General features: G+C 35.2%; 6 protein-coding genes and 5 non-coding genes across 21 annotated transcripts in view; 1 reads left to right on the forward strand and 10 right to left on the reverse strand.

The window, feature by feature from the left end:
- The window catches only part of si:ch211-185a18.2, a 297,371-nt gene extending 261,379 nt beyond the window's left edge, over nt 1-35,992 (reverse strand). The window contains exons 1-10 of one of the 3 annotated variants that reach the window (NM_001441598.1): nt 35,713-35,992; nt 35,384-35,529; nt 34,245-34,306; nt 34,085-34,151; nt 31,972-32,041; nt 31,706-31,883; nt 25,145-25,357; nt 22,620-22,773; nt 20,697-20,846; nt 5,090-5,216 (exon numbers count right to left, since the gene is read on the reverse strand). In NM_001441598.1, the coding sequence (NP_001428527.1) occupies nt 5,090-5,216; nt 20,697-20,846; nt 22,620-22,773; nt 25,145-25,357; nt 31,706-31,883; nt 31,972-32,041; nt 34,085-34,151; nt 34,245-34,306; nt 35,384-35,529; nt 35,713-35,762 (1,217 nt within the window). In that variant the 5' untranslated portion in view covers nt 35,763-35,992. Of the gene's footprint in view, nt 1-5,089; nt 5,217-20,696; nt 20,847-22,619; nt 22,774-25,144; nt 25,358-31,705; nt 31,884-31,971; nt 32,042-34,084; nt 34,152-34,244; nt 34,307-35,383 lie in introns of all 3 variants that reach the window. The other 2 variants (NM_001441597.1, NM_001258228.2) reach the window with 2 other exon arrangements.
- A 4,121-nt stretch (nt 35,993-40,113) lies between these two features.
- Nucleotides 40,114-44,502, forward strand: timm9 (translocase of inner mitochondrial membrane 9 homolog). Its single transcript, NM_001159911.2, has 4 exons — nt 40,114-40,202; nt 40,480-40,528; nt 40,645-40,740; nt 44,078-44,502. The coding sequence occupies exons 2-4, from the start codon at nt 40,490-40,492 to the stop codon at nt 44,210-44,212; spliced, it is 270 nt and encodes an 89-aa protein (NP_001153383.1). The 5' UTR covers nt 40,114-40,202; nt 40,480-40,489; the 3' UTR covers nt 44,213-44,502.
- A 1,042-nt stretch (nt 44,503-45,544) lies between these two features.
- arid4a (AT-rich interaction domain 4A) lies at nt 45,545-89,141 on the reverse strand. Of its 5 annotated transcripts, none has more exons than XM_087288640.1 (25): nt 89,053-89,141; nt 85,029-85,078; nt 84,642-84,752; nt 81,913-81,978; nt 81,472-81,562; nt 81,271-81,350; nt 81,052-81,146; nt 79,886-80,015; nt 74,156-74,235; nt 73,831-73,907; nt 73,560-73,726; nt 71,577-71,649; nt 70,900-70,994; nt 70,398-70,495; nt 68,358-68,613; nt 65,910-66,232; nt 63,181-63,360; nt 62,292-62,376; nt 62,022-62,202; nt 61,191-61,253; nt 59,403-60,581; nt 54,707-54,811; nt 52,043-52,249; nt 49,810-49,956; nt 45,545-47,252 (listed from the first exon to the last, which is right to left on the reverse strand). In XM_087288640.1, exons 2-25 carry the CDS (start codon nt 85,032-85,034, stop codon nt 47,149-47,151), a joined length of 3,999 nt encoding a protein of 1,332 aa, XP_087144766.1. In that variant the 5' UTR covers nt 85,035-85,078; nt 89,053-89,141; the 3' UTR covers nt 45,545-47,148.
- Nucleotides 54,423-54,504, reverse strand: LOC137488203 (small nucleolar RNA SNORD53/SNORD92). The gene has a single exon (XR_015514049.1). It is a non-coding gene; the product is annotated as a small nucleolar RNA SNORD53/SNORD92 (small nucleolar RNA).
- Nucleotides 57,779-57,860, reverse strand: LOC137488204 (small nucleolar RNA SNORD53/SNORD92). The gene has a single exon (XR_015514050.1). It is a non-coding gene; the product is annotated as a small nucleolar RNA SNORD53/SNORD92 (small nucleolar RNA).
- Nucleotides 62,586-62,667, reverse strand: LOC137488200 (small nucleolar RNA SNORD53/SNORD92). The gene has a single exon (XR_015514046.1). It is a non-coding gene; the product is annotated as a small nucleolar RNA SNORD53/SNORD92 (small nucleolar RNA).
- LOC137488201 (small nucleolar RNA SNORD53/SNORD92) lies at nt 65,636-65,717 on the reverse strand. Its single transcript, XR_015514047.1, has one exon. It is a non-coding gene; the product is annotated as a small nucleolar RNA SNORD53/SNORD92 (small nucleolar RNA).
- Nucleotides 68,142-68,224, reverse strand: LOC137488202 (small nucleolar RNA SNORD53/SNORD92). Its single transcript, XR_015514048.1, has one exon. It is a non-coding gene; the product is annotated as a small nucleolar RNA SNORD53/SNORD92 (small nucleolar RNA).
- Nucleotides 89,142-89,260: 119 nt separating the features above from the next.
- Nucleotides 89,261-107,335, reverse strand: psma3 (proteasome 20S subunit alpha 3). Of its 4 annotated transcripts, XM_087289317.1 has the most exons (12): nt 107,217-107,335; nt 106,654-106,736; nt 102,887-103,010; nt 101,528-101,883; nt 100,386-101,469; nt 98,537-99,620; nt 98,331-98,403; nt 97,581-97,646; nt 95,782-95,828; nt 89,914-89,981; nt 89,498-89,562; nt 89,261-89,420 (listed from the first exon to the last, which is right to left on the reverse strand). In XM_087289317.1, exons 6-12 carry the CDS (start codon nt 98,650-98,652, stop codon nt 89,376-89,378), a joined length of 480 nt encoding a protein of 159 aa, XP_087145443.1. In that variant the 5' UTR covers nt 98,653-99,620; nt 100,386-101,469; nt 101,528-101,883; nt 102,887-103,010; nt 106,654-106,736; nt 107,217-107,335; the 3' UTR covers nt 89,261-89,375.
- Nucleotides 107,336-112,504: 5,169 nt separating this feature from the next.
- Nucleotides 112,505-133,971, reverse strand: adpgk2 (ADP-dependent glucokinase 2). The gene is made up of 6 exons (XM_087290064.1): nt 133,737-133,971; nt 131,382-131,541; nt 125,424-125,614; nt 123,641-123,737; nt 123,420-123,556; nt 112,505-116,268 (listed from the first exon to the last, which is right to left on the reverse strand). Exons 1-6 carry the CDS (start codon nt 133,927-133,929, stop codon nt 115,598-115,600), a joined length of 1,449 nt encoding a protein of 482 aa, XP_087146190.1. The 5' UTR covers nt 133,930-133,971; the 3' UTR covers nt 112,505-115,597.
- Nucleotides 133,972-140,497: 6,526 nt separating this feature from the next.
- hnrnpua (heterogeneous nuclear ribonucleoprotein Ua) overlaps nt 140,498-144,179 on the reverse strand; it is a 22,479-nt gene continuing 18,797 nt past the window's right edge. Inside the window, exons 13-14 of one of the 2 annotated variants that reach the window (XM_087289961.1) lie at nt 142,210-142,302; nt 140,498-141,654 (exon numbers count right to left, since the gene is read on the reverse strand). In XM_087289961.1, coding sequence (XP_087146087.1) covers nt 141,604-141,654; nt 142,210-142,302 — 144 coding nt within the window. In that variant the 3' untranslated portion in view covers nt 140,498-141,603. Of the gene's footprint in view, nt 141,655-142,209; nt 142,306-144,179 lie in introns of both variants that reach the window. The other variant, XM_087289960.1, reaches the window with a different exon arrangement.

Below are 144,179 nucleotides of genomic sequence, written 5' to 3' on the forward strand. Positions count from 1 at the left end.
ATCAACATCAAGTTATTTGTGCTGCCCATTCCATTACAAACCACAGGAGAGGGCAAATTCTTCAGCAGGATAGCCCTCATTCTCATACTTCAGCCTCCACCTCAATGTTCCTGAAAGCAAAGATGGTCAAGATGCTCCAGGATTGGCCAGCCCCGTCACCAGACATGAACATTATTGAGCATTTCTGGGGTAAAACTAAGGAGACATTAAAGATGAATCCAAAGAATCTTGATGAACTCTGGGAGTCATGCCAGAATGCTTTCTTTGCCATTTTAGATGAATTTATTAATGAGTGATTTGAGTCATTGCAGAGATGTATGGATGCAGTCCTCCAAGCTCATGGGAATCATATACAATATTAACTCTTTTTTCACTGCACTATGACTTTATATTCTATACTGTACATTATTTATGTTAAGTGACAAGACGTTTGTCTAAGCAAAGTCAGACCTTACTGTCCTAATTTAATAATAAAAAAAATGACATGATCATATTTTATTTTGGTAAAATAAGCGTAATCTAGAGGACTTTGCCTTTTATATAAGCCTGATACCAAATGATCAACTTGAAGTCAAGATATTATTTGTTGTTCCTAAAACTTGAACAGGTGACAAGACTTTGGTCAGGTAGTGTACTGTGCAGCTCTACTATGGAAGTCAATGTACTTGGAACAAGTAAAGGGTGCGTAAATGAATTAGGGCTGCACAATATTGGAAAAAACTAACATTGCAATATTTTAATTAAATACGATACATATTACGATATAAATACAATTTCACCAGCTGACTTGAATAGCTTGTAAAAAATTCATAATTTTAGATCGATTTGGATGATAGGGAAGCATATCCGCATAAAATATAATAGAAAAAATACAACAGATAAAAGATGCAAATAAACAATAATTTATCATTTTCTGGGGAGTCAAACAGTATTCAAAGGGAAAAAATTAAATAATCAAAGTATAATTATATTAACAATAATAATAATAACAATAATAATACTATCGTTTTGAGTAAATAATTATATAATGTTCAATTAATCCTTAAGCTAGAAACGTTTAATTTATTGTGTCCAAATGACCCATGTTTGCTTCAATTTCTTAAAGTCAGGCCTTTAAAACACATGCAAATAGGTCTGGGCTGAAATTATATCCAATCCCAATCAAATTGATGTCAATAATAACGAAAAGCACAGGATTTTTTTTTTACTCTATTGTGATCTAAGAGCCAATCACACCGCAGAAATGTGCAATGGTAATGTAAAAGTGTTTTCGGCCATCAAAAATTTATTGTTAAAAATGTTACGGCATTTAAATGGATCCGCTAATTTTTGTGGCTTCAGTCATTGTTTTGGTACTTTTTTTTATCTGGAAGCATTAGAACTATTATCAAAATATTTATTGTTACCGTTCAATATAGAAAATAATTATCAAGATTGCATTTTTGCCATATCACGCAGCCCTACATGCAAACAATAAACTTTCTCTCATAGGTTCAAATTTGAAATGAGCCCACTACGTTGTTAACTGTAATGTCTGGTCAACTATAATCCCAACTACATTGCAGATGCCTGCGATGTGACTATTGCAGATTCGCACATTCCGATATCGATGCTGAAACGATATACTGTGCAGCCCTAGGATCAGTTTTGGATAAAATATCCCTTTAAAATAAAACCAGCACTACACAAGAACATATAGAGAATATTCCTATTTCATTTTCATTGTCAAATTCATTGCAAAAAAATCATTTAATTTGTATTTTAGGAGCAAAAAATGCAATCCTGTTAAATACTATGCGTTTGCAGTCTGCCTGTAAAGGATATTTCACCCTCCTTTCCTTTCACTGAGAGATGTTTCGCTGTCCCTGTAGTCTTCTCATGAATACAGATCACCCTGAGGCTTGGCGGGCTCTCTCTCTCTCACTCACACACACACACACACATATACAGAGAGAGAAAGAGAGAGAGAGGCACATACATGCATACATGTAGGAGCACACACACTAGCGCACACACACTCCGCATGGAAAGTTTTCCATGTTCATCTTTCCAGCAGCTTATCGCAGGGGTTAACTCTCAGCTTCCGCTAAGTGGCTGGCGGGCTGCCAGAGTGAGGGATTCTGGGAAAAGGCGAGTCCTGCCAAGTACAAACTGCCAACATTAAGCAGGCCTGACAGCCTCTCTCCTCCACCAAACCTGGCAGCCATTCAAAGTGCTCTTTCATTTGAGACGCTGGCGGGCGGCCAGATGCATGCAGATTTACTTTACCTATTCTCAGATGGAGCTGATAGAGACCGCCCCGCAGTTGCCATGGGAACCAGAGGCTGCTCAGAGACTTCCCAGAGCTGCTCGTGTGTGCACATCTTGTGTCGAGCGCTCGCTAACCTGCAGATGTATGACTTTCACTCTTTCTCTCTCACTTGTTTTTGAGAAGAGCCCTTACTGTTACAGAGAACAAAAGAATGGAAGAAATACCACCAAAAACTATATATAAACTGTATGGAAAGGAAAATGAGATCATGTATGTGTGGGTTAGAGTACAATTAGTAATTAATAATTTTTATAAAAGGTCTAATTTCAAAGCAAAAATATTGTGAATTAGAGAAGTTCTCTCACCTCAGAAAATGACAACTGGTTAAAATAATACAGGTTTGTGTTGGTTTTGACTGAAAAATAGGGCTATTCCTCCCAGTGTTGATTTAAAAGCATTGGTATTGTGTTTGTTGGCCATCTTGTTTGCTAATTTGACCAATTGTCAGTTTATGCCAAAAATGATCTAAATCAGCGTTTCTCAACCACGTTCCTGGAGGACCACCAGATCTGCACATTTTCCATGTCTACTTAACCAAACACACTTGATTCAGATCATCAGCTCATTAGCAGAGACTGAAAGACCTGTAATGGGTGTAACAGACAAAGAAGACATCCAAAACATGTAGTGTTGGTGGTCCTCCAGGAACGTGGTTGAGAAACACAGGTCTAAATGACCATGTATTTAGAATTTTCGGAAGAAATATCCATCAATCAATCTTTTTTTAATATCATGTACTGAATTGTTGCCATATTCATGATACTAAGATGCAAATAGAAGTATCATATGATAAGGAATATTATAGATTTTATTTGTATTGCCATTGGCATATAATGGGCTATATGCACAGCTAGTGTATTTCAGGCAATGATAAACTTACAGTGAAAGCTTAATGTGACTATTTTCAATTTCACAAGGTTCCTTTTACAGCACCAATGTTGTAATGTAATTACAATACATTCGATTATGTAGACTTAAGAGTTCATTTAGTTGTTTAAGTGTAAAACAAGATGAAAGATGTAACCGCTAGCACCATCAGGATCAGCAGAAGCTCTATTGAAAATACTGGAGTAAAATATTTCAAAGACATGGTGGCAGAAAATGGAATTTAACGCCAGGGTTTCTGCAGGTTTTATCATGTCAAATTTAAGACTTTAAGACCTTTTTTATGCCATTATGAATTAAATTTCAGACTTACACAAGGCTAAATGCTAAGAATTGTTTCTAATGGCCCAGTTAAAACACAAAAAAAATTAAAAACAAATGTTATTGTAAGGAAGATAATTAAACCATATGTTTATAAACATAAATATAGAGTTGGCAAATAGAGTTAATAAATAAACTTTTGTTAAAACTTTTATTGAGATAGAATGTTGGTGATTGGATTTGAATATACATAGGAAAATTAAGACCTGTTTTAAATGATTTAAGACCCTACAACACAATATTTCAGTGAATTTAAGACCTTTAAAGGCCTAAAATTGTGAAATTAAGACTTTAAGACTTTTTAAGATCCTGCAGATACCCTGAATGCAGTGCTTCTTGTCCGGTCTGAGACCCACTTTATATTGTATATCTCTCAGACAGCGAAGATTTTTGATATTTAAAGAAATCAGACCTTAAAACGTGGCAACTTTATAATGGAAAGACAGTTCACCGGAAGCGCTGACATGGCTGAAATGTAAAGTCAGTGTGCATATGCACCATTCTAGATTAGTTTATAAGTAATACTAGTCCGTTTTGCCAATGGATGATGCATATTTCACAAAAATATTAATTCATAAATCCAGCTTCAAATATATATCATATTTTCTTTATTCATTTCTAATAAACCCTTCTATTTTAATCGAATAAGGATGGTAAGACTGCTCAAGTCTTTAGTGTCACAATTCTGTAGAAATGTTTGTAGCATGATGTTAATTGTTCTGGTCAATCACTTTTTCACACACAATTGTATTTACACAGAAGTCTAAAAAACTTAAAAATAGCACCATTGTACATATAGATATAATAACAATAATAAAAAGCATTGCTATACACTACACATTTTAAAAAGCCATGACACTTCACAGTAAGTTTTGTTAGCATGAGCTGCAAAATGTCTTCTGTTTTCCCAAAAACAGCTAAATAAACTAAACCAAAGTCTAAGAAACTTTAAATAGCACCACTATACACACACACACACACATACATTAAATAATATCAAATAAAATAAAAACATTTAAAAAGCCATGACACTATTAGGTATTTTTCATTAGCGTCAGTTGCAAACGATCTCCTGTTTGCCTAACGACAGCTAAATAAACTACACTTTGAATGTTCTTGCTCCTCATGACAAATTTTCTTCAAGGAGGCCCAAATAAATTAGCAGATGTGGCTCAGAAAGTGTTTGGAACAGGATCAAAAAAGCACGTCTGTATTTTCGAGAACTCCCCCTGCAACATCACAGTCCAAGAACAAATCTAAGCACCAACATCAACGAACTGCTTCTCGTGCTGTCATTCTGATGAGTTGTGTTAAGGCACCAAGGGACACTTGAGCAAAACTTGCTCCGTTTTTTTTTTTAAGTGACTTGCTTATGGAACATTACGGAGGCGTGTTTAAATGAAAAAGACAAGACGGCCTAACCACGCTCCATAAATAAAAGAAAAGCATTCTTTTGGCTTGGGAAAAGAAGTAGTAGGGCCCACTACTATGGTTACACGCTGTGTAGCATGAAACACGAAAGGGCCGAGGGCTTGTGTGCCTTCCTGCTCTGAAAACAAGATCTATTATTACCTGGACTGCTCTGGTTGGCTGTTGTCTGCTGTTGCCATGGCAAACCTCTCTACCCCAACAGACTGCAAGGCGCATCTCTCGGGAGACCTCCGGTTATTAGGGCTCTGGTCCTGAAGTCTGCCATTTCCTGAAAAGAGAGAAGGTATGGCAAGGATCAGCCAGGGCACTGGACACCTGCCGCAGTCAGCAGTCAGAACACACACCGCTGCAGGCCAGCGACTCTAACAAGGCCCCGTGTGTTTCAGCCAGTCATCAATTCTGCACAAATCCAGGATGCTTTGCCAACAGGCCCGTATCATAAATACGTGATACTCGCCAACACTTATTCTTACAGTCTGTCAGGCCATGACTGTAAATGGAGAGAGTCAAATGGAGTCCGCGGAGGGGGGAAACCTCATATCGCGCAGATGTAAAATATCTCTTTCCTGAGCCCTATTAGGAGGCCGGAGAGTGGAATGCTCTCCCTGCGGCACTGCGGAATGCAGACGAAAGGAAACAAAGCTATATAAATACACAGGACAAGGGTTTCTCAATCCTCCAAAAACAACAGTAGAGCGCTCCTGACCGTAATCATTTCCTTAAGGTCAAAAAGGCACAGTAAAGGAGGGACTGGAACAACAGCAGCGCGCCTCCAGCGGGCCCCAGTGTCTGGCTAACAGGGAACATGAGGCCCTCAAGCTTCTTGAATGTAGTTAAACGAGCAGCTAAAGTCTCATGACTCGGCGGCAAACAAAGCCTCCTGTATCGCGAAACCCTCAGCGCTTGGAGAGAACAAGCAGACATGCAAAAACAATCACTGCTGATAATGATTGCTTAAAAAGAAGTGCTTTAAAATAGCTGGCCATTTAACATCGTTCAGGGTATATGCAGGAATCCTAAAGGTGATTTCAATACCTTAAGAGGACTTTTTAAAGACATTAGGACCTCATCGCCACTTTAAGGGCTCTATTTTGACGGTCCATGCGCAGAGCGCAAAACGCAGGGCGCAAACGCTTTCAGGGCGTGTCAGAACGCATTTTTGCTAATTTACGGACAGGAAAATCCGCTTTGCGCCATGGCGCATAGTCTAAACGGGTTGAGTTTACTTTCTTAATGAGTTATAGGTGTGTTTTGAGAATAAACCAATTAGAGTCTCATCTCCCATTCCCTTTAAGAGCCAGCTGCGTCGCGCCGTAAGCGCATCTTGACGTAAAGTAAATTCACTTTCGCTTTTGCTCTCGTGGATAGGGAAACCTTACCGCACAGACATCAATTAGCCTATAAATAATTCATTTCGTTTGTTAAGCGCAAATATTTGTTTCAAAACTATTTCTAAATTCAGTTCTAATTTCTAGCAAACGAATAAATGAACAATAATAACAAAGTGTGGTCAAAATACTGAGTTATTTACAAATACACCTGCCATGCCCCATATGGTCTAAAACTTGACAGGTGGACAAATCTAAGCTTGTTTTTTAAAAACAAATATAAATATGGATATAATAAATAATACTGCTAATAATAATAACATTATACAAAAGCAAATGTTATGAATGAACTGAAAAAGCCTCCCGAGATGAAGAAAGTAAGGCAGCGGTTTTTAAATCTTCATGTAGGCTAGAAATTAATATGTTTTGTAATATTTTAATCATTTATATTTATATCCTGTATATATCCTTATTATATATATATATATATATATATATATATATATATATATATATATATATATATATATATATATATATATATATATATATGTATATATATATCCTTAAGATATTATATATTATTATATATCTAAAAATATTTTCGTATAGCTCTACATCTTGTGTGTAAGCCAGGCTTACTTTGCGCCAGACAATAGGCCGACTTTGTTCTGGTCTAAAGATCAGACTATTTACAGTTTCTCAAAATAGCAACGCGCCAAAACACGCCTGCTTTTTTAGACCAGAACGCCTATGGGCGCACATTTGAGTATCAAACCTTTAACTTAATAAACAGTTGTAGTTAAATAAATCAATGGAGAGCAACTATGCAATAGAACTCAGATAAGCTTGGAAGAAACTAATTAAACCAAAGGCAAGATTTATTAAAATATCTGGCACATTTACCTTTAAAGAAGAAAATAAAAGGAGAAAGTCTTGTTTGTCTTATTTCGGCTAGAATGAAAGCAGTTTTTAAATTTTTTTTAAACATTAAGTTTTTTTTTTCCGATAGTCTACAAAACAAACCATCATCATACAATAACTTGCCTAATTACCCTAACCTGCCTAGTTAACCCAATTAACCAAGTTAAGCCTTTAAATGTCACTTTAAGCTGTATAGAAGTGTCTTTAAATAATATTTGACTAGATATTTTTCCTGTCATCATGGCAAACATAAAATAAATCAGTTATTAGAAATGAGTTTTTAAAACTATTATGTTTAGAAATGTGTTGAAAAAATCTTCTCTCCGTTAAACAAAAATTGGGGGGGGGGATAAACAGGCGACTAATAATTCAAAGTTCTGACTTGTATATTTAACTGTATATCAACATGACGTTCTTGAACTTCTTGTTTAAAAGAAAAAGAAATGCTTACTTGCGTATACATAAACTGTACTGATGTAAAAATATAATAAAGAGAATGTTTAATCTACATCACATCCTCTAGTCATTTACACACTGAAAATGACTAAACAAAGGTCATAAATGAAACAAAAATGCTGGTATTTTTCCCAAGAGGCGACATTTTCCATAAACATATATTATAACACTGAAAACAAATCGATAACTACATTAACCACACTGCGGCAGTCATCGTATTTCTGAGCCATTTCTTTTTTTTTTTCAAGTGCATTCTGGGATTGTTTACTGTGACAGATGAAAACAACAGCGCCTGACAGGTCTGCAGACGGTTGCCAACGTTACCGCACAGATTCCGATCCGCTTTCCCAGCTGCCGGTGTGACGTCAAACCCCCACACACGTCCACAGCTGCAAAACATCAGCTGTAATGTCGGGACCTGTGGCAGCATGCAGATCCATTCTGCTGCCTTTATAATTACTCCAAACACAGAGCTGTAAACAATAGTCAGCGTTTAACATGGATGCTGGCACCTCACCAAGGGCCGGATTCTCGTAATAGCGCTGCCAGACACACCATGCCAGACTGCTGCCTGTCGGGAGAGCAGCTCTTAAACATGAAACAGTGCTAGTCAACACCTAAAAAATATCCAGTTAAACCCTGCATAAACACTACATGAAAATGTCATTAAAGAGCAAGGGTGTGCAAGTTTTCTAATGCATTATGGGGCACATCCTAGAGAGAGAGAGAGTTTTCTGGCTATATCGTGGCAAAAACAGATCAAGTTTACCACATTTTAATATAAAATAATATAATTTTAAAAGTATTTTACCAATAAAAAGTCATCTACAGCAATATATAACACATAAATGCTAATAATAATGTTAATACACTAACCGGTCACTTTATTAGGTACAGCTGTCCAACTGCTCGTGAAAGTAAATTTCTAATTAAACAATCATATATCATATGACAGCAAGACAAATAACTATAAAGTAACTTAAATAACCACTAGTTAAAACAGAGGTATGCAGAAGAGCATCTCTGAACACACAACATGTCCAGCTTGAGGTGGATGGGCCACACCGGGTGTTACTCCTGTCAGCTAAGAACAGGAAACTGAGGCTACAGTTCGCTCAGGCTCACCAAAATTGGACAATAGTAGATTGGAAAAATGTTGCCTGGTCTGATAGGTCTCGATTTCTGCTGCAAAATTTGGATGGTAGGGTCAGAATTTGGTATCAACAACATGAAACCATGGATCTATTCTGCGATCAAACCATCTCAGAATGGTTTCTTGAACATGACATTGAGTTCACTGTACTCAAATGGCCTCCACAGTCACCAGAATCAATCCAATAGAGCACCTTTGGGATGTGGTGGAACGGGAGATTTACATCATGGATGTGCAGCAGTCAAATCTGCAGCAACTGCATGATGCTATCATGTCAACATGGACCAAAATCTGAGGAATATTTCCAGTACCTTGTTGAAGGATTAAGGCACTTCTGAAGGCAAAAGGGGGTCCAACCTAATACTAGTAAGGTGTACCTAATAAAGTGGCCGGTGAGTGTATAAGATACAAATCAAAAAACGATAAAAAATAATGATAATAATAATAATTTATGACTAATTTTGGAAGTTTTCACATTTAAAAAATATTTCATTTAAAGTCTCTCCAGATAAAAAGCATTGTCTGATACCATTAGAAACAGGGAATTCCACAAGTATATGTTTAATGGTTTGGTTTCTGTTGCAATATTGACTGGGGCACATTTGAACTTCCTGGCCTGAGTCTGATGTCTAGCGTGTGTCTGTGACGCATAACATGTGAACCCCTCCCCCATTACAGCGCACATCAACACTGATGGAGGTCTCTGCAGGTAAGGGCACTGGCTAATAATAAAGTCTGCCATTTATATGGGAAAGGGCATCCCTGTAGGGGGCAGACAGACTCTCCTGGCATCTCCTGGTTGCTGGGGAAGTGCTGACAAGAAGCTTTCTAGCTTTTAAAATGAAGATCAAGTCAAGTCGAGTTTTATTGTCATTCCACATTGTGCACATAAAGTGAAACGAAATGTTGTGTCCCGCATAAAAATGTTGTGTGCTACATAAAAAAACGTAATCATACATTTATAAACACTACGAAAATATATAAAACAAACATACATATATAAAAACAATGTAAGAGCAATTTTTAAACCTATCCAAAACTAGACAAATAAACGCAATAAACAAATAATAACAAACAAGAATAAGATGTCATGTCTATGTCTATGTCTTTGGTAAATACATAAATACAAACAACTAGAGCAATTTTTAAACCTTTACATAACTTAGGGTTAGGTTTAAGCAAATACATAATAATAACAACAAACAAATGAATAAGGACAACCATTAAACAATATTTTGCTGAGTGTTTATTTATGCTGACTAATTGTTTGGTTTATGTTTGCCCTGCATAAATGAATACAGGACTAAAACCACCAGTAGGTGGCAACAAGTGCCTGTCTATAAGAATGAGCCATGGAATCATTTTTTTTTTTCAAATGATTTGTTAAAAAACGGAGGCTGTATCTGAAATCGCCCCTTTATACTCTTAAATAGTGCACTATTTGAGGTAGTAGCCATTTGCAGTGGTGTCGAAACCGTAATGGATGTTCTGAAGTGCACTCAATCAATCCCACAAGATTGAGTATACAACCGATGTTCACTCAAAAGCTAGAAAAACCCATAAAGCATTGTGAGAGTATGCATAACGAATGAATTTCTGTATCGGACCACAAGATGGCATCCAAAGAAAAAAAATCTATTAGTGTAAGTATCAATATTTACCAGTGTTTCCTCTAGGATTTTTTCCAGCTGTGGCGGCAGGCCTTTTTTACAGATCTACCTGTGGCTATTTCAATGACAAATGTCGTGAGCGTAGTATTACACGTCGAGATCGCATTTTTGTAATAGCCTACAAGCATGCAAATCTCTTTGCTTGCGCGCCAAGATCCTCTGCTCGTGCACAAAACTTCTTGCACGCCCTCAAATATACGCTGCAAGCACAGATCTTCTTGTGCGCTCTCAAATAAATGCTGCTGAAGTGCGATTTAGTGCGTTTATGTAACGAGTTTATCTCCAACATTTATTACATTTGCTAGGAATATTTATTAATGTCTCAAATAGACCTACAGAGTGGTATTAATGCGCCCTGAAGTAAAGTGAAATGGCTATACGTCATGTTTGTTGGCCTCACGCATCTGTCAGTGAGCCAGTCAGTCAGTCAGCACGTAACCTTAAAGGTTCAAACAAATAACGCACAGCACTACTATGGTTACAGAAAAGTTTGTGCTGTTATAATTCACTTACCTTTTAATACGTTTTGTTGGAATTAATATATATATATAAATATATATATATATATATATATATATATATATATATATATATATATATATATATATATATATATATTTTTTTTTTTTTTTAATAATATTTGAAATAATAATTGAAATAATTTGCTTATTAATTACTTTTAATAAATTATGAATTTTAATTTTGTTAAGTACTATCAGACAGCTCACTAGTTGTTACCTCCACAGGGCCTGAATAAGAAATGGAAAATCCAATGCATCTGTGTGATGTATTTTATTTTTTAAATTTGAATTTACTCATTCACGTTCATTTATGCCTTTACTATATTAGTGCACTAATGTAGAATGGTGAACGAGGGTTGATTGGTGTTTTACCAGAATGGTGATGGGGTGATTTCAAACACAGCAAGACTGTTTCAGCAATAAAAGATTGTAGCGTTGCACTTAGAAATGTAAATGTTCTATTCCAGCTTTATTCAGAACTATTTTCATTGGTGAAATGTAAAATGTTTGAAGGTTTTTGAATGTATATTTAAAGACTTTAACACATTTATTTAGCAATATTATGTGCTACAAAATGTAAAATCTAAATTAACCCTGGCTAAAATTAATTAAATGAAATAAAAGATATATATTTAACCATATTATTTGTAATTTTAATCAGGTAAACGTCTTTAAGAAATTACAACATATTTTAAATGATGAATTTATCATGAAAATAATTCAATAAAAATATTGCTGACCTAATTTTAAAAGTTGTTTTTATAAGATGAGTGTGTTAAAAACAAATGAAATAATTGCAAAATAAAGACCATTTTAAGGATGACCTCATCTTCCTATAATATAAAGTAACCGCATATCTCGACATAGCTAGCGTTTGTCTAGCATGGGCTAAAATTCCTACCTATAAATCTTTGATGAGGAAAGACCACAGGAATTGCTGTTGAGGGCATCTGCAATATTCATAACCTTTAATGTAAAATCTGCAGGCTTCTCCTCTCATTACTACATAATTTGACTCCTATTTCACCTATTAGATTTTTTTTCCATCTTCACCACCAGTTTAGGCACATTTATCTGACCTGAAGGTTAAATAAATAAAAAAAAGATGAATAAAGAATGACATTTCAAGCAGGGACTCATTTGTCACTCCACAGGGTCATTTCATTAAACGGCAAAAAAAGCTAAAAGACGTTTAAAAATAAAAGGGCTGACTAGTTGGCAGCTAAAAAAAGCAATAATTTTGACAATTTTTGTGATATACAATATCTATAAATAATGTTTATTAGCAATTACTAATATGCTACAGTTAATAACACATTGATTGTTGGAAGTTCAAAAATAAATAAATAATTTCATTCATCAAGATAACAAAAAATTCTGTTATCCAGAAATACAGTTGAAGTCAAAATTTTTAGCCCTCTAGTGATTATTTTTTCTTTTTTAAATAGTTCGCAAAAGATATTTAACAGAGTAGGAACTTCTCATAGTATTTCTTATAATGTTTTTTATTCTGGAGAAAAGCTTATTTGTTTTATTTAGACTAGAATAAAATACATTTTATGTATGTTGCACTTTCCTTAAACTCAAAGCGCTACAAGATATACAGTAACAAATAAAATAATGCAGTGAATTGCAAGCTTGCATAAAATCCCAGGAAGAAGCCAGAAGTCATACCGCAATAACAAAACAATAAAGAACAATAAGCAAAATGTTACAAATTGCATAAGTAACAGTGATAATCACAATTTAAATGCTTTGCTAAAAAGATGTGTCTTAAGAAGCTTCTTAAAACAATTCTAAAGAAATGGCACCCTGATAATTGTGGGTAATTTGCGTTCCATAATGTAGGCACTAGGCATGGGCCGGTATAAGATTCTGAAAGTATGATAACCTTGGATAAAAATGGCACGATTTCATGGTATTGTTACCGCTCTAAAATATATTCTTTTTAAATGTCTGGGTAAAAAAAAAAAAAACAATATATTTTACTTTTTGAAACACATTTTAATAATATTTTGGAACAGTAAACATGTCAATTGAACGTGTCAAGTGAGAATATGACTTCTCTGTCTTCATTTCTTTCAAAAACAGATTTCTTTACAATTAAAATTGGCATCTTTGGATATTTTTCTGCTGGATATACTGTTGTCATAATAAACAACAACAGAAAAAAAGTATTACACATACCTTAGGAACGGTAATACAGAAAATTTTGGCGGTTTTAAAACCTCGACTTTTTCGAACCACAGTGTACCTTGAAAACGTTTATCCTCCCCTATCATCGTCAGGCGCACAGTAAGAAAAAGCCTTGCCTCCCATAGTTTTTAGTCTACATGTAGACTAACATGCTGATACAAAGTGAGGAAGAAGACAGCGAGTAGGAGTAGAAAAATTCAGATCCCAAATATAATCTGGAGCTAACCCATGCCACCCTTAAACAATAGTTTTTTTCTGATTGTCTAGAACAAATTATCATTACACAATAACTTAATTATTGTGTTATTATTAATGCCAAATTACTCTAACTTTCCTAATTAACCTAGTTAAGCCTTTAAATGTCACTTTAAGCTGAATAGTAATATCTAGAAAAATTATAGGTAAAATATTATGTACTGTTATCATGACAAATTAGTTAATAAAACTATTGCGTTTATTTATTTATTTATTTATAATTTTTAAACATTAAAAGATTAAAAGATAATAGGGCCTGACTCAACATGAATGCTGTTTTTCAGCAGGTTCCTGCTCTACAGAACATAAAAACATACATACATCCCTAAAATCTCATCCATCAACACATGAGAACAGTAGAAGCAACCACCAAACATACAAAATCAAGAGAAACAGGCTACTATCTGAGTAATTACAGTGATATTTGACCATCAGATGACAAGCATTGGATTTTTTAAAAAGCCTCAGTGTTGGTATTGCTTGTAGATGTTCTGGGATCTCATTCTAGGCTTTTGTGGATACATAAAAGGAGGGTCTCGGTCCATAACAGTTTTTAAAAGCATTTTAGAAATGTGTTGTAAAAATCTTCCCTCTCCGTCAAACAGAAAATGGTGGAAAAAAATAAACAGGGGGGGCTAATAATTCTGACTTCAACTGCATATATTTCCCAAAGAAAAAAGCAACTCAAAACATAACAACTTCTTCTAAATGTGCCTTATAACCCAAAAGTCTATGAGCGCTGGTATTCAACCAAATCTAACACACCTCTTCTAATTTCCTGGAGAATTACTTTTAGACAGGTAAACATAAAAGGACCCTCAACATGACACAGCCCCTCATAATCCTTTATTTGCCTGTATTTAAAGCCACTTTGATGATGTACACGAGAAACAAAAGAAAGGCTGGCTAAAAATAGCCCATTTGAATGGAGAAAGTGAGAGAAGCTGAGAGATGGAGCAACGTTGCCACTGAAATAGCCAGGTTGCCATGACGACCCGATTGATGTGCACAAGTGACAAAATGGAGTCAGTAGCAACAGACATCTTACTGCAGAATTTCCCCATCGTCTCGACACACACACACACACACACACACACACACACACACACACACACACACACACACACACACACACACACACACACACACACACACACACACACACACACACACACACACGCGCGTCTTGGATTAAACAATAGCATGCAAACGGTTTTTACACGTTTTTCAAAATATCCCTAATTCAATAGAACAGTCAATCTGGACAAGCATGGCGCATTTAGTGTATGTAGGTCAAATGTGCGACTATTACATTTACATTCGTTCATTTATTTATCAGATGCTTTGATCCAGAGACTTGGAAATGTGGGATGCAACAAGTGAATGATCATAAAGAAGTAAATACTTCAAAGTTTCAACCACTGTTATAAAAATTTAAGGCACAATAGGGAGGGTTAGATAAGATGCAGTTAATAATATTAATAAAAATAATAATAATAATAATAATAAAACTAACAATAGTAATACTAAATTTTATTTATATAGCGCCTTTCTAGAGCTCAAGGACACTTAACAAAGAACGTAACAAGAAGAGATCGTACAAGCAGATAAATATATATAGAGACAGCATTAGATACACAAACATACAGGAAGTCAAATATAACAAACTGAAAATACAAAAACAAGACCTAAAAGACAAATGAGCAAAGTGCAGGTGGATCAGATAAAGTGGGCAGTTTGTCAGGTCAGAAGTGAAGCATTCAGAAAATAAGTGAGTTTAAAGTAAAGATTTGAAGATAGGCAGTACTGAGGGACAGCGAGAAGGCCAGAGTCAGGAATTGTAATTAACCACATAGTTTTATAAATGTGTACTTGAGTACATTTTTAGTGCAGTATCTGTACTTTTACTTCACTACTTTCCTTCAATCTGCAGTCACTATTTTATTTTTTCCAGTCTATGGGGATATGAAAAATCAGTCCATTTGATCCAGGAATGCAATGAAAATTGTTACCCCCCCTGAAGGCAAGTGTTGCCGAAATACGTAGGTACTGTTTTTAAAGAATAGTCATGTTAATAAAGGCTTCTTAAAATTGTAATTACTCCGAGTGCCTTGGACTTATGATTTCTCATTGTTTATCTTTATGAATCCCTGATCCAAAGAGCATGGACACATTAACTACCCCTGAAGCACTTTTTGTTTGATTTTGGATCAAGAAATTAAGATATTTTGAATAAAATCAGAGAGCTCCCTCATCCTCCATAGACGGCATCGATTCTTACTCTATCATAGTCCAAAAAAAATTAAGTAAAAGCTACGAGAATACTTTGTGAAGCATATAAGGCATATGCCAGCAGCGAGCCCTATACTGACACTGAAGTAAAGAAACTGTTGAATAAAGTTGAGATTTGTGTTTTATGTGTGCACAAACGTTTTCTATAGCTTGATAATATTGCAATTGAACCACTGAAGGAAAATGATCTGTTTTGGGGATGTTTTTGATATTTTTCTGGACTTTGAATGATTTGTAGTCTATGGAGGATGAGAGAGCTCTCAGATTACATCTAAAATATCTTAATTTGCGTTTTAAACATGAAAGTAGGGGAATGAAACGAAATGAGGGAGAGGAATTAATAATAATTTTCACTTTTAGGCAAACTAACCCTTTAAATGCTCACAGAAAAGATGTTTTTTCAGTTTTCCCTTGAATATAATTAGCATTTTGGAAGAAGTCTGGAAGATCATTAGATCATCAGCCTGGAAGAGAGAATGAGAAGGATCTGAAAGGTGATTTTGTGCTTTTCTGGGCAATGCTCATCAACACTGGCAACACTGGTATCTTCTATTGGTCACACACATTCATGTTACATGAATTTGCAGGTCAGAGCTCACCAAGCTTGAACTTTGAGATACAGCCACGAGCAAAATTTACATTTTTAATCTGACACATTTGTATGCATATGAATAGAGATCTATGGCGAGAAAAAAGCTAGGACTACTGATCTATTTCAGAGGATTATGTGCACCCAATGGTTCAAACATTGCATCCTGAAGACGGTGTCAAGGATAATAATGCATCAATACAGACAGCAAGACTGGTAAAAGAGTTGTTTGATGAACATAAAAGTGAAGTTGAACATCTCCCATGGCATGCACAGTCACCAGATCTAAATATTATTGAGCCACTTTGAGGTGTTTTGGTGGAGCGAGTCAAGAAACGTTTTTCTCCACCAGCATCACATAGTGATCTGGTAACTATTCTGAAAGAAGAATGCCTTAAAATCGCTCTGGCCACAGTGCAGGACTTGTACCAGTCATTCCCAAGATAAATTGATGCTGTATTGGCCACAAAAGAAGACCCTACACCGTACGAATGAATTATTGTGGTCCAAAACCAGGCGTTAAACAAGTTGAACATCTCCCATGGCCTGCACAGACACCAGATTTCAATATTATTGAGGAACTTTGGGGTGTTTTTGAAGGAGTCAAGAAACGTTTTTCTCCACCAACATCACCTAGTGACCTGGCTATTGATCTGCAAGAAGAATGATGCAAAATCCCTCTGGCCACTGGGCAGAATTTGTACCAGTCATTCCCAAAATGAACTGAAGCTGTATTGGCCACAAAAGAAGCCCCTATACCATACTACATTTACATTTAGTCATTTAGCAGACGCTTTTATACAAAGCGACTTACAAATGAGGACAAGGAAGCAATTTACACAACTAGAGTACAGTTAGTGGTATAGCCAGAGAGGCAATTGCAGATTAGGAAGTGAAGTATAGACTAAATAGATGAGTTTTTAGTCGTTTCTTGAAGACAGCAAGTGACTCGTTCTGATGCAGCTAGGAAGTTCATTCCACCAACTGGGCAGATTGAATGCGTGTTCGGGAAAGTGATTTCTTCCCTCTTTGGGATGGAACCACGAGGCGACGTTCATACACTGAACGCAAGTTTCTGGAGGGCACATAAATCTGCAGAAGTGAGAGCAGATAAGAAGGAGCAGAGCCAGAGGTGGCTTGGTAGGCAAACATCAGAGCTTTAAATTTGATGCGAGCAGCAACTGGCAGCCAGTGCAAACAGGTGAGTAGCATACTAATGAATTATTGTGGTCCAAAACCTGGCGTTAAACAAGTTCTTCCATGGCCTTCACACTCACAGTCACCAGATCTAAATATTATTGTGCCCCTTTGGGGTGTTTTTAGAGGAACGGTTGAGGAAATGTTTTCCTAATCCAGCATCACGTAGTGACCTGGCCACTATTCTGCAAAAGGAATGGCTCATAATCCCCCTGGCCTCTGTGCAGGACTTGTATCTGTCATTACCAAGATGAACTGATGCTGTATTGTCCACAAAAGAAGACCCTACACAATACTAATGAATTATTGTGGTCCAAAACTTGGCATTGAACAAGTTCTCCCATGGCCTGCACAATCACAAGATCTAAATATTTTTGAGCAACTTTGGGGTGTTTTTGGAGGAGAGAGTCAGGAAACGTTTTCGTCCATAAGTATCACCTAGTGATCTGGCCACTATTCTCCAAAAAGAATGGATCAAAATCCCTCTGGCCACTGTGCATGACTTGTATCTGTCATTACCAAGATGAACTGAAGCTGTATTGGCCGCTTATGAATTAATGTGGTCCAAAACCAGGCATTGAACAAGTTGAACATCTCCCAAGGCCTGCAGTCACCAGATCTAAATATTATTGAGCTCTTTTGGGGTGTTTTTGAAGAAGAGAGTCAGGAAACGTTTTCTTCCATCAGCATCATCTAGTGATCTGGCCACTATTCTCCAAAAAGAATGGATCAAAATCCCTCTGGCCACTGTGCATGACTTGTATCTGTCATTACCAAGATGAACTGAAGCTGTATTGGCCGCAAAAGAAGGCCCAATACCATACTAATAAATTATTGTGGTCCAAAACCAGGCATTGAACAAGTTGAACATCTCCCATGGCCTGCAGTCACCAGATCTCAATATTATTGAGCCACTTTGGGGTGTTTTTGAAAGAACAAGTTAGGAAATGTTTTCCCACACCAGCATCAAGCAGTGACCATGGCCGCTATTCTCCAAGAAGAGAAATTCCTCTGGCCACTGTGCAGGACTTGTAACTGTCATTCCCAAGATGAATTGAAGCTATACTATTGATATATTGTGGTCCAAATCCAGGCGTTTCAGTTTCATTGTCCAACCCCTGAATATATACATTCTACTTGTCCTAGCATTTATATACTGCAACTCTCTGATGATTTGAAGTGCTTCTTTTATCTTTACTTGTAAGTCGCTTTGAATAAAAATTTCTGCTAAATGAGTAAATGTAAAGGTCTGCAAAATAAGTTGTTCGGCATGCTCTATTAGTAAGAGCATGGTATTTCTTATGTTGTACAGTGCAAACATGCAAGATTGTGTAGCTACAATTGTGAAATTATGTTCGACAGCCGAATTGGCAGTGAAGACTAGATTATAAGAAAACAAGAGAGATCGAATGCTGCGAATGAGGATTTTCACACTCCAGGAAAAACACACACGGCGAGAAACTGCAAGCCATAATTAACTCTCTGTTCTCCCACACACATCCATCAACGTGAGCCTGAGAACATGGCTCCGGCGTCTGGGAAAGCAATCCCATGTTCATGTGGGAGCCGGGGAGGGGGCTGCAGAAGCAACTCGGATTATATTCAGGTGGGAAAATTCTCCCAGGTTTCAGACAAACGGGCTTCTTTGAGCGCACGAATCGTACATAAATTACCAGGCAATTGGGAAAAAAAGAAGAGGAAAGAGCAAGGTGAAATGGAAAAACCCAGGATCGCTGTTTGTGATAAGCAAGTTTTGGCCTTGTTTAGTATACGCTAACGGTTACACAACATTGAATAGGGTCGTTTAGATCTACTGCGGTCTGTTTAATGACGCGCACTACTTGAAGACACTAAAGCAGCTGTGTTACCGGGTCAGCCTGTGCTAACATGCCTGAAGCTTTTCCAATAACAAGCCTCGACTCTCTCCGACAGGAGCAAAACAGCATGACTGAGGCGAACAGCTTGAACTGTTCGTATTTACACAGCTGTTCGGTGGGTGACACTTCTTTCAACAACTGCTTTTTGCCTTAATTGGTTTTTAGTGCAAAAGCAAGTCTTCAATTCAACCCGGAGGAGTGACAGATCGGTTGAGTGATGGCGTCTAAAGGGAAAAAGCATGTTCAGGGATGAATTACTGGTTTTGGTGTTTTGCGAACATGAGGTTCTAGGCTGAGCTGATCGTTGTTGCTTCTTAAACAGGAAACTAAAAGCAGGCGGTTTCTCGGCAGAGGCGAAGCACAATGGTTTCTAAAGCCTGTAGCCATGGACGCATGAATGACATTGGAAATTAGTGATGAGATATTTGAGACTCAACCCCAAACAATATGCTACAAAACACAAGCGTAGGAGTAAATAATTACAATCCAGTGTCTATCCACTAACAGTCAATGCATATTATAATAAAAACATTTCAATATCAATTAGTCAATAAATAAAAGGTAACACTTTACTTTAAACTATTTATTTACCTGCCTATCAGCTGTTTATTTGTACTTATAAAATACATATTTTACATGATATTGTTCTACATTGCTAATCATACCTAAACCTAACTACTATCTAAATTGCTATTAATACCCAGAACATTAAGAGTTTATTGAGCTAAAATTCATAATTATTGGATTGTTAATAGTAAAATTTGTACCTTAAAATTAAGTGTGACTAATAAAATTGCTTTAATAAAATAATTATAATAACAATTAATTAATGGTATACTTTATTTTATGATATTTAGATAAAATATCTTAAAAAGAGAAGAAAAGGCACACATTTAATTCCAGGATAATCTTCTTTTAGTAGGTCCAGTAAATCTTGATAGATAGTAAAGACTGCCGTTTCATTTTTGCTGTCATTACCTCCACCTCTGATTAATCAAAAACTTGTACTGAAATTATATAATTTCAATAGAAATCTGTTGTGGTTTTAGTTGTGGTGCAAACGCCAAAATTCAGTAGTGACGCTACTGCCATCAAGTGGTTTCAAATTGAATCACATCCACATGACAGTATTCCTAGTCTAAAACTGATTATGATCAATGAACCATGATGAGCTGTTTTAAACAGAGTGACAAGAATGAACAATGCTAGATGCACAACATTAAATGCAACAACCCATCAAATCTTGGCCAAGAATCAAAATGGAGTGCTGACCTGATGAGAGAAACCCACCTTGGTTTTTAAAGGAGGATTTCGGAGGTCTGTTGGTGCTTGTTGATGATGTCCAGTGGGTGGGTTTGGGAATGACCTTGCGTGGTGCAGGGGTCTCCAAAGGGCTTTTATGCCCCCCTGTTTGTCTCTCACGATAAACATCCATTGAGACTGTCAGGAAAAAATAACCAATAAAACAAAAGTCAGTAATATTTATTGGTTTTACGTGCAGTTCATTGATCACTGCCAATCTCTACACACATCAAAATCAACCGTGGGCCCAAAAAGTATTTGGACACTTTCAAGAATTTGAAAACCTTTTCCTCCACCAGCATCACGTAGTGACCTCACCACTATTCTGCAAGAACAATGGCTCACAATCCCTCTGGCCACTGTGCAGGACTTGTATCCGTCATTTCCGAGATAAACTGATGCTGTATTGTGTGAAAAAAGAAGGCCCTACACCATGTCAACATCTTTCATGGCCTGCACAGTCACCAGTCATATTATTGAGCCACTTCAGGGTGTTTTGAATAGTTCACTTAAAATCAGAAAATTATTTACACAGTGCTCACTTATTTTTCTTTATTATACTTTAAAGATGCTTTATTCTATTTTGAGATATATTAAAGAAACTAGTAACGATTGACTTCATTTATTGATTTATTGTCTTTCGGCCTAGTCCCTTGTTTATCAGGGGTCGCCACATTGGAATGAACCAACAACTATTCCGGCATATGTTTTACGCAGTGGATGCCCTTCCAGCTACAACCCAGTACTGGGAAACACCCATACACCCACATTCACACACACTCTAGGCTAATTTTGTTTACCCAATTCACCTATACTGCATGTCTTTAGACTGTGGGGGAAACCGGAGCACCCGAAGGAAACCCACATGAACACGGGGAGTAACCATTGACTTTCATAGTATATCTTTTTCCTACTATGGAATCTACAATGGTTAAAGGTTTTCAGCTTTCTTCAAATTATCTTTTTTTTATGTTCAGCTAAATAAAGAGTCTAATGAATATGTGGAAACACTTGAGGGAGGACATTTTTATTTTTGGGTGAACTATCCCTTTAAGTTGTTCACTCAAAAATGTAAATGTACTCATTATTTGGTGATACAAAACAAATAAACATTAGTTTTTTTTTTTAGTTGAACACACAAGGAGATATTGTGAGGTGACCAGGCTGCTAATGGCACTCATTCAGATTCATTGACGAAGACAAATAATAGAAAAACATGAAAGTGAATTAAATTTTATTTGTGGGTGAACTTTGCCTTTAAGCAATATATATATAATAATATATAATATAATATTATATTATATATATATATATATATATATATATATATATATATATATATATATATATATATATATATATATATATATATATATATATATATATATAAAATATAATAATAATATATAATATTACTAAATATAACTAAACCCAAAAACATATTTGTTTCTTAATTTGTTTAATATTTTTACAGTCAGGGCCAGTAGCCTAGTGGTACTGTGCGCTGACAAATAGCACCAACGTGCTCACGGCGACCCGAGTTCAAATCCCAGCTCAAAGTCTTTTGCCGATCCTTCCCCTCTCTCTATTCCCAATGCTTTACTGTCTGAATTCTCTACTATCCTGTCATATTAAAGGTGAAAAACACCGGAAAAGTTCAAAAGTGTCTAAATATTTTTAAGTCCACTGTCTTCACATCTAAAGTCGCAAGATTCAAATCAGAGCATTTAGTGCATAAATAAATAATATAGAAAAAAACATGAATTATCATTAGCAGGCCTAATATTTGAAATAATGTCTTACATTTCATATGTAATTGTGAGAGATTCTCCCTCTGAGCCACATTTTACCAATTTTCATTATAAGATTTTAAAAATATTCAGACAAATGTACATACAACACAATACTGACCTGATGCTGGTCTTCCAGCAGAGGGATTATCAGTGGCTGACAGTCTGATGCTGCGATTCCCTGATATCTGAAGTGGAAGAGAGTCTATCTGGGAGACTCCAGAGCTATTTCCACGAGATGCAACTACATCCAGAGCTGAACCCAGGAGACGATTCTAAAGACAGAGAAGACCATTATATGATAATAAAACACACACACACACAGTTCATGAACCACCTCTGAAACATCCACCAGGTGCTACACAATTACACAACTGAATTGAAAGTCTGGAATTGAAGTATGCTTAAAAATAAAAGATCTCAATGATGCATGTAAACACAATGAGTTCAATATTTGGAAAACTAAATGATTATGTTTAATGCAATAAACCTTGATTAACAGTATGAGCAGATTTTACAACAATAAATAAGAAATCTTGTGTTAAAAAATGAATCAAAAAAGCCACAACAATAAACAATAATATATAACAAAAAATAAGAAAGAACAAGATGAAACTAAAAAGTAAGCTAAGTAAAAAAAATATATATATAACAATAATAAAGTCAATAAAATAAAAACAGTAATATAGGAATAAAACAAACCAGAAATAACCAGAAGATATAAACAATATATAAATGATAAAAAATAAAAATAGGTGTTTTTAGTTGGCTTGACAGCAGCCAAGAAAATAGTGGCGACAAGATGGTATCTGGAAATGTCCACTGCTCACATACAAGGTGCAAGAGAGGAGAACAGCCTCAGACTTTGGGCTTTACTCATTTGAATCAAGGAGACATCAAAAACCAAAACTTCTGGTTCCAGGCCACATAATTTTTTAATTTAATTTATTTTATCAATTTATATATATATATATATATATATATATATATATATATATATATATATATATATATATATATATATATATATATATATATATACATATATATATATATATATATATATATATATATATATATATATACACACACATATATATATATATATATATATATATGTATATATATATATTAATTTATTTAAATATTACAGCATGTATATATCTTTCAGCATGGTTTTGAATATCTTAATCTATTTGCTCATTACTATTCTTCTATTTACTTATTTTTAACTGGCTTGATTTTACCCTTACTTAACCTTAAATACAGATTTGGTTTATTGCTTTTTTGGTTTGGAAATGTGTTTTATTTGTATGTATGTGTATATGTATATATATTTATCAATTATTGCTAATTGTTTTAGTCAGTCTTTGTCTTTTATTCTTCAGGTTTTTCTTTGCATTTTCATTATTATTGTTGTTGACATTATTAATAATATTATTATTTAACAACCTGTATATTGGTAATTAGCCCCCCTGAATTATTAGCCCTCCTGTTTATTTTATCCCCGATTTCTGTTTAACGGAGAGAAGATTTTATCAACACATTTATAAACATAATAGTTTTGATAACTCATTTCTAATAACTGAATTATTTTATCTTTGCCATGATGACAGTGAATATTATTAGATTAGATATTTTTCAAGACACTTCTATGCAGCTTAAAGTGACATTTAAAGGCTAAACTAGGTTAATTAGGTTAACTAGGCAGGTTAGGGTAATAAGACAAGTTATTGTATAACGATGGTTTGTTCTGTAGACTATCGAGAAAATATATAGCTTATGGGGCTGACAATTTTATTAATATTTTAAAAAGATAATTAAAAACTTCTTTTATTCTAACCCAACTAAAGCAATTAAGACTTTCTCCAGAAGAAAATATATTATCAGACATACTGTGAAAATTTCCATGCTCTGTTAAACATTATTTGGGAAATAATTAGAAAAAGAAAAAATTCAAAGGGGGTTTAATAATTCTGGTTTCAACTGTATATCTATGCACACTGCTTTAAACTGATCATCTACGGCATGTTTTTTCTGTGTTCACATAATTCAAAATAAATAAAAAACGTGATTGAAAGGAAAGGAAAATAAAAAAGAAAAATTTGAATAAAAATTAGGAAATTTTGATGCAATGGAATAAAAATATATACAGTTGTCAGTAAGTCAGTATTATTAGCCCCCCTTTGATTTTCTATTCCTTTTTAAAATAAAGGTTAAAGATAAAATAAATCAACTATTAGAGAGGAGTAATTAAAACTATTATGTTTAGAAATGTGTTGACAAAATCTTCTCTCCATTAAACAGAAATTGGGGGAAAAAATAAACAGGGGGCCTAATAATTCAGAGGGGCTAATAAATCTGACTTCAACTGTTTATATTTATATTTTTTCAAATGGTTGTTAAATACATTTTTTCATTTTAATTTAGTTTAACTTGACATTCAAAAATAACTAAAACTTAAATTAAAACAAAAATATAATAATAAAAAATAAATTAATAATAATAATAATAATAAATAATTATAATTATAATTGTTTTAATGTTTTTAATCAATATATATCAACAACGAAACCTTCAAAAGGCAAAATGTGACAATCAAAACTCTGCATCTTCAAATCCAGACAGAGGTCTCGGCATTTTCACCTGCAGTTGAATCTGCTGACACTGAATTGTCTCCAGGTGTTGCAGTCTCTGCTGGATCAGAATGTTAAGTTGCTCCTCCAGATGGGCTGCTCTCCCAGCTGAACTGCTGTCTGTACGGGCCGTCCTGCCAGGCAGGACACTGCCCTCTGCTGCCTGCAGCCTCTTCAGCTCAGCAGACACCCGAGAGATCTGAGCCTCCATCTCACTCTGAGCCTGATGGCCAAACAAACACAGCTGAAGGTGAAAGCTATAATAGATTGAGGTAGACGTGTGTCAATATTCAATAGCACAGTCACACTTTACAATAAGGTTTCATTAGCTAATGTTTTTCCTTAAATGAACTAATTATGAACAATACTTGTACATCATTTATTAATTATAGTTCAACATTCACCAATGGATTATTTATTTATTCTTTATTTATTTATTGCCACATCAGTAACTTATGGCTATTTCGTGGCAAAATGGACGTACATAAAACTTTACATGATAAAAACAAATTCTTATTACAATAAAAACTTACTTAGACAAATATATAGGATGGAAATAAATAAAGTTAACACAAAAATATATTCAATGTTAAATATGATTTTTTTAGTTCAGCTTTTGATTAATGATTTAAGATTCTTCCTGGTGGTACCTTTTTAAAAATGTCCAAAGTACTCTCCTTAAAAAAATTGTCTAATGGTATTCAAACTTCCACATTCCAACAAAATATGTTTCATGGTAAGAGCAGCCTGGCAGTAATTACATTTGGATGGTGCTTCGTTATTCAGTAAATACAATTGAGTCAACCTAGAATGCCCAATTAGACATCTAGTATACAGTTTGATCATGACTGGTCTCAAAATGATAATTTGTTAAGTGTCTTTCATTTATTTCCGGGTAAATTTCATGCAATTTATTATTTATGCAGTTGTCCCATTCTCTTTGCCATGTTTCGTTTATATACAAATTAATTGTAGGTTTCAAGTTCTCAGGAGGAATTAAACATTCTGTCACTTTCAATGAGATGTTTTTCTGCTTCATCTACATCAGGGTTTTTCAAAGTCTAAGACAGTGGGCCTCACTTTTGACACAACTTATCCATTGGCGCCCCCCTCCTCCCAAACACGCACGCACGCACGCACGCACGCACGCACGCACGCACGCACGCACGCACGCACGCACGCACGCACGCACGCACGCACGCACGCACGCACGCACGCACGCACGCACGCACGCACACACACACACACACACACACACACACACACACACACACACACACACACACACACACACATATATATATATATATATATATATATATATATATATATATATATATATATATATATATATATATATATATATATATACACAGTATATATAAAGACACAGACAGATGTCAGACGGTTAACTCACTTTTATCATCATTTGCATGAAAGTGAAATTATTTACAGAGTAATAACAAGTATTTTAATATAACGTTTTTAAAAATAGGATGATGGTTCAATATGAATAGAACAGATTCAAGAACTGTCCATCCCAGTCAAAACAGTCGAAGAAAACCGACCCATTGTATTGGCAGGACTATACCTGTATTGGCGGGCTTGCCAAACAGAAGCGAATTCACAGCTATGGCCTTCTGGGTAAAAAAGGTTTTCTTATATTTGACATATTATTTTTTTGCTTTGTTTAATTAAAATGTTTAAATATAATAAAAAGTACATATAATAATTAAACTTAATAATTATATTTTTATTATATTATATTTTTTCCCACGCCTCCCCTGACATGCTCTGGCGCCCCCCAGGGGAGGCGCGCCTCACACTTTGAAAACCCCTGATCTACATTATGCAGTATTAAAATACAAATTCATGTTTGTTAACATTAGTTACTAGGGGTGTAACAATATTGTAAATACCGTCGTACCGCAATAGTATTGTTTTTCAATATTACCGTAGGCGCATGACTCAATAAAACAATATTTCTGAGAAATGTTTGCTCAGGCGAATGAAGCGAACGGGAGGTAGCGGGAACTGCAATTCCCATCAGCCTAGGCGTGGCCATCATCCTTTGCAGTCTGTTGTCACTACAGATCCAGTAATGCGGAAATGGAGTGTGCTGCTAGTAGCGGGGAAGAAAAAGAGCTGGAAATGGTCGAACCTAAATCAGGTTTTAAATCGGATGTGTGGAAGAATTTCGGTTTCTTTCTAAAAAGATATGAAAAAGGAGAAAAGGTGACAGACAAAGAAAAAAACGGTATGCAGGCACTGCCAGACTGTGGTGAAATATAAGTCGGGGAATACAACTAATAACAGTCAAGGGGACTGCAGAAACACAGCACACTTGTTAGATTGATGCAGACATTGACTTGTACCACAAAGAGACCTCTATCTCACTCATGGCTTGTCCTCTCAAGTGGTGGAAAGACAATGCACAGCGTTACCCACTGCTGTCAACCTTGGCTAAATCATATCTCTCTGTCCCAGAAACCTCAGTCCCAAATTAGAGGGTTTTTTCTGTTGCAGGGCACATGCCCAGAGATCCCAGCTTTTACCAGATTATAATTATATGATAATTTTCCTTAAAAAACCCATCTCTATCTAAGTGAGTGAGTGATTAAATGTTTAATGTGGTGAGTTTTCAACAAAACTAAATTGAAAATGTATTTTTTTAAATAGTTTAATAGTTTTTTGTTATTAAAATTGAAAAATTGAAGTTCCTGTCTCGAAACTTACAGATAAATGGCTAATTTGTATGTCATTGATATGTTCAGTGCTAAGGTAAATAAACACTTTTGGCACTTTTTTTTAGTCTTTTCATTAGTTTTGTTTTTCCTGTAAATGATTCAATAAATACCGTACCGTGCCATTCATACCGAGGTATTATCGTACCGTGAAATTCTGATACCGTTACATCCCTATTAGTTACTGCACTGTGAGTTAACATGAACTAACAATAAACAACTGCATTTTCATTAACTAATGTTAACTAACATGAACAAAATCTGTAATAAATGTATTGCCTGTTGTTTGTTCATGCTATGCATTAAATGGATATGCTCCACCTCTATTATGTGAGTTTGTAACACAGAAAAATAATAATGGCAAAGCAACACAATCTATTACTAGAGGAGCCAGTCTTCTCAATTAGAGCCAGTCATTTCTGGGATACACTTCCTATTGATTTAAGGGGTATTACAAATTATTCCACATTTAAATACAAGTTAAATAAATCTCTAAAAGCAAATCAAGATTGTAACCATCTGTAATTCTTTACTTTAAATTTTTATAGAATTCTTATTATATGTTTTGTCTTTTTGGTGTATGCAACTTTACTGTTATTGTATGTCTATTAATGTGTTTTTTTATTTTTATTTTAGGTTGCCTTTTTAAAATCGGGCAGGGGCAACCGATGGAAATTAGCCCTTGTGGCTAACTCTGGCATATTTATAGTTTTACTGTTTATTATTGAGCATTGTCCAAGTTAAAATAAAATTATTTAAATTTTACAGTAACCAAAAACAACCTTATTGTAAAGTGTTACCAATAATAAAACAGATCGTGCAAATGAAAATGCTATTGTGGGCACTTTAAAATGCAGTGAATAATTATTTCTTATTTAAATCTTTAGAATGGCTTTTACGAATATTTATGCTGTATCTGCAAATACTTGAAGACCTGAAGGGATAATTCACCCAAAATGACAAAGTTTCTTATTCTGTTGAACACAAAAGTAGATAGTTTTAAAAAAGCTGGAAACCTGTAAACATTGACTTCCATAGTATTTGTGTTTCCTATTATAGAAGTCAATGGTTCCAGGTTTTCAGCTTTCAAAACTTTTGTGTTCGGCAGAATAAAACTCAGCACCATGGTAGAGTAAATATCATCTTTGGGTGAACTATCTCTTTAATAGGCTGTTTATTTTCCAACACATTGATTAAAACATTTTCTGATTCTTTATGAATCAATACTGCTTCTTTTGTTAACATTCTTTAATTAAACTGATGAAAACTATTTTAAAGCATTTATATTTAATGTTATTGGTTTATACATCAAAAACCTTTCACCATTTTATTTATTGGATCTAGTTTAGCTGTTTTTTTTAGTTATTTAAACTGACATCAATAAAACATAAGTAACAAATGTAATGTAATGTAATGTGTATTTATATAGCGCATTTATCGTGTATGGTCATACACCCAAAGCACTTCACAATCATGAGGGGGGGTCTTTCCACACCACCACCAGTGTGCAACATCCCTTTGGATGATGCGACGGCAGCCACAGGACAATGGCGCCAGTACACTCACCACACACCAACTATCAGTGGAGTGAAGAGACATTGATAAAGCCAATTCGGTGGATGGGGATGATTGGGAGGCCATGTTCGTAGGGGCCGATTGAGGGACTTTGGCCAGGACACTAGGGTTACACTTCCCTACTCTTTACGAGAAGTGCCATGTTAATGTCCACAGAATGTCAGGAAATGTAGCTATTTCTCAAATGCGGGTCCCTTAATGTCTAAACAACTTCAAATTGACATTGACATCAAAAAGCAAACCAAAAATGTAAATAAGTTTTGATGTAAAAAACCTTGACGTCTATTTGACATCCACACACTGATGCACTTTTGACCACCAAAATTACGATACATAAAGCATTATAATATAAGAAAAGTTTTATTCATCTGAAAGCTTCGATTACAAATGAAAAATGTACACAGGATTTTAATGTATTCCTACTATGCTTGTAAACTACCTTGATGTCAAAACAATATCAAGTTGACATCTAATAGACCAATTGCCATGTTTGTAAACATTCGCGCAGGGAGGTGGCAGAAAGAAACCGGGAGTGCTAGCATTTACAGCGAGGGAATGACACTCGATGCGGTACAGAGTTTGTTGTCTTAGAAATAAGTTACATTGATTACACATTATATATATTATTAACATAATGCTTTCAGTGTATTATAACAGCTCGTCACCCAGTGATAAGCACAGCGATTCAGCAAAATTAACGGTAAAGTGAGCAACGTTCGTCTGACAGGTCCATTTGCGATAGCAACCTCCCAATGAATATTGGTAAAGACGAAATGACCAAGCATCCAGCCCCAAATATACAATCTCATTGAAGCTCCAAGTGATTTTACAAGAGAGAAGTTAAAGGTCCACAAGTCCTTGGATGCCAACAATGTTGTCTGTGTTGTCATGTGCAAGAAATAATGCTCCATGATAACCAGATTCAACACTATGTACAGCTAAAAACCGAGATTCTGCTTAGCCAAAGACAAGGAAAGAAGACGGAGTTAACGTTATACAAGGCCTGGGTAATTAATCACCAACATGCAAAACAACTGCATTCTGACAGTGAACTGCACCTGTTCGGCAGGGTATGTCAACCTACACATAGAGGTAAAGTTGTTTTTATATTCGCATATTCTGACTTTCTCCTTAATAGTATAAGTTCATAAAAGTATAATTTGCAAACTCTAAATAGCAAAATCATATTAGCAGCCAATGACTATAAAAGTACAACATTGTTCACAGTCAAATAAACAGTGTTAATGTTGTTTTCAAGACACACTAGCAGGTAATTTCAGACCGAATATTCAAAGTGCCGTGGTAAACAATATAGGGGGTGTGTCACAAGTTGTCACTGAATGAATGTGAATATAAAACCAACTTTACCTTAATAACTTTAACTTTTATGTTTTATTCTCAGCATTTAGTTTCCGCAGTTTAATTAACCATCTGTACCAGTTTTTGCTGTAATCATTGCTGCAATCAAATGCGAATGATGTGTATGATTCAGCATAGCGTGAACTTACCTGATACAACATGAGAACTGCAGAGTCCAGCATTTCTAATTAGGTCGTCGCTTCATTCAGCTCTCTTTTAGCCAAAAACGTCTGCAGTTAGCATTAAAGCAGTGTGGTGTATGGTAAAAGTTAAGTTTTCGAATATTTTGAATTTGGCATCCTACCAAACAACACCACATCTTTACTATTGCAGCCTGTCTTTTTTTTTTTTGCAACCGAGGACTTGTGTGATGTCATGTGTGACGTAGGTTGGTAATTGGTCTATACTGGCATAAAAACACACGCGCACACGCACACGCACACGCACACGCACACGCACGCACGCACGCACGCACGCACGCACACACACACACACACACACACACATACGCACACACGCACGCACACACATACACACACACACACACACACACACACACACACACACACACACACACACACACACACTCGCGCACGCACACGCACAAGCACACGCACACGCACACACACGCACACATTAAAAACTGATTACAGAAAAGTGCTGTAATTGATTATTAAAATTTTTTGACATCAGTGTTAAATCATAGATGTCAGTTTAATATTATTTCAAGATATTAAAGTCTAAGAGCTGGGGCTCGAACTTGGGACGATGTTGCACTACATGTCAGCGCACTAACCTCTGGGCTATCGGCACCAACTTGTTATTTGCTGTCATTTTTACATCAAGGCGTCCGCTGGGTTAACATATGAAATATGAATGCATGAACATGTTACCTTCATGAGTGGTGCTGTGGCTGCGAGAGTAGCAGCTGTTATAGCTGCCACACTTGCAGAAGTGCCAGGATCTCCTAATGGAAAAGCAGGATCTGGCTGAACTCTGGCTGGAGTTTGAGATCTGTCTTGGTTCAACACTTGTACTGTCACGTTACGTCCTATAGGAGCACCTTGGGATCTAAGGATCATGGTGACAAATAACATAAAACAATGTGCAAAATAATCATGTTTGAGCATAGAAATGTTTAAATAGACACAGGCTTTACCTCTTCCTGAGCGCGGCAGAAACCACTCCTCTTCCATCTGCAGAGAATGTAGAAATCTGCACATCCTCACCTAAGATATTAAGGAATTTCATATTGGTTTAAATTAGAGACATTTGCAAGAGTCTTTATTGCTTTATTGTTAACTATAACCATACATATAAACAGGGATAGTTGAACTTTAGGAAATACTTTCAAATGAAAAAAAAAATAATAATAATAATAATGATAATGATAATATGGTATGGAAAATACCCAAAGAGCTGTTTTTGCACAACGGATAAAGAAAAGGTCTGATAATCTTGCTCTTAAAAAAATCAACATACGTAATCAGAGGTAAAGCAGAGACTTTTAAAAAAGCGTGGTCTCCTAGCAGTTGCTTTATAAATGGATAGAAATATCTTTAAAGATGATTGTAATTTAAAATTCAATGTAATAATTTTTTTGTATTTGTATTTTTTATAGTTTTGCATTTTATTCTTTTTTACAATTTATTTTAAATGTTATTTTTATTTAACAAATGTTGGGGTGGCAAAGTACATTCTGAAATATCATACAAGTTAATATTCTGTCCTGTTTGCTGGGTTTTGCAATATAATGAAAATTATTTTTTTTAAAACAGTTGGGAAAAATAATAATGATAATATATAAGATAAAAATATAAAACAGTTTTTAAGGTTTACTTTTGATAGAAAATTGTACAACTTTAGAAGAATTCACACTTATTAATAATTTCATTTAAAGTCTCTCCAGATAAAAATAGCTGTCTGATAATATTAAAATTCCACAAAAACATTCCACAATGTTTCACAAAAACATGTTTAACAGTTTGGTTTCTATTGCAATAGTGACATTTTGGAGGTTCTTCTCCTTTGAGTAATTGTTCCTGCGTGTGTCTTGTGTGACCGATACAGCATGTTCTGTACACAGTCTCATCATGTTTTGCGTTAAAAAAAAAAAAAAACTTATTTCAGACTGGATTGCAAAAAGTTTATTTTTTGAGCGTGTTTATATGTGCATGTGTATATACACATTGCTGTGTATATAATTTCACTTTTTGATTTAAATAGCACTATTCTGAAAGATTTCATGAATTTAGATTGCCTCAGGAGATCAAGTGTTTTTCTATGCAGAGCATTTTCATTAAATGTAATAAATGACAAGCATATATAATTATGAGTGAATACAAATAGTTCAATAAACAGTGCTTTATGGTTTTCTGGGGAGTTCAACAGTATTCAAATATACAAATTGAACAATCCAACGTGAAATAAAAAAATAGATATATTTTATATAAATATTATATCCTTATCATTAAATCTTTTTATAAATAGTCTAATGTTGTGATGTGACTATTGTGGAAACACACTGCGATATCTATGCTTTAACCATATATTGCTCAGCCCTAATATATAGAAAAAATAATAATGATAAATTGGCAAACAACAAGATTACTACTTTAACACTTATATAAGAATAAAGGTAAAATTTTGAGTTTTTTTCTAGTTTTAAGATGACATAATAAAATGCCTAACACTACTAAAATCTAACAATAAACAAACGTTATTTAGACATTACAATAATCACAAGGACAAAATATTAATAATTAAATACTACAAAGAACACTTGGAAAAGATATCAGGCATCCGCTGCGTAATGTGCTAGATAAGGACTAATAAAGGGACTAAGCCGACAAGAAAATGAATGAATGAATAATATAATATAGGGCATCACTGTGGCGCAGTAGGTAGCACGATTGCCTCACAGCAAGGTCGCTGGTACGAGCCTCGGCTGGGTCAGTTGCCGTTTCTGTGTGGAGTTTGCATGTTCACCCCGTTTTGGCGTGGGTTTCCTCCGAGTCCTCTGGTTTCCCCCCACAAGTCATGTGGTACAGGTGAATTGGGTAAGCTAAATTGTCCATAGTATGTGTGTGAATGAGTGTGTGTGGGTGTTTCCCAGTGATGGGTTGCGGCTGGAAGGGCATCCGCTGAGTAAAACATATGCTGGATAAGTTAGCGGTTCATTCCGCTGTGGCAACCCCAGATTAATAAAGGGACTAAGCCGAAAAGAAAATGAAGGAATGAATGAATAATATAATATAATATAGAACTCACACCTTTTGACTTTAACTGTTCTGTCTGCATGATTGTGGATTGAGCTTTACTCTTCTCTTTCCTGGAGGTCTGGTAAATACATATAAAAATATATATAAATCAATGCAAGTTTAACAATATGCACACCCATTTTAAAATATTAAAATAAAAAGCAAAACTTACTTTGCCAAAAAGCCCAGCAAACTGGTTTGACTTGATTCCAGCCAGTGGTTCCTCTGGTCCAGCTGAATTCAGATAAATATGCATGTATTATTCTGAACACTTAATTGATGGCAAAGTTTAACACTGAGGTAAAGTTGGTTTGATATTGACACACTCAGACTTTCTCCATAATAATATAATAAGGTTAACACTGTCGTCAACAGAAAGAAGGTCACTGGTTCGAGTCTCGGCTGGGCCAGTTGGCATTTCAGTATGGAGTTTGCATGTTCTCCGCATGCTCCAGTTCCCCCACAGTCCAAAGACATGCGCTTTCGGTGAATTAAATAAACTAAATTAGACATTGTGTGTGTGTTTAAATAAGTACTGGGTTGTAGCTGGAAGGGCATCCGCTGGGTAAAATATATGCTGGAATAGTTGGCAGTTCATTCCACTCTAGCAAACTCTAAAATAAAGATTAATCCGAAGGAAAATGAATAATGAATGAATATAAGCAATATCAAAGTACTATTAGGAATATCACAGTACTATTAAGAATAGTAGGACTCTCAACATACTATTAGGACTATCAAAGTACTATTAGGAATATTAGGACTCTCAACGTACTATTAGGACTGTCAAAATTCTATCAGGAATATTTTGACTAAGTACTATTAGGACTATCACAGTACTATTAGGACTATCACAGTACTTTTGAGGAATATGAAGACTATTAAAGTGGTATTAGGACTATCAAAGTACTATTAGGAATAGTAGGACTCTCAACGTACTATTAGGACTATCACAGTACTTTTGAGGAATATTAGGACTATCAAAGTACTATTAGGAATAGTAGGACTCTCAACATACTATTAGAACTATCGAAGTACCATTAGGAATATTTGGACTATCTAAGTACTATTAGGAATAGTAGGACTCTCAACGTACTATTAGGATTATCAAAGCACTATTAAGAACATCAGGACTATCAAAGTAACTTAATATTACAACATTGTGTTCGCAGTTAAATAAATTGCGCTAATGCTGTTTAAAAGTCACATTTACATGCAATTTCAGACCAAATATTCCAAGTACATGGTAAATAATATAGGGACGTTGTCTATGAATATAAAGCTTTACTTTAATAAGTTTAACAGCGTTACCTGTATCTGATGCTGTAGGCAGATTCACAGGAGGGATTTCTGTCCTTCTCTCGTCCGCAGAATGAACATGTTCAGAGTCTGACAGTCTCCTGATGTAAATGTTAACTTTATTCTGATTCTTATGCTGTATTTCGTCTCTACCGGCTCTGGTTGAGTGAATTAGCACATCTGCTGCATCAGAACTGGATGTCGAGTCGTTAAAGTGTGTTTTATTGTTCACAGACACACAACAAGAGTCCATTTCCACTCTTATATCAGTAACATGCAGACCAGTAACTTAGTAGTTCAGGGCTGATGTCAGTCGGTATGAAACGTTTTAATAGTCTTACCGTAAAGAAGACGCCAACATATCGATTACTTGAAGGATTTCCAGAAACATCCAGAGATTGCAAAAACTGATGATGTTATCAGAATTGTTTTTGAATTTCCCGCCGCAGGTGTTTTTAAAAGCAACAGGTCGGATTAGCCTCGCTTATTTGTGTTCATATGACAAATCAAGTCACTATTTCGTGGTAGCTTGATGTGATATTCAAATGATGTAGTTTCAGTTTATTACATCCATTAATTTCCACAGCGTGGGTTGTTGTTGCTGACAACAAAACTTAACATAACCGTGAACGCCGAAACAACGGTGAAATATCAAGACGGTAAACAGATTTCAAAATAAAAGTCTTGATTTTATTCATTTTTGGAAGTCTTGACTCTGCTGCCCCCTTTCGATTCTTATCAGAATGATTAAAACAGTTGACAGATTGCAGAAAAACTTTGACGAATGCATGATTATTTTTAGAATTGTAAAACTGTCTATGATACGCTCGATAATGCTTTGAAGTTGATCATTTTTCTTGGGAAGTTTCACATAAACAAGGCAAAAGTAATGTCTATTACTCCTTTTTTTCTGTAAAGATTTTAAAATATTTTACAATTCTTTGACATCAATTACAAGATACAAGAAGGCTATAAAAACCTCTCTAATAATGAAAAAAAAAATCTATTCAATCTAATAATTTAAATACGATGGATCTCCTCATACAGTTGAAGTCAGAGTTATTAGCCCCCCTGAATTATTCGCCCCCTGTTTATTTTTCCCCCAATTTCTGTTCAACAGATAGAAGATTTTTTTACACATGTCTAAACATAATAGTTTTAATAACTAATTTCTAATAGCTAATCTATTTTATCATTGTCATGATGACAGTAAATAATATTTGACTAGATATTTTTCAAGACACTTCTATACAGCTTAAAGTGACATTTAAAGGTTTAACTAGGTTAATTAGGTTAACTAGGCAGGTTAGGGTAATTAGGCAAGTTATTTTATAACGCTTGTTTGTTCTGTAGACTATCTGAAAAAATATCTATAGCTTAAAGGCTAATAATTTTGACCTTAAAAGGGTTCAGAAAAAAATTAAAACTTTTTTATTCTAGCCTAAATAAAACAAATAAGACTTTTCCAGAAGAAAAAAAAAATATATATATATATATATATATATATATATATATATATATATATATATATATATATATATATATATATATATATATATATATATATATATATATATATCAGACATAGTGTGAAGATTTCCTTGTTCTGTTAAACATAATTTAGGAAATATTTAAAAAAGACAAAGACAATCAAAGGGGGGCTAAAATTCTGACTTCAACTGTATAATGTAGTATTTTTGTTTAATGTATGTTCTGCATCCCTACGTTTTGTATAACTGTTACTCTATTATCATATAATCCTGTATGCTTGTCAGTTAAATGCTTCAAAAAAAAAATCTGGATAAAAAAATAGATTACAGAATAGATTGCAGAAACTTAAAAAAATTTGGAAAAAAACGAAGATGTAATCTGCTTAATACATTTTAAAGAAAAGAGAAGGAAGAGAAAAAAAACATATAAATTAAAGTAGAGAAAAACACAGAGAGACCAGAGGGGAAATTATATGATGTTATACACTTATTTTCTTTACTTTTAAAAGACTTTTTGTTTTATGCCCATTAAAGACATGACTTACGGTGACTTATAGTCAATTAAAAAAATTGCCAGAGTTCGATTTTTTCCAAAAATGTTCATGTACATGTTAAACGGTTAACAATGTACTGAATGCAGGATTTAGAGTTGTAATAAAAGAAAATTATGTCAAAAGTATTTAAACAAATATCATCCTTTGTCTTTTCTGAGAGATAGATACTGGTTCCGTCAAAAATAGTTTCACACAAGTACATTCACAAAAAAGATGAACAACAGTTTCTTTCAAGTCACAAAATGTACATTTGTTTTCAATATTTAGCATATATTTACGATAACCATACTGAGATCCAAAGAGTTGCTTTTTTTGAGATTTCCAACGTCATTTGAGTTAAAAAAAAATATAAAATAAAAAATCTACAATTTAGAGTTTTTACGTTTTGTTTTTATTTTTAATTGTACAGCATGTCCACTGTAGTGGACCACAGGCCCGTTTTAGAATCCAAACTAGAGCCAAACTCAGACAACAGAACTGTACAGGATATGGCTGTAAAGGGATATAACAGTAATGTAACAAAAACAAAACAAAAGCCATTTTTTTCCTTTTGTTATGAAATTCCTGAAACAATTTAGTCTGAAAGAGATGTTAATCCAAAACAAACTCAACATAAAAACAATTTAAAAAAAATCATTCTCTAATTGTCTGATTGTCAGACTCTAAGTCAGAGTCTCCCTCAACTATCTAATAAAGAGTCCTCTCTGCTTCAGTTCTGCCTTCTACAACATGCAGTCATTAATTACATTAAGATGGTCCTGGTGTCCACTATAGTTGACATTTAAAAAAGGATGATATTTTGTAACACAAACAATTAAAAAAAAATAAAAAAGTAAAAAAAAGTAAAAAAAAACATTTACATTCCTCTCTCCTTCCCATAAAATTTGCTTGTTTGTATGCTGGCCATTTTGGATGCAGTTTTCCTAGTTTGGCAGCCAACCAAATGACATATCACTAGAAAGCCCAGGATGTCCTCTGCACAGTACAACAGTACTTGACAGAGTAGCTCAAAAAGAAAATTCATGAAAACGCAAGGTCCACTACAGAGGAAGTCAACCGGCATGGTCTCAGGAGTTAATAGTGCTATAAGGATAGCATCTATGTAATATTTTACATGTAATTTCTTTAACTTTGTTCATTAGCAAGTATTTATGTGGATGATTCCAAGTAATGTCTCAATTTATGATAGATGTGGCCTGCCATTAAAAAAGAAGCTGGAATTGTTTTATGGTTAAATAAATTCTGCATCACAGTTATTGAATTTGTAATCCACTATTGATATCCCTTCTTTTGAGATTGGGTTGTTTGGTCTATATGAAGGATCCAAATAAAAAATTTGCATCCTTTCATAAAGTTTTTGAACCATTGGGAATGGCATTAATTACTGTGTTGAATTTTTTTACTAAGGGTTCAAAAAGTTTAGCTTGGAAGGATGGACCATGAGATTGACAGGCAGATTGGTGCAGCGGCAGCAGTAATGTGGTCGATGTACTGGTCCGTTGTGATGAAGAAGGAGCTAAGCCGAAAGGCAAAGCTCTCAATTTACCAGTCAATCTATGTTCCTACTCTCACCTATTGGTGAGCTTTGGATCATGACCGAAAGGACAAAATCTCAGATACAAGCGGCCAAAATGAGTTTCCTTTGAAGGGTGGCAGGGTGCACTCCCATGGATAGGGTGAGGAGCTCTGACACCCAGGAGGAGCTCGGAGTAGAGCTGCTGCTCCTCCACATCAAGAGAAGTCAGCTGAGGTGGCTCAGGCATCTGTTTCTGATGCCTCCTGGACGCCTACCTAAGGAAGTGCTCCCGGCAGGCCCCACCGTGAGGAGGCCTCAGGAAAGACCCAGGACACACTGGAGGGACTATGTCTCTCGGCTGGCCTTGGAACACTTCGTGATTCCCCCAGAGGAGCTGGAGGAAGTGTCTGGGGAGAGGGAAGACTGCTGCTCCCGCGGTAGAAAAATGAATGAATCAAGAAAACTCAGATGACTCTTACTTACCATTTTCATCTAATAATTAATTATATATATATATAAAAAAACAATAATTTAAAAACCATTTCTCGAAATTTGCTTTTGTGAACAATACTTTGGTTGTTCAAATGAAGCCAGAATGTGGTTTTAGAATATGCACGGTTATGAATGAATTATGCATTGCTATACCGTAAAAAAAAAAGATAAGTAAAGCTAAAAAAGCCACCAAAGACGAATTAAAATGGCAGCAAAACATACAACAAAATAAAATAATGAAGTAAATCATCAAAATACATGGGCAAACACACAATTCCAGCAGATTTCTACCTTGTGCAATAATACATTTGGGGAACATTTACAACATACCTAGTTATTTTCATCAAAATGTGCAGTATAGACAGAACAAATAATATATATTATCTGTACATTGGATATGTGTTTATAATTTATATGGTACAGATTTATAATATATGTAGTAATATAATATAAAGTGACATGTAGTAAAATAAATAATAATGATAATAATGATAATAATGATAATAATGGTAATAATAATAATAATAATAATAATAATAATAATAATAATAATAATAATAATAATAGCTATAAAATACACATCCAATCAATTTTACGGATTTTAAATATACGATTTTACAATTTAAATCGAGAGGGCTCAACAATAAACTTAACATTTAAATAAATAAATAAATCGAGAGGGCTCTTATTTGTTGCGAAAGTGCCGCTGTGAAGCAGCTGATAATTTCAGTCAGTGGTGTTCTCACATGTCCTTCACAGTCTGAGCTCTTACATCAAAGGTAGCAGCTTTAATACTTTCACATGCTTTACTTATTTATACGGTTTTTCCCGTCAAAATCTTATTTATCGTAACGCGAATATTAATGCATTCAATTTGAGAGGCATTTCTGCACGGTCGCTGTGATAAATGTACATGATGCTAAAGGCTAATGTAGCCACTCACCTCTCACTGCTCTGAGGCCTTTATTACTAAAGATTCTGCATTTATTTTAGGAGATTCTGCACTGTTTGACAACAGAAAGATTTATGTTAATTGTTTATTCGTCTGTTTTAAAGCATCGTAACGATGGCAGCTCAGGTCACTGAATCAGATCAGATCAAACAGGTAAGAGAAAACACACACACACACACACACACACACACACACACACACACACACACACATGCATATTTATTGAATGTATATAGTTTTGAATTTGAGTTGTTTATTGTATTTTGTAGTTTAAGGAATTCCTGGGAACCTACAATAAACTGACAGAGAACTGCTTCATGGATTGTGTGAAAGATTTCACCACAAGAGAGGTCAAGCCAGAGGAGGTATGTGATTTTATGAAGAATTCAAATGTTTAAACTTTAAATGGCATCAAAATTACCTTTAATCAGTAAAACTTACCCTGCGTCTTCAACAATATCTCTGTAAGCAAGTATTTTTGTTTCTATGGTACAATCCTGGTTCACCACAAACTTCTTGAAATTAAATGACAATAAAACTAAACTTTTACTTATAGGTACACGATCCACTTTAAATAAATCCCATAGTTTTTCCATTTCCACAGAGGATTCTGTCATTACCCCCTCCCTTCAGGTTAAGAGTCTGGGGGTCATCTTCGACAGCACCCTTTCATTCACTGCACATGTTAATAATGTCACCCGGTCCGCCTATTTCCACCTTCGAAATATAAATCGTTTACGTCCTTCCCTCACACCTCACTCAGCTGCCATTCTTGTTCATAGTTTAGTCACATCCCGTTTAGATTACTGTAATTCCCTTCTGTTTGGCCTCCCTTAAAAAAACTCTTCATAAATTACAACTGGTACAAAACGCTGCAGCCCGTATTATCACATAAACCCCCTCTGTCGGTTACATCACACCCATTCTACAACAGCTTCACATCTCTTACAGAATTAATTATAAAATACTTCTTCTCACCTTTAAAAAGCCATCCACAATCTCGCTCCTCCATACCTTGCTAATCTTGTTCATATCGCCACACCTTCTCGAACACTCAGGTCTTCTTCCATTCACCTCACTGTTCCCTCTGTCCGCCTTGTCACCATGGGGAGCAGATCCTTCAGCCACTCTGCTCCTCAGCTTTGGAATTCACTTCCTCCTGTTCTCCGTAATGTAGACTCTTTCACAATTTAAGTCCAGACTCAAAACACATCTGTTTAGAACAGCCTATTCTCTTTGACCCGATTGCATTGTTTTGTATAGTATTCTATTGTTTTTGTGTTTTTATTTGAATTGATTGTTTTACCTGTCCTGTACGGTGACCTTGAGTGTCATGAAAGGCGCCTTTAAATAAAATGCATTATTATTATTTGAAGTCATACATTAAAAGGTTAAACAGTAATAGAAAGAAAAATTAAGACTAAATCAAGTTTAATTGAGTGTTTTTGCAGCTTTTTAAACGTGTCCATGTGTAGACCATTTCAATGTGGTCATGTCATTGGCCCATAAACATTTCCTGCTTGTTGTCAAACTATTTCATAACTGAACAGAGGCAATTCAATCATAGCGTAATGTTAAAACAGCTATTATAACATTATTTGTCAATATTTGTCTCTTTTTAGATTCCTGGAAGCTACAGAAATTAAAAATGTAAAACAGGAAATACGTTGGGACCGTTGTTTTTGTTTACAACCCTCAAAATGGTTTATGATTTAAATGCTAAAACCATTTTGAACAAATCTTTAGGCTTTTTTTTTAATTTCTTACTTGTATACCAAAGATAATACTTAAACTATTTATTGCACAAGAGGCAGCAAGTGTAATGAGTTTTGGACCCTGTGAAACACCACAGCTCTGAGATGCTATTCTCGAGGCATAATTTTGAATGGTGGCTGTGAAAGACCTGTCTGATATGCAAGATGACTCCAAAAATATTTCACTGGTGTGAAGAGGAGATCATTTTGCTTCTTTGTATTACCATTTTACCTTATGGCCACAGCCCAAGACTGGTTACTCACTGAAGCCAAGCAGGGCTGAGCCTGGTCAGTACCTGGATGAGAGACCAAATGGGAAAACTGAGTTGCTGTTGGAAGTGGTGTTAGAGAGACCATCAGGGGGCGCTCAGCCTGTGGTTTGTGTGAGTCCTAATGCCCCAGTATAGTAAATTGGATGCACTATACCACAGGTGTCAAACTCAGTTCCAAAAGGGCCGCAGTTCTGCACAGTTTAGTTCCAACCCTAATTAAACACACCTGATCAAACTAATTGAGTCCTTCAGGCTTGTTTGAAACCTACAGGTAAGTGTGTTGGAGCAGGGTTGGAACTAAACTGTGCAGGGCTTCGGCCCTCCAGGAATTGAGTTTGACACCCCTGCACTATACTGTTAGTGAGCACCGTCTTTCAGATGAGACATTAAACTGAGGTACTGACTTTTTGTGGTCATTAAAAATCCCATGGCACTTCTCGTAATGGTCCCCGTTCTCGTGTAACCCTGGTGTCCTGGCCAAGTTCCCTCCATCGGCCCTTACTGATCATGGTCTCCCAATCGTCCCCATCCACCGAATTGGCTCTATCACTTTCTCTCCACTCCGCCAATAGCTGGTGTGTGGTGAGCACACTGGCACCGTTGTCCTGTGGCTGCCGTCGTATCATCCAAGAGGATGCAACACTGGTGGTGGAGTGTAGAGACTACCCCCCTTATGATTGTGAAGCACTTTGGGTGTATGACCATACACAATAAATGCGCTCTATAAATACACATTACATCTAATCAATTCCTGAGGATAAAATCAAGTCAGTTTTTTTCTTGTCTAACAAGCTGTTTCCACCACAGGAGTGTGAGCTTTAATCCCATTCTGAGACAAAGTCAGAATCAAGTTATTTAAATTTAGAATTGTGGGATTTAAACTTATGAGAATAACATCAGATTTTTTGACCTCCATATTGAAAGATAAGAATTCACTAATTTGCCTTTTTTTTCTCTAATAATTCAGAGGAATAAAAAATGAATTTATATTTGTTAAAATAACAAATAACTATAATATTAAAATGACAAAATAACAGTTATCAGGGTAAAATTCTGTTTCATTAAATATTTAGATTTAAACTTTTTCCTCACAGTTGTTATTATAGTTCAGGGGTCACCAATCTCAGTCCTGTAGGGCCGGTGTCTCTGCTGGTTTAGCTCCAACTTGCCTCAACACACCTGCCTGGATGTTTCAAGTATACCTAACAAGACCTTGATTAGCTTGTTCAGGTGTGTTTGATTAGGGTTGGAGCTAAAATCTGCAGGACACCGGCCCTCCAGGAACAAGTTTGGTGACCACTGCGTTTAGTTGATTAATGACGGTGACACTTTAGCAAGCTTGTATCTCACAGTTTTTGGTAAAACCTCAAGGTTTTACCCCCAAAATCGTCCTTCCACAATACCTGGTTGATCTGAGATTTCAAGATATATCTCAGATCTATATGTTTATCATAAAGTCTGTGTTAAAAATAACTATACATGTCAAAACATTAATAATATATAAATACAAGTTTGGATTTGTTAATTGGCAAGAGAAAAATATTTACAATTTAATTATTATAACAAACATTTTTTGCAATGTTTTTTGTGTCATGTCACCATAAATAAAAAAATAAAAACACTTATTCATTATATGTAAAGCTACATCTTAATTTTAAGTATCAACATTCTTCTAGACCACATGTTCTGAGAGCTGCTTGCAGAAGTACCTGAAGATGACACAGAGGATCTCCATGCGCTTCCAGGAATATCACATCCAGCAGAACGAAGCGTTGGCCGCCAAAGCCGGATTATTAGCACAACCACGATAACAGACTGCTGCTGGACTGAACTCCAGACCATTACGCCAGGCTCTCTGTATTTCCAGCACAGAGCAGGAGTCTCCAAACGGGCCCTCAGAGGTTCAGGACTGCAGATAATACCGGGAGAAGTCCTCTACTGTCTGCCTGCAGATATCTGGACTGATGGGATTTTTGGTTTCCCCCAAATGGAAAGACATTCCTCATTTTCGGGACATTAAGCAGGTCGGCCACATAACATGAAAGATCTTGATTGTTTTTATGTTAGCATGCTACAAAAATAAAATGTTATGAACATCTCATTCCCGAGTAAATTTATTAATAATATATACAAGTATAGGTTGATCAAGAAACAAAAAAAAAATCTGATATTTTCAATTCAATGACAAAAACAATAATTTAAATAAATAACTATATAAAAATTATAGCTATATTTTGTAGTTGAAGTGAAAATATCTACAATCATGCAAATACTTTAAGTTAATTCCTGTAATTATGTATACATGGATTTACATTCACTGGCCACTTTATTAGGTATACCTGTCCAACTGCTCGTTAATGCAAATTTCTAATCAGCCAATCATATGGCAGAAACTCAATGCATTTAGGCATGTAGACATGGTCAAGACGATCTACTGCAGTTCAAATAGAGCATCAGAATGGGGAAGAAAGGTGACTTAAGTGACTTTGAATATGGGATGGTTGTTGGTGTCAGACGGACTGGTCTGAGTATTTCAGAAACTGCTGATCAACTGGGATTTTCACACACAACCATCTCTAGAGTTTACAGAGAATGGTTAGAAAAAGAAGATATCCAGCTGGCGGCAGTCCTGTGGGGGCAAATGCCTTGTTGATGCCAGAGGAGAATGGCCAGATTGGTTTGAGCTGATAGAAAGGTCACCGCTAACTGTTGGCTACTTCCAGCAGGATAACGCACCATTTCATAAAGCTCAAATCATCTCAGACTGGTTTCTTAAACATGACAATGAGTTCACTGTACTCAAATGGCCTCCACAGTCACCAGAACTCAATTCAAGAACACTTTTGGGATGTGGTGAAATGGGAGATTTGCATCAAGCATGTGCAGCCGACAAGTCTGCAGCAACTGCATGATGCTATCATGTCAATATGGACCACAATCTCTGAGAAAAAAATTCCAGTACCTTGTTGAATCGGTCACGAAGGATTAAGGCAGTTCTGAAGGCAAAAAGGGGTCCAAATAATTTCTCTGTATATTTTAATTGGATCATTATTGTGATATCCAACAATTATTGTGAGAAGTGCCATACAAAAAAGCCTGAATTGAATGGATCAACCAGTTAATAGAGAAAAGATCTGAATAACTTCTTAATATTTCACAACTTTATTAGAAATGAGAAGACCTCTTCTTATTTTACATAAAAGTACAATGGCTTTGCTTAGGAACCTAATGCCTTCATTCCTTCATCCAGGAATCTGTAAATAAACTGAAGTCACAGGGAAGCAAGTTCATCGCAGTGAATGAATCGATGCCTACAGCATAAAATGTTCAACATAGTCATCATGGGTCACTCTAGACAGCTTGGGTTTAGGTTCCTAAATGGTTGATTATATACAGAAGTCTAAAGATGTGCTAGTGCTCCTAACAACTGGACATAGAAAAGGAGAAATTAATTAATATACAAAGATGTACGCTTTAAAAAATAATATAAATCCTTTTTACAGTTTGTGTAAAATGTATTTTTCAAATACATGGTTTTTTTGAAAGCTCTATTTACAAAAGGAACAATCAGTAAGAAACCCCTGGGCTTAACGTAGTTGAGAGAAGCAACTCATTTATTTAATTGGTCAAGAATGAAAATAAGAATTCGAAAGTACCAGGTAATAACTGGGAGAGAGAGGGAGAAAAAAAAGGAGCATGTCACCAATTTCTGGTGTTCCCTCAAAGTAGCTTTGGGCCCAAACGAACAAAAAAGAAAGTGGGGAGGATTCGGTTTACTGCACAGTAGTTACCCAAATTGTGACGTCACATTCAGAGAGTTTCAAGACAACCCCACAAATTTGACCCCCCCCCCCCCCCCCCCCCCAAGCGAACCGAACGCGGGACAACTGCGATTCTCATCTTGTAAAAAATACAAAAATGCCGCCCGCCGACTGAATAAATATATTTAACAAGTTGCAAGATAATACCTTTTATTTTACACACACAAAAAAAAAATTCAGCGCTAGAAATCTTTCATTAAATAACTTCACGGCTGCGATATAATATTTCGAAATTTTCCATACTAAAAATAAAAACTCTGCGATTACATATAAAAAGACAAAATGCACTTGCAAAGGAAATTAGTCCACTGAAAACAGTTTCATCTCGAGTTCCACTGTAAACATTTCCGCTTTATTTATTACGTTTTTTTCTTTTTATTAAAAACGAGAGACGACAAAAATAGGATTTGCATAATTCTCTGTGCTCGCATACTAAGATAGAAGTGGAAGACGCCGGCTGCAGTTTTCAGTAAACTACATTCCCTTTTGCAACTGACTTTGTCCTGCTTTTCCAAAATAGGGCACTCTGCTGTAACACGTTTTACTTTGGCAGTTCTGATGGAACAAGCGCGCTACAATTGACCTTTCATTGAATAACCATGTCCAGCTGGTTAAGGTGACCATTACCTAGGGATGTGACTGGAGGATTGACTACTGCATCCAAACTCCGGTCTGAAGCAGTAAGAGGAGGTTGCCTGGTCTGTTCAGCGTTTGTGAAGTGAAAAGTGCCGTCGTGTTGCTCTGGATGGATCAATCGTAAGCTTTGATATCATCGATTTACATTCAAGCCCCGCGTGGAGTCCGTTTTCCCGTTTGGTGGAGGCAGGATCAGGTCTGAAAGTGCAGAAGGTGGAGGCGGTGGGCAGTCGAGTGCTGCTGTCAGCGGGACTCTGGGAAGGCGGAGGTGGAGCGGATGCCGCCTGACATCACCTGCACTCCACGGCCACAGTGTTCTGCGTGGGCGAAGCTGAAGACGGACTCATGCCCGTGTCCGAGGAGCCTGATGAGGTGGACGCTGTGGTATGGGACACTGTGGAACAGTAGAGGTCAAAAGGTCAGTAATGCACAGAAGACAATAAATAGAGAAACTAATGATGTAACCATTTCCCAACCCTGTTTCTGGAGGCACACCAACAGTACATGTTTTGGATGTCTCCCTTATCTGACCCATTTATTTGAGGTTTTGTAGTCTCTTCTAGTATTCTGATGAGTTGATTTGAGAAAGAGGTTACAAAAATATGTACTGTTAGTGTGCCTTTAGGAACAGGGTTGGGAAACACTGGTGTAACTAATCTCACTATGGTTTGAGTCACATATCAGACTGTTATAACGATCAGCAAAGATCAGTGATGTGCAAAGGACAACAAATGGAGAAACTAGTGGTGTAACGTAGTGTTTCCCAACCTGGTTCCTGGAGGCACACCAACCAACAATACATGTTTTGGATGTCTCCCTGATCTGACCCATTAATTTGAGGCTTTACAGTCCCTCCTAATGTTCTGATGAGTTGGTTCAGATGTGTTTGATTAGAAAGAGGTTAAAAATGTGTACTGTTGATGTGCCTTCAGGAACAGGGTTGGGAAACATTGGTGTAACGCATTGTTTCTTAACCACATTCCAGGAAGACCACCAGCTCTGCACTTTTTCCATGTCTTCGTAACCGAACACACCTAATTCAGATCATCAGCTCATTAGCAGAGACTGAAAGACCTGTAATAGGTGTGACAGACAAAGGAAACATCCAAAACATGCAGTGCTGGTGGTCCTTCATGAACATGGTTGAGAAACACTGGTGTGACGGATCACAAATCTCACAGTTCGAATCACACAGCGGTTTGTGTCAGTTACTCAGATCAGCAAAAAAGGGAGCAGACAAATGTCTTGAGCTTTCCATGAATTACAAAAAAGTACTGCAAGAAACTTTAGATTCTAACAGAACTTAAATTAAAAATTAAATTAAATAAAAATCAAGAAATAATTATTTTTTCTACTGTTGCTGATAATGCAAAAGATCTTGTACAAATCTTATCTTGTACAAATTTATTTTTAGTCTCATTTTCAATTGATTCAATAATTCACACATAAAACTTCATGTTTCATTACTAGATTTTTGAAAATCTGTTCAGTGGCATTTTTTAAAAAGTTTGTCACCACCTATTGGCTAAATTATGTAATTGCTACAACATTCAACAGCGTCAAGTTGCCTTAAAGGTGATTTTAATCTTTACCATAAACATCAGTGTTAATATCTAGACTATAGGCTGTTCTCCCAGTACATCTGGGTTATTTGATTGTTTGAAACTAACTGAAAAGTGTTAAAAGTGAACCTCAAATGATGAATACATGTATGCAAATCATCATTTATAATCTTGGATTAATCGGCAAGTTAAAAAAAATAAAAGTTATTAGTATGTGAATTGTGCATTTCAAACCGTAGGGCGTGATCCATTAGACCCCCAGAAGAAACCCAAATATTAAATGTTTACTAAATTTAAGTATTTATTTGTATTGTTTTTTTTTTTAAACATTTGTCAAACCTGATAAACAGAAAAAAGCATGAAAGGACATGAGATAATTGTTGAAGCCATGTTTTAAAATATTACTTGAGTTTTGATTTGTTGTTCAATTTGTTGGTTGTAAACATCAAGGCATGGCAAATAGGAAGGCAGTATGCCAGAAGTGGGTCAAACAACCACTTTTCGAACTCTACATACATTTTCGTTAAAAGATACGATTGTTTTGATATAATTTGTATCTTACTTTTAATGCATTTTTTTGTTAATCAATTATTTATCAAATAAACAAGATCGAAAACTGAGTGAAATGAACTATTTAAAACCAAGTCTGCTACCATACTGTGATCAAATCTAATAAAACTAGAAACAATGATAATAATGTTGCTGGTGCTATTAATGTCAATAATCACATTTTATTACATTATTTTAAGATAAAACAGTATTTATCTTTTTTTTTTAAAGTATCAAAAGAAAACATAATTATTTCTATCATTTGAAAGTCTCAGAATATTTAAATATTGGACAATCATAATTAGTATTCTTAATATAGCAGAAAGTATTGTATCATTTGAATATTGCACAATTATTTTTGAATGTTGTACATTAATTATTACTATCAGCACTACCAACTTCAAACAAATACCCATTTACTAACAATGTAATTTTTTTTAAATATCCAATAATGTCTTTAACCTACCATTATCGTTTTAAAGCCTCACAATATTTGAATACTGTACACAACTAATATTATTATCATCATTAATATATTTAGTATAATTAATTATCACAAATAATTATATTATTCTTATTACCTATATTATTTTTACATATATATATATATATATATATATATATATATATATATATATATATATATATATATATATATATATATATATATATATATATATATATATATTAAATCCTAAAATGTAGTAGCAGTATTAATAATAGAACTTTTTGTAAATATGATGGTATTATACACATTATTATTGCTGTTTTTTTTATTTCTCTAATAAAAATTTAATTGTTGTAATTCAATGAAGTATTTAAATAATTGTATATATTTACCTTCTCTTTCCTTCTTTTTTAACCTTTTCCGCCTCCTGTCGATGGAAGCCACTTCAGACTTGAGTGACATGTAATATTTCCTGATTTCCTGTAGCTTGTCTTGCAAGAAAGAAATGCGCTCAGCACTTGACATGTTGTCCAGCTCAGCTGTAATAAAAAAATAAAGCACAGAAATCAGTCAGGAGAGGATGTGCAGATTGAATGAATCCATACAAGACTGTAATATTTCCTGAAATCTGCATAAATCTGCTGGTGTACTTCAGTTTGTTCTCTGAATTAGTTTGAAGTTATTTCTCCAGCAGAAACTAAAAGTTCTTTTTGAGATTGCTTTGGCAGTTCGAAACCTCTCACTAAAGTAAACTTTTGGGGTGACCTTTGAGCCACCATTGGTTTGTTCTGGAATTTTTTCCAATTGGTTTCTCATTTAACAGAGGTCAGACAGAAGAACAACATCCAAAATAAAAACACTAGCCACACGAATACACTGGAGAGTCGAGTAGCAGAGCTGGTAGAGATGTACCATCTTAAAATACTTACTGCAAACCTCGGCAGCAAAATTCACTGTCTCACCCCAGCAAATAGAAAACAATAGTAAATACTGCAGTGGAGCTTCTCGTAGAGAAAACAGTTTTCCATATATTCATGAATCGGTTCTTCTCTCAGATTTCATCATTGTGTTTAGGGGTTCATGTGAGCAGTGTGACCCCTTTAAATGAATAAGATACATCTCTAGAAACTTTACAACTGAAAATATGAACATTGTGATTCAAGTCTGATAAAGTATTGGACGTGTCCAAATGTTTCTCTTTTTAAATACGGAACTGCTTTGAGTTTGAAAATAATTGTTTAAGTTATTAGGAATAGGAATAAGTTACTGTTTATCAAGAAAATGTTTGCAACCTTTTCACTTATCAAGTTTATTTCCTCAATAGTGATTTTTTTCTTTGTTGCTGCTATGAATATAAATGTATATTATTTGTTCTGTGAATGTTCTAGCATGAGTAAAATTCTTTATTATGAATGCAGTCAGTTTCATCATTTATTATTTACTGATCCATAAATGTTTTTTTTAGTTTCTTCATTTGGATGAAATAAGACTATTAGACAGTGTCCTGCCGCCACCTACTGGGTGGTTTTAATACAATATCTATTTAAAATTTTAATACATCATCTAATACAGTGGTTCTCAAAGTGGGGGTCGGGACCCCCCGAGGGGTCGCGGGGCAATGAAGGGGGGGGGTCGCCTGGTGATTTCCAAAAATCTATTTATTTTTATTAAACCATAAGAATTAACATATTTTATCCATAACTATACTGAAAATAAAAATAGGCGTTTATAGTTACTATATACTATATAGTTACTATAGTAGCTTATAGTTACTAGTTCTATTGGATTGCGACCCCTAGGGTAATTACATTATATTAAAGGCAGCAATAGCGTCAGATGCATTTTGATTTTATAACATCAGGTTATACTTTCTGGCACATTTAAAGCACTGACACAAATTCAATTGGTGTGTGTGTGCCATTGCATGCAAGGTTTCTGTATTTATTACCACCTCAGAGGATATTGGGGGTCGCGAGTCACTGGCATTGTTATTTTGGGGGTCGCGGGCTGAAAAGTTTGGGAACCCCTGATCTAATAGACCGATTAATCATGTGATTAATCTGACTTCATGTGTAATTATATGTTCCTCTGTTTTTGATGACTAGTCTATTTTTGGGCTAATCTTTTACGTCTATTAGATTTTAGCCTGGTTTTAGCCAAGATATACGTCTATTAGACATCTTTTAAAGACTATAAATGCTTTTGTGTATGGTTATCAGTGTTTCTCAAAGTATAATAAACCTAAAGTATTCTATATGCAAGCCAATCTTTGACAAATATCAACTTGGATAAAGTAAAATTACAGATCAGTTGCCGCTTGGATATTACCAAAAGCTTGGACAAAAATAAAATTATTGCCACTTGACAAAATCCAAGCTGTAAAGTCTGCTGAGATGAAAACACATCTACTAAAGTTCAGCAAAGCCATGACTATTCATTCATTAATTTTCCTTCGGCTTAGTCAGTCTTATTTATCAGGGGTCACCACAGCGGAATGAATCACCAACTTATCCAGCATGTTTTACACGGTGGTTGCCATTCATACTGCAACCTAGTACTGGCAAACACCCACACCAAAGCCATAACTAAAATGTGTCAAATTATTTTGGATGTTTGGGGACTTACTGAGTTGGCAGGACCACTTATATGTGCGGGGGGACGGGACGGACTGCTTCTCTTTGTGCTTGTCTTTCTCTATATATTTATTGCTGGGAGAACCCAGACCAGGTGACCGAGAAAGCTTTTGGTTCTTGGGGAGGATGGAGTGCTTGACTGGGGTTAGTTTATTAGAGCCGTCCATCACAGACTGGTCTTCACTGTCGCTACTGTGACCTAGACACAAAAAGAGAGATCATCGAAATTACTCAACATAAACCAAGCAGATGAAGGATAAAAAAATAAATAAATAAATTGATACACCATGGTTTCTGCTACATTCATTCTTCCATGTCGGGGCGCCACGCAAAAATTGATCCCCCCACAGCTACATTACAGCTTTTCATTCAAAAGATCAGTCATGTTTTTTTAATAGCAGGTGATAATCGCACCAAAACATAATAAAAGGTATGTGAATTATAACAAAGCAAACTTTTTTTTAACTGCAGTAGTGCTGTGCGTCATTTGTTTAACCCTTTAAGGTTACGTGCTGACTGACTGACTGACTGGTGCGTGATGCATGAGGCCAGCAAACATGACGTATAGCCATGTCACTTTACTTCAGGACGCATTAATACCGCTTTGTAGGTCTATTGGAGACATTCTTAAATATTCCTAGCAAATCTAATTAATGTTGAAGACATACTCGTTACATAAACGCACTAAAGCTGCGGTCACACTGGGCTTTTCCTCCCATAGACTTCCGTTCATACGCACGCAAATGCATCAGACCGGAAATGCAGGGTCATGCGTTAAGTTTCAAGGGTGCTGCGGTGCAAAGCTTGGTAAACTCTGACCTGCAATATCGCATCACTTGACTGCGTGAGAACAATCGAGGATGAAAACATGACCTCTCTGGACAGAAATTTAAAACATTGAGCAATCGCTTGCTTTTTTAAATGTCTAATAAGCTTGTTTAATCACGCCCCTTTTCGCAGCGCCGCATGACAGAATATCGCATGCTCAAACTCATGTGTGACTGCAGCTTAAAATCGCAATTCAACAGCGTTTATTTGAGAGTGCACAGATCTGCGCTTGTGCATGAGTTTTGTGCACGAGCAGAGGAAATTGGTGCGCAAGCAAAGAGATTCGCATGCTCGTAGGCTATTATTACATAAATGCGATCTCGATTTGTAATACTGCGCTCACGACATTTGTCATTGAAGTAACGCCACAGGTCGTTGGTACAGCTGTGTAAAAAAGGCCTGCCGCCACAGCGTGAAAAAATCCTAGAGGAAACACTGTACACGGTTAAAGGGTAAATCAGCCATAAATGAACATCATCCATCATTTATTCTGCCTCATATGGTTTTAAACCTTAATGAGTCTTTCTTCTCTTGAACACTATTTGTTTATTTAGTTATGTTTTAATGCTATATCAGCAACACTGGCTGTATTCATGGCAAAACCTCTACTAAACACAATATATAACAGGGAATCATATCATATTCTTATTAAACATTCATTGTACAAAAAAACAAACAAACAACAACACTGAAAAGAGTCATGTACAATCTTTTAGCTCGATTAATGATGAATGTTCTGACACATTTCCCCTAAAATAGTTGCTGAATTATTCCTGAATGCTTACTATTATACGTTTATGGGCAGTATGTCAAATTTATGGACACACACACACACACACACACACACACACACACGCACACGCACACGCACACGCGCAGCAGGACAGAGGTGCGCCAGTCACTTTATCCAGTCACGGGTTCTCAACTGTCCGCCACATTCTGTCTTTATTTTATGCACTGTTTGTCAAAGTTATCTGTAGCTGGACTGACTGCCTTCTATATTTAGCTTTTCTCTTTCGTACGGTGGCTCTGAACTGTCAAAACACCTCTCAAAGTGCTCTTTCAGAAGCAAAAAAAATAAAGGACAAATTCTAATCCAGTTTCTAATCCAATTTTTTTTTTTATGATTGACATGACTTTGAGGCAGTATGTGAATACGATTAAGTCTTGAGTGACCGATTCTACAACTCATGTATAACCTTCATGTTCATTTACAAATGGATTCAATTTATAAAATTTGTTGTTTCTACATTAATTTCTTGAACACTAAATAAGATATTTGGAAGAAAGCTGGTTGCTGGCACCCATCAACTTCCATAGTATTGTTTTTCCTACTGTGGAAGTCAATGGGTGTCGCGTACCAGAAATCATATTCAAAAGATATTTTTTATTCAACAACAACAACAAAAATAAACAAACAAACAAATAGACAGATAAGCAAATTATCATTTTCAGTTTTGGGTGAACAGTCCCTTTAAAGATTCACTGCTGACAAATAGATCTTCTAAAGGTTAAAATGTTGAATGCGAGAAGTCAAGCAGAGGTTAATCAGATAGCCAAGAGAAGCATAACATCACATGACATCAGTCAAATTTGCGAAACCATTCTCTGGTATCATCACTTTTGTCCCTCTTTTCGCTTGTCATTAACTTTATTCCATATTCATAAGAAAATAAATAAATAAAATAACCTTACATGATGGGCAACAAAACAAAAAGGAAAAACACAAAGGCAAGCTAAACCCAAACAAACCAGTTAAAAGCCATCAAGAATTGGACCGCAATCTAAAAACCTTTCAAGGATTTTAAATTTGTCTCAAAACACTCACCTGCTCCATTCTTCTCTGTTTTACAACCAACGCTTGAACGTTTCTGGCTCCGTTTTTGCTTCTTGGACGAGGAGACTGTAGTGCAATCCAATAACCTCTTCTGACCTAAAAATACAAACAAGTATCAAACAGTTAAAAGACAGTTAGGGAGTAGAAAAATGTAGAAAATAAGAAGTGTAGCAGTTGTTAAAAATAAGATATTGCTGAGCTTTATCAGCATCTGGTATAAGGTGCTTACTCAAAGCAGTGCAAGTCTAAATACACAACAAAAAAAACATTAAGAAAAATATCATGTAATCTATATCATTTTAAAGGGTGCCCCATTTGAAAAGATTTTTGTTTTTGTTTTAGAGGTGTCCTGCAAGTTTTTACTCATTCATTGTAAAAAAAAAAAAAAAAAAAATTTAAACTAATAAAAACTGCAGCATGTCTGAAGCGGCTAGTCTCTTAGAGTTTCCTCTTTTCCTAAAGTCTACTATGATTGAACAGGTGGCCCCGTATGTTGTGATTAGTCTACTTCCTATAAAATGAGTCAATCTCAGAAGCTTCCTCAGCACTTGTTAACAGTGATATGAACAGTCATTGTTTTGTTTTTTTTGTTTTTATATCTGGACATTAGATGCAAAGCAGATTTCTTTTCACAGTGGATAAAACAGCAGCATCGCGACAGCACAAAGCACTCTTCTAGCTAGGCCTGAAACAATAATCGATATATGGACTTATCGCACAACACAGACATGACCTCTGTCATTTTTGGTGATCCAATATATCACCCATACATGAAAAATAAAAAAAATTCAAGCAACATTTTAGCTGATTGTGTAACATCTCTCTCTACTGAAGGTGTCAGTGACAGTATGGTTAAAAAAACTCTTGTGTTTACTATAGTATATTTTCATGTGGGTGTCTGAAAATTGAAACTAGATCTGGTAGCAGATATCAGTCTCTGTTACTTTTTACCTTGCACTTATTGTTAATTATTATTATTTATTATAAATTTAGGTTATGCATTTTTACATTGTGATTCCACTGCCTAAATATTAAATGACTATAATTAAATGAAATGTTCTTAAGAATATAATGTGTCCTTTGGATAAGTGTAATTGCATTGTGATGCTGTTATATATACAGGGCTCGAAATTGCGACCATTTTGGTCGCATATGCGCCCGAAAATTAATCTATGCGACCTCATAATATGTCTGGGAGCATTAGTGCGACTGCAGATAATGGTTGTAGTGTGACCTGTTTTGGTTTTTTGTAAAAACGTGCTGAATCGCTCTTCCCTGCCGCTATATTGGTTCATATTAGCTGTCATTCACTCAAGGTATTCCGCTGTCAGATGACAGGGAAGGAGCTTTTATGACCACGGGAAATACAAACGGCTGAAGAGTAAAAACTTAAAGCACACAGGTTTGCAAACCCCACCTAAAGTTGAGGCGCAGATGAGAGCGATCACAACACGTCACGTGGTGAATAATGATCCGCCAGCTGTGATCAATCGAGTACGCGCTTCTTGGAGAAGGTGCCCAAATCTCCATGCGTTGCATTCACTGCGTGTTCAGCGCAAATGTCCGCTAAAAGTCAAATCTAACACTGTACATATCATCTCCGAAGAAGCTTGCCTTTACTAAGTTTACACTGAAACTGCGGCTCATAACAAAGACCGGTATTGGGCCGGTGGTCAGCGCAAGAATCCTGCTCTGCCTGCTCATAAATTGGGTCGGCTGACTCGCCAGCTTTTCCACAAACACAGAAACATGAAGATCAGCTCAGACTGAACCTTTAAATTGACACAAACTGAAACCAAAACTTTTAAAGAGTGATAGAAGTGAGACTTTACTTACTTTCTTTTGTCTATTCTTGTTTGAGGTGTGTATTATTTTTTTATTTATTTACTTATGACTGCTTTGCAGCTTTCATCATTGAATTGAATCATTTATTATAATCTTTTGTTTGTTTTGTTGCAGAAATATTATTTATTAAATTGACATGCATGTAAAGACAGCAGCACAAAATACATTTTTCTTACTGCAATGCTTCATTTTTGTTTGATGCAAACTATACAATTATTTTTCATAAAGTAACTGACATTTCATAGCAGATAACATACATTCATGCACATTCAAGGCAGTATCATAATGAGAAATGGAATTCATTGTTACGATTATTGTCATTTTCATCATCATTAATATTATATGGCCTAATTATTAGACATTCATTTTGGAATTATTGCACACAAATATCAAAGTCTTCGCAGCATTAGTTAGATAGTTGTTTCTGGTTTTTGTCAGTGCTATTAATGTTGTTTTAAAATACAATAAATCCCTTAAAAAACAATTTGCAGCGGTGCTCATTCATTTTTGGTTGGTGCTCCTAAATTTTTTCTGGTGCTCCTAAAATTTTTTTGGTGCTCCTAAATATTTGAAGTTGGGAGCACCGGTGCTACCAAATAAAAAAGTTAATTTCGAGCCCTGATATATATACACAATTAGTATAAAATGATCTTGAAATGACAATAATGCAATATATTTTGGTGCAATATATAATACAACAACAAACAAAAAAAAGGATATTGTGAGAGCCCTACTTTCAGCCCTCAGATACAACTACAGTGCTTGAGGGTCAAAGTGGACGTTGACAGCTAATGAAAACAAGAAAGGAACCGACAACTTGTTTTAAGCAGTTCAAAGTATTTTCTTTCTAGGTAGACAATAACTGTTTATCCAGCATTTTGATATTTAGGCTACTTTCACAGGGCAATGATCATGTTCTTTTCTGCTCTTTTGTGGATTCTAAAAGTGTCTTTTCATGACAAAAACAAGATATTTTGATGAATTCTGGTAGTATTTTTTTACATAAAAATATGCAAGTCAATGGGTGCCAGCTACCAGCATTATATTAAAATATCTTCATCTGTGTTTAACAGAACAACTCAAATAGTTTTTGACCGAGTGAAGGGTGAATAAATGGCAGAATTTTCAGTTTTGGGTGCACTGTCCCTTTAAGGATTCACTGCTTACAAATAGATCTCCTAAAGGTTAAAATGTTGAATGCGAGAAGTCAAGCAGAGGTTAATCAGATAGCCAAGAGAAGCATAACATCACATGACATCAGTCAAATTTGCGAAACCATTCTCTGGTATCATCATTTTTGACCCTCTTTTTGCTTGTCATCAGTTTTTGCTTGTTTTTTTAAAAATCTGTTTAATTTTAGCTACAAGTACAAAATGACATTAAAATAATAATTGTTACACTGCATTATTGTTTTTTGACCAAGTGCATTCAAAATGTTCTGTATTTTTCTCACTCTCTAACCTACTATCAAAAAAAAATGTTTCAAAAGGCACAAACAATGTAAACAAAGGCCAAAATAATACTAAACTTTTATATAAAACTTTTATATAAAACTAAACTTTTATAACTTATATATATATATATATATATATAAAAGCATTATCACTCGAGTAGCAGTGCGATATGGCTGTATATCGGCACTGTTGGGAGGTGTGCGTTGGCATGAGACCGCAGGCCGAGTGCCTTAGTCCCCCCCACCAGTGCCGAGATACAGCCATATTGCACTGCTACGAGTGTGATATTGCGTTTATACAACAGTTTGACGGCATATTGTGTATATAAAAGCAAAATGAAACATGGAGAGTCTCAAAAACCCTTTTGTACGAGGAACTACTTTCTTTCTGATTCAAATCATAAGCTGACAGTTAAACAGTTAAGCGTGCATCTTTTAAACTTTAGAGCTTTAGAGTCTGCTTTTTGCTGGCTGTATGTGGGCAGAGTAATACACAAAGGGTGAAGAGGCTGTAGGAGTTCTGATATTGCAGAATATCGCACGGCTATCAGCCAATCAGATTTGAGAACCAGACAGAACTGTTGTGTGTGTATATATATATATATATATATATATATATATATATATAAAAACTATTCAAAGAATAATTCAAGCAAAAGCAGTGACCATTGCCGCTTACAAAAGGAATTTTTTTTTTTTAAATCTTGAGCTCTTGAAAGCAGCAGGACTGTGGGTGCACAAGCATCGCTTTTTGTTCAGTCTATTTCAAAGAGAACTGATTGCAGAAGTTGCGTTTCCTCTAGACGCAAGTAAACGACAGCGCACATGCTTTTGAAGAGTCGCAAACATCATCATCCTCTCATTCCGTATTCACTTGCTTTCTTTTACTCACGTGAACACAGTTTTGTCAGTCGTGCTGCTTCTCGATTCGAAGATAACATTTGCATGCATATTGGGCCATGCTTATTGTCGAACCCTGCTTTTAAAAAAAAACTACAATTTAAAAATTATTTTCAACCAGCCAAAGTGGCTAGTCGCGGTCTAACCCACCACAGCTGAAATCTACCCACATTTGGTGGGTTTTAATGTCATGCCCTGTTCACTACTACTATCTCACTACATTATTGGTCAGATTTAAAATAAGATTTTTAAAAATCAAGAATTTCTCGGTTTTTTTGTGATGTTTTTTAACAGCTGCACAGTACAATTGTTGAAATAGCACCATGAACAACCTTTATTTTAAACAGAATTCAAGCACTATGTTTGTTTTTAAGTGCTTTCCACGCCATGAATCCATGTCTGAAATTAAAGTACTTTCAAGAAGCTTGGGAACCCTGATTAAGAGTCGTAAACTAAAATCAACAAAACAAGCACCAAGCTTTAACTTACCTCTGTCCTTTCCATCTCGATCCTGGAGTGAGATGCTGGAATTACTCGAACTAGCACTAGCATCAAAGCTATGAGTCGATTCATTCTCTCCGAGACCCTCTTGTGATTCTGCCACACTGTCCACTTCAATGGTAGCATCGCTCTCGCTCTTAGTGCTATGAGATTCATCTGGGCTGGGGGCAGAGGATGGGGAAAACAGACGCGGTGGTCCCACTGCTGGTAGGACATGAAGGTGGTCAGGAGACTCCAGAGGCTGAGGCAGAACTTTCTCTTCCTTCATTATCGGCAACTCTTCACTAGAGGGCTTGTCCTTCTCCTCTGGATCGTCTAGATCTACTTCATGGCAGACCAGCGCCTCAGGGCCAATTTGAGGCATCATTTCCTCGTTTGCCACTGTTGTTGGATCCTCCAGGTCTGGACAAGGAGCTTCTAACTTGAGGTGCACCTCTCTGGTAAGAGAAGGCATCTCAGACTTAATCTCTACCTCTTTGCTGGGAGATGACAGCGTTGGATTGGGTGGTTCCTCAGGTTTCTGCACAATCTCAGTCCTCTTTTCTGACTCGGGTTTCTTTTCTAGTGGTGATGTTTTAACAGGAGAAGGTGTTTTAGGTTCTTCTTTTCTGTCCAAGCGAATTTTCTTTTCCGGCGTTCGCTGTTCATTGATTTTGCGTTTCGCTGCACTGGTTCGCTCTGGAGGGTCGATGTCCTCTGTTGCAGAGTCCGTGTCTGAGCCAGCCGTCTCCACCAGCTTTATTCTCTCTACAGGACTGCTGTGTGGCGTTTCCTGTGATTTCTTCACAGGTCGTGGTGGAGTGGAAGGTTCCTCTGTCTCTGCGTGGTGATTAGCAGCGGCGGGTGTTTGCGTGGGAGTCTCTGATCCTGGTTCTTTTAAACGAGGCTTCTTCGCTGTCATTTTTGGAGATCCAACGTCAGACTCAGTAGGGGGCATGGATGAGTCTTCTTCGGGTTTACTTTCACTCTCATTGAAGTTGGGCATTTCCTGAGGACTGCTAGGAAGTTCAGGCTCAGTCTGTGCTGGTTCTTGTGTTGTGCTCTCCTCTGGGAGATCATCAGCTGCCTCTTGTTTTGCTATTGGTGGTGGATCAGTTCTCTCAGTCCACTCCTGCTTCTTCTCAGGAGATTTCTCACCCTCGCTATCATCTGAAGAGTTCCCAGAATCTAAAAGTGTCCAAAATATACAAGCATGAAAAGTTATTTTTAAAAGCTGTAAATGCTACTCAAAGTTAGACACCAACAGATGTATTAAATAAAGCATATTAAGCATGTGATCAGAAACGGCCACAAATATACTGTGGGCTCAAGAGATACAGCCACTAGATGGTGCTGCTAGCTTTTGCAGTGCTGTCTGCAATAATCTACATGAATAGTGCACAAGACTTCAAAATTACAGAAATGCACTTATAAGTGTGGTCAGTGCCCATACCTATACTAAAACACTGCAAATTCAAGGTCATTTTATAAAGATCAAAAAACAAAAATCTGTTAATATCTTATAACTGCTATTGACGTGCTTTCTGAGCCAACAATTTAAAAACAATCAATAGATCAGAGTAGATTATTCAAATAGGGGTCGGAAAAGAACTTGCACTGAAAAATTATGCAAGACATTTTCATGACAGAATCAGCATTTGCGTACTGCTTTAGAACTCATCAACTTTTTATATTAGAGTTGGCTTTTCCTTTCAGAAAAAAAAAAATCTTCAGATACAGACAGCTTGATGGTGCTTGGATTTTTATTAGTGCCATTCTGATGCAAGCAGCTCGTACCATTAGATCCTCTATCAGAATCATACATCCCGGAAGTTCTTCTTGTTCGTCGTCGAGGAGTGCCTGTCCAAAGATTTCAAAGAGTTAGTAAAACCACAAGCCAAGATCACTAAACAAATACAATTCATACTGGCAAAACAACCCTTGAACTAAAAGGTTCAATTTTCCCATTTTAAACTCTTCCTAATTAAACACACCTGAATCAACTCATCAGAACATTAGAAGAGACTCCAAAAGCTGAAATTAGGAGATGCATGCAGCTGCAGGCCCAGGTTTGTATTATTAAATGATCCATCTCAAAAATGTCCACAAATTACATGTACAGTATTTACTAAATAAATACTGCAAATACACAATTCGATAAATTGATCAATATTATGAACCATTACGAGACATTTAGTTTGCGTTTGTTCAACCTAATGTGTTTTATTAATGTCTACGCTTACCCCTTACAGTAACCTGTTGTTTGACTGACCTTCACTCCCACGCCAACTCTAAACCTACCGCTTACATTACACAAAAACGACCCCAGATATATGTGCGTTTTCTCAGTAGCTGCAGCTGTAACACTTCTACTCAAAGCGCAAGTCCCACACACAAATCAAGATCTGTGTCAAGGACTCAACATTTTCTGATGTCTGTATTGAACTGTAATGTCCCTCCTACTTGGAAGCTTGAATCTAGTGTGGCCTGAATCTTAATAGTGATCATCATATGGCGAAATTAAATGTAGCACAAAATTGAGCAGAGGTATCAACAACCTTCCAGTCACCAGACCTAGATTTCTTCTTCAAGTTCAGACGCAGAGCAATTGACTCGGGACAGTCTTACCGTCTCCATTTGGCAGGGCAGAGGCATCTGTGGGCCGCGAGTTTTTACTGCTGGACCGACCCTCGCTGCTGGGGGTTTTGCGAGAGGTGCCAGGAGGGGTGGATTTGAGTGGAGGACGACCTCTTCGAACAACAACTTTAGTCTTGTCCTCCTCTTTTTCCTTTTCTTCGTCTTCTTTATTCTATTGTGAAAGGGAAATAAAAATATCACTGTCAAAGGCTGTCAAAAGAGAAGTCTTGTTTTTGTTTGTAAGATGGATCGGTCGCTCACTTTCACTTTTTTCTTTTGTTTTTTCTTTGTTCCACCCTTATCGACAGGCCATATTATTCGATCTGCCTTGACCCATTCGTCATATCTGTTAGAGACAAAAACATTTCTTGAATGATTTTGTCATCATTCACAAGTCAAATAATAAATCAATTCGATCATTTAAACAGACCTGAACGTTTATTAACAGAAATATTGTCTGTGAGGTTTCAAATTTAACCCATTAAATCTTTTATATTAGACTTGCTAATGGTAACAGATTAAAGTGTAGTATAATCCATGTCAAATGGAAGGAGCTAAATCAGACAGCCAAGAGAAGTGTAACATCACATGACATCAGTCAAGTTAGCGAAACCATTCTCTGGTATCATCATGTTTGACCCCATAAGTTATAGATTTTTAGCAGCACTGTGGCGTTAAATAATATTATGTAATATTTACATGAGAAATTCAGTCATTTCCTCATGTATCCAGACATTTGCACATTTAAAATTGTACATATCCATTGCACAATTAATCTTGAATAGTACATATCCGCTGCACATATACATTTGTAATTATGTTCATATATATCTGCATACTTCTGATTATTATTAGCAACCTATAGACATGTTCATCTACTGTAAATCTCTGATACTAGTTAATACAACATGTATATAATGTTCATAGTACATCCATCTGTAAATATCACCCATAGTTTTTTCTACAATTGTCACTGTATGACTTATACCTGTATCCTGCACTTGCTGCTATTGCACTCAAAGTTAGACCTAAACTGCTTTTCATTGCCTTGTAATTGTACATGTGTAAAGTTGAATCTAATCTAATCGTTTATTACAGTCCATTGAAATAAAAATTACACATCAAATGCAGTCGCACATCAACTCCTCACCTCACATTCCAGCCATAGTAATGCACCAAGTAAAGAACCTCTCCATCATCAGTCTCAGTGTTCTTGATGTTGGCTTCATAGATCTTCTGCGTCTTCCCCTTGCCGTATTTGACCCTGACTTTAGTACCAGCCAGAGAATGCTCAGAGTCTTCACAGCCATCACCCTCCTCTCTCTCGTCTCTGTGAAATAAACGCAAATGATTTTGTTCTTTATCCAGACAGATTATTAAAATCATTAAGACTTTGCTAAATTATATGAATGGTATTTTCTTTTTTGATTACTCTTCATGGTTTGCATATTAAATGCCATGAACATTTCTATAATATACCAGGGAAAATTAAGATTTTTTTTTTAAAAATCACAAAAAATATATATATATATTATGAGGATATCATAGTATTATTGTATAATATTGTGAGAGAGGTGAGACACATAGGCATGGGACTACAACAGTTTTCAAGGTATACCGCAGTTAGGAAAAGTCAAGGGTTTAAAACAGTCAAAATATTCTGCAATACCGTTCCTAAGGTATGTGTACAATTTTTTTTTTTTTAGGACAACAATATCTCCGACAGAAAAGATATCTAAATATGCTGTTTAAAATTTTAAAAATAATCCAATTCTGAAACAAAGACGGCAGAAGTCAATAATTAATTTAGCCTGACATGTTTACTCTTCTTAATTATTTTAAATGTTTCTCTAAATACAATAGATTGTGTTCAAAGGGGAAAAAAAAAAAAGTTTTAGTTTTTTACCCAGACATTTAAAAAACATATTTTAGAGCAGTAATTAGAATACAGTGATATTTTTATCCAAGGTTATCATACCATCAGAATCTTTTATCAGCCCTTGCCCAGGGCCAGACGGAATCTGCGGACGTTTTTTGCCATTTCTGCGGAGAATTTTGGTAAAAATCTGTAGATTTCTGCGGAATTATGTTGGGAGTATCCAGCGGAGTATCAGAACTTACACCTTAATATATTAAATAAAAAGTAATAAATTACTTAAAAAAACTGTATAAATTCAGATTTACACATTTACTCAAGTAAATAAAAATAATTAATAAAGGGCTAAAAATCTGCGGAATTCTACGTGCGCAGATTCCGTGTGGGCCTACCCATGCCTAGAGACGCATGTAATTAGCATACTAAAACAAGGGAGGCGAGACATGTGGTTGTGCGAGTAAAAATGTTTGATACATTCAAGAAGCATGTCTTCTCTGAGCAGGTCAAATAACAGTGCATTCACACCTGTTTTGTTCTGAAACAGGGATTCAAATGGTTACAATGTTACTTTTTGTTCTTGGTGTGGTTCAAAGTGTCTGAACAGACCAAAATAGTTAAAATATGTCAAGTGTGAGTAAACTCTTCTCACATTGGTCATAGTTTAAGGTTTTTTAGGGTCCCACGGATTCCGCTCAGCTGTCATAATGCTCATCATCACAATTTAAAATAGCGACCTTAAAACATAAGCGAAAAAGTGCACTGATTTTGAATTGTGACACCCACAGACACCGTCACCAAATAAAAATTAGACTTTCTAATCAATCTATTGCCCGTCAGTTTTTGAAACATTTAATTAGTTATTTTAAAATAAGATTAAGACATTTAATAACTTTTTTAATTATTAATTATGAGCTTTAAAAAAAAACATTGGCTAGAATTATGCATTATAGACTTAAATTATGGAGAGAAATAACAGATGAACCAGGAATGCAGACAGATCATGAAGCAGATCAATGTTGATCATTCTATCAAGGTGTCAATGCAGAAATGACCAAAATAATTTGTCTAATACAAAATATTGTAAGATTAAATTATGGAAAAAATATCAGATGGTAACTGCAGTCAGTCAATTGTCAATATTAACAATATCGTGTTAATATTTCAGCATGGTTTCACTTTCGTATTTGACATTAAACTCACATTTACCGATATGACATCCCACCCTACTCATTCTCATAGCCATATATATATTACATATCCATAATACAGTATATAGCCTGGTTTGTTGGGTGTTATTTTTTCACTACAATCGATCCACTCTAGAGTTCATTCGATCCACAATCGAGCCGAGACCACCTCATTCAGGCCGTCTCAAAACGAATGTTTTGGTGCAGATCAGAGTGCGATTGCTGAATTCACACATGCCAAATGAACTAAGCTAAAGGGGTAAATGCATCAAGTTCCGAAACAAACGTCTAGGTGTGAAAGTACCCTTAAAGGTTTAGTTCATATCTGACTGACTGTATTAAATGACAAAAGTGATACATGAAGTTTAATCATGATATCGAACACATTGAATCATAATCAAACCATGAAACTACTGTTGGTTCAAACCACTAATATTTACACTTGTATAAGAATTTATGAATGCTAAAAAGAAAATTCTAAGAAGCTTTGGCTCTGTAGAAATGGGGTTCATTCAATTTTTTTTTCAGTTTAAATGCAGAGATTAATCAGACAGCCAAGAGAAGCGTGACATCACATGAAATCAGTCATGCAAGCGAAACCATTCTCTGGTATCATCATTTTTGACTCTGCTGGAACAGGTTCAATTCCCAAGTTTCAAGCCTTATCACACGCATGACAGTTTTCAATTCAAATGCTCCTCAAGAGAGTCATTCAGAGCTTAAATGACATTCGGTACAGCATTTCAGGTCTTGTGTCATCAATTAGAACATTGAAATATTTCTATGGTAAAGCACAGACTATGCTTGCTGACATACCGTTCCCTGAGTCTGGATCTTTCAAAATAATCCTCTTCCTCGTCGTCGTCGTCCTCCTCCTCCTCCTCATCATCTTCATCATCGTCGTCCTGCTCTTCATCATCATTGTCATCATCATCCTCCTCAGAATCCTTATCAGATTCTTCATGACGGCGGCTTCGACGTTTCCCAGGGATCTCCCCATCAGATTTCTCCTTTGGTTCCTCTCCGCTATTTTCTCCAACACTTTGTGTATCCTCCTTTTTTTTCTCCTCTTTTATTTTCTCCTGCTTTAAGGGCTCCATCTCTACTTTCACAGGGGTCGTCAAACACCGCCGCCGACCCTGAGGAGTCAGGCATACAATCAAGAAGTTTAACAAAGAAAAAATTGATTGGAAAGAAATTCGTGAAATATTGCAAACCCATATTCAAATTCATGTTACATGTTCTGTAACGAATGTGTGCGGTTCACTAAAATAAAGTGATTTCTAGTAATGTGCTTTATTTTATAGTCGCAATCTTCTGAGTCCTTTAAAAGGTTGCTGATTACTAGGGTCAAACAGAATCTGCTGACTTCTTTTCTATTTTTGACCAGAAATGTTTAGAAAAAAAAAAAAAAAATCTGATTTATGCATAATATTGCAACTAAAAACCTAAATATGAAATATCTTATGTTTTTAACTTTTATTTAATGTTTACATTACAAATTTAATTAGACCTATTTATTTGGTCAACAAAACAAGTCTCATAATATCTTCTAAAAGACAGAATATATTACTTTACAAATTGTATTGTAAATAAATCGTATGAACATTTCCATATTAGTCAATGATATTACTAAAATCTATTTAAAAACTTAATAAATATAAATTTACATAAATAATTTGCATAAATTTGCATAAATCTCCAGTTGTCTGCATGCGCAAAATGTGCACTATGTTGACCTACTGATAACTTACTCTTAAGTTATCACCATGCTGGAAATCGGTATCAGTCGATACTAAAACTTTTAAAACATCAGCTGCGTCTCGAATGGCACACTATACATGTACTTGTGCACTTTCACACTCTACAGGTTAGTATTTGAATGTAGTGTCATACCAAATGGAACACTAATGCTTTTTTTACCAAGCGGAAATTCAAACCGTTTCCCTGATGAGGTTTGACAGTCGCCAAATTAGTGAAATAAATAACCAAACTACCAAATAATACCTGCCATGAGTTTTAAAGCATTCACCATCGGGAGGCGTATATGTCACTCTCGTAGGAGAATTTTGCTTTTACAATCCAAAATAAATAAAAGTAATCCAACATGAGTGCCCGAAAGCTCTGGCCCTTCCGCTACATTGAGCAAAGCAGCGGCCCGTGTGTTCAACAGTCCACACTTTAATTACCCGGGTGATGCACTTATTCAACTGGCAAAATAAAGTTCACTCATTATTTATAGAGTTTTTAGTGTGAACGCACTACTTATACTATTTAAACTACAAATTGGCGTAGAATAGTGCACAAGTATGCAATGTGGAACGCAGCTATTTCCCGCTAACATTTGAGCATGTTCTGAATCTCTCTCAAACTTCTCTCAACAGAAATGACTGCAATTGGCCCTGAAGATCATCAGTTCAGCAAACTCACCGCTGTTTACTGAGTGTAACCACAGATACAGAGATACTGGAGCATTTTAAGACTGCAACTCATCAGCAGACCAGCTTTTCATCAGCTTATAGACAAACCAGCTGATCGACGTGACTTTAAGAACGCTCAACAGCGCTCAAATGTTAGTGGGAAAAATGGACGTTTTTAATACTGCAGTATTAATTGGTACCGAATTCCAGTATCATGACAACCCAAACTTACTCTAAGGCATAGGATTCAAACTCAATTCCTGAAGGACCGCAGCTCTGCACAGTTTTGCTCCAACCCTAATCAAACACAGCTGATTCAACTAATCAAGGTATCCAAGACTACGAGAGACTATTAAGCAGGTGTGAGTTGCAGGAGGTTGGAGCTAAACTATGCAGAGCTGCGGCCCTCTAGAAATTGAGTTTGAGACCATTGCTCTAAGGAAACTTTTTTAAATTTCTTTTTTAAAAGTAGTGGCCACTTCACTAGCACTGTATAAACCAAGCAGCTTAAGCAAATGATTAATTTCTCCTATTGTGTTCCACATAAGAAAGCAGAATGTTTTCAAATAAAAAAAAAATCCCCCCAAATGACAGACATCCCCTTAAAAAGCAATTAAAACTCAAGAGGTAGATCAGACAGCCAAGAGAAGAGTATCATCACATGACATCAGGTCATAAAAGCGAAACCATTCTCCAGTATCATCATGTGCATTTCCTCCAAATAATTCAGGCACAAAAAAAACAACAACAAAAAAAAAAAAACACTTTGAATGCAAGTGCTATTGCTATACAGCAGGCAGGTCATAGAGCATAAAAATCCCTCATCCTGAGGGCTGACACTCACCCTGGGCGAGCAGACATCTTTGCGTCCTTTTTCGCTCTCAGCATCTGACTCATCAGCGTCTGCCGCAGGTTTGTCCTCGCTGGTTCCAGGCTCCGCTGTAACCTGCTGCATCATCTCATCATTGTTTTCACTCTCTTTTGTCACAGACTTAATGCTCTGCACTTCCGGCTGGACGTCTGGCCGTGGCTCATTGTGATGCACCGTCCTGAACTGGATCTGAGCTGAGCGGCAATACTCCTCGAATCCATACAGGTATCTAAGGTTGAGGTCAAAGAATGAGAAAGATTGCATTTTAATCTCGAACTTGATAATAAAAGCAGGTTATTGTTAAAGTTAAAGTCAGGGCTCGAAGTTAACCCTTTTGCTTGGTTGCACTGGCACTCCATACATTAAAATTTAGGATCACCAGCCAAAATTGTCGCACCCACCAACTATGAGCACCGTTACTACAAGTTTTATATGAACAGGTTTAATGCATTTAATCAACACTAATCAAAACTAACTAACAAACAAAAAATATTTGCACAAACATTGACATATAGCTTATCATTTGCATATGTCATCTTAATAGCAATACCAGTCTTTTCATGAGCTGCAATATTAGTGAATGCAAGCCCTTTGGCGATGCTGTACGTGGGGTTACATTTTACATATAGCTGCCACTTGCACAGCTGACAGCATCCTGACGATTAAATGATGGATTAAACACTACCTCTAGTGCTTAAAATATATAGAAGTGGCAAACGCCGTTACCTGCAACTCTCACAATGGCTTTACAGTGAATGCTTTAGTCATTTTCATAGCGAACTTTAACCCAATGGAACTCTTATCCCCTCTTCAAAAGTGTAAATGTATTAACATTTACCATGATCGCTAATCTGATGTGCCAGTATTTGTAACTTTAGGTGGTTTCTAAAACTAAATTTGGCAGTGTTGTTTTCATTCCCATCTTCAGCCCTTTACATTTTTGCCATTGTTGCTGCCTGTCATCTTAAGGGAGAAGGCACTGACTGAGTGAGTGAAAGCTGATATTAAACTATCTATTCGCATTCAGTTCTAGAGCAGTGAGCCAATCAGAAGAGCTTGAAGGCAGGGCTTTGTTTATTGCTACAGACAAGTTGCATGTTAATTTGCTAAAAGAAAAGACAAGTTAATTTATGTGAAATCGTAAATATAATTACGTTGCTTTTTTTTTGCTATTTAGTTCATAACATCAGTTTAAACCTTTATGAAGTTTTAAAAAATAAAATCAGTTGTTCACAAATAATAATGCAAATAAAATATCACTGTTAATCTATTCTCAAAGTTGGGTTGGGAGCTGGGTCTATTCTACGCAAGCTATGATGACTTTCACCTTGATATTTTAGTGTGGATGTATACCTGACTGGTGAGCTGTCTGACAAAAAAAAAAAAAAAAAAAAAAAAAAGATTACAGTGAGATTAATCTAGATAAATATTAATATATGCCCACCTGTTATAAAAAATATAAGATTTGAAACTATTTATAGGCCTATATATATATATATATATATATATATATATATATATATATAGGTTATCATACTCCAAATCTAAAGAGTTACCGATTATTGATATCGGGCCGAAAATCCATATCGGGGCAAGCCTGAACTCCTTCTGAAGTCCTCTCTTTTGTAAAGATTGTAGAGTTTCTATTGTCTTGCCTTTACACAAGTAATTTTTTCCAAATTTAAAACTAAAACTGAAAAAAATATTTGGTGTACGGCATAATTAATTGCTAGGCAATCACTGCAAAGTTAATTTACTGTAAACTGGCTTTTTGTTCAGTTGTTTACACTGAAAGGTCAAAAATACAGTCCACAGCATGCAACAGATGCACTAATAAAAGAGAAAATCTAGAATTTTCTTTTAATCATCATTTAATGATCTACAGTGCAGCGAAAGTCACCTTTAAAAGTGTAAAATTGTCTTCAGTTTGTGTCTACGACAGAAAAAGAACACTAGCTGCTGAGCAAACAAATACAGTCCTGTACAGCAGGATTTGTGAGAGCTTGCACTTACTTTCTGTAGGCAGTTTTCACATTGTATGAGGCAGCAGAGTTCAGCACGGGAATGCCGAGATCCATGTAGATCTGTTTCCAAATAGAACCACTCTCAATCTAAAAAAAGAAGAAAAAAAAGACAAAAATAAACAAACAAGTCTTTTCATTTTAGTCTTTTTGGTGACTAAAAGCACTAATTCTGGTTTTTAAGAGCTGGTAGTGTTGTGCATATACGTCTACCACACCCAAAGATCAGAAAGCTTAGAGAAGCATGACATCACTTGGACAAGCGCAACCGTTTTAACAATTATCACCACTCCAAACTTTAAAATGTAATTACACTCAATAACAGTCACAGAACATTAATTTGATAAACAAGTCTTTTTTTTTTTCATCTTAGTCCAGCTGAACTTCAGAAATTTAATCAGTGGCCACTTTCGCTTCATATTTTTTGGCAAGATCCCACTTCCCATTTGCCAGAGTCCAATAAACAAGAGGGTGGGAACGCTTCGAACACTCACATTGTCACAGCCTCCGTGAATATGTACCAATCGGAAGAGCTTGAAGAGGTTGAGATCCTTGTAGCCAAGTACTGGAGGTTTGTTAATTGGTGTCCCTGGAAGGAAAGCAAAGATGCAGAGAAGCGTTAAACTAAAATATTGCCAAGCATAACTGGTCATGAAATAGTCCTAAAAAAAAATTTGAGAAATAAATAAGCTTTTGAAAGCCACACACAGATTATAAAAGACATCCCACCTAGAGCTGCACAATATTGGAAAAATCTGAAATTGCGATATTTTGTATATCTGCGATACATGGAGATACTGTTGTCCTAAAAAAAAAAAAAATTAAGTAAAAAATAAAAAAATAAATCTTACTCATACCCTAGGAACGTTATTACAAAAAATTCTGAGGGTTTTAAACCTTGACTTTTCCAAACCACGGTATACCTTGAAAACGGTTATCGTCCCATGCCTACTATAATCCCAAATCAACATAGCAGATCTTGTGATGCGACTATTGCGGATGCACACATTTTAATAATCCCAAATCAACATAGCAGATCTTGCGATGCGACTACTGTGGATGCACACATTTTAATATCATATTGTGCAGCCCTAATCCCACCCATGATATACATCATTCAGCCAGCCCAATGAAAATAGTTTCATCTCAGCTGGTGAGGTGAAAGTATTACCTCTGTCCTCCATGAACTTGTAAAGCTGTTGTAGAAAGTGGTCCCTTTCCTCTGGATCTGGCTCATCATCAGGCTGGATAAGAGAAAAGTACAACATCAGAATCTGAGGTGTGGAATTATCACATACCTTACTTTTTCACAAACCATGGATCTTTTACAGTGAATTATGCTTTTTTTGGCTGAACTGTCCCTTTAACAATTTATTTACTAACTGGACGGTAATAAATGTGATTCTTTTTGAACATTCAATAAATGCAACTCTTCTTGAATGTTCAAAAAGCATTGCGTTTATTACCTTCTCATTGATGTAATAGACAATTCTTTTTGAATGATTTTAAAATGTGTTAGATGGATGGATAAACAGATAGATGAATAGACAGATAGATGAAAAGATCAAATTGGTCATATATTACCATAATTTAGGTTTTTGTTGTGTATATTTAATTACAAATTTGTCAGAACAACCAATCATGTAATTGCATCCCTTCATCTCTCAATATCCAGTCACAAACACAACACCGTAACAGTTGTCAGAGATGAACGTGCCTGAAAGTGAGTCAGGCTAATTTACCAACCACTCCTACTGATTCACAACAGCTTAAGAATTATTAACAAGAACCGGCTCATAGTAGTCATTAGTTTCTGAATGGAATTACCCTCGTCATAGTATATTAGTGGCAGTGTAAAAGCATCAAAAAAAATAGCTGTGATGGTAACAACGACATTTTAGTACAAGTGTCTTCCAGCAAGAATGCACATTCAAGGATTATAACGCTTAAGCAAACTTCAAAATAATATTAAATAATAAATAAATAAAAAAATATGAGGAAGTTCTTGCCTAAAGGTTTGTTTGCAGTAAATCTTCAAAACACTACCTCAAACCTTGCATCTTAAATTCTGCCTATAGCATTAAAGTGAGGCATTTCTGTACAGCACAGGAGAGACAACTCAGCAAAAGCGCTTTGCTGCACCAAGCATCAAATCAGCAGCATTTTTAATGATCCCATTCATTTACAACAAAGGAAATATTAGGATTTACTAATAAACATCCTATTAAAAATGCACAACCTTTAAAACTACAACTTCAAAAAAATAGGACATCTGATTACAAAACATTTTTTTAATTTTAAAGAGATGTAGTTTAGCATTTCCCTAGACTAAAAGTTAAACTGATGGCTTTCTAAATGCAAAATTCATTTAAAAAAAAACAAAAAAAAAACAAAAAACAACCCAACGCTTCCAACGAATGTTTCTACTTATCTTTTCACATGCTGGCCTTATAATTGTGCAACGTGCACAAAGTTCCCCAGTGAGGAGAGAAGAGTCTTTGAGATGAGATCAGCCCTGCCCACCATCAGAACTGGCACACCTCCACTGGGCCTCAGCCAATCCCGCCGCCTTTTCACAACCAAAAGAAATGAGTGCGGTTGCCATGGGAACTTGTCGGAAAAACCAAGCAAATGGCCATTTGTCCAAACTCAGAGAGCAGGAAGAATGAGACATTGTTGTCCAGAGCCTGGGGGCTTTCCCACATGCTGGGACCATTCAGTGGGCTTAATCAAGGTGTACGAGAACACGAGATGTAAAGGGCCGATGGAATGTCTTCACAAATCAACATAAATACCAACACTGGGGCTCTTGGAGTCACCACTGGAAGCAAATGGCGTAGTACTGCTTTGGCACACCTGGTGCCTAGCTCTGGCAGACCCTTTAATCAGAGAAATCCCTGCAAAACTACATGCCAATCAATGGAGAATAAGAAACAAGTATCCAAGCAAGAGCAAAGTCTCAAATACCATAATAAAATGGGGGAGAAACTAATCAAACAAGAGTGCAACTTTCCCAACTTAACCGACTACTGATAAAAAAATAAAGTAGTAATACATCAAAACCATCATAACTCACCACAACTTCTGAAAGAAAACCCATCTATGGGGAAAAAAAGGCAAAGAAATGAAAATGACAGTAGTGCTGGAGTCTTACTTCCTCTGGTTCTGGCTCCTTCTCCTCTTCTTCACCCTCTTTGCCTTCACCATCTTCATCTTCATCGTCTTCATCACTGCTGGAAGATTCGAGGATCTCGCTCAAGTCTACTTTCCACCTGTCAGGGATTTGTCTGTTCTGTAGAAAGAGCTTTGCTGCTTCACACCCTGGCAAAAGCAACAAAAAAAGGACAAAAAGAACGAGTAAGAGATGAAACTTTGACCTGGAAACATTCAAGTGAACAGAGGGCAGCTAATCTTGGGTCTTGTACCTTTTCTTAGGGAATACTCAGGTTTGGACAGGGTATCAATGTTTACTTCCTTAACATCTTTGCGTGCAACGGTGTGACTGCAGAACACAAACAGAGATACATCAGAGAGAAAACAACAACAACAACAAGTAAATGTTACAATAAATTATTAAATATAATTCATAACAAAACAAATCACATAAAATGTAAAACATCTGCATTGAAGTTCTTGAAAATACTTAAGGAAAGCTTTTAAACATGGAATAATGTCTACCAACAAAACAGTCACAAGATAGTTAAAGACTTTGGTGTGTCAATGTCAAAGCTACTCTTCATTGCTACTTACAATTTGGAATCAGCAAATGATCTCACTAAACATTGGTCCTTTTTGACAGTTAGGTCATCATTGCAGCTTGGAGATATCACCTGAAAAAGAGAACATTGAAGCGAGCGAGTCTTTACCAGTGTCGAAATACTAGAATTAAAGATTTAAGTCTTAATTGATAATTTCATCATGAATATATATATATTAAAAAAAATAAATAAATAAAAATCATTGTCTGATGCATAAATTCCCACCTGAATTAGTATTTTTTTCCTATCGGTTTCAAGCACATTTGGAAAACTCTTTTCTAATTTCTAAAATCTTTTCTAAATTATTTTCTAATTTTTTATGAATCGTGCATTTGCATTCGCGAGGGTAAATAACAGTAGCATTTAAAGTATTTGCATGATTTCTGTCATTGTCAGCACTATCAAATTTTGTGCCTTATAGCAGCTATCTTGGCTATTAGAAATGAGCTGTAAGTACAAATGCTGGTCATTGGGTGAAATCTAATCCAGTGACGCACTGAGCCAAAGACACACCGTGCCGATTTGTACATTCTGTATCTGCGCGAGCCAGTAGTTTATTGCCTCATTACACAAAAAGAAACCCAAAACTGTGATCCACATATGCAAACCACAATACTAACAGCGTATAGTGCCATTTTTACAGTACTTGTCACTCACCAAGAAGGGCTTCGCTCATGCAAATATGTCTGGCAATCTAATACAGGTTTCACCAAACTTGTTTCTGGAGGGCTGGTGTCGTGCAGAGTTTAGCTACAACCCTAATCAAACACACCTGAACAAGCTAATCAAGGTCTTATGCCATGGTCACACTAGAGCAGGGGTGCCCAATCACAGTCCTGGAGGGCCGATGTCCTGCATAGTTTAAATCCAACCCCAATCGGACACACCTGGGCAAGCTAATCAAGCTCTAAGTAGGCTTGCTAGCAACATCCAGGCAGGTGTGTTGAGGCAACTTGGAGCCAAACCTTGCAGGACATTGGCCCACCAAAAGTCTATGAGGCAAAAAGTGCAGTGTGACTGCGGCTTTTCAAGGTATAGTAGAAACTTCCAGGCAGGTGTGTTGAGGCAAGCTGGACACTGACTCACCAGGACCAACATTGGTGACCCCAGATCTAATAAGTTTACATTGTTTGCAAATATTTGAAAAATGCTACAAAATACAGCAGAACAACCAATCAGAGTGCTCTTTCATAAACCGCTGACTCCATACTACATGCTAAGGGTTTCTGCAGATATTACATTGTCAAATTTAAGACTTTAAGTATTAAATTTAAGACCCATGTCACTATCAAAAAAATCACATAAACATAAAAAGAAAATACAAAACCACTAAATTAGTCGTAAAATACATGTATTCAGATTGAACAGTACAAAAAGGCATGTGAAATGCACCATTGAAGTACAGAAAAAAGCTTAAAGCTGATTTGTACTTTCGCCTAACACCGCATCGCGCACCACACAAAACAAACGAGGCTTTTATCCTTGACGCGTTCGCCATAGAGATATTCTTTTAAATGACAGGGGTGGTCAAAAGAAACAGACAGTAAAATCAGACGGATAAACAGAGAAGTAGAAAGTTTCCGGAACTACGTCATAACATTGATATCATTGAAAATTTTTTAAATAATTGTTTTTAATAATTTTTCTTAATTATTATGATGATTATAAAGATTTTTATAACCATTCAAGATTTTTTAAAATCAAACTTTGATGCATCTTTTGCTTTAAATCATATCTCGGACAATTCTACCTATTAAAGTTAAATATTAATAGCAACAGAACATGAGTTGCTCTACAATTATATTTTTATTATGGCAAGCATAAAAGCAAAAAAAAAAAAAAAAAAAAAAAAAAGTACACTTACTAAAAATACAGACTTTAATTTATTTTTTTGCCCACTCCACAATTCACACATTACTGGCTGGTTAGTTTCTGTCCTATACTGATATGCTAAAAAGGCAATAATGGTCCAACATTCCTGACCATCATCACCAATAGAGCCTAGAAAAACAGGGCATCGGTATATTATAGACCGATGGGTTTAAAAATTCTTTTCCAGTTATCAAAGACATAATTAGTTACCTAATTTTTGTTTGTAACTTGTAAATTGTTTTAAGTTCAAAATTGTAGTCTATACATGCGTGTAAAACCTATGAATAGTGGAAAAACATTCTGTAATATTAAAACCACCTGGGTCTCTACTTTTGCATGGCCTCTTATTTTGTTTAAACAAACTTATGCCTCAGGTTTTTCCAAACTTTTACAAAAAGTTCCTCCTTTCCCACAGCTGTTGCAATTTCTAGCCAAGAATTGTTGGTCATCTGGTTCTCCCTATGATCACGCATGGACGGATCATGAAGATGTCTGTACAGTCATACCTGTTTCAGACAAAATATCTTCAAAGTGATTCATATTCAACTCAAATCAACCACGGCGCCGCACATCTTAAAATATTGTGCGCTCCGCTAGCCGAAATCATTCTCGCACACCCAAAGCGAACCTCCGCAAACACATCGATGATGTCACATTCGTCATGCGCAATGAGTTCAATAACAAAAAGCTGATTGGCGATTGGATGTTGGTATCATTTGTAGTTGTAATACTGCAAATAACATTAGGACTAGTGAAATAAAGAACTACAACATCACAAAAACAAGCAACAACAAAAAAGAATTTAAATGAGCAATAGAAGTAGCGTTACATGTACATCAAAAAATAGGACCTGTGCAAAATATTTAAGACCTAGAACAGCGAATTTAAGACCCCGCAGAAACTCTGATGCTGAATCGAGCAAACACACTCTAATTTGAACCTGATGAAAGGCAATGTGTGGACCTCTGCTTTTTGATTTTAAAAGTTGAGTGGAAAAATTGTCTTTTTGCACATTTAAAATGAAGTTAGAGATTTTGTTTATTCCTCTTATATACGTGCTGTTCAACACAAGCCAACTACATTTTAGTGCCCTTCCTTAGTCTTCCTGTTTAAGGCAAATAGAAAGACAAAAAAGTAAAAATGTGGCACACAGTGGTGGCACTTCTTGGAGAAAGCGGTTTGACAGATGTTTCTGAAACTGTTCCTCTCACAGCTGCCATCGTTGTGTTAAGAGGTACACATGAGCAGCATGACCTCTATGAGTGTGACACATTTACAATCCTGCCTGCTGCACTGCTGGGGTGTTGGAGGTTTCGAAAACAGTATTCTGTCACACTGTGAGTACAGTACACTTATATTCTTTTGACTTATATGTAACTTATAATAAACATCTTTTTCATCTACACCAGGGGTCTCAAACTCACGGCCCGCGGGCCATTTGCGGCCCTCAGTGCAATATTTTGTGGCCCGCGCCGACCGCTGTACTCTGACAGAATCAGCGGAGCGCTCCCCGCTATCCGTACACAGCGCGCTTGTCACTCAGTGCGCGTTGTCGCGCGCGTTCTGATCAGCTGTGTTGTCGCGCGCGTACTCAAGAGCGGTGTTATCGCGCGCCTACTGAAGGGCGGGACCGAGGGTGTGTCGCGTCGCGGGGGCACTTTTGATCATTTTGGAAGGGCACTTTCTATGCAAGACTAAAAAGGGCATGTGCTCTGTACAGGTTGAGCCCTATGTGTGCACATGCCTGCCCTGCATCTTATATATATTGATATTATAGGTAGATACAGACTGATGTGACTGGAGTGGGGGTGTTTTATTTATATATATATATATATATATATATATACGCCTTTTTTTTTTAGGTGAGGGAATGGAAGTTTTGAGTGAGTTCCCCCACTTTTTTCCCTAGGACTTCAATAAGTCAAAGTACAGGTCTAGACTTAATGATGATCATCTTCAAGCCATACTGAGGATCTCAACTGCTTCCGCTCTAAAGCCAAATGTGGTTCAGATTTGTGAGAAGAAGCGCTGTCAAGTTTCTGGCAGCAAGGAGTAGGCAAAAGATGCCATGTTCAGAAGAACTGTTCATAACTTCACTCAATGTTCTATTAATGTCCAGGACACTTCATGTTCAGAAGAAATAATTAAAACTGTTAATAATGACATTTGAGGACTTTTTTTTGTGAAATCCCTTATGCGGCCCAGCCTCACCCAGACTTTGCCTCCTGCGGCCCCCAGGTAAATTGAGTTAGAGACCCCTGATCTACACCATTTGATTCCAATGCAGTCGCTATGCAGTTACAACATTAAAACTAGAGCATTACTTTTATCATTCACTATAATCACGAATAACAGGTTTAAGTGTAATTTACCCACCAAAATAAATTACAATCAGCAATTTTCAACAGCAGCAGTTCAACATCTCCAGACTGGTTCTATTTATATTATTTAAAAATATGTGTTGTTCCAAACCTTAGTCCCTATTATTTATCAGGGGTCGCCACAGCGGAATGAAATCACCAACTTGTCCAGCCTATATTTTACACAGCGCATGCCCTTCCAGCTGCAACCCAGTACTGGAAAACACCCACAGACTCTAGCATACACTACAGCCAATTTATCGATAACGCATGTCTTTGGACTGTGGGGGAAATCAGAACACCCGGAGGAAACCTAAGCAAACACAGGGAAAACATGCAAACGCCACACAGAAATGCCAACTGGCTTAGCCAAGACTCAAACCAGCGATCCGCTCGCTGTGCTGCAACAGTGCTAGGTACTGAGCCACCATGGCACCTCAGATCCAAACCAACATACATTCAAAAATTCCAGTCTATTCTTATTAAAGCAATCACTTGAGCACAGAAAATTCCTCTCACAAGCAATGGATACCATAGTTGCCGCTACATACATTCTTCCGTGGCGGGGCGCCACACCAAAATTCATCCTGCCACAGCTACATTACAGCATCTTATTCAAACTCTTCAGTCGTGTTTTTTTTAATAGTGGGTTATAATCGCATCAAAACGTATTAAAAGGTAAGTGAATTATAAAAGCGCAAACTTTTCTGTAACCGTAGTAGTGCTGTGCGCTATTTGTTTAACCCTTACAGATGACATGCTGACTGACTGACTGACAGGTGCGTGATGCACGAGGCCAGCAAACACAACGTAGCTTTCAGTTAATATGAACAGTTTTTTAAAAGATACTTTATAGATAAAGGGCTAAGGCTCTGCATATTATGACTTTATCTTGCTGGAGTTTATAGCCGTTCACTTTACATCAGGAAGCATTAATGCCGCTCTGTAGGTCCAAGCCAATCTAATAAATGTTGGAGACCTACTCGTTACAAAAACGCCCTACATTTCACTTCAGCAACGATTATTTGAGAGCGCACAACAAAATGCACCTGAACAGCGTATATTTAAGGGTGTGCAAAAAGTTTTGTGCATGAACAGAGGAAATCGGCACGCAGGCAAACAGATTTGCATGATCATATTACGTGAATGGGATCTTGACTTGTAATACTGCGCTCACGACATTTGTCATTGAAATAACGCCATGCGTAGTTTGTGGATGTATGTAAAAAAAGGCCTGCCGCCACAGCTGTAAAAAAGTCCTAGAGGAAACACAATGTTTCTGTTAAGTTGTTGGCTTTACAACTACGCGCGATAAAAAGTGGAGTTATGAATTCAAAAATATTCCTATTTTTTGCTCCCAGGGAAAAACAACAGGAAAAAGGTTTTAAACAGAAAGACAGCGACAAAAATCCCTATTTTAAAGAAATTCTAAAAATCTTGCTTAAAAAAAAACAAGTTTAAAAAAAGATGTAAATGAATTAAAGACTCACCAGGACGCAGAGCCATGAATCATCAGGTTCACTCTGAACACAGGCAACTTTCCCCAAAAGATCATCATTAAGCCTTCTCTTATCATCATCGTCATCTTCACTTGATGAGGACTCCTTCTCATCTTCCGCACTGCATTGCAACAGAGAGAACCAACATTTAAAACAGGCTCTCTTTCACATCAAAAACACAGATCAGAGAAGCTAAACTGTATTTGGGCACATAGTATAATAAATAAAATAGAAACAGCCGAAATAATGTTAATATCAACTTTAAATACAACTGAGAATCAGCAGTTTAAATACTGACTCAGAATACTGTGCTTTCCTGAATTCCAAGTATAATAGTCATTTTGCTATTAGGACGCAAGTGTAATGAATGCAGAAACAACAACAACGTGATTGTGAAGTGTACTACAAGTAGCTCATTGTGAATCATGTCACTGGACAAATACTTTACACTTACATATAAAAGTCTTTATGGTACATAGACAGTAGGGATGCAACGATAAACCAATTTAACTATTAACCTAGGTTATATTTTGTAATGGTTCATTGATTGGAATTTATTGTACTACAGCAACTAGAAGTTATGCCAATGTTGCACTAGTTTAAAGTTCCGAGCTTGTCTACCGAGACTAATAACCATCCATACTAGATTAACTATGGCTAAGGCTATTAACTAAGCCGTTCACATATCGCGTCTTTTGTGTGTGCAAGTTTGTTATTTGCAAAGAAGGTGCATGGCTTGCACTTTCCAGGTGCACGTAGATGAAAGAATGCCAAATTAGACATGATTGATGTAATTTATTCTTATTCATTTATTGTTTTGTCACTGTATACTATGAACTACTGTTTGCTTTTAATAATATTTTGTGCCGTATTAACTGGTTACTGAGCAGCAATAAATAACATTTTAAAATATAAGGGGTTTTCACTTGATTTGATCAATTATTGTATTGTTTTGAAAATAATGAAAGCATAATATTCATGATAACCGTGAAACCGTTCCACAGACTATAACCCTACAACCAAAATCTACAATCGTTGCATCCCTATGACAAAAACATTTGGATTTGAAAAAGGATACAAAAGATGTGGAAAACTTAAAAACAAGTTTGAACCATTTAGTGCAAGAGGCAACAAAGAAAAAGACTAAAAATACTCACACTGCCTGAGAGGACCTTCTACCTCGATTCGTCTTTTTTCCAATGACTGGTGTACCAAAGTGCTCTGGGTTAGTCAAGGGCAGCTGGTCCAAAGTCTGTAATAAAGCAAAACAGGCAGAATTATGAAAAAGAAAGAGGGGAAAAAAAAAAAGAGCTAACCACAAGACACATGATCCGGGCACAACACCTCACAGTAAATGTATTTATGTTCTCATTTACCTCACTCTCTGCAAAATGTCTTTCGCCTTTAAGACAAAGTGAAGTTCTTCTAAGGGTTTTCTCATCTCCGTCATCAAAAACTGCAATGAGAATGCAAATGGCAAGTTTAGCTTACTACCATTCATTCAATTCATATAGGGCATAATGATGGTCTTGGAAGATCAACTCCAGTGAGATTGGTCCAGTCCTGCCTGTACGTACCTACAGTGTACCAGCTGGCATCTGTGAGTTTGCTGATGACAGCTTCACTAAGCCCACCCTCTGGGCTCTTTACTTCTACTGTTGAGCCAACCTAAGACCACAGATGAGAAAAATAATTATGTTTGCACAACCTCACCTTTCATATCATGCATAAAAATTGTAATTGTTTATAAAAGGAAAAAAAAAACATACACATCGGATTTATAGAATGTAGAAAGTGCTAAATGCTTTTATAAGTTAATACCATCATAACTACACATAATAATTTATTTTATGTCAACTCTAACCAGTTTAATGCCAAATGAAAGAAAAAATGGCTTTGGTGAATAAATATTTGTCATTTACAAAATGTTACATTAGCAAGAATTAACCGAATGCTTTATATGTAATGTTATTTAAATGCACTACAGAGTCGAACTTCAACAAAAATAGTCTCCTTACCCTTAGGGGTCCTTTGACTTGGTCATCTTGGACAACTTGTGAGGTGCTGTCTCCTTTGAGCACAACCTGCAAACAAAAACATTACAAAGATATAGAAAAGAGCATGATAGTGAGAACAGTGTGGATGGAGAGACAGTAGCAGTACAACTCAGTGAAGGTGAAGTAATCTGGTTGTGCAACAGACGGCACGTTCTCCTTGATCTCTCTCGAGCAAGCTTCTTAACTGAGAGCCTGCGTACATAGTCTATAGAAGATACTTGAAATCTACTTGCCATCATACTTAAGACTGTGCAAGACAAACTTTATGCATGTGCTTTTCAGCTGCTCAACACTGTCATGTTGTAGTTGGTTAAAAGTCACAAAACAATACATTGTTGCTTTTTCATTCATCCGTTTCATTCGGCTTTCAGAGGTTGCCACAGCGGAATGAACCGCCAACTATTCAAGCATATGCTTTAAGCAGCGCAAGCCCTTCTAGCCGCAACCCAGTACTGGGAAACACCCATGAAACACTGATTGACACACACTACAGCCAATGTAGTTTATTCAATTGAGCTATAGCACATGACATTGGACGGTAGGGGAAACCAGAGCATCTGGAGGAAACCCACGCCAACACGGGGAAAACATGCAAACTTCACACAGAATTGGAAACTCCCCAGCTTGGACTCGAACCAGCAACCTTTTTGCTGGGAGGCAAAAACGCTACCCAATGAGCCACAGTGCCTTCCCCACCCATTGCTTCCACAAAAACAACCAACTTTTAATGTGTTAATCTAAATTAAACCATTCATAAGGTTACTGTTTATGCACATAACATGTTCCGTACTGATCACAGTCTAAAAAGATGGACATTTTGCACAACTGATGTTTTAAAGTTTGAAAGCAGAATTGACACTTTGTGGTTTGGCTTTTTATGGCCAGATATGCTACTCATGCTGGAGTGCTTTAACACTTCTGCATAAAAGCAACATTTTTAAAGCCACATACATTTTTGCATTGACACTGATACTTGTAAAAGTTTGTTTACCTCTCCAGTCACCTGACACCGACTTGATAGATAAGATGCAAGCCACATGTGCCCTCTGAACTTACAGACTCTTTCAAATCTTTTTACTTTCTTAACTTATACAGGAAAAATGACAGACTGATGACAAAGCAGGTCAACAACTATTAAATGGGGTCAAAGATTTAAAAGTGTAAGTTTCAAAGCTACGCATTAGGTTTACATCAGATTGTATAACCAAAGTCATACTGAATGAATTTTGCTGAATTGTAATAGCATTAGATATGGACTAGTGTCTACTCATTGTTTGAAAGCAAGGTGTGCAGTATGAATGTAATTTTATCAATATTACTGCCTTTTTGCACATGTAATTTATTTTATCTAACTTCAGTATGGAGAGCTCTGTTGTGACACGTAAATTTCCCTTTAGGATTAATAAAGTTTAACAAACAAAATGCATTATCACAACATGTTAATTCTGTTACTATAAGTCAGGAACAAATGTAAAGTTTTAAAAATAAGGAAGTATGACTTTATTTGCATACTACAGTCATGTACACAGTATATACCATTTAGTAAACTGCTCGGTTGCTTATATATTCTGAAAATGTCAACTAAAATCACCATCCAGTGATTCTGCATATAAAACATCCAACTATTCAGTAAATAGTGCACAAAACTGCAAACAGTGATGATAATAACAATACTTACATTGTGCAATACAAAATAAAGCAGTTGTGATTCGCTATACAGTATATAAAAGAGCAATTATAGTGTTATGGATGTGACATTTGCAGTAAAAACTCAAAACATAAATTAACATAGAAAGTATATGTTAACATTTTATTGAAACATCTGTTTATATGACCACAGAGTTAAGGGACCAGAAAAATATCAACCTGTAGACATGTTTTGTACTTTAAATGAGGCAAAATAAACATGCGTTATGTATGCGACCAAAAAGTATGCGAGTTTGCAGTATACAACATATTTTGCATGCAGAAATTCTGTGAATTAAACTGCACAACCCAAAAGAAATAATACTAACCATGAGGATAAAATATATCTCTTTACAGAACAAAAATGATTGACTTTATTTTATATTATATTTTTGCATTTATGAGAAAAAAAAAGTGTCATTATGGATGACACCTCTCTGTTATGAATGTGACGGATGTGAAGTTGCCACTTGTGTGACTTCTAAATCATATACAATTGTTTGAAAACATTAACAGAGTTGAGTATTTCTAAAGTACTGTAAAATACAAGCCTACATAAATCGGTTTCCATATTTTGGGGAAAACTTACTTTTTTTAATGCAAGTTGACATTTGCATGGAATTGCTCAATATTATTAATGCATGATAACATTTAGCAAATATTCTTTATTGTTCCCAGGAAAAACAACCACATATTGGTCTGCATTTGCATGAAATTGACTAAACAATAACTGTTTTCAGAAATTTAAACAATTTATCTAGCTCATTAAAAAAAAAACAAGTTTAAAACAATATTTTATATACTATATAGTAGGTTACAACTTTTTATATCGCAAAATGTCATAAGTAAATTGCACCTTTATGACAAGATAATATTTTTTAAAACTAACATTTTTGTTTTAATGAAAAGCTGCATTGAAACAATTGTGTATTGAGAGCACTATTTAAATAAAAGTGGTATGAAAAGATGAATACATAGATTTATATAAGACAGATTCAACTTACCTTAACTTTCACCATACGTTTAACAGTCTTAATTTTTGCCTCACAAAAGGCACCACGGTACTTTGCGCTTACATCCGTCCCCACGGTCAGGTAGGCAGGTTCGTCTGCTACCTGTAAACAGAGCAGATATTATTAATGTGAATAGACACATTGATGCAACATATTGTTGTCTGCACATCTAAGCATGCATAAACATATCTATGAATACTAAAATAAATAACAGCACTCATACAGTTCTTAAACTCAATATAATCCATGATCAGTTACTGTATGAAACAAATATAAACAAGTGTGATTCTTATAATTTCAACATTTTGTTTCAGATGTTTGTTGGGTTTCATGTAGGGAGGCGTCGCCTTTCAGAACTGCAGAGGATCACAGGCTCACCTTCATCTTGATGGCTATTTGAGGGAGTCCAGCTCGATTGGTTTTGACTGCTGAAACAGAACAACACACAAGCATAAAGAAACAGAGTCACGATCTGGCGCCATGTGCTTAAAAAACGTGTCTTATGTATGCGTGAGAAGGATTTGACAGCACAACACAAACACACACAACAGAGAAAATGCTAAAGGAGCTAACGCAGTTAGCCACTTCTCGTCCTCCTCCCTTCAAAATGACCAAATAAACAAGACCAAGCCATCAAAAACACAGCTTGAACTACCTCGCTATGACTTTACATCCAATCTGAGCCACTTACGATGTACTGATTGTGTAAAAACAAAGCACGGAGTCACTGAAGGAAAACATAACCTCTTCAAACCCTGCGTGTTTCCTTCCCGCTTCACTCACAGTGTGTGTGTGTGTGTGTGTGTGTGTGTGTGTGTGTCACGTCGCCATCATAGCTCACACACCGTCCTGCACCATGTCAGCCCCTCCACCATCCACTAAGCCTACATTTCCTTTACTTAACACTGGATTTACCGAAAAATTAGACTTTGGAGAACGACAAACAGACTGTTATGATTGTTATTGACGCCTGTCAATCAAATTGTGACGGTTGAGCTAAATATAGTGGAGCTGTTATGGCGATTTAAACAGTTCCCCGGGTTAGTTCCGCAACAATATGTGAGGCGACTTTTTTCCTTCGGAATGAGTTACAAGTTTTGGATTATAAAGTGGACGGTTTTGAACGAGTAACGTTAGTGCAAGTAAAAGTCGCCGGTTATTTATTCTGAACGCTGAGAGAAAACAAGCCGACTAGCTGTGACCAGGCTCTGCCATTCAATTTTTTTCTCTCTCTTCGTCGCCTAAATACCTTCGCTGGAAACCACGGGAAAACGGCGAATATGACTGGATTACTCTAACGTTAACGGAATTAAGTAAAACACATGCGATTATACGGTTTTAATCGGAGTTTGACCGGTGTGTGGAAATTTAAATATGTACTTACATGCTCCTATATGACTGCTTCAGCTCAGCATTCGACTAGGTTGCAAAGGCATAGACGAAATAACAAGCTGTTGAGCTGAGGTTGTGTTTCTCGGATCCCTATTGGCTGCCGGAGCCGCTGTGGGCAAACTCCGAGCATTGTGATTGGCTGTCGAATAAACCGCATTCTATTGGCCAGACTAAAGCGCGCTAGCTGATTGCTGAGTACAAAAGCGGCGCTGCGAATTGCGCGTTCTCATTGGTGTTCTTTGATTCTCAGTATTTGGGAATACAACAAATTCATCCTGGTTTTCCATTGGCTGCATATTTCCTGTTCTGCGTTGTCCACGTTTTTAATTGGCCGATTTCCTCTAGAAGCGTCCCATCTGCGAAGCCCATTGGCTGAAGGATGTATGGGAACGGAGCTTGATTTCCGAGGGAAAGCCTCTGCTCAGATCTGCGCATGTCCAGACGGAGAGAACATTCGCCATTTTGTACCCAGCGTAATTATTTTCGCATTCTGGACTCGGAGCCCGTGAGATTTCGCGGTGAGCCGTGCGATTGTTTTCTCTCTGCTTGTCTAGTCAAAGCGAGCAGTCTTACATCGTTCTAGCTTCAGTGGTTCCTTTATGTGATTTACATTGCGATTGTTTTACCAATAAATAATTCTAAACGCGGTCGTGTAGAAAAGGTCAATTGAAGGCAACGGTAATGGCGTCTTTATGTCGTTTCTGTGGAGAGCGTCTGGCGTCATTGGTTTTGGCCACGTGACCGGAAAAGAGCGCCACAGTAAGCATGCGTGACACGTTAGATTTTTATTCAAAGACACCTACCTTGTTTTAATTATTCTGCATTATATTTTTTTCTAAAAATTTATACTCAAACATAACATTAAATCATTGTGATTTTAGAATCAATACTGGTTTCAAAAAGTATTGTGGTATTAAAATGTTTTTACATTACAATCTTATGTGTATTACTTTAATAATAATTGATATAGTTTAAATGTGTAACCCGGATCAGAAAATAATCCATACCTGTGCGATGCTGATCCATTTGTTAACCACGTACTATCTGTACATTGTGTGTTAAACAATAAACTTGTCAGTATTCCTTTGCATTAATGAGATTGTACATTAATCTGTATGTACACATTACATAGCAACTGATTAAGACCTTTTAAGAGCAATATTCAATCATTACACAAAACACAAGACATTGCCACCGACACATGGAGCTAAAAATAGAAGTCACAAGCTAAGCTTTGGCCTAAAGCACCAAGACAGCTACAAAAGCACCCACAATAAATGTCAATGCACGTCCAGTCAAAAGAAAGGAAAAAAGCGACTTCCTACTAATTATACACATATTGATAACTTTTATTTTACTTTAAACACAGACAGGTCAATCTGATGTTACTTTATTGTTAAAATACTATTTTACAAGCGCACACTAAAACAACATTCACCATGGTTCTTTCATCAGTCCTATCAAACCAAAATATAATCATTAAGACCTTTAATTTAATTGAGCACTTGACAGATGATTTATTATAAAATGCCATTATGTTTTAAAACTTAAAATGATCTTGATTTTTAAAACTGGATGATTAATAAACATGACAGGCCTCTTTTTGACTTGCAATTGTTTTCGAAGCATCAATGTTTAGGATTTTTTTTAATATTTACTTTGTGTTGTCACTTTATGTACACTGGAAGCTTCTGTAGCCAAATTAAAATCCTGGTGTGTGTAAAGCACATTTGGCAATAAAACTGATTCTGATGCTTGTTTAAAATCTATGAAAAGATTATATACACACATTATCAAGTTTTGTAGAAGAGGTTTCTTTTGTTATATATTTGATATTAATGTAGTAAAGCAGTGGTTCTCAAACTTTTTTCATCAAGTACCACCTCAGAAATAAATTGTCTCTCCAAGTACCACAAAAATGAGCAGTATTGAAATACAGTCACATAGTAGGCCCAGTAAAGCAGCTACAACTCTGCACAGTAAAAAAAAGGAATGTGGCAGATTATCTCAGAAATATAGGCTATATGTCGTATTATATACATAATTTTTGGTAAATTTTGAAATGTGTGTAGCATGTGCATGACATATTTCATTCCTCCGCGTACCACTAGTGGTACATGTACCACAGTTTGAGAACCACTGTAGTAAAGTATCCCAGTGTAAGAGGAGGCATGTATGAAGCTTTGGTAACGCCATTAGTGTACTTTATTAAATAGAAATACTATCTAAAAATATGTGAAATGTAATTAAAAAATGTGGAAATGGATACGATTAGGCAAGTTGAAATAGGAGCGCACAAACTTTTAACAAGTTATATACATTACAATGCTAAATTAGTTAAGTGCAATCGTGTTTTATTAATATAAACACTGTTTGTTACCTTCAGAACTGTACATTTGTAACTTAAACTATACCATACATCACAGCTATCAAATCCAGTTCCTGGAGTGCTGCAGCTCTGCACAGTTTAGTTCCAGCCCTGCTTCAACATACTAATGCTGCGGTCTAAGTAGAGTTTGTGTGTGAAATTCAATTGTATGGTGCTGTGAAAAGGGGTGAGATTAAACAAGATGATTAGACGTTTAAAGCGAGCGATTAGTCCATATTCTAAATTTCTGTCACAGAGAACACAGCGAACTGTGTGAACTTGTTGCACAAGCTTGCGTTACCGTTCTGCCGCATTCGCATGTGTATGAATGGAAGTCTATGGAAGAAAAGTGCAGTGTGACCACAGCTTTTCCTGTAGGTTTCAAACAAGCCTGAAAATCAATTAGTTTGATCAGGTGCGTTTAATTAGGGTTAAAGCTAAACTGCAGAGCTGTGGCCCTCCAGGAACTGAATTCGACACCTGTGCCATACATGTATGCTTTGAAATTGATGGTAAATTATAATGCTTGTGATTTGCTTTGAAGCTTCATATGTTGGTGGCTGACAACTAAACTATCCATTAGTTTAGGATCACGTCAGATTAACTGTTTATCTACACTCAAACGCATCATGTAGTTCATACCTCATGTTGAACCTAGTAATATCCACATTCTCCTGGCAGGGTGTGTATAAATATCATTCAGTGACAGGCTTTGTGGAAGAGAAGGTGGGTCTTTCTGCCAAAATAATGAATGTTAATTATGACAATTTAGATGTGAGCTTCATTCACTTTTATAAATCATATTTATTGGGAAGACTGAAATCTGCAAAAGCAAAACATTAGGACTACATTAAACATAAAAAACGTTTTTATTGTCTGCACAGTAAAGTTGAGAAATGGTCATAATGTGTGAAACATGGTATACACAATCAGTGAATAGGAAAGTCAGGTTTGCAGCGCTGTGTTTACATGTTGTCCTCATCAGAGTCATCCTCCTCCTCCAGGGATTCCTGTCAGGACAAATGTGACAATCAGCCGATAATCAAAAGAGCTTTTGTTGCAAACATTACCAGAGAAAGTGACTTACTTTAGCGTATTTCTCAGCCTCCTCTTTGACATCTTTGGGGACGAGCTCGTGCCTTCCTTTTGTGACTGATAACGGGTGGAAAAAAAGATATATAAATAAAATACTAAAGCTCTTTTCTAGTGTAGACACACCATAAAATGTAAAACCCCTTTTAAAATTGCTGAATTACATTATGCCGATATCGGAAAGATACCAGAATAAGTCATTTCCACTCCAGCATAAAAAAAACAACAACAACAACGAAAAAGGAGAAGTAATGAACCACAAAACAACAGAAGAGCGTTTTTAGAGAGAGAGAGAGAGAGAGAGATGTAGCACTTAACATGCTGTAAACCATTTCCCTTAAAGCTATTTATTCAGCAAGTTGAAGAAACATCACAATAGATTAGAATTAGAATATAAGCGGCTATCATTACCTTCTCCAACCCAGCTGAGCTCCAGCTCAAAGGCTTTGTCTTTCACCTCATCGTGAACTATATAGATACTGAAGAGAGACAGCAGAACACACATGTACTTTGAATCATTTAGCAGATGGTTGGATCTGAAGCTTACACATAACACAATGTTATAAAATCAACCAAAGACAAACAATATGTATCCTAGTTAGCCTAGAAGAGTGAGTGTAGGTTTAAAGCAGGGCTGCTCAAACGTTTTCTTATGAAAGGCCAAAAGCCAGACTTGACTAAGGAGGGTGGTGAGCCGAAGGTAAATTTACCAAACTGTATTACATTAAAGTTGCCATGGTAAAAATACAGAAAGCCCACATTTTAGACAATGGTTACTGGAATTGTCTTATGGTTTGGCTTCAGAAAAATTACCTTATATAGTCAAGAGAAAACCTAACATTATATAAAATATTGAAGTTTTTAAAAATTTGGAATCCCTTTGTTGGTTTCCTGAAGGAAGCAGATACAAATCTTTTCTCTGTGTAACTTGTTTCTTCTGTTATTGATATACCGTTGTTGTTATATGATGTGCCTTTATAATGTATGTGTAAGTACATGCATTTACTTATACATTTGAGTATTTTTTTATTATTATAATTTTTCTTGATGGCTTTACTTTTCATTTATTATTATTAATATTATTTTGTATGTTTGGTTTAGATTTCTGTTGTACATGTTAAAAGCTACTATAATTAATCAAGACTTTAAAAAAAATTTTTATGGTAATTCGCTTATTCATTAACATTTAAAAATAAATAAAAATACTTTAATCGTTTTAATAATTATATATTTTTTCTGATTAATTCTTACTACTAACCTTATTCTTGACATATGATTGGGAGCAGCGTTTGGAATCTTTTTGGCTCAATGCTTCTGGTCTCATTCACTGCAACTGATTTTTTAGACATTTAACAGCTCGTTATGCTGCCTCAGGTTGTAAACTGACATTTTCTCATTTTATTCTTCTACTTTTTATGTATAGTCATGAACACACTTGTTTGTAGAGCAAGTAGTTTGACTGTTTTCTGCCGTTTTATATTCCTAGTCATTTCTTTCATAGGCAACTGAATCGAAAGTTCTAAAACGATCGCAAAAAACTAGTGCACATTTGCTCTGAATATGGTTTTATTAACCTTATTCTGCAATGTTGAATACAGTAGTCAAGCTGCCTGCACCTGCCTTTTCCTTGATTAGCTCCCCTTGTGCATTGACTTCTATCCATAAGGTGACAATATTTACATTTTTAATAAAACTGATGCATTCACAATATTTAAACAAAACATTATTTCAGTTTGCTTTTGTTAGCACAAAAATTAAACAAAAGGTTATGTTAAATTAGAAATGACAATCTCTGTTAAAGGCATTAACCCCAACCTTCCCCATCATTCTCCCACTCTTCTAAGATGGGATGGTGAGCCAAATCAAAGGTTACCATTGGCCAACTTTGGACTACATGCCCTAGTTTGGGCATTTCTGCTTTAAAGGGTTAATTCACCCCAAAAATAAAAATGCAATTAATAACTAATTCCTCCTCAACTCCTTTGACCTTCATTTGTGTTTATCTTCAGACCTTAAGTGAAGATATTTTAGATGAAATACGAGAGCTCTCTGACCCGCCATAGACAGCAAAGGTACTGAAATGTTCACTTTGCCTGATTAACATGTAGAAATGGTGAGGCTACATTGGCGAAAGAACGCGCTAATATGATTGGTTGATCAGCAACGAATCAGAGCAAGAGAACAAAAAGTGAAGTGACAAAATCAAGCAAACAAATAATGAAGAGGGAACACACAGAAGCCGGCTTTAATTTTGTTGCATTCCTCTAATATTTCCACATTATATTAATTATTAGATTTATAAAAATGCACATTAAAATTGCAGATTAAATTGCCTAGCCCTACTTTGAACGTCTAGGGACCATTGCGATCTACGAAGGGTCAGAAAGCTTTCCAATTTCATCTACAATATCTTAAGATGTGTTCTGAAGATGAAAAGGGTCTCGGGGGACTGAAACGACATTAGGATGAGTGATTAATAATGGTTTACCTAACCCATTTATGTTTTTGTATTTTAGGCGACAATAGGAACACTAGAAAGTGTTGGTGTTAGAGGGTCAAGTATTGATGGAAAAAATATATATACATATATTTAGCGGGTTCTTAAATTCAAAATATTTAGATTTTCAGGCTAAAGTTGGTCAGTAATTTCTTCAGTATCGAACAGGAGAGTTTTTTTATTTTTGCGATGACGCCACAGTGCGTAATAGTGGATTTAGGTAAAGGGATGTATTTCTCAATGCTGTCATTTTTATTTTAAGCGTGTGTTTTTTGAAAGGAATGTCTAAACATCACTCAAATTTATTTGCCATTTCACTCAGCCCTAATTGGGCCACTGAATCACATTCAATCTCTTGTTTCATATGCGAGTACCAGCAATAAGTTACTGGCAGAAATTCACTTACTGTCAAAGCTAAAGAATATACAGATGGGAAAATAAGTGTTGAACACGTCATGTTTTTTCTCTGGTAATAATGTTTCCAAAGAAGCTGTAGACATTGAACTGAACCAGATTTTGCCTGAACAATACAAACATTAAAAAAAGTTAGTTATGTGTAATGGGGCACACAACCGCCTCACAGCAAGATGGTCGCTGGTTCGAGCCCCAGCTGGGTCAGTTGGCATTTCGGTGTGGAGTTTGAATGTTCTTCACGTGTTTGCGTGGGTTTCCTCAAGTTGCTCCAGTTTCCCCCACAGTCCAAAGATGTGGTACAGGTGAATCGAATAAGCTAAATTGGCTGTGGTGTATGAATGTGTGCAAGAGCGTGTGGGCTTTGCCCACAGTTGGGTTGTGGCTGGAAGGGCATCCGCTATACAAAACAGGTGCTTGATAAGTTGGCAGTTCATTCCGCTGTGGCGACCCCTGATTAATAACGGGACTAAGCCGAAATTGTTTTTAATGAATGAATAATAATAATAATGGAATGACTAGGAGAAATTACTGAACTACTGAAATGTGTTTAAAATATAAAAGGCTTTGCACATGCATTGCTCAGGTTTGAGTTTTTCCACAGACTTCAACAGTGTAAAAATTCTGATGGTTCTGTGGGTCTCGTCTGTCAAATCTGAGCTTTATTTTGTATTTTCTATTGGATTGAAGTCAGGTGATTGGCTGGACCATCCTACTGCTTGATTTTCTTTCTCTGAAAGCATTTGAGAGTTTCCTTAGCTGTGATTTGATCGTCATTATCCTGCTAATGTAGATGTTGGACTGAAGCAGCTAATATTGATTTACAACGAGGAAGGGCAGAGGGTTGCTGAGGAACTACTTGGAGATTTCAGGTGCTGTCTGGGCTATCACTGCCATTCTACACCTCCCTTCATGTGTTTTCTTTGCATATATGGATGTCTTTGGTTGTTACCAAAATTTCAAGTCAACAGCACCTTTAGAAATATGTTTTCTGAAAGAAATGGTGACGTGTTCAATACTTATTTTCCTCGTTGTATGCATGTAATCCATAATAAGTAATCAGATAAAAAAAAAATACCATTAAAATACATAAAAATCAGACTAAAATTACTTTACGGATGGCATGATTAGATATTATTTACACAATTGAAGGAAGTACTTTACAATTCTTTGATTCTCCGAATATTTTTTTATTTATGTATTGTAACATGCCATATATTATATACGTTTGTGATTCATCTTGTTAACAATGTTGCTATTGTATTTTTTAAATAAAAGATTTGATCAAAACAAAAATATTGTTGTCTACAGTGTTGCTTCCTGCTTTCTAAATTTAAAGTAATGCTAGGCAAAAATTAAAATTGCATCCAAAAAAAAATTTGTTTGGACTTAATGTGTGTGTGCTGTGTATATTTATTATGTATATTTCAATAAACACATATTTGATAAAAAGAAATAAAATGTAGATACAAATTACATATAAATTTAAATATCTCTACGTAAATGTTTTCAAATAGTAAGATGCTTTTTTACTTGTTTTTAGGGTTGTAACGGTATGAATTTTTCACGGTATGATAATCGTCTAAAACAATACCACGGTTTGACGGTTTCGCGGTATACGGTATGTTACAAATGTTACAAAATAATAGAACAGTGAAGCAAATTTGACTTTTTCCAAATAATATATTTTTAGTTACTATAAACAACACCACTTACAATGAACAAATAAAAATAAGAAAATAATGAATAATGTGTCAAAGTCCAAATAAAGTCCAAATAAACATGGTGCAAATCCTCAGTAAAAAATAGATATAAATATTTACTATACTATAAATAGTTACATAACGAAACTAGATTCAATATGGAACATCCTTAGGTTTTATGTGCCAGCATGGATATGGTTGTCTATGGATATGGATTTGGATATGGTTGTCTGCAATGCAGACTGACAAACCGCTGCATCTTCATTTGCGTCTTTTGAAAACAGCAAGAGCAGCAGTTCGTCTTTGCTGTGTCACTGTTTTGTCATGTTTCTGTGCTGCTGTGCATGCAAAAGTACTTAGTATGAGAATTATTTCATGCAAAACTTTTTTTTTTGCGTTTTATTTAGCCGCGCACAAATGTATGGCTTTCTCTCATTCCGTGTTGTTCAAAAAGCTTGGTCCACAAACAAAAGCGAAACCTATGCTTATTGGTTGTGATATAGCGAGTTTGAACCAATCTGGGCATGGAGGAGGGACAATGCATCAATGTATCATGTCTGATTTGTCCGGAGACACAGTGACGAGCGTTTCTTTGTCAAATCAGCGTTGTCAAATTTTGATGACGAAACCGCACTGATTCCGGAGCCTCTGAAAGTCCGCGAATGTTATGTGATACAGCACTGGAAAGCTGAGATTCTCTTCTTTATGCCAATCTTTGAATTGTATGAATCGGATCAGCGGATCAAAAGTTATTAAACATTTAAGAGCAATACTTATTTTTAGCCGCGGGCGGCTGTCTCGGTCTTTAAGGGTTAAAACCGTTGATATGCAATTGTTCATGGTATGATTATCGTGCACGTTCAAATCGTGGTAGACCGTCATACCGGTATATTGTTACAACCCTACTTGTTTTATTCAGTGTTACTATCAGCAAACTATATATTAGTGTTAGGGTTTTAAAGTATTAACTGTCTTTGCATTTTAAATGCAATGAATCACTTTAAAATGAAGCTATTGAGGCTCTTGTTTGTGCTAAAGAATGAAGTGCACTACTTTGACCGATGCAAATAAAATACAAGATTGTCCTACTTCAGTATATGTGCATTAAATAAGGGTTAGCAGTGCACAAATTAATCTAAATGTAATCCATGATGTTAAAACAAATGTGTAATCGAAGAGAGTTTATCACAGACTGGTCAAATTTGTATTCTTAAATTCTTAACAAGCAACTCTATTATATACAGACACCAGTGGTTCGCAAACTCAAAAATTCTATAAATACTCCCTTTGATAATTTTGATAAAAAAATATGCTTGTTATAAATTGCATTTCGAGTTCAACTTAGCTTATCCAATGCATTATGAATCCCTTTGGAAACTAAAGCCATGTAATATTCATTGAAACCGATTGGTCAAAAGATGTGGGAATACTGTTCATTAGCATCCAGAATTATTGTAAACTCAGCAAGAGTACCAGATAAGATAAAAATAAATGAATCAGCTGAGCTAGACCTTTAAAATCTCAAGCTCAACGCTCATACCCAGCAGTCTGACTGGTTCAGCTAGTGTGCAGATAGTTTTCATGGACTCTGCTGCTCTCTATTGTTCACTATGAATGACGCAGTAGATGTCCTTGTTCAAAGTTATCAATAAAACATTCATAACTCACATTTTTGCCACTTCCTTCACCAGTTCTCGACAGGTCATATCTTTCATCTGGGGGAATAAGAAAAAAATATCAATCACAATATTTAACATTCACAGATTTGATCATTTTAATGTGTCGATGTATTTATTAACATAAAACACACTGCAAAACTTTTTTTATTGTGATGGCATACAACGGTTTCTTCTGTAAGAGTGTTTTAAATGATAACCTTCCTGCAGTGCTGAAAGTTGCTGACTCTTGTTTGAACACGTTCCAGTGAAAGGCTGCCAAACAAGCTTACACAGAGCATTACAGTTAAACTACACTTACACCAACTGTACTTTCAGCTTTAAAGAGGTGTTTGATTGAACTAGAATGAGTGTATGGTAAATGAAAGACTATAAACATGATGTCAAGAACATTTTCTGTACAACAATCTAGAGAAATTACGAACACCTCCAATTATACGGTCTAAAAATTTGGTTTCGTCAAGTTCTTTATAAGGAGTTTCCGATACAAAACTGTTGGGTCAAACCAGCTTACTGATTGGTAGAGCTGGAAATAAGAGGATGCCCCTTCCCTTCAGCAGTGGGCAGTAAAATTAGCCAGAGTTGCTGCTTTTGAACAAATGTCATCTACGCAGATGGACAAAGTATACATATACTATAAAAATGATTCAAGAACCTAAACTATTTGGAAATTGGTCAAAGATTACAATGAGTGTGAAATATTCATTCTCTTTCCTAAGACTGACTCTAATTTGTCTGGGGTCACCACAGCAGAAAGAAACACTACCTATTCTAGCATATGTTTTACGGGGCAGATGCCTTCCAGCCACAATTTAGTACGGGGAAGCACCCATACACTACAACCAATTTAGTTTATTCAATTCACCCATAGCGCATGTTTTTGGACTGTGGGGGAAACCGAAGCACCTGGAGGAAACCCACGCGAACACAGGGAGAACATGCAAACTCCACACAGAAATGCCAACTGACCCAGCCGGGACTCGAACCAGTGACCACCTTGCTTCTTGCTGTGTCTTGCAGTGCTAACCACTAAGCCACTGTGTCACCCAATAAGACATATGACTGTACATTTAATGGGTTTATAAGGACTGATTTGATTTATTTACCTCATGTATTTTATTTTTTGTTTTTGACTATTGTATACCAAAAAATTTTTATCGTATTCAATTATAGACAGGTTTTGTCAGCAATGCCTTAGTTGGGGAACAGTTTGTTTGGGTTTGCTAACTGGGTTAAAGTTTGATTCTGTACAAAGATACTACAATTCAATATTTCAGTGAATTAAAGACGTAAATTTTATATTTGATTTTAAAATGGAGGACATTAAGACATTTAAGACCCCGTGGACACCCTGAATAATGCTAATTCTCTTTGATACCAGCTGCATTTATTTATACAAAGATTATGGTAAAACTCAAATATTGTGAAATATTATTGAGTAATCTTTTATATACTAAAGAAAAAAAAAGTAATTTATACACAGATTGGAAAGTAAAATAAGTTGAACTTTGCAATATTTGTGTGCTTTTTGTCAATGTCAATGACTTAAAAATAATAAAAAAGCATTTTATTTGCTAAGATTTCCCCCCCGTACCTCAAAAAGCATCTCTTAAAACATTTTAAATATGGTTTCTTAATGAACTTTTTTTTTTATTTAAAGCCTTTTATGGTTACTTTTATTCATCCTTGTTTAATAAAAGTAGTATTCCTTAATTTTTAAACCATTTTACTGACCCCAGACCTTTGAACAATATATTGCAAGATAAAATGCATGTGCTTAATAACACCTACCTGTAGTTTCTCGATTTCTGTCTTGGCAGCTTGTTTGGCTTTTCCAATCGCGCAACCCCAGTAACCCTAAGAAACAAACAGCAGACAGTACTATTAAAGGGAAATGCACACAATAAACCATCTTTTTATAAGAGCTTAGAGGTTGATTTCCCTTAGCAAAAAACAAATTGTGTACATCTTTGTTGGGAGTGGTAATTAAAGTTCTTAGCTCTGAAATGCCTATTTTTTTGTTTCTTTTCATTAATGAAAACAATGTGCAGTCTGGGTTTATGTTTTTCACTTTAAAGCTGCTTTTTCTATCTTATTTTGTGTAAAAAAAAAAATATGTATATGCATTTACAATAAATATAAAGAAACTCAAACTAACAATGAATAGCTTTATTTTCATTAACTAACATTAGCAAGCACTGTAATAAATGTTTCGTTCATTGTTTGTTCATTTTACTAAATGCATTAACTCAGTGTTTCTCAACCATGTTCCTGGAGCACCACCAGTTCTGGAACATTTCCATGTCTCCTTAACCAAACACACCTGATAAAGATCATTAGCAGAGACTGAAAGACCTGTAATGGGTGTGACAGACAAAGGAGACATCCAAAACATGCAGTGTTGGTGCTCCTCAAAGAATGTGGTTGAGAAACACTGCATTACCTAATACAACCTTTTTGTAAATTGTTTTTAAAATCATGATAAGCAGCTGGTTTTGTACACGAAGTAATAAAGCAAAGATTAACAGTTTGGTCTCTTACGTATGCAATGCCAGAAGGGTCGACCATGTAGAGCTGTGGGCCATCATCTTCATCATAAGATCCCAGAATGAAACTGAAGAGTTAGACGACAAACACACAAGTTAAATCACATCACACACATCCACGCACACATACTATCAAATGAAAATGCTCTTAAAAGGTGAACAATACTTCTGAGCGTTCTCAGTCATTTACAAAAGACCTACCTGCATCCAAAAGGCCTGACGGCGCTGTATAATGTGTAAGCGTGGACATACATGGCCACTCTGTCTGCAAGATGCTGTTTGGGCAATATAAGAGAAAGAACATCAATGAACAGCATCTCATATCGAACATTCAAACATCACTGCTGTCTAAATGCTCTCGTAGACCCTTTTCACATTTCCGGTTTTCTCAGTAGTAGAAGTCATCATAGTTGGGTAAACTTAGAGCGCAGTGAATGGGCAAGTACAACAAACAATTTATTTGCATTACCATTTGCTCAAAAAAAAAAAAAAGTAAAATTCAACAATTGTTACAAATTTAATGTCCCACCCATTGACGCTGCTTTAAAAACACCCCACATAAATGGTAAATCATTTCTTTGTAATTTGATGCAAAGACGATATAATGCAAAGTATAGATTCATAAACGTATTCACGCTCTGTTATTTTTATCATTATTTTTTTTAAATATTTTTTACAAAATATTGAAAACTTTCAAGGACTATAGATGCTAATGACCGTTAAATGCGTCTTAACCATCTTGTGAAAAGGATCCATTGAAATTATTTTCATTCTTCAATTTTTGTATTTCTGAATTAAAGACAAAAAAGGGTTTTCAAACATTTTCAAAAAGATTTTGTTTTGTTTTTCAGTACATTAAAATGTCAGGCATGTTGCGCAAGACGTTTGTCCAAAGGAAAACTGGGGTCTGTATTATGAAGCCAGATTAGATGGCTAGCCAAATAAGTTTCAGTTTATGGCCCATTTCTACTGAGTGGTTCGATTAGGTATGCTTTTATGGCCGTTTCTACTGTCAAAAAGTACCAAAAAGCGAACCACACTGTACCACTTTTTGGGTACCCTTTCGGAAGGGTACCTAGCACAACAAAAGGGTACCAAAAGGCGGAGCAAGACGCACACCTAAACACGATTGGTTTACAGAGATAAGTCACTTGCTCATGCACAAGCTTGGAGAATAAAAACAAAGGAACCGCCATTTTTTAAATACGCAACCGAGACATTACACCTTAATAATATATACATATAAGAACAAGCCATGGTCGACCCTCGCTCAAACAAACCTTGTCTATAGCCCCTTTCACACATACAGACCTTTCCGGAAAATTGCCGGCAATTTTCCGGAACGGTTGTATGTGTGAACAGGTCCTTTTTGAAAATACCGGAAAATTCGTTCTGGCTATTTTCCGGAAAGAGAAGTTGTAACATTACCGGCAATTTGCCGGAATGCTGCGCTGTGTGAATGCAGAAGGAAGATTCCCGTAATAAGCGCGTGCACGTCTAGAACGTGCTGACGTGAGACGTCTGCTTTAGCCAATCACAACAGTCAGACGCATTTACGTCCGCGCGGTTTGTGAGGATAAAAGCCTTTGAATATTTTTCCAGACACATTTAGCTGCTAGAAGTTAGTCAGATTACGTTTGTATGGTCTTCTTAATGCCAACTGTGTAAATAATCATCGATGAGATGCTTATGATAAGCCGTTGTTTGTTTACCTTCAAGCTTTGCGTGCGCATATGAGAGCCTGCACACGCAGATATTATGAACATCTCGACATGCGAAAGTGATCCTGTGAAAGTTGTTCACAATATTGATCATCCACAGAGTATGTAATTTAGTCAAATGTTTACAAATACAAGCGCAGCCGTTTAAAGCTCACTTGTGGTGAATGATGTCAGAATTTACCGGTATTTTGGAATGGATGTGTGAATGCTCTTTTCCGGAAAATTTCCGTAATGTCCTCGTCTGTGTGAACAGCGCTTTTTTGAATATACCGGTAAAGTCGTTCCGGAAATTTTCCGGATATTTACCGGTATCACTGTGTGAAAGGGGCTATTGTCTTTATGAACAACCACAAAGCCAAGAGGAAGAGCAGAATCGACCCTGTCCACCATAGTTGTTTACAAGGCCGTCTAAAGCACGAGCTGCGCATCTATATTTGAAATAGCAAACTTCTTGAGCTGATGATAATAACGTGCGCATGATTATTGAAGTGCTTCAGACATCCGATCCTTTCAGAAACTGGCAAATGCGAGACTGATGTGCGAAAAAACAAAGGAGAAGCCGGAAAAAATAAAGGAGCGAATGATCATTTTCAGCGACCTAAAAGATGAACACTGCCATGTTTAACTATTATCATCACCTTTTGGACTATTATGAACTCGGAATGATGGAATTAATCTGTAACAGACGTTACATGTGCTGGGGAAGAATAAAGATGCAGACGAGAGGTTTGCACTGACTCTGGGCTACATGTTGCGTGTTTTTTTTTTTTTACCCAATTAAGGACTAAATGTCTGCTGTGTGTAGTTTTTCTGTAATTGGTCACATATCTGAGACTGTAAGGGTCTGTATGCGTTCATATACATGTTGTATTTATTTATTTTATATAATTGCAGACGTTACAGTATTTCACCCTATTATTGATCTGCAGTTATAATCGTATCATGTTCATAGAAAGGTTAGTAATGAACATTTATACACAAGTATTTATGTCTATAAAGCATCTGTTTTGTGAGAAGTGCTTTTGCTACCCTTTTGGCAGTGGAAATGCAAGCCTATTAACTGTGACCCGTACTGTACCACTCAGTAGAAACAGGTCATTAGTTTGTGCAAATCTTGGGTTTTAGGTACCATGAAGGCAGCTCAACAGCTCCATAATACCATGACAACAAAGACTAGATAAAGTCAAGCTGCCTTTATGTTTCCTTAATACCAAAATTGGTGCAAACCAAACTGAAATTTAACTGGCTAACTCAGCTTTATGGTACAGGCCCCTATCCATGACCAACTGAGCCTGATTTCTCCTGAGGTTTTGATTTTCTTCACATCCACCCATTGGTGAACTTTGGTTTCTTGCTACTGTCCCCTCTGGCATTTGCACTGATCTGAACTTCAACAGTGACATTTATACTAAACTGAATTGAAACTGTTTCAATTCAACTAAAACAACACCAACATTCTAGAATCTTTCACAGTCTGAAATAATATGTCCTTTGCTCTCTTTTCTTCATCCACGTTAAGCTGCTTTGACACAATTTGAATTGTAAAAAGTGTTTAAAAATTAAAGATAAACTCAATTGAATATGTTTTTTTATTATTAATTAATTAATTTATTCATTCATTCATATGGACTACTGGTGATGACTGAGGTTTTTTTTAGAAATGTTTAACAGTAACTAGATGGTGAACCGTTTTGTGGGGTTATCTATTGCTTTAATCTCTCTTACCTTCAGTGGGATGTCATGGCCATAGTTGGAGCGAAAGCTTGAAGCCTCTTCTCTGGCCACTTCTGAGAGAGATCGTGCATCTGCTAGAAGACCAGCCACAGCCTACAACACACATAGACAGAAATTAATATATGTAGTTTTACACTACAGTTCAAATGCTGGCTTTTTTATAAAGAATTTTTTATTAAGTAATAATGCATGTTACAAAACTTTTTTGAAAGCTTTTGCTGTTCTTTTGAATTCCATAAAATAAAATATGCATTAAATAAATTAAATCTATTAAATAAAAATTTGTGAAAACAATACTATGCATAATGATGTGAAATATTTCTTGAGCAGCTAATAAGGATATTAGAATGTAACAGAAGAATTATTTGATTGAAGACAATTAATAATGCTTATAAAATGTAACTTATAAAAATTAAAAAATAACTACACTTTTTAAATATTAAAACAGAAAAAAAAAGTTATTCCATTATTGGTTATTCCATCTTGACATATCAACATCTATTTTTATGGCAAAATCAATCCATTTAAAATAATAACAGTAACACGGTAGTAATGAATACAGCTCTTGACACCACAGCCGCACAATTTATGGTTTTATACAGCTTTATTGTACATTTGATTTTTGTATGTCTGTATCTGTACACCTTTGACTGCTTTATTTCTGTATTTGCTCTATTTATCTCTGCTTATAATTTATTGATTGTTTCATGCACTCCCCTACAAAATCACCCCGATCAAATGTTTAAGTTATATTGAGAAAAATTGCAATATAAATGTAATAAGTATGTTTTTTTTTCAATATCGTGCAGCCCTACAACCAACACACACCCTTCAAAAATTAATAATGGAAGTGTAAAATGCAAAAAGATCAAAATTATTATTCAAGATCTGATTAAAAAAAATGCTATTAAAAGTTTGAGAAGGTTTTTGAAAGAAAGACACTACAGAAGACCCGTGTTGGCTCATTAAATAATACAAAAAATAAGGGAGTAATAATAAAATGATCTATATAAAACCTTAGATGCATCCAAAGTAGACTGTTAAATTTTACAATTGTACTGAACGGAGAAAGAAACAACTTGTTCGATGTTCTTACCATTCCAACGTGCCGATCAATATTGAAAATGCGCTTATTGGAGCCTTCCTCATACAGCTTGGACAGTACCAACTTCTCTACACCAAACACCACTCCATCTTTGCAGCGAATGCCAATCGCCGTGCTGAAGAAACAAAATGACAATTGTTTTAAACTTTTTTTAATCTAGATTAATCTCGGAATTCATTTAGATTAAAATGGCCTACTTGAATTCTGCTGAAGGTAAAGGTAGGGCTGGACAATAATTTGATATCAATATATATCGCGATAGATTTTTTTTTTTTAATAACAGTGATATGATTTTTAAACCCATTTCCAGTATTTCTATAAAGAATTTGCATATATATATATATTTTTTTTTATATTTAAGATCTTATACATTGTATCATTTTTCACTGAATGACTTTTAGAGCTCAGCCGTGAAGACCGTGATCATGTCACTTGTGTGATGACGTACATCACAGACATGCTGCTGCCAGCAGATACAGGCATACATCCGTGCTAAAATATCAAGGTGAAAGTCATCATAGCTTGCGTAGAATAGACCAAGGATTTTATTGAGGGTAAGGTTTTACATTTCGCACATTTGTACATTTTTAAAGAGTGAGAACATGACACGATTCCTAATATATTGTTTACCACACTACTTTGAATACTCAGACATTTGAATAGATAGACGATGCCATTGTCCATCGCCGATGACCGACACAGCCCCGTTTACACTAATACGTCCTAGTTTTAAAATGCCATTTTATAATGAAAACTATCCACATCCATATTGGCGTTTCAGCTAGCATTTCTAAAAAGCTCTCCTACCACACTATACCGCTGAAAATGCTCATCAAGCTTTGAGCACAAAACCCTAAAGAGCAGTGCACGTTGGACAGTTTATCAAGGATGTACCGCTGGATCGCGTCTCACTTTAGTTGTTAAACGTGATATTTAATTCAGCTTGTCCCTATCTAACGACTCTTCTGTGTTTTGAATCCATCAGGTAATGTGTCACGGCATCAGTACACTCCTTTAATCTTTTGCTTTCACGCTTGTACTTAGTAGTTTTAGCTACTGTTGGTTGTGCACCTTTTTACCAACCAAGTTTGTCGACGCCATTATAAAGATTATACGCCTATTCATGCCAGAGTCCCACGGAAAAAGCGATTGACAGTTGGTAATTTGCGTGTACATTACCTTTATTTATTTATGATTTGGTTATGGGTAAAACAAAGACCATGCAGGTCAGGGGTCCGTTCTTCGTACCTCGCTTAAATGATCTAAGATGATTTGACAGATCCGGGATCTTTTAATCTTGATAACTGATCTCTCGCTAATTTGGTTCTTCAAACAAGTTCGCGAATCAGATTAGAATGTCTGGATAAACTGATCTGAGATCGCTGCTTGTGTTGTGAAGGACAGATCTATCGATCCTCGAAATCATGATCAGCAATGCAACGATTGGCTGACGGCACAGCTGCGTAATGACATCATCTGATTAATATTCAATTATCCATGTGAGCAAAATTACGTCAAATTAGCAGAAACGGTTTGTTAAATATGACACGCAATAACCTTCCACATTTGTTGTGAGCTGCAGGCTTTACACTTTCTTGTGTCAAGAGTATTCATCATGTATTTCAGTGCATATCAGTGTATTTAGTTCTAAATTTAGAAAATATTGTCTATATTATTGTAGCCGTTTTTTAATCGGCGTAAAGAATAACTGGTTGTTTACAAAAGCATTTTGATATTGGTAAAGGCGTCTGCAACTTTTGTGAAGCTTCAAATCACTATTAACTATCAAAAAATGTTTATGACAGCATAAATGTATTATTGCTTTAAAATAAGTCACATATTCTGCATTTCTATTATACACAATTTGTACTAAAGCGATCTAAAAAGTTCATATCAATAAGTTTTCTCTTTGCACCACAAGGTGACAGTCTGTACTTTCATTTCGATGGTGCAGATTGCATAAGTTTTATTAATATGTATAACTTTATTTATTTTATTAATGACTATAACTTTATATATATATATATATATATATATATATATATATATATATATATATATATATATATATATATATATATATAGTTAAAAAAATATGTACCATTTTCCCAAGTGTATATAACTACTACTGTAAGAAAATATTAGAATTCGGAACATACTTTCTGTATTATCTTTGCTTGAACTGAGCCGATCTAATCCTGTTTATATGAATTGAACCTGCTCCCGATCAGGTTTGACCTAGCAGAACTGTTGCTATGACAACAACTCTCGGATCAGCTTTGAAGAACGAAACGATCCTGGATCGTGTCAAATCGTCAATATCCAAATCCAGCTAACTGAGTAATCCACGTACGAAGAACGGACCCCAGGTAGTTGAAACGGTAGGCAACAAATAATTAATTAATTATGAATAATATAATTATTCACAAATAACTAATTCACCGCCGCCTACGACAACAATGCCATCGTCCACCGCATTGTATCACATTAGACACCATACGATGCCAAACTGGTCGACATTGCACAACCCTAATGAAAGTATGACTTTATTTCATAAATATGGTTTAATCGACTGCCAACAATGTTGTACTTTGATAGTTGTTGGCTGCTAATATATTTCCCTATTTAGAATCAGTGTTACGTTCGCTTGCAGAACGTATTTTGGATAGGTGTGTGCGTTTGTTTGTATGTGGGTGGGTCGTTTCATGCGTGTGTTACAGGTACGAACGACATTGGAGGATCCGCATTTCGTGCTGATGAAATTGGCCGCTGATGCTGGGTTTGCGCTACCAATCGCTGGTTGGTGTAGCGTTTAAAAGCCGAGCCCAAACTGCTATGGCGATCTCTCTCTCTATCTCTTTCCTTCTCGCTCTTATTCTTTCTGTGGGTCCCTATAAGGACACTCTCTTGCGAGGGCTAGTCTGAGAGAATGTGTTTTGCTAGTGTCTAATGCTCTTGTCTAAAGTTTGAGATAATAATGCAATGTGTTTGTTTGTGAACTTGTCCAATTAACTGACATGTTTGAGTGATACCTCGGACTCGGAGTGTAGGAGTGAGTAAGTCGCGCGATATACATATACAACACTGAGATGAAAATTAGTTGAGGTAAAGTTGGTATTTTTATTCACACATTCAGCTTTTCTCTTTAATAATATCATTTCAAAAAAGTATTCTTTGCAAATTCTACGTAGTGAAATCATATTAGCAGCCGATGACTATCAAAGTACAACAGTTCACAGTCAATTAAATAGTGCTTATGTTGTTTTGAAGTCATACTTGCATGTGATTTCAGACCAAATATTCAAAGTATCAAGGTACATACTATAAAGAGCATGTCAAAAGTTGTCACTGATCAAATGTGCCAATGTAAAACCAACTTTACCTCAATCTGAAATTATATTTTTGAGAAGATTAATCAGTGACAACTTGTGACTATTTAGCTCTACTTAATTGACTGTGGACAATGTTGTACTTTGATAGTCATTTGCTGCTAATATGATTTAATTATTTAAAATTTTCAAAGAATATCTATCTGAAACTATATTATTATTATTATTATATACAGAGAAAGTCTGAATGTTTAAATATAAAACCAACTTTACCTCAATATTCAGAAAAGCGTCGGAAATGTGTGAATATAAAACAAACTTTACCCCAATAAACATCACAAGAAAATGTAAATGTTGCTTACTTAAACTATTTAGTAGTAATGTTGTAGTGTTGTAGTAAAATTGTAGTAATGTTTGATATTTACTTACCTGCTATTTTCGACAGCTTTCATGGCATATTCAACCTGAAATACCCTTCCGTCAGGTGAGAAAGTGGAGGCGGATAAATCATACTAGACGGGGGGGAAGATTTAATTGAAATATTTATACATGCACAATTGAAACTTTTAATTCAAATTTTAATCAATATAATCATAAAATCAACGCTAATGAAACAGAAATGGGAACAGAATGTGAGCTAAATCATCTACTTCACATTTACTTTCACTTTGCCTCCTCAGTGACTCTTCATTTGAACTGCTATCATTCATTGTTAGCGTGCAGTGACTCAGCACAGACAAAAGAGTGCCGAAAACACACAATTACACCGTGTACATTTAAATAACGTATGATGCCTGGTCAAGCATATGATTTACTTACTTTAATTAGAGTAAAGAAAAACAAAACACACTAATACAGTTCCTGCACACTAGCAGTTAGCGGATTAGCTTCAGAATGACACAGGCATAAACGCACTCCTTATTTATCCGCTCTTTCATAATCAGGTCTCCTTCAATCACAACGATAACTTCTACATTATATAATCTACTTACCCCAGTGCCGATGGAGCTCATTTTAAGTCACTGCGATCAACTAAAAACGTAAATAAATGTTGAGCATTAGCAGCCGCAGACTCTTCAATGCATCCGCTCTTACTCTGCAACCTGCCTTCAAAGAGCTCTGTGATTGGACACCATATTGACCAATCAGACTTCCCTGAGAGTTTAGAGCGCGGTCTTTCACAATAAAAGTTCAACACAACAGATACGAAAATCAATATATTCATTCATTCATTCATTCATTCAATCATTCATTAATTCATTCATTCATTCAGTCAGTCATTCATTCAGTTATTTAATTTATAAACTCATTCCTTTATTCAGATCTTTTCATTTAATCAAAAATTCAATCATAGTTATTTATTACTTTATATTAATCAATCACTTATTTAGTTATTTATTTATTTATTTATTCATACATTTTTCCATTTAATTTTTCAAGCATTCATTCAGTTATTGAAATATTGCTTTATATTAATCAATCACTTTTTGATTTATTTATTTGTTTGTTCACTCATTCATACATTTTTCCATTTAATTTTTCAACAATTCATTCAGTTATTGAATTATTACTTTATATTAATCAATCACTTTTTGGTTTATTTATTTGTTCATTCATACATTTTTTTCATTTGATCTTTCATTCATTCATTTGCTCAGTTATTTAATTAATTTATTAAATGATATTAATAAATAATAATTTAATAAATAATATTTAATAATTATTCACTAGTATGATTTATTTAATCATTCTTTCATTCATCCAGTTACTCATCCATAGTTCACTTATTTAAATTAAGTTATTCCTTCATTCCTTCATTTACTCATCCATTGTTATTTATTACTTTTGTTATTAATTTTATTATTCTTTTTAATCATGAATTTATTGGTTTCATAAAATCATTCACTCATTAAATTATTCTATACTATTCATTTAATTATTCATTCATTCGATCATTCATTCAGTTGTTGGTATAATCATTAAGTTATTGGTTTAATCACTTAGTCATTCATTCATTCAATTTATTACTTTAACTAATTTTATTTAATAATTCCCATATTTAGTTAATCATTCATTCATTCATTCACACACACATTTTTTTCATTCAATCATTCATTCAATTATTGTTATCTATTTAATCATTATTTTTATTCAAGTTATTAGTTTTATTTAATTATTCACTCATTCAATTATTCATTCATTCGTTCATTCATTCAACTGTTGGTAGAATCATTAAGTTATTGATTTACTCATTTAGTCGTCAAGTTATCGGCTTTATTTATTATTCATTCAATGTATTTAGTTATTTAGCTAATTTTATCGAATCATTCTCTTATTTTAGTTAATCAATCATTCATTCACACTTTTTTCATTTAATCTTCCATCTATTAAATTATTCATTTTATTATTTTAATCAAGTTATTAGTTTTATTTAATCATCAATTCAATCATTGATTATTCCATTCATTCAATCATCCATTTGTAGGTATAATCGTTAAGTTATTGTTTTTTTAATCATTCACTCATTCAATAATTTCATTTATTCATTCAATTGTTGGTATAGTCATAAGTTGTTGGTTTCATCATTTAATCATTGAGTTACTGTATATTTATCATTCACTCTTTCAATTATTCCATTCATTCATTCAATTATTCTTTCAGTTATTGATATAATTATTAACTTATTGGTTTCATCATTTAATTATTGAGTTATTGTTTTTTTATCATTCAATAATTCAATTATTCCATTCATTCATTCAATTATTCTTTCAGTTATTGATATAATTATTAACTTATTGGTTTCATCATTTAATTATTGAGTTATTGTTTTTTTTATCATTCAATAATTCAATTATTCCATTCATTCATTCATCAGTTGCTGGTATAATCATGAAGTTATTGGTTTAATCATTCAATCACTAAGTTATTGTTGTTATTTAATCATTCACTCATTAATTATTCCATTTATTGAATCAGTCATTCACTCATTCATTCTTGCAATTTAATCAATTACTCATTTGAAAATTAGAACTCTTACACCACTTCAAAAAATCTAAACCAATTAAAATAATCTATAAAAATAAAACAGCAAACGCAAGCCAACGTACAATAAATGGAATGTAAATATTTTATTACATACAAATCCCGGTTTGAACATGGCCGAGACAGAAGGAAAGAGAAAAGGCAACTCGTTTCCATTATTTCTTACTTGCTTTCTGTAATAAACAATTGCACTGCTACAATGTTCAGACATTCCCAAACCCTTTCTTTCGCTCATCTAAAAATCTTCCGCGTATTACTAAAATAAGACCAAACACATGAATCACATTCACGACAAATCATCCATTGCTATATTTATATATTTTATCTTCACAGGATTCTTCAAACCTACTGCACCGTCAGTTGGTCAAAATGCTACAGGCTCAGATTACCTCCAGAATCACATCAGCTGCTTTCTTTCACAGCTAAATTGGTTCCAACTCAAGTGTTGAGGATCATATAGACATCCAGGCTACTGTAATCCCTGAGACATATTTCCATATATCAGATGCACTCATCCTGATCCCTCTCAGAAACAAGGACATCTTTAACATGTCCGACATCAAGTTAAAACTAGCATCTCCTATAAGAATGTGCACATCATTGAATGCAGGTATAGTGTATACATCATGATGGACATCAGTTAAGCTGGATAGATTTTTTATAGGCACAGGAGGTCATAATTTGCACTCGGGGTGACTAGTGGAAGATGTGACTGAAGGGAAGCAGATATTTCTGATTGCACCACTCTGATTATGGTAAATATGACAACGTTCTTTAAATCTCCTCCTGGAAATAAATGCAGATTTTTGGCCTTTTGTTACATACTCATTCGTTACGACATGACAAGTTTACAGTTGAAGTTCATAAGAGCATGATCAAGCCACAAAAATCTAATAAAATCTTTAAAAAAATACAAATAAAATTAACAAAAAATATAATAGAATATATTAAATAAAAATAATTAAAATAAAACAAATTAATAAAAATAATTTCAAAATAAATAAAAATAAAATAAAAATACAAATTAATAAAATTTATAAAATAAAAATAATAAAAAAATAAAAATAAATAAAATAAAATAATTAAAAAAAAATAATATATGTGAAATAAAATCTTATTAAAATAAATAAAAATAAAAAACAAAACATTTAACAAAATACATCAAATAAAATAATAATAAATGAAATAAACTGAAGAAAAAAAATGTAATAAAATATATCTGGTAATGGAACCAAAATAATTTGTCACAAGAAATAATCTTGTCAAACTTCTTTTTTTAAATCTTTATGATTACATTTTCATAAAAAGGATAGTTCACCCAAAAATTAAAAGTATGCCATTATTCTATCCCCCTTGACTTGTTTAAAACCCATTTGAGTTTCTTTCTTTTCTTATTTTGATATTTTGAAGAATGCTGGTAGCTGGCACCCATTGATTTCAATAGTATTTTTTTCCTACTATGGAAGTCAATGCATACAAGCAACCAGCATTCTTCAAAATATCTACTTTTGTATTAAACAGAAAAAAAAATTCTAACAAATTTAAATAAAATAAACAAAAAATTAAATAAAATATATTACATAAAAATAATAAATCAAATTAAATTAAATATAAGAATAAAACAATTTATAAAAAATAAAATGAAAATAAATACAAATAATAATAATAAAATATATAAAATAAAATAATAATGAAATAAAAAAATTAAATTAAATAAACATAAAAAACAAAAAAGGTAATAAAATAATAATCAAATAAAATAATAAAAATAAATTAAAATGCAAAAAACGAATAAAATATATAAAATAAAATAAGAAAATAAAAATAATAGAAAAAATAATATATATTAAATAAAATAATAATTAAATTAATAAAAAAAACAAAAATAATAAAATATATAAAATAAAATACTACAATAAAGAAACAAAATAAAAATAAATAATAATAAATAAAGAAACTAAATTAATTAAATAAATTATATGTGGTAATGGAACCAAAATTATTTGTCACAAGACATGATCTTGACAGACTTATTTATATATATATATATATATATATATATATATATATATATATATATATATATATATATATATATATAAAAATCTTTGTTATGAATATATTTTCATGAACGCTAAAGGGATGGTTCTCCATAAAATTAAAAGTATGCCATCATTTTACCCCCCCCCCCCCCCCCTTCACTTGTTCAAAACCTTTTTGAGTTTCTTTCTTTTCTTTCTTTTTAATACTTAAAGAATGCTGGTAGCTGGCACCCATTGACTTCAATAGTATTTTTTTTGTTTTGTTTTACTATGGAAGTCAATGCATATCAGTAACCAACAGAAGAAAGAAACTCATAAAGGTTTTAAAAAACACCTGAATAAGAGTTAACAAAAAGTACATTTTCATTTTTGGGTGAACTATCCCTTTAGGCACAATTTATCCTTCAAAATTTGCATTACGCTTCATTTTAGAAACCGATTATGCGATGAATTATGACTCTAAAAAAAATTTAATAAAAAAGGTTCCAGACAAGTTTCATGAGATCCACCCACAGAAATATAATCATTCTTAAAACATTTCCCTTAAGTAGAGTTAAAATCAAGCCATGTCAGTTAAAACGCACACTTTCACAACTTTCAATTCAGTCATTGTGTTGTAAACTAAAAACATAATTAAATGAAAGACGTGAGAAAATGAGAACAGAAACGGACACGTTTCCATCTCATAATATAATGAAGGTACAGAATGACGAAAAACATTATGAACCCCATTACACTTGACTCATGGTAAATTCTTCAGTATTTCAGTGATTATATAATGAGCTCAGGGTGTTAAAGAGTATCCGGTGTATCATTTCAAGACTGGCCCCGGTAAGATTTGCATCAAGTGAATGATTATGGAGTTGTTTTAAGACACTAGAAGGTTCTGGAAAAAAAAAAGAAACATTTTTAAACAAGAAAGGAAACAACTGACCTATAGGAGGGATCATTCGGTGAATCTCATAATAAAGAGTCCAGATCACATTTCACAAAACAAAATAAATCAATAACAAAACAAAAAAATCAAGAGAAAAAAAAGAAGTATTTGGCATAAAGAAAGAGAATAAAATAAGACGAATGCATTTTTCATCATTATAATGCAGTATTTACAGGCCCGTAGCCAGGGGGTGGGATTCAGGTGGTTCAAAAGACCCGTCATTGACAAAGGTGCCAGATTCGTCTCATACATGAGCTCATTTGTCCTATTTTGACTACTATGCCATAAAAAATTGTGAAAATAACCCATCAAAAAAGGCTTTAACACCAAGCGGTGTCCTGTGTTGTCTGTCGCTTCAGCCTGACTGAGGAAAGTTGATTGTGCTGGCCAGTTTGTTATTTGCCTAATGAATGACAATAGGACAGTTTTTAATTTCAAACTTGAACAGATTCCTAATATTTTCTTAATGATATATGAAGTAATACATTTGTATTTAAAAATAAGTTTTCATTTTTATTCATTATTCATCTAAATATTTAATGCTTTGGGTACATCAAAAAGTGTGGTTATGATGACCATCTGACAAGAGTGTAGAATTAGCATCGACAGAGGGGACGTGACCCCACCAATAATTTAATCGCCTCCAAAATAAAGTACTGCTGTGTGGAAATTTTCCAGTCAGGCTTACTGTGCAAGACTTAGGCAAGACATGGACATAAGCAGCTACATTTCAAAGTAAAGTGTTTGCTACAAGTTCACCATAATAGCATGGATGTGCAATTAATAAAACATTTGCTTCGATTTCAATCGAATCGATTCATCGATTCATTTTAAATGTGAAGGGGGGGTTGGTGTCAAATGAGGTCTTCACCAATATCAAAAGCAAATCTACACCCTTGCCATCCGACAAGCTAATCCAGCAAAAAAATAGTGCTTAAAATGTCAACATATTTATAATTAAATAGAGTGAGAGGTGAATAACTGCAAAACGAAAAAGAACCACCCTTTTCACCAGGCTGCCTACAGGTCTGTACGACAGATTTCAGCAAGAATCAATACTTTACCAGAATGTTTTGTTGTGCACAAATTAAAGCACATGCATTAATGAGAGTCAGGGCTAAAATGTATTTTCTCATCAAAAAAATAAAATAAATCTCAACTCAAGTAAAAGGGGGAAATGAAAAGTGATCATTCGCCAAAATGTTCAATTGGATTTGCCCATAACTTTTTTAGACCAAAACTAATTTAATAAAAATGTCCTGTTCAAGCTAATCCTTGTAAGAGGAGTGAACTGTGACCAGCATTAAAAAAAAAAAGACAAAAAAAGACAAAAGTATCAAAGTCTCCATGAAATGCATGTCAAACATTACAAGCATTAGAAAAAAAGGCTTTAGCTGCTTGTTTAAACTACTACTGTTTATAAAATAAGTTTAAACTACACAATTCTTAGTTTTGGACAACTTTGGTATTGATTTATGTTCAATCCACTTAAATGTGTAAATTTTCAATTGGATTTGCCTATAACTTTTTTTAGACCACAAATTAATTTAATAAAAATGTCCTGTTCAAGTTCATCCTTGTAAGAGGAGTAAACTGTGACCAGCATTTATATAAAAAAAAAGACATAAAAGTATCAAAGTCTCTATGAAATGCATGTCAAAGAAAGGCTTTTGCTGCTTGTTTAAACTACTACTGTTTATAAAATGAGTTAAAACTACACAATTCTTAGTTTTGGACAACTTTGTTATTGATTTATGTTTAATCCTCTCAAATATCGTAAAACAGTTGAGTTAACTTAATCGATTTGTGTTGGGACAACATGGAGGAATTGTGTAGAAACCAGCCTTTTTTAAAGTGAGTATGATAGGGTTTGGTGAAAAGCAAACCTAAATTCAATGTATTATTGTAATTATTATTATTATTTTTTTTAATGACAAAATACAATCCATGTACTTCCTTTTCTGCACTGTAAAAGAATTACATGATCAGTTAGTCATGACGACAAATGGTTTTAGTTCATTGTAACATAATAAACCAAGTTAATCATGTTTTAACTTAATTTGATAAGTTACACAAGCTGTTGTAAGTCAGTTTAGCATAATATAAGTTTAATGGACTTGTAATGTTGAGTCAGCTTAAAAAAAGCAAAGCCAGTATTTTTCACAGTGTGGAGCAAAAATATCGGTTGTATTTAATCGCAAGACGCAGGTTATAGAGTTTCTCACTATAGAAACTTTGCAGATACTGTAAGTTTGATCTTTTATTAATAGTATTGTTTTGTTAGGTTATCAAAATGGTGCACTTATGAGCCTTTTTCTGCTATAGTCGGAGTGAAACGCAGCACTAATCGACTTTCTTGGACATTCATTAGTGCACAGAGACTGCTCAAATACATTCAATTAATGTTTGTTTTTCACCAAATCCTAAAATAATATTGTGTGTGTGTGTGTGTGTGTGTGTGTGTGTGCACTGTACAACATGCTGGGTTCCACGCAATTGATTTGACTTGGGACAACATGAAGGAATGAAGCTAACTTGTTAGTTCATATAAATTTAAGTGGATTAAACATAAAACAACTAAGTTGTTCCAGGAAAACTCAAGAATTGTGTTGTTTCAGTTTATTTTAAGTAATTAGTGTGAACAAGCAGCACATTTTGAGTGTGTATAGCATGTGTTGGATAGCACTATTAGTTGATACTAATTTTACTAAAGAGCTCAAAGGGATAGTTTACCCACAAGTGCAAACTGACATTATTTACTCCTCGTTTCACCAAAAAAATAAATTATTTACACTCCCTCAAGTGGTTAAAAAAATCATTTAAGAGTTTCTTTCTGCTGCTGAACACACACACACACACACACACACAAAAAGATTTTAAAGGACACTTAAAACCTGTAACCACTGACTTTCACAGTATTTGTTTGTCCAACTACTGAAGTCAATAGTTACAGGTTTCCAACATTCTTCAAACTATCTTCTTTTGTGTTCAACACAAGAAAGAAACTCTTAAAGGATTGAAACTGCTTGAAAGAGAGTAAATATGAGTAAATAATAAACATTTTTGTGTGAACTATCCCTTTAATTCTGGTCAAGATATGGATTCTTATTAAATTTGGTCTGAAAAATAAAAGGGCATTCGACATTATAAAAAATAAGTAATATGTCTAAGTAAAGCATCATTTTTAGTGAGTTATCCAATGTGAAATAAAATAGGGACATGTTCTCAACTGATTTTGTGAGATTCACACAATGTTATTAAAGTTGGACCCGATGTTTATATTAATATTTTCCCCTGCTAAAAATAATGATAATAATAAAATTGAAAGAAAAAGTAAATAAAAGCATGAACTTCAGATCTGCAGCACGAGGCCTGCAGCAGAGATGTTATCTCCCCCTCCAGCGGTCTGATAAACCTCGGTACAAACCAGCACTGGAGCCACACAAATCTCAAAAACATCCTCATCCCAGCAGGAAACGGGGCGAGATTCCTGAAGCGGGATCCTCTGGCTTCCCTCCTGCCTGCTGATGGAAAACGATTCATCCATGATCAGCCGTGCTTTACTGAGATCGATGTCCGGCGAGCCGCAGACGTGCCGGTTGGCCACCAGAGAGGCTTTGGCGGTGGCCGACATGGTGTTTTTCCATTGGGATCCGCGTTTGACGATGATGGCCTGGAAAGCCAGTGTGTGGACGTGAAGACGGGTGAGCGATCGACCCATCCCGGCCTCTCTGTGCCGCTGGTTTACCAGGCGGTAGAGGTCTCTCATTTGATCCAAAACTGTGGCTACGCGAGGGTTTGGGTCAGAAAGAACAGTCAGGTTACTGCCGCGGAAAAGGCTGAGGAGGTTTGGCAGCTCCTGCTCATTCATGCCTAGTGAATCCGCATGAGGAAGAACAAACTCTAGAAGATCCGACATCAGATCCTCATCCACAAAACTGGCCATCTCGAAGTGGACGGCTGTTTGAGGTGAGACCGAGGACAACATGTTTGCTAGCTGTCCCAGCAGATCCTCACGCTCCCCTGGAGGGAAAAAATGGTTATTAGTAATATTGTCCTTTGTTAATACAGCTTAAAAATAAATTAGTACCATATTGTTCACCCAAAAATTAAAAATCTGTCATCATTTACTCATCTTTCACTTTTTTCTCCTATTAAAAAATAAAAGATATTTAGAAAAATGTTGGTAGTTGGCACCCATTGACTTGCATAGTAGAAAATTAAATGACTATGGAGTCAATTTGCCCCAGCAATCAACATTCTTCAAAATATCTTATTTGGTGTTCAGTGGAAAACGAAACTCAAAGGTTTAAAACCACAAAAAAAGAAAATAAACATTGAGATCATTTTCATTGTTTTGGGGTGAGCAATCCCTGTTTTCTCAGTAAGAAAAAACACATAGGACCTACATAATATCGGTGATAGAAAGAGACTTGTGAACCTTACATATGTTTTTGTACTTTTCTTCCTTTAAGAGCAACTGTTATGGTCCATGGGAGTTTGTATTTTTGTGCTTTCTCCCTCTCTGTCTTTTATGGTCTCCCCTCGCTCTCCCTCTCCTTGACTGTTATTCGCTCTTTGGGCCCTATCATACACCCGGTGCGATGTGGCGCAAGGAGCGGCGCAATAGTCTTTTGGTAGTTTCAGCTTGGCGCAAGAGTCGTTTTGAGGCGTTGCGCTACACTGTTTAAATAGCAAATGCATTAGCGCTCATTTGTGCGCCCATAGGCATTCTGGTCTAAAAAGGGAGGCGTTCTGAGGCACACTGCAGGCGCGTTGCTATTTTGATAAACTAAAATAGATTTTTCATTAGACCAAAACAAACCCGGTCTAAACTCCGGCGCAGAGCTGCGCCTCGCTTAAACACTGCTTAATACGCACAAGAGAGCAATAGGCAAATATCTTTACATATGAAAAAAATTCAATATTAAGGATATATATAGGATATAATAAGAATAGATATAGCATATAAATATAAAGGATTAAAATATTACAAAACATATTATTTTCTAGCCTACATAAACATGAAAAACCACTGCTTTTATGTCTTCTTCATCTCTGGAGGTTTTTTCAGTTCATTCATAACATTTGCTTTTGTAAAATGTTATTATTATTAGCAGTATTATTTATTATATCCATATTTATATTTGTTTTATTAAAAACAAGCTTAGATTTGCCCACCTGTCAGGTTTGCCAGGTTTTAGGATATAACTCAGGTTTTTGAACACACTTCATTATTATTGTTCATTTATTCAATTGCTGGAAATTGTAAAATCTTGAAAAAACTCAATAAAGACATGTTATACAAAAATGAAGAGCAAGCAATACATTATATTAAACATTAAAGTATGAATAAAAAAAACTCAAATTCTTTTTTATTTTGCTAAAGTCAGCATAAAACAGAAGTGAAGAAAGTCGTTTCGAAGGTTAAGGTATTTGATGAAAGATTATAAGGGCAAATAAAAGTTTACTAAATAATGAAGTGCACTGATGCATCATTTATAACAAGAAATATGTATAAAAAATGAGAAGAATACATTTTGATTTTGTTTCAACTTTGAACTGTTGCTCTGTCATTACATAAATTTATAACAATCTCCTTAGAACTGTCAGCTGCATAACGTCTAAATCCAATAATAGTAATGTTTCTACTCCAACTGCTTGTTGAAATATATAAGCTGCTTTCATACTTGTTTTCATTACAGATTCACTTGAATACAAATAATAAATCACTAAAGGTTTAACTATAAATAAACAGTCTAAATAAGCTGTGTACTCTGAATGATCCACAATGATTCATAAGTGTAATGTTGAGACAATGTTTACAAGCTGTTCATTGTATAACGTATATCAAATGTATAATGCTGATTTTAAAAAGACAATTTCAGATTGCATTTAGAGGCTTTCACATCTAAACTCTTCATTCTCAGCTAGAACTATTAATAAATGAAAACAAACGATGACATTCATTCATTCACAGTTTGCTGTTGTTTGAACGGAGGCGTCTAGACAGTCATCTGCCCTGCCACAGCAAAACACCCTTCATTAATTGAACGTCCTGATAAAACTTAAAAGATGACTTTGTCTATTATCTTTAAGAAAAAAATAAGATGTATACAGCTAGTAGTATGAAATTCAGCTCCTACAGTGCTAAAGCAATAATATGTGCAGTAAGTAACCGTACTATTATTCTAGGGCAAAAAAGAAAAACAAAATAGTAAAGCAAACAAAATCAGTGAGAGCTAGAAGTTATGACAGTCTGTCTGCTTTCCCAGGGCGGTTGGGAAAACATGCTAATCCCACCATGTGACAGCAGAGGGAGAGTTTAGCTCCAAACTGCCTCTGATCCACATTCAGGCAGTTTACAGACAGCTTCCATCTACAACAATCAGTTCACTAGTCAACATTACTTTACAGATAAGCAACAACAGAGTTTGGAAATAAAATGTTTAACTTTAAAAAGTAACACTTTAGAATAATGGTCCATTAGTTAAAGTTAGTTAATGTGTTCATTGTCAATAAATATCAAAAATCTTACAAAGCACTTATTAAGATTAAGGGCTCTATTTTGACGGTCCATGCGCAAAGTGCAAAGCGCAGGGTGCAAATGCATTCAGGGATGTCAGAATCCACTTTTGCTAATACAATAATAGGACGGAAAAATCCACTTTGCGCCGTGGCGCATGGTCTAAAAGGGTTGAGCTTATTTTCCTAAAGAGTTATAGGTGTGTTTTGAGAATAAACCAATAAATCAGAGTCTCATCTCCTATTCCCTTTAAGAGCCAGTTGCGTCGCGCCACGGTGCATTTGCTATTTACATGACTTAAAGTAAGTGTAAGTGGAAAAACTGAGCATTTCACTAGAAAGAAAACAGTTAAACAGAGCATCTACAGTGCGAGAATGAGAGATAAATGATCTACTTTCACTTTCGCTCTCGTGGATAGGGAAACCTTGCCGCACAGACATCAATTAGCCTATAAATAATTTAGTTTGTTAAGCGCAAATATTTGTTTCAAAACTATTTCTAAATTCAGTTCTAATTTCCAGCAAATGAATAAATGAACAATAATAACAAAGTGTGGTCAAAAAAAAGAGTTATATCCTAAAACACATGCTGTGCCCCATTTGGTCTAAAACTTGACAGGTGAACTAAATCTATAAGCTTTTTTTTAGAAAAACGAATATAAATATGGATAATATAAATTATACTGCTAATAATAATAACATTATACAAAAGCAAATAGTTATGTATGAACTGAAAAAGCCTCCCGAGATGAAGAAGACATAAAAGCAGTGATTTTTCATATTTATGTAGGCTAGAAAATAATATGTTTAGTAATATATTAATCCTTTATATTTATATCCGATATATATTCTTATTATATCCTATATATATCCTTAATATTTTAATTATTTTTCATGTGTAAAGATATTTGCGTATTGCTCTACATCTTGTGTGTATGAGGCAGTATGTAAGCGAGGCGTAAAACTAACGTGCTCTGCGCTGGACAATAGACCGGCTTTGTTTCGGTCTATTGAAAAAAAATATTATAGTGTCTCAAAATAGCAACGCGCCAGCAATGAACGCCTTCCTTTTTAGAACAGAACGCCTATGGGCGCACATATGAGCGCTAATGCATTTGCTATTTAAACAGCGTAGTGCAACGCCTCAAAACGACTCTTACTTCCAGCTGAAACTAGCAAACAACAATTGCGTAGCACCTTGCGCTACATTGCGCTGGGTGTGTGATAGGGGCCTAAAGGTGCTGTATGTAAGTTTTTGACTCTTTTAAAGCATGAAAATACCATAATATGTTTGCAGATATTGTAGAAACATGCTCGGTTAACATTCTTGTTTATCTAAAAAAAAAACAATGCTGAAGTCAGATATTCTGCTTTGAAAATGTGCAGTAGGTGCCAGAATGGCTGTCTTTGTTTTGGTCCCTTTAACCCGCCTACTGCCACTTTAGCCAATTATATTTCAGCATCATGGGTTGCCTTGGTGGAAAAACAGCATATTTTATTTATTCATTCAAAAAGGCTCTCGAAGCATTCGCCCTTGACCAAAATGTGACCTCTGGTGGACAGTAGCAGACTTTGAAATGAGACGCAGATTCAGAGTTCCACATGAGATTATTAATAGGGTATATCCTGAAGTATGGTAATAGGACTTTTAATTTGCCTGTAACCTGGGTTAAGGGCAAAATCATGCATGTTTAAGGTCTGTTTTCTTAAAAAACAGCGATCACCACTGGCTGAGTGATATCCGATATAAAGTGGGTCTCAGATTATACAAGAAACACTGCATTAAATGACATTTTCTCTGCCATGTCTTTATAATATAAGCATTTATTTTACCCCAGTATATTCAATGGAGCTTTTGTGCTAGCCTGCCGATTCTGACAGGAGTGTGCGAGCAAACGGCTTTTTGTCTTGTTTTACGCTTGAGCAACTAAATGAATGCCAAAGTCTGATTAACTGATTGTATTTTAACTCCATTAAAACATCGATTCTGTAAAAGGAGCTGTATAAATTGAATAAACTCAAAATAACAGGTCACCGGAAGTTTATCAGTATGGTAACAACACTAGCTTGGCATATACCCTATTAGTAAATAATGTAAATATTATAAGCGTAAACATTGGGTAAGCAGGTTACATAGTAACCCTGTGTCCTAACAACTTGCTACGTGACAATATTTGTAGTTAATAAGCAATTTGGCACCAGACAAAACACGACAGAAATTTAAATACAGCCATTCTGAAGGACAGAATATGCAGAAAATTGTAATGCTTATAATCTAACCTTCCTGATAACGTCCGAGGCTCAGACACACTCTCCCAGTTCAAAACTAGATTAAAGACCTATCTGTTTAGTAAAGCATACACTCAATGCATCACCTAGCGGGTTCCACACTGGCTTCTGCATCTTGCTTATACACTATGAACAGCAGCTACGCTAATTATTCTCTTTATTCTCTATTTTCACCTGGGGATACTCATCCCGAGGTCCTCAGATTAGGCGGAGTCACTGATTGGATCCAAGACCAGATCCAAGACCAGATCCAAGATGATCCCAAGGATTCCATATCCGGGACCAGGCCATATCCTGAGCTGCTGCTGCGCTGATGGTCGTGGGGAGTGGAGAACATGTGTCTGATTCCAGCGACGCTCCAGGGACAGACGAGTCTTCATTGAGGCCATCTTCCAGCAAAGACCACGGCGAATGAAGTTCTGCACAAGACTTTTGGCCAGCGGAGAAATTAAAATGGTCGTGCCCAACTGAGTCTGGTTCTCTCAAGGTTTTTTTTCTTCACTCCCATCAGGTGAAGTTTTTTTTTTTCCCTCTCCGCTGTCGCCACTGCCTCGCATGGTTCAGGATTGGTAGAGCTACGCATCGATGAATTTGCTCTTCAGTGTTTGAACTCTCAGTAATGATTAAATCACACTGAACTGAGCTAAACTGAACTGAACTGAACTTAAACACTAAAACCTGAACCACACTGTTCCAGTTACTATGACCATTTATGTGAAGCTGCTTTGACACAATCTACATTGTAAAAGCGCTATACAAATAAAGCTGAATTGAATTGAATTGAATCTAATTGATACACATTAAACCTCTTTACCATTGAGCCTGATGGAGCGACTGTTTACAAGCATGAGTCACATGAAGGAGCTCCAGATAGAAACTTTTGTTTTGGGTTTACCTCATGATTTAAGTTGCTGAACGTCTGCCGATTCCAGCCTCAGAATGAGCGAGTTTTAGCCACTTGTACATTAAAGGTGCAGTAGGTGATTGTCTTCAGAAGCAATTTTTGTTGTGCTGGTTGAAAGTCTCTTCACAGTCTAATAGTAATGATTAAAGTAAATGATCTAAATGTTTTTTATATGTATTTTTATGTTTTGGGTAAGGCATAAAACTAAAAAATGTTCATCCAATTAAATAGAGTCGGGCCGACATGTCTCATAATTACGATAAGTAGCCCAATCTGTCTGTCAGCAAATGTAGATTTGAACAACTGCGGAGCCGTTTGTACGCCGCTCCGCCGACCGCCGCACGTTCACGAGAGAGAGTAAAAATATGCTGAATCAAAACTTTTTAAAAACCTGAATCAATATTGGAGTTACCTTTGCACGCTGGAGAAAGGATGACACCATGTCTGAAGGATTTCTCTTAGACAGGTAATGTTTTGTTTTAAAACTGTTTTAGTTTCACGCAAAGTTGATGTAACGTTAGATGTTGTTGTTACAAATGGGTTATATCTTCACAGAAGTGTCGTTCAGCCACTAAAATCCTCCGATGAAAGATTGATAAGACAATTTTAGCTTCATAAGGGACCTTTTACAGCTTCGATAATGTCGATTTTATTCAGTTTAACAACAAAACACAAGTTAATAGCGCTATTCCGCCTAGTCTCTCCCTATATTGTTTACTATGCAACTGTAATATTCACTCTAAAATAGCATGTGAGTTTGGCTTGCACGCTGCCGGACATGCACTAGTCGCTTTTAACACATGAGAGAGGGTTCTTTTGCTGTGCTCGTATTTAAGGAGGCGTGGCTCTAGACAGCAGGGCAGGAACTGTGATTCAGAGATTTATGCTAAGCTGTTAGCATTGTGGAAGATCACCTACTGCACCTTTAAAGAAGCATTCAGAAAAAAAAAAAAACACCTTTGAAGAAACTCGACAGAGGAACATAAAAACCTACTGCCTGCTAGCGTTTCTGAAGTGTTATTGCAGAGCAACACGACAGCACACACAAGTATAAATGCATGGCTACGCGCAAGCCATGCATTGTGAGTCACGCTCGGCACAGAAGTATAAATCAGCCTTAAGATGAGGATTACAAAGAACAAGAAATGTTTTTTGAGCACAAAAATAATTATAATAGAATAACTTCTGAATAGTCACGTGACACTGAATGATTTTGCTAAATAAATAAATATTAAAAGTTAATTTCAATAATAGATTTCAAAATATAATTGATTCGCTGTATTTTTGCTGTATTGGTGAGCAAAAGAGTCTTCTAAGTTGCTCATGTTTAAAAAACTAAAATGAAAAAAATAAATGAATTAAAAGTGTGAAAGTTTTAAATGAATGTACATCATTACGCAATAATGCTATTAATAGAAGTGATATTTATTGCCATTATGTGGCTTCATTGACTAACCCCTTTTGAAAGGGAAGTTATCCATCATCTGCAGTCCTCCAACAACGAGAAGATCTGGCTTGAAGCTGTTTAGCATCTCCTGAAATTGCTCCATGGAGTCCAGATATGGATTATGGTCATCACTATGGACAATATACCTACAGTGATAAAAAAAAAAACACATTCAAGATGAACTAACCAAAATACCCAAATTAAAATTGATTTGAATAAAAATGACCCACCTGTTGGCTCTTCTGGAGGTGTATGGCCCCCATGTGGCACCTGTGGGATACTCCAGGATCAGGTGAATGTCTGGCTCATCCACAGTGTTTCCAGCCACTGAAGAGAGAGACAATAATTCAGCTCAATATTTTAAAAAATGGAGGAGAGAGCTTTAGTAAGCAGCACAAAAATAGCACAGAAAATAATAGCATTAGACAACCGGAGCCTTTTTTAGATAAAGAGTGGGAGTACAGCGTGTCAAAACACCTCATGGGTGTTCAAAACAAGTGTGCCGCAAGCCTGCGTTTGAGTGAAGGTCTCGGCCGTTAGATCGCCCCCTGGGGGCTGGCTGCAGTACAAGTCATAAAGCCCGCCTCCTCCGTGTTAATGAAGGAGACTTGAGCCCAAATAAAAAAAATTATTACACTTGCAATAAAATGTCCCGAAAGATGGTTCTGGTCGATTAAGGCACTGGTTATTGTGCTGAAATAGGTGCAGATCCTCATTTTTGTAAACAGTTTGTTTTTAGCAGTAATTTAATGCTGGCCGTGTCATCGTGATTGACAGCTGTGATTGACAGTTTCTCAAAGCAGCGCGTCTGAGCTTCGGCAGGAGACTGAAGTAGACTAAAATGTTATTATTCGATTTCTGTGTTATTTTACCATGACAAAATGAGTTCAGCAGTAAACTACAGTTTCTGACATACATGATCTGGTGGAACACTGTTTATTCGCTAAGGTCAGGGCTTTTTTCGGGCTTTATTAGTTTGCTGATACACGCCTAGCCACCCAGATAGCAAAACACAGTTCCGGCTAGATTCTCGCCTGCCGGAGACTTACCCCTCAGAGCTCAGACTGACTACCTCTGCTGTACCTACTCCGGATGCCTGGACTCACTACCCAATTCCAGCCCGAGTCAATCGAGCCAGATGCTGCGGCCGAGCGAGCAGGCGCTGCCGCATGCGAGCCGGAATCAGCCCGCGACGCCGCGAGTAGGTTATGCGCTGCGGCCTAGAGCTGGCGCGATTGAACATATAAAACCCTCATATTTGTTAACGTTATTACATCCATTTGTGTTGATATGACAGCAAACGCATGCTGAGAAGTTCGGGGGGCGTGGTTGATTTTACATAGAGCGTTTGGTTGGAAGCTCGACTCTGCTTATTTTCGCGGCTCCTCCTCTGGCTCCATCAGACAGTCCTTCTGCGCATGTCAAGGCTCCAATTTCAGCAGTCTTTTGCGACAGTTTGTGCCCGTCAAGCTGGCGTTTTGCCCTCAAGGCGTTCAATGGGAAAAAGGGCTGTCGCGTCGTCCATATTTTTTACAGTCATTGGTTCAAAATCGTTATACAATCATTGATGTATAATTCCCACCCTGGTTACAATTATGTAAATATTTGTTTTATTTTAATAGATTTTTTTGTTTATACATTGCTGTTTAAGGACAGGGATCCTGTGTGTTTTACAGCATTCATCATTGTGTTAAGGGACTCTCAAGATCAAATCGACACCCCATATGTTTTACTTCATTAAAACATTAAGTTAAGGTGAGAAAGATGGAGCGACCAGGTATTTGACCAGAGTTTTATGTCTGTTCTTCAAGAGCTTCCAGTTGAAAGTTGAACAAAACAATTATTTGCACGGCTGATTCAGAAGATTACTGATACTACACTACTCCTAGTCATTTTCCCCCATAGTCAAATAAATCGGAAGCCATACAGCACTCACAAAAAATAAAGCTTACTAAAAAATACTGATACAAACATATTTTCAGCACAAAGCTCAAATGAAGCACATTACAGCACCTGTGATCCGCTGTGAGAGGATATCAGTGAAATCTGTGCTGAAACTGCCTCCTAAAAGCACATCGCATCCCTCCAGAGCCATCCTGCTGGCCATGACAGGTGCATTTCCTCCTATAGACCACCTGTTTCCTGGTAACTCTCGAGAAGCTTCCACCAGTTCACTGAAGAGTGTGTCGTTTACCACGAACCTCCTGAAGAAAGAGCAAAGCAAAGCAAAAGCATGATGAAAGCAGATCTGGGCTGATAACACAAGGCAGCAGGCTCAGTTTTATACAGAAATGACTCTTAACTCTATTTACTGTAAATCACAATACTGCAGCCTCAAGGCATTTTGTTTTTCCATGTTTTTTAGAAGATTATGAATTGTTGGTATCAACAACAGTATTCAGTTTCTTCATAGTTTACTCTAGATATTTAGGTTTTCTGGATTAAATCAAAAAAGTGACATACTAGCAAGCCGATATTTATTAATCCAATAAAAATTGCTTAAAAAATAAAGGGAACACTTAAACAACACAATGTAACTCCAAGTGTCCCCTTTATTTTTTTTAAACAGTATATATCGTGATAATGAACATACACAATATTGATTTCTTGTGCCATTAACAATACAGTGAATAATTCTATATTATTTAAACAGTTTAAAGTTATTTTTTTAAAGAATATTCACATTCTTGATTATTAATCAAAGCACCAAATGCTTGAAGACTTCATTTATTTTCCAAAATTAACATTTCCTTGTTCATCTGGCCAACTGCAACATTTAAAATTCTGTGACAATCTACAGGCCTTTTGTTCATTATCTCTGTATAGGCCACATTTGTTAACATCAATTCATTAAACTAAAGTCAATGTAATGGCTAACAAAAAACCACTTGTTAATCATAGCTGATGTTAATTTATTGCCTAACAATGCATACCAATCAGACAATGTTATCAACTGATAACATTCAGTTGATTTTTTTTTTATATAAAAACTTTAATATAACAATAATATTGCTATTTCTCACTATTGAACTAATGTCAAAGACTAAAGAATACACAAGACGTGTCACTCTTTTAGTTTTGCATGGGGAAAAGTGTAACAGTCAAAGGGCTCTATTTTGACGGTCCATGCGCAGAGCGCAAAACGCAGGGCGCAAACACTTTCAGGGCGTGTCAGAACGCATTTTTGCTAATTTAAGGATGGGAAAATCCGCTTTGCGCCATGGCGCATAGTCTAAAAGGGTTGAGTTTATTTCCTAATGAGTTATAGGTGTGTTTTAAGAATAAACCAATCAGTGTCTCATCTCCCATTCCCTATAAGACCCAGCTGCGTTGCGCCATAAGCGCATTTGCTATAACATGACGTAAAGTAAGTTCACTTTCGCTTTTGCTCTCGTGGATAGGGAAACCCATACCGCACAGACATCAATTAGCCTATAAATAATTCATTTAGTTTGTTAAGCGCAAAGATTTGTTTCAAAACTATTTCTAAATTCAGTTCTAATTTCCAGCAAACGAATAAATGAACAATAATAACGAAGTGTGGTCAAAATACTGAGTTATTTCCAAATACACCTGCAATGCCCCATATGGTCTAAAACCTGACAGGTGGACAAATCTAAGCTTGTTTTTAATAAAACAAATATAAATATGAATATAATAAATAATACTGCTAATAATAATAACATTATACAAAAAGCAAATTGAATGAACTGAAAAAGCCTCCCGAGATGAAGAAAGTATGAATGCAGTGGTTTTTAAATTCATGTAGGCTAGAAATGAATATGTTTTGTAATATTTTAATCATTTATATTTATTTCCTATATATATCCTTATTATATATATCCTAATATATTATATATTTTTCATATGTAAAGATATTTGCGTATTGCTCTGCATCTTGTGTGTAGTGTGTAAGCCAGGCGCACTTTGCGCCAGAAAGTAGACGGACTTTGTTCTGGTCTAAAGAACAGACTAATTACAGTTTCTCAAAATAGCAATGCGCCAAAATGCCTGCTTTTTTAGACCAGAACGCCTATGGGCGCACATATGAGCGCAAATGCATTTGCTATTTAAACAGTGTGGCGCAACACCTCAAAATGACCCTTGCGCCAAGCTGTAAGTAGCAAAAGACTATGGTGTATGATAGGGCCCAATATGGCGAATGAAGCCCCGCCTACAAGCAGGGCTGCTCGATTTTGGGAAAAATCATAATCACGATTATTTGTCATAATTGTAATCACAATTATTCAAAACGATTACTGTTGAAATAAAAATTATTAGTGCTCCTCACATTTTGTGAGCCGAGTTATTCGCTTCCCTCTTTTTCTCCTGCTCCTCTCTCCATGCCCACTCCTCTTTCTGCACGCAGTGCTCCATGCCCATCACTAAGCATTTTTTAAAAAAATTCTGAGGTAGACTTAAACTGAAAAAGGTTGGTTTTATGGCCCTTTAAACAGTTATTGCTAATGTGAGATTTCACTGTTGCATTATCACAAACATTCAATCTGCATAAAAAACACAAAATACCTGTAATTGTGAGTGAGTGTGTTTTTAAACTTTTTTTTTTTTTTAAACCAAACAAACATAGTTTCACTAGTGTTGAGAGTTGCAACCTGAACATACAGCATTCACTTCAGCATTCTTCCCACAAGCTTTCACAGAACTGCCAGGTTGAAATGCTTCTCTGGCTAAAAAGAATGAAAATAAAGGCTCCACCATGACTGATGGTTATAATCTAGAGGAGAAATGCAGCCGTCAATCAGAACACGGCTCTCTGAATGCTTCAGTGTCTCAGTGGAAGCAGTAAATTCAGATGTGCTTTTAAACAGCGTCTCAACTTAACTGCAATATTATCTTGAGAGGCCTGTCGTTCCTAGGTCAGGTGTGAATTCTCATGTTGGACAGCATATTGGCAGCATAACAAAACTAAGACAGATGTATTTCAGCGCAACAAATTCACGTAGTTATCAAAATGTGAATTATTATTTCATTAATATGACACTTTGTTGTTGTTGTTGCAGCATCAGCTGATCATAGTTAATGTGATCTACATCATCTATAATATTTGGCTGCAATAAAATACAGCTATTAAATTAAGATGATGACGATGATAAATTATTTAATTAACGCCTTGTCAGCAACAAAGGCTATTTTCAAGGCAAGAACATTTCATTAATAAATATTAAATATACAATTAAAAACAACGAACAAATGAATACTTAAATAACATAAGATTTTTAACATTAATATATTAAAAAATATTCTAAAAGTTGTCCTGGTAACACTTTGCTCAATATCTCCATAAGTGTTATTAATTTCATTAAAAAGTCTTCCGTACCATTAAGTTAAAATGTAATTTAGTGTAATACAAATGTACAGATTTAAGGTCATATTTATTCAAATAACAAATATTAGGAGTCAAATTTAGAGCAAGAATCATTTGATGACATATTAAAAGGTTCCTTTTAATACATTACAGTGCAGAAACAAAATACTAATTAAAATGATCAATTTATAATCTTTATACTTATGCCCATTAAAAATATATGAAAATTGGTCACCAATAACTTACAACAGAACTTAATATGATGGCTTAATCTTGACTATATTTTAAGCAGAGGCCAGATTAAGAATGCAGTTATGTATATATAAATAAATATAGTAATTAAATATATTTATTTAATTTATTTTTGTCTTATATTTTGATCATATTTAATATGCTTTTTATAAATATATACAAATAATTAAATGGGACTTTTCAAAGTGGGACATCAAATTGACCTAAATATGATAGTACAGTAAATTTAGTTTAGGAATAATTACTGATATTATATAAATTACTCTCACTTAAAACTGCATACATGCCATGAAAATCCCTTATAATATAAAAAAAAGCATAACAGTACATTATATCATAATTATAATAAATTAGATCAAAGTTTATAATTTAATATTTTATACATAATAAATGTAATCTTTTCCATGCATGCGTCACATTACTATCATTTGCTGCATTTCTTCAATTAAAGGGATAGTTCACCATGAAACGAAAATGTACTATTCACTCTCCTTCAAGTGCTCTATGAGATTATCTTTTTTTTGTTAAACACAAAAGAAGATACTACGAAGAATGTTGAAAATCTGTAACCATTGACTTTCATAGTATTCGTTTTTTCAACTATGGAAGTCAAAGCATTTCAGCTTTCTTCTAAATATTATTTTTCTATTCAACAGAAGACAAAAACTCATGATGGAAATTATTTCCATAGTACATCATGTCATTATTAAAACACATTAGGTAAAATGTATTATTTAATATTTTATATTTAGTAAATGTAATCTCTTCCATGCATGCGTCTTATTATTATCAGTTGCTGCATTTCTTCGTTTAAAGGAATAGTTTACACTAAAATAAAATAAAGTACTCACTATTCACTCTTCCTCAGGTGCTCGATGAGTTTATTTTTCTTTCATTAAACACAAAAGCAGATATTTTGAAAAATGTTGAAAACCTGTAACCATTGACTTTCATAGTGATTTCAATGCTTTTCAGCTTTCTTCAAAATATCTTTTTACTACTCAACAAAAGAAAGAAACTCTGGAAATCATTTTCAACGTGGAAAAGCATAGCTATAACAGTAAATTATATCATTGTTACAACAAATTAGGTAAACGTTTATCATTTAATATTTTATACATAATAAATGTAATTATTCTAAGCATGTGTCTCATCAGTACAATATGCAGCATTTTTTCACTTCAGGGACAGATCACACCAAAATGAAAATGTACTCAACTATTCACTCTCTTTCAAGTGCTCTAAACGTTTAATTTTCTTCCATTAAACACAAAAGAAGATATTTTGAAAAATGCTGAAAACCTGTAACCATTGACTTCCATAGTGTTTGTTTTTCCAAAGAATTTCAGCTTGCTTAAAATATATTTTTGCTATTCAACAGAAGAAAAAACTCATGATGCATATAATTTTCAACACGGAAAGCATAATTATAACAGTACATTATATCAATATTACAACAAATTAGGTCAAGGATTATTATTTTTTTTATTTTATATAGAATTAACATATGTTATTGCATGCATCTCTCTTTGCTTAAAGGGATAGTTCACCCTAAAATGAAAATGTACTCACTATTCACTCTCTTTCAAGTGCTGAGTTTATTTTTCTTTCATTAAACACAAAAAAAGATATTTTGAAGAATGTTGAAAACTTCTATAGTATTTGAAAAAAAAATCTACCATGTCAAAGCACTTCAGCTTTCTTCGAAATATCCTTTTACTATTCAACAGAAGAAAAGAACCACATGATGAAAATTATATAATAATTTAGTAATACAGATTAGGTAAAAGTGTATTAGTTAATATTTGTATATTTAATAAATGCAATCTATTCCATGCATGCGTCTCATTCTTTTCATTTGCTGCATTTCTTCACTTAAAGAGACAGTTGACCCTAAAACTAAAATGTGCTCACTATTCACTTTCCATCAAGCACTTTATGAATTTATTGATCTTCCGTTAAACACAAAAGAAGATATTTCGAAGAATGTTGAAAACCTGTAACCATTGACTTCTATAATATTTGTTTTTCCTACTGTGAAAGTCAAAGAATTTCAGCTTTCTTCACAACATCCTTAGACTACTCAACAGTAGTAAAGAAACTCAAGGTTTCGGAACAAGTGAGTAAATTATTGTTTTGGGTGAACTATCCCATTAAAAGTCTGCGTCTAATGATTAAACTCGTCTTGGGATTAATTAATTTGATGCAATCACAACCAATAATTATAAAGAAACACAAAAATGGAAGTCAGCAATCAGTTAAACAGTGTTAAACTTGTAAAACCGTTTAAATGACCCCAGGCTTCAAGTCAAATAACTCACAACAGATGTATTATTACGCAATCTCTGCAATCCCGAGGGCTTTGCGAGCATGCTTGAACGGCTCTTACTTACTCTGAAGCAGCTCCAGGGGAGAAAAAGTAAGCGAAACTCTGGGCCAGCTGCTCTGCGTTTTCGATGTAGTCGTGGTGGAGCGGCTGATCTGTGGGCTTCAAGCCTATTTTGTTCAGCAGCGTCACTCCGTCGACTATGATATCCACGCAGCCGCCAAAACCTGAGGACACAGACGAATGATACATGTCAAGCAATCTAATCTAATATTAAAAGCATGAAATTTGACCATTTCAACTTTGAACCTAACCATCCAAATAAACACGCCTTAAATTATAGGTTATAAAATGTCCGAGATGAACTGGATTAGATGCCATACATAGATGGCCAATGCTAACATGACTGCAAACCAAAGCAGATGTTTGTTGGAAAGCAATAGAGTTGGGATTATTGAACAGGGATTGAAAATGTTGATGATGTCTGGTTAGTTTGAACTGATATCAATACAATCAATAGAAGACAGAGGAGATAGAACTTACTTTTGCATGCACTGATTGTAATTTAAAGGGACAGTTCATGCAAAACTGAAAATCCTGTAATCATTTACTCACCCTTTACTTGTTTCTAGGGCTGGGCAGTATGATGGTATATATGGTTACCGCAGAATGAAATGTGTATCGTAGAATTTTTTTATTTTTATTCCGTGAATACCGCGAAATGTGAATAAGTTCTACATATCATGATATATTTTGTTACCGGAAATCAAATCTTGGTTGTACTACCCAGCTGTTTTTGTTCTGTTGAACACAAAAGAAAATGTTTTGAAGAACGCTGTAAAGCAGGAGCCATTGACTTCTGTAGTATTTAGAACTATGGAAATTAATGGCTGCTGATTTTCAACATTCTACAGAATATCTTCTATTGTGCTCAACAGAAGAAAGAAACAGGTTTGGAATAACTTGAAGGCAAGTGAATGAGAACAGAATTTTTTTTTTGTGGGGTGGGGGCTACTACCCTCTTAAGCAACAAAACAGGCTGTGCAGGAGACTCGGGTTAATGATTGAAGACTTTTGGTAAACAGAAGGCCTAAACCTGGTTGTCTAAACTTTTAACCACTTAGTGTGTTACTACAGAGACGACTTAAAGCAAACAAAAAAGCAACATCAACAACAAAAAGATGCAAATCTAACATGCAAAATAGCACCATATACTGCAGACTGGATCCTAGAGGATAACAATTGTCACAAGCGAAACTGGCCATATTATCAGATTAAATATAAAATTTAATATCAGGAAACACCAGAAATGTGTGCATGAGCATAAATTCTAAATAAACTCCTGAAAATAAGTAAATGATCGCAGATTTCCATGTAAAGGTATTATTATAGTAGCATATTTACACTTGCTACAATTACTTATTGCGTCACGTTTCTACTCAAATCTTAAAAGAAATGTTATAAAAATGCATTACGTTAATGTATATCATGATTATAATTTCTTGCCTGTGATCAAATGCTCTTTTTTGGGCATATTACTTTTTACATGACTTTTCCAGAACCAGTTAACTTTAATTAAGTTTAAATGACAACTGTTAACTATTACCTCATACTGATACAATCAGCTGAACTTGCTGAATTGTTTGTAAAATTGCTTAAGCGAGCACAGGTTGTACACTCTACCAAAAACATTAATTTTATATTTAATTTTTTTTTTTACATCAATAAATTTAAGGTACAGAAATAAAATTCAACATTAAACCAACACCCTCAAATCAAAAGCAAGCAAAACAGGCTATTTTAAAATAAAAGTTAAGCTATTAACAAGTAACATCACTAATATTTGAAAACCTGGTCATAACAAATTAGCTAACGTACTAATTGTTCAAATGAATAACCTATACACTCTAAATAATTAGCAAACCAACTTGTAAACAAACACTTTGAAATAAAGGTAACACAAAAGCTGTCAATGGGGCAGCTTTTCAAAAAAATTAACCAATTAATTAATTATATATCTTTGTACATTATATGTACATTTAGGATACAATAAGAACCCTTCAAGCACAAAAGTGTACCATTATTTCTGTGAGTAAATACACTTAAATCATAAAAATAAAATAAATATATATTCAATACATAGGTATCATTGCTGATTTACAAAATAATTAACCACATACCTAAAATATCATTAAAATATCATTTTATAATAAATATGCCACATCTCTTTTCCACACATAACATGAAAAATAAATATTACATAAATATAGTCCAAATGAATTGTATATATGCTGTACCTATCAATGAATTAATCAACGTTATATTAATTCTAAACTTACAGAACTTATACAGAGGGTCCATTCACATCTTATCATCATAATGTTGTAATCATATGCTGTTAAGTGCACTTAAAACTCAGTACCTATGGCCACTCTCGGTCTGGACACGCCGTTCATGCCCACTTTCCGCTCCGCGCGCAGCAATGAAGACAAAACCGCGTCCAGCCGGTCGTCCAGAACCGAACTGTCCGGAGATCGAAACCAATACGCCACCAAAACCACTGCAAGAGACAAAAGCGAGCCATATTTGACACCAGAGAGCAGCTCAATGGCCATGGCAGATGTGTGCACACACTCCTGCCTCCTCTCTTTCTTCCTGAACTGTCTGCGTGTGTGTGTGATGATGATGAAGCGAGAGGCGGATGTTTTCTACGACCACAGAAATTGAAGCGAGTAGAATGGCACTTCGCGTGAGTGTTTAACACAGAAAGGAGTTTTAAATAATAACTAATACTTTGAATATATAATATGTGATGTTAGTTTAATGCGTATTAAGGTTCTCATTGTAGTGTCCGTTAAATAAAACAATACATTAGTATTCGAACAAGCGCCAACGTAGCATGTTATCACGTGTTAACGGTTACTTTTCTACTCGCTTGTTGAATGGGAAAATAATTCGTAAGTTGATGACTACCGGATGATGACTTTTATTTTGTAAAAAGATGTTTGTTTATTTATTTATTTGCAGATAACCATATTAGTCTTTTTTGTTATTTGTGTATGTATTCATCGAATTTCTAATTATTGTTGCTTTTATTATTATAAGTATGTGTCTAGGTAGATATTTTATTCATTCATACTTGGCAAGTCATGGCAAAAAATCTCATTCGAATTTGAACATGTTATCAGGGTGAATTTGCATTTGTGTGTTGGTCAAATAAAGTACATTAAACTGATTTTGACATTATGTAAATCTTGCGAGTGGGTTAAAAGAACAATTGAATGAGCCGCATTGCGCCCCCTGTAAGTGGAACTTTAGCGACGACATGAAGCGGGAATTTGCTGGTTAATTGTATCAAAATAAAAGCTAAAATCGAATCGATAGCAGATCACTTTATTTACATAAAACAACGATGTCTATGTAATTATTGTAAAACAACCAACTATAATGCCATAATGGTACACTTTATTTTATTTTGCGTTGCTGTCGCATATTATTTTACAAGCAGAAGTGTGGCATTTCTCTGTGCTTGACTCAGCAAACAGCATGATATGGATGTCTCTGGTTTCAGTGTAACTACATCTTATTGATGTGCTTAGCAGAGCTATACATAAACACAGAGCTAAAGAGTATTACATATCTGCTTATGTCTGGTGTTTTAGTTCTGCTGTTGACTTGTGTTTATTGCAATATGACTTGTATGACAGTGCATAGATAGATATGCAGTGTATCCGGAAAGTATTCATAGTGCTTCACTTTTTCCACTTTTTATGTTACAGCCTTATACCAAAATGGGTTTAATTTATTTCCTCAACATTTTAATACCCCATAATGACAATGTGAATAAATATGATTTGAAATTGTAGCTGTAGATTGTACATCAGTATTCACAGCCTTTGCCATGAAGCTCTAAATTGAGCTGAGGTACAATCCATTTCCACTGATCATTCTTGAGATGTTTCAGCAGCTTCATTGGAGTTCATCTGAGGTAAATTCAGTTGATTGGACATGATTTGAAAAGGCATACACCTGTCTATATAAGATCCCAGGGTTGACAGTGCAGGTCAGAGCACAAATCAAGCATGAAGACAAAGGAATTGTCTGTAGACCCCTGAGACAGGATTGTCTTGAGGCATAAGTGTAAAGTTACAGAAAAATTTCTGCTGCTCCGAAAGTTCCAATGAGCTCAGTGGCCTGTAAGTGGAAGATGTCTTGAACCGCCAGGACTCTTCCATGCTTGGCCGGACTTCTGTCAATTTGTCCTACCTTGTCAGATTGTCCTACCTCCCATTCAAAAGGTAGGTAGCACATTTTGATGAACAATATGCTACCCATCAGATTTTGCTACCAGCGTAGATTTGAATGTGGAGTAGTATGATCTGAAGCAGTAATATCGCCACAATTTCAACAAATCTTTTTTCACATTGTCATTGTGGTGTATTGCGTGTAGAATTTTGGGGAAATAAATGAATTTAATCCCTTTTGGAATAAGGCTGTAACATAAAAAATGTGGAAAACTGTAGATAGATAGATAGATAGATAGATAGATAGATAGATAGATAGATAGATAGATAGATATCAATTTGATGGATAGACTGAGAAATTGTTTTCATTTAAATATCCTTTATTATCATTTAAAAAAACAATATCTATTTACTCCATTCATAACTTTTTTTCTTATTCGATCAAAGATAAAATACAAAACATAGCAAGGTATCAACAGAAAAAAGAAACCGTCTATATTACAAAGCGTTGGGATCGCAATACTATATTTGTTACCTGACCAAATACCTTAAACAAGAACAAATACAACACTAAAACAAGCTTCTGTTACAAACCACCCATCATTTTTTCCATCCTATACAGCACATGCCATTCATAACGGTCAAGTACAAAACAGTAACACGTTTAAAGAAATCAAAACCATATTGTTAATAACCATATTATACCCAGCGATTAGCTAAAACCCACTAGTCCTTGCATCAGAATGAACATGAGTTATGCTATTAAAATAAAAGCAGATGCATAATTCAGCTGTTAAAGACTGAATTACACATAAATCACAAAAATAACACAATGCACTCATCTGTCTTGAGAATAATTGGATGCTTGATATCACAATGCGTACACATTTCCGCACTAAAAATACCTATTAACAGTCCACAATAGCATCCTGACATCCTCCGAAAGCTTTAGGTCATCGGGGGAAATGTTATAAAACTGTATATTAATATTTCAAAAATATATAGTCCAATATTCAAGCAGAGCGTTACTTTTTAAAGCCGACTAAAAATTTGAACAGGTTTACAAAAATAACGATCACATATTTTATTAGGTGTATTAATGACTGATTGTAAATTGAAAAATAAAATGATTTACAGTAATCATGAAATATAGTGAATAGATCAACTTTAAACACTCTTAAAGGAGCAGTAAGCCATATTTACATTAAAATGTAATAATAAATGTAAGAGAACAGAGTGGAAAAGAACCGAATTATACAGGGAGCAGATATGTGCATTAGCATCGATATCGCAATGTGATCATTCGCAATAGTCACATCGCAATTATAAGTTGTTACCTCAAAAGTGCCACAGCCAAATCACCCTGCAGCTCAAAACTGGTTACTCACTGAAGCTAAGCAGGGCTAAGCGTTGTTAGTACCTGAATGGGAGACCACATCAGCTTTGGGAAGTGATGTGTGGGTTCTAATGCCCCAGTATTGTGAAGCGGACACTATAATGTCAGTGAGCGCCGTCTTTCGGATGAGACGTTAAATTGAGGTCCTGACTCTCTGTGGTTTCTAAGTTGTGTGGTGAGCGCACTGTCGCCGTTGTCCTGTGGTTGCCATTGCATCATTCAAGTGGATAAATAGTTTAGACAATTCTTCTTCTTCTTCGGCCTCAGTCCCGTTCAGTTGCGGGTTCGGCTCTTTGAAACCAATCCTCCATTTAGACTTGTTCATATGATAACGACTTTTTTTTTACACATTCCGGCCGGCCTGTCGTCTGGGCCTGTCACCCTTATACACTCATTCACTACAGACAATTTAGCCTACCTAATTCACCTGTAGCATGTCTTTGGACTGTGGGGGAAACCGGAGAAAATAGTTTATAGACAATTGAATTGTTTATAAAACGAAGACTATGCAGTATTATTTACCATTTGATTTTTCAATGACCGTATTCCTGAATACAGTTCGACTCCACTGGAAAACAATAAAACACAGTTTATTCAATTTGTATCTTTTACTTTATTAAATTTATCCATGCTTGTAGATTGTTTCTTATATTTTATGCAGATACACTCCCCAACAGAATCATCCAAATCAACCTAAATGTATAAATTCTTTCCAAATAGTTATTAGACACATAGTGAAATCTATTCATATCACGATATATATGGCAGTATAAAAAATATCGCAATGTCAGATTTTTCCAATATCTTGCAGCCCTAATCTGCATTGACGTGATTTTTTTTACATTCGTCACCAAACAGCCGAAACGATTGTGTGTTTCCTGATGAATAATAAAATAAAAACAAAAATTTGTGTATGAATAAATTGCACTGTAAAAATGCTGGGGTCCACACAACCAATTTGTGTAGGTACAACATGAAGGGGTTGAGTTAACTTGCTAGTTTTTACAAATTTAAGTGGATTGAACATAAAAAATTAGGTTGTCCCTAAAAAAACCTTAAGAAATGTGTTTCAGCTCATTTTAAACAAGTAGTTTGAACAAACAGCAAATGTTATTTTTTCTGCATCACAATTTAACAGATTAACACACGAAGTATAAAAATATGATTAATCTTGCTTTTACATTTTATTTCACATTGTAAATTAGCTTTACATAATATCAAATAAAATGTCAAAATGGGAATATTCACTTGCTGTATTAGCTAATTTAACAGATCAACACACATAGAAAAAAACACACTTGGTAATGCAGAACCTCAATGTTGAAAGAACAGATTAATGACATAAATGTCATATTAAAATACCCCGAATCCGCAAAACAAATTCTGCTTTTATATTTTAGTGGTGAAGAACAGAAAATGCTGTTTATTGCTCTTTACGAATTAAATGTTTAAACTCGGACAGCTTTGCAAACACTCACTGAAACCACGGACTAAAAGATGTTTAAACTGGACTGCGGGATTTCAAATGACAACAACTACATGACAAGACCTCAGACACTGCATGGCTGTGTCCAAAATCGCATACTTCCCTACAATATAGTAAAACAGTACACTAGCAGAGTAATACATCCTAATTTTAAAAACAGCATGAGAAAAGTACAAGGATGACCTATTACTTCTGGCAAAAGTATCGAGTTTGGTACCAAACAGTACTGAAATTTTAAAACCATCAATTTTCTGCCAACATATGAGTGCTGTTGAGCAAGTACTTAAACACTGCTGATTGGCCATTGTGTTCACATGCTCAACAGAAATGACTGTGATTGGCTGTGAAGGTCATCGTTTCACCACTCTTCACCCAGTGAAACACAGATACCATCGTTTCTAGATCAGTCGATTCTTCTTCTTTAAAATTGACAACCCAGGCAGGTATGACAAATGGCAGATCTAGTACGTCCGAGTCCATTCATACTATAGCAGATAGATCATTTCAATGTGGTGATGTCATTGGCCCATTAACACTTCCTACTTGTTATTTAACTATTTCATAATCGCAACAAGAGGCAAGTCAATCAAAACGTAGCATAGTAACAGCGATCATAACATTATTTATCAATATGTGGACCTTTATAATTTCTCAGAAGCTATGTAAATTAAAAATGTAAAACAGGAAATACAACAGAACCATTGTTAATGTTTACATCCCTCAAAATGGTCTATATGGCATACTTTTCATGTAGAACAGTCGTGTAGAAAATTTATATGTACTACCAAGTGGAGTAGTAAGCGATTTCGGACGGGGTACTGACTGTTTAGCACAAACTGTATTTATATACAAATGACAGACTTCTAAATTCAGCATTCTATACCAAAAAACATAATGTTATTACATGATGTTGACATTTCAAGTTATTTAAAAAATATATACAGTCTGCGGATCAAAACATGTTTCGACATCTCATTTTATTGTAATGGAAATTTCTTGCATTGAAACTGATAGGTCATCTAATCGGCTCCTACATCATTAACTACACGTTGCCGTTGCCTTGGCAGCCAATAAGCTCACTCCACAGTTTTTTAAATGCTCAGTGTCATTCTATGCTGTAGTGTTGCAGTGTGTTTCTCAGAGACCCTCCTCCGCCCCAGCTCCACCTGTGTTTAGAACTGCTACAGGGGATACATACTGTATACTTGAAGTCAAAATGATTAGCCTTTTTCTTTTTCAAACATTTCCCAATGATATTTAACAGAGCAAGGGAATTTTCACAGTATTTCCTATAATATTTTTTCTTCAGAAGAAAGTCTTTTTTGTTTTATTTTGGTTGGAATAAAAGCAGTTTTTAATTTTTAAAAAACATTTTATTATTATTATTGTATTAATATTATTAGCCCCCTTAAGCAATGTGTTTTTTTGATTCTCTACAGAATGAAATGACTTATACAATGACTTGCCTAATTACCATAACTTGTCTAATTAACCTAGTTAAGACCTTAAATGTCACTTTAAGCTGTATAGAAGTGTCTTGAAAAATATCTATTAAAATATTATGTACTGTCATCACGGCATAGATAAAATAAATCAGTTATTAGAAATTAGTTATTAAAACTATTATATTTAGAAAAAAAAGTCCTTCCCTTTGAACAGAAATTTTAGGGAAAAACACACAGGAGGAGGGCTAATAATTCTGACTTCAAGTGTATATTATATGTTTGCAGCAGCAGTGTGTTCAGGGGCGGACTAGGACAGCATTTTTAGGACAGCATTTCTAGAAAAAAATAATTGAAAGTCAGGTCAGACTCAAGGTGGCAGGCCAGATAGACCGTCAGGCCACCGGGAAATGTCCCGGTGCTCCCTATGGCCAGTCCGCCCCCGAGTGTGTTATATTCTCAGATGATATGTCTGTGAATATACTGGCAGTAGCAGGTCTCGGTACTTATTCTACCATAATAACAAACAGCAGCAGCGTAGCAGATCTATTCCACCAAGACCAAACACATCAACATTGCCACATTCATTACCAATTATTGAATCTCAGAGAGCTGTCATGACAAAAAAATGTTTTATATTCTTTCAGCTAAACAAATAACTGTAGCAGAAGCATGTTCATCATATAACTGCAAAGTTCATTGACAATGGTGTTCTTATATTGAATGTTGGGTAAAGGCATTTTTATAAGTAATATATTACAATCTTGAGTCACTCTTCTTTTTAATTATATGTGTTAGTAAAAGCAATGGTTTTTAAGTCGGACAAAACATTATAGAAATAGCTTTGCCCAATCGTCAATGGTCGCTCATAATAAATTGCAATATTTTAGGATATATCAAGTACTTGATTTTTGTTTTAACCTGATGTTTGTTTGTTGGTTTTTTCTGTGGGAAACTGTGTGTTTATAATAATGTGAGTTGATTTGATTAATGTAATTGTTTGTATCAAATGCCAACTAATAAAGTCAACTGCACTTCACCCAAAAAATGAAAATTTACACACTATACTTGCACTCAAGTGGAACCAAACATTCATCAGTTTATTTTATTTTATTCTATTGAATACAAAAGAAGATATTTTGAAGAATGCTCAAAACAGTAACTATCAACTTCCATAGAATTTGTTTATCCTTTTTTTTCTTCAAAATATCTTCTTCTGTGTTCAACAAAAAAAAGAAACTCATTAAGGTTTGAAACAAGAATAAGTAAATGACAGAATTTTTATTTCTGGGTGAACTAGAAAGTGTAGACGCGTAATGTGAAAGTATGCGTCATGTTATTTATGTTTTTGTCTGACACTTATACAGACTTAAGATTGTAATAGATTACTTTTAAAATGTAACTTTCTCTATTCCTCCATATATTACTGAGATTTACTGCTACACAAAGATTCACACACATAAAAATCAGAAAGTTGAAAGTTTCAAAAAGTCAGACATCCCACCCTGAAGTTATACTAAGAGACCTGAATTAAACCGCACTGGCATACAAGTCTGCGGTCAAACACATACATAAAATATCAATAATAAAAAAAAAAGCCTGTGAAGCTCTGAAAGCTCTAGAGTCATTTCTCCTCAATGTCCTATTAAAAAGAAGACAATAGATAAAGCGAATGTTTGACTTCTGAAGTTAAAGCTGATGTTCTTCACGTGAGCTTATTTTCAGTAATATGAAGGACTGTACGGATGACTCCATGGCTTCCGATTACAGAACTGTCAAAGAAAAAGATCAGACAAAAATAATTAAAGGATGCGCTTTTACTACATTCATTTATTCATTCATTTTCCTTTGGCTTAGTCCTTTATTTATCAGGGATCGTCACAGCGGAATGAACCGCATATCCTAGCATATGTTTTACACAGCGGATGCCCTTCCAGCTGCAACCCAGTACTGGGAAACACTCATACACCATGGCCAATTTTGTTTACCCAATTCACCTATACTGCATGTCATTGGACTGTAGGGGGGAACATGCAAACTCCATACAGAAATGCCAACTGGCCCAGTCGGGACTAGAACCAGCAACTTTCTTGCTGTGAGGCAACAGTGCTAACCACTGAGCCATGGTGCCACCCACATTTTTACTACCTTACCAAAATATAACTAAATCATTCATTTTCTTTTCGGCTTAGTCCCTTTATTAATCTGGGGTCGCCACAGCGGAATGAACCGCCATAAATAAATCAAATACAAAATAATAGTTTGATTTAATATGTATAATTTTTTATAGAATAATTATTTTTCACGATAACATTTGAGGGACTCACCCCTTGTTGCCAGCTTTCGTTGAAAGCCTGTGCCTTGCTCATCCTGAAGTTGCCATTTTTAAATCCTCGATTATTTCCTCCTCGACCCCTGAACTTCTGTGGAAACAGCAGGTTTATGATTCAATGTTCACACTTTTTCAAGTTTACCCACATTTCAAAACCAAACTAACAAATATACCCAGCAGGCACGGGACTAGAGCTGCACAATTAATGGAAAAAAGATTCGAACCCCTATACGATTTTAATCCAGCATTTCTTCGATTCTGCCATTCAAGTTTGTGAGAGAAGCAAAGGCGGCTGCACGAGTCTTTTCATTGTTTTCATTGTTGGACACCTCCACATGATGTTAAAGGAGTCACATACTGTATTTATAAGGTACAATTTACCTAAAAATGTCATTTTTGTCTTCATATAATGCTGTATCTGCGGCCGCGAAATCACACTTGACGTGAGCTGCTGACCGTGAGCTGTTACCACAGAGAGGGCGGGCGTGCGCCCTACTTAATGATAGAATGTGCGCGCGGCTACTTTAGTGAACAGAACCTGCATAGGCTGTGAATAACAGGTAATAAAGTTGTAAATAATATTCAGTTTGTTGCACAGAGTGATCGTTTGAGAGCCTCGCGCGAAGTATGAACAGCACTTAGCAGTGAAAATGAAACCGAAAGCGTGCACATCATTTAAATGATCATATCGCATTTTAGAGTTATGATTACGACAAGCATTTGATGTTTTTTCTTTCATAGAGAACACACAGTTGTGCATGAAAATAAATGTTTACAGTGTCAGTTAAAGTACTCTAGCCTATATAATGTTGATTTTACCAGTGAATTAAATGGTCTAATAATGTTCTCAATGACAGATTGCAAGCATAGGCCTATATCTCAAACATAATTCAACATCAGAATTATTATAAGTAGACTAGAATTATTTATAGAAACCAGTAGACCTACACATAATAACTTTATTGTTGTTCTACCATATGTTTTAGAAAAAACAATAATAATTGCAGACTCATATTAACCTTTATTTTACATCTACAGAATCGTGCAGCTCTACACCGGACGTCACACAGGCGTAAAATTGACGCTAGCATACAATATCAGACTAACTTTGAATTTTGGTTGTATATGAAAATCCGGTTGACGTTAATTAATGTAATTGTAATGCAATAATGGTCACCTTTTGTAAAGCTGCTTTGAAACAAAAATTATTGTAAAAAGCTCTATATAAATAAACTGGAATTGAATCAATAATAACAAAAATAAAGATTAAAAAAAAAAAAAAGTTTTACAAGAACAAAACATTGACAATAAATGCAAATCCTGCCATGGCAACTAAATACATTTTTTCAGATATAAAACTTTTTTTAACGCAATAATTTAAACGTAAAAAAAAAAAATAAATCTTTGAAAAACTTTACTTAGAGTGTGTCTTGACAACCACATGTAACTGAAATAAAACAAAAGTATCTAAATTAAAGATTACAATAAAAAAAGGTTTACAATAACAGAACATTTAAAATAAAAATACTTAATTTATACTACACAAAGTATTACTAAAATCATGACAATAAAAGTTAATATAACATTTTCATGTCAAAGGTTTGTGGTCAGAATTAGTTTTTCATGTTTTTTTAATTATTATTCTGTTCATCAAGCCGACATTTATTAAAGGTAAATAAATTGTTAAATATTTATCAAAAAAAAAATAATAACTGCTTTCTTATTGTATGTAGTTAGAAAAGAAATTATTGCTCCAGTCATTATTTCTTTTATTACTATTACCAATAATAATAATAATAATAATTAATATTAGAGTGATTTCATGATTATAAGGATCATGTGACTGAAGTTTGGAGTAATGAAGCTGAAATTTCATCAAAAATTACTGGAATAAATGATAAAATTGAATCAAATTATTTTTGAGCAGTTCTTTTATAGTGCAATAACATTTCCTTATAAATTTTA

Source organism: Danio rerio, chromosome 17 (genome assembly GCF_052040795.2).
Source record: "Danio rerio strain M-AB ecotype USA chromosome 17, GRCz13ab, whole genome shotgun sequence".
Lineage (NCBI taxonomy): Eukaryota > Metazoa > Chordata > Actinopteri > Cypriniformes > Danionidae > Danio > Danio rerio.

Bases quoted from the DNA above. Each gene is read 5' to 3' on its own strand.
- timm9 (NM_001159911.2), top strand. From the start codon at position 40,490: ATGGCAGCTCAGGTCACTGAATCAGATCAGATCAAACAG. The intron at 40,529-40,644 runs GTAAGAGAAAAC...TGTATTTTGTAG, and splicing joins AATCAGATCAGATCAAACAG to TTTAAGGAATTCCTGGGAAC. The intron at 40,741-44,077 runs GTATGTGATTTT...ACATTCTTCTAG, and splicing joins GAGAGGTCAAGCCAGAGGAG to ACCACATGTTCTGAGAGCTG.
- arid4a (XM_087288640.1), bottom strand. The intron at 74,236-79,885 runs GTGAGTCTTTAA...TCTCTTTTTCAG, and splicing joins ATTCATGGCTCTGCGTCCTG to GTGATATCTCCAAGCTGCAA. The intron at 62,203-62,291 runs GTGAGCGACCGA...CTTTCACAATAG, and splicing joins AACAAAAGAAAAAAGTGAAA to AATAAAGAAGACGAAGAAAA.
- psma3 (XM_087289317.1), bottom strand. From the start codon at position 98,652: ATGCTGTTCATTGATGTTCTTTCTCTTATATTGCCCAAACAGCATCTT. The intron at 97,647-98,330 runs GTAAGAGACCAA...TTTGTTTCTTAG, and splicing joins ACCCTTCTGGCATTGCATAC to GGTTACTGGGGTTGCGCGAT. The intron at 89,421-89,497 runs GTAAGTCACTTT...TTGTCCTGACAG, and splicing joins AGGCTGAGAAATACGCTAAA to GAATCCCTGGAGGAGGAGGA.
- adpgk2 (XM_087290064.1), bottom strand. From the start codon at position 133,929: ATGGCCATTGAGCTGCTCTCTGGTGTCAAATATGGCTCGCTTTTGTCT. The intron at 125,615-131,381 runs GTAAGTAAGAGC...CTCTTTCTTCAG, and splicing joins TCCCCTGGAGCTGCTTCAGA to GAGGTTCGTGGTAAACGACA. The intron at 123,557-123,640 runs GTGGGTCATTTT...TTATCACTGTAG, and splicing joins ACCTCCAGAAGAGCCAACAG to GTATATTGTCCATAGTGATG.